Source organism: Apodemus sylvaticus, chromosome 5, assembly GCF_947179515.1.
Source record: "Apodemus sylvaticus chromosome 5, mApoSyl1.1, whole genome shotgun sequence".
In the NCBI taxonomy this organism is placed as follows: Eukaryota; Metazoa; Chordata; class Mammalia; order Rodentia; family Muridae; genus Apodemus; species Apodemus sylvaticus.
Window position 1 is genome coordinate 41453367 of NC_067476.1, and position 144179 is coordinate 41597545.

A 144179-nucleotide genomic window follows, 5' to 3' on the forward strand; every position below is an offset into this window, starting at 1 on the left:
TGTGGGAAGAATAGATTGGAACAGGCTTCAGAACTATTCCTTGGATGCTCATCAACAGAAACAGACAGACAGCAGAGCTCAGCACTTGGATAGATAAAATCCAACAGGAAATCTAAATGAAAACTGACTCGAATTTTAAATCTTCAACAATGAATAGAGTCATGGGATTACTGGTATAAATGCAAACCTGATGCTGCAGAAAATAACTCTGAATTTTTGTTTCCAAAAAATAAATATATCAACTTGTCTTTCCAAGGAGATCCTTAATGATACATGTGCCAGGGTAATGTATGCATGCATATATATATATATATATATATATATATATATATATATATATAATGTGTGTACTTTATATATAGTCTTTTTTGAAAAAAAAGCAGAAGTAAAAAAAAAAGCATGAAGAACATATAACATATGGCATTCTCTGTCGCCTCAGCTGGTGTTTGCCATTTCCTGCTTGTAACTTTCTTAATTTTACATCTTCTTTTCAATTTCAATATACTAGACATTTAAATCAGAATTTTAAGTTGGCCTTCCCCCCTTTTTTCCCCCGGTTGCTGTTCCTGCTCCTATTAGGTTTTTTTTGGTTTTTTTTTTTCAGCTACATGATGAGCTCTAGCTGATTTGGAGAAGAGCTAGTGATTGCTGTGAGGTATTGTCAGGATTAATCAATGCAGTGTTCATGCTGATGTGACTGCCCGGGGGTGGGGGAAGATGCTCAGAGAAGAGTGATAAAATAAAAACATATTCTAATATCTTAATCAAATTCTGAAGGACAACTAATATTAGGGAGAGTCTGTGACTGTCACAGAGCCAGTCTTCAAAATAAAGCCTGAAAGTTGTTCTGATCCGCTTACGCATCGCCCTTCAGAAGTGGTGCCTTGGTTTCCTCACTCCAACCAAAGCAAGGCCACCTGAGGAAGACGTCCTCTTCAGAAAACTCAGGAAAGCAAACATCCCTAACCCTTAGACAAACACCTTACTAGAATCCCAAAGTATTAGGAGCCTGGCTTTGGCTAGCTTCGGAAACCTTTCTCGTCAATTCCAAAACTCAAAAGTGAAGGGGAAGAGAACAGAAATTAAAGCCACCTTACTCCTTTAACAGAGAATCTTAGGGACCAGCCAGATGGCTCAGAGGGCAAAGTTATCAGAGCCTGAGTCTGATGCCTGGACCCATGTGATGGGAGAAGAGAAGCAGCTCTCAGAGTTATCCGCTCACCTCCACGTGATTGCCTGGCACGTAGGGAATAAGTAAATAAACTAGATATAATAATATCTTGGCCAGGCAGTGGTGGTACACACCTTTAATCCCAGCACTCAGGAGGCAGAGATACATGTCTGTCAGTTCAACCAGCCTACAACAGCCTACAGTTCTACCAGGTCTACAGAGTGAGTTCCAGGACAACCAGGCCTACACAGGGAAACCCTGTCTCGAAAAACACAACAAACAACAACAACAAAAACGTATCTTGTTCTATATAGAAATTGGTTGCTGGGAAACAGCAGCAGTTTGGGGTTGTCCCCAACTTCTATCAGAGTTCTCTCAGGATGTGTCAGTCCCAAAAGTTCTTCTAGTTTGTTCCAGTAGCTAACTCTTGTTCCCATAGGCTCTCCAAGAGGTGTTCTGATAACAAAACAATCACCCCAATCTTACTCTTCCATACTCAGGTAATAGTGCCTAAGATGAGATCGTGCCAGCTAAGGGATAACACAGCTAGGTAGGATTCCATCAGCGTCTCAGCTGTCAAAGCGTGCCTAGCGGCTCTTACTCAAAATTCCTAAACCCATACATTCACAGGGATCCCACCACACTCTTCCTGCTTCATTAGATTTTAGAGAAAGGGGACATTATCTTAAAATCGTAGTACTTGAGATTGTGAACTCATCAATCACCTCCCTTGTAGGCTTCCTGAAATGGTCTGATGGCATTACGCTTTGCTCTTTCATAATTCCTTTTCCCATGAGGATGACCAGGTTTCAGTGGAGATACGAATAGCACTAGCTACAAATTTTGAGAAGAGAGAGAGAGAGAGAGAAAGAGAGAGAGAGAGAGAGCTTGGTTCCCGATACCCATGTGAGATGGCTGGCAGTTGCCTGTCACTCCGGCTCCAGGGGCCTCTAAAGCCTCTGATGTCTTTGGGCACTGGCACCCACAGACACAGACATGCGCACATAATTAAAATGTTAAAATAAATGTTCAAAAGTAAAAGATACAAACATTCTAGGCTCCCAGCCTTCCTGAGGTATTGAGGGCCGTAATTTCCTCCATCTGCCGAGCCTTTTGATGTAACAGCTCATAAGCCAAAACACGAGTCTCCACACACAGAGCCAGACTTCAGTAGAAGAGCCTGGATCAAAAAAGAGTTAAGTAAAACAGCCAAAAGGTGTGTGTATGTGGTGTGTGTGTGTGTGTGTGTGTGTGTGTGTATGGTGTGTGTGTGTGTGTGTGTGTGTGTGTGTGGTGTGTGTGTGTATGTGTGTGGGGTGTGTGTGTGTGTGTGTGTGTGTGTGTGTGTGGTGTGTGTGTATGTGTGTGGTGTGTGTGTGTGTGTATGTGTGTGTGTGGTCCAAAGCAGCAAAGGATAGTCTAGTGTCCTCTAACCTGTGAGTTACCTATCTGTAATGCGAAATTATAGACATTTTCATCAAACAGCTAGGAGCATGACTAGTCCTTATTGTTAATATTTTTATGATCATGAACATATATTTTAGAATTTTAAAAATCTATTCATAAAAGAGCAGCCATTATCTCACGCCATGGTGAAATTTGTTTCTCTACAAAAGAAAGGAAAAAGCGACAAACCTAAAACAAAGCATCTCAGAATCTCACATGGATCCAGGTTCCAAAACTAATAGCCAAGACTGGAACTAGAGATGTTGGAATGAATTCTTAAGTCGAGTGAATCTTTGGGTCTGTAAGAAATCACATCTATTGCTAAATATAAGAATTTTCATGTTAACAAATGGATGGGGAAAGGCTAGAGATCACGCAATTAAGGGAAGCCAAAACTGAGTTTGTCTTCAAACAAAATTTTACATTTTCATTTCTTGCTGCCGTGCCTTATCCCAGCTAGAGAATTAATATGGAACTGAGGCTTAAGGTCATTAAGTCCCAACACCTATAAATCACCATGAAAATGTACTATTAGAAGTTTGACAAAAAGAAATTCTTATGATGAACATTTACAGCATTCAAAAAAAAGTGATGCCAGATGTCAAAATATGTATTTAGTGACTCATAAAATTCCATGTGGAAAAAAATAGGAATACCACAGTTAAAAAATATTTCCTGCAGATGTCCCTAAAATACTTCTAACTTTAAAATAATTCTTCCTTCTTCTCAGCACTTTCTCCTGCCCTTAAGTAGCTCTCATTTCGTTGATATTGTCTTAGCACTGTTCTTTAGGATTCAGAACAGATCTAAAGGTAGAAGGGAAGGGAGTGAATGCTGGGTTCTCCCTGCTTATTCCCAGCTTCCTCAGCCTTCCCAGACACACAGCCAGACAGTGAGATCGGGGACAGAAGGAGAAGAAAACGAGTTTTTGTAACCCCCTCCTCTACCTCCATCTTTGTGAGAAGCGACACACAGTTTTCATATTATATATATATATACACACACACACACACACACAAAATTGTTTCATGGTCCATCAAAGTAAAACATCATTAGTGAAATAGCAATTTCATACTGAAAAAACTGAAGAAAACTCTACACACCAGAAAAAAAACAAGACCAGAACCCTCCCTTTCCCCAGCCTCTGAAGGAGATTATCTTTTTACAAAAATTGAGACCAAAGGCTAACTAAATCTGTCTGCAGATAGGTGTTCATTGTTGTGTGTTTTGTTTCCTTGCTAATGCTTTTGTTTTTAAGACAGAGTGTCATGCCTCTCAAGCTGTTGCAGAGAGTTGGACGATTTCACACTCTTGACCCTCTACCTCTACCTACCAATGATGAGATTACAGACTTTGCTGGGGTACAGGTACATTTCTGATAAATGAAAGATCTTTCCAAAGATCTCCACCCTCCAGTCTGACATGGTCCTTACCACCACTTCCTAAGTTTCTCAGGTCACTTCACATATTCACCTAGTTTCTTAGTCCCTGTATGGCCTTCAGATTTTGGGCCTCAAAGTTAAAATCATCTTTTATCCATTCACATAAACTCAGCACAGGCAGGGGCTTCCAAATCATCCTTTAAGACAATCATCCATTAGATAATTAGATAATTAAATTTTTAACACACACACACAGTTTTTGCAAATCAGAAAACCAAAGGGACTTTGAAAAATTAGAAGGCTGAGTTCTATCCCCCTCCCACTGAATTAAAATAGCCAAGGAACAGAGAGAGGGAAACCCCTCATTTATTCAGGTAAATCTACCTAGTGAGCAGCCAGCACACTATTTCCTTATTTATTTAATAACAGAGAGCTCACAGTTTGTTTGGTTGGTTATTAATCCCTGGGGTAGTTTGACAGTATATCACAGAGCCTTGTCAAAACTTGAGGGGTTTGTTATCAAAACTAGTCTTAACTTCTTCCTTTTGTATGGTTCATTCCCTGCCTGCTCAGTCTGGAAAAAATCTGTCCATCTCTATGTCCATGTGAATACCTATTTAGGTATTTCATCTGTCATCAATAATGTCTGTCTTGGTGATGGAATGGAGACTTTGCTTCCAAAACTATGAAACAGAGTCAGTGTGCAGAAATGACACATTATGAAATGATGAAGAACAATATCTGTCTCAGATTGAGTCAAACAGGTGCTGTCAACAAGACAAAGAGGAAACTTCCTTACTAAATAGCAGAGTTAAACTTCCAGCCTATTTTGGACATTATACAGGTCTGTTAATCAATTGAGTAAAAGTGTAATTAGAATGGATTTGGCCAGATGTTTGGCTGAACTAGTTGAAGCGATGATCATTATCATATGGCAAAAATTCATCCACATAACTGACCACAGAAATTTAATTCCCATAGCTAATATAATATAATATAATATAATATAATATAATATAATATAATATAATATAATATAATATAATATGCCAGGTAGATAGTATAAGATACCCAATACTTTTCAGAGTTTTCACTCACAAATAATCTCTCTGCATTAATAAATAAATCCATTTTTTATTTGGATAACAAGCCGACATGAAATAAAGAACAAACAACTATCACATGATTTACTCGTTTAAAATCAGTGCCCACTCAGATAACCAAATTTCCAAATCTGACTCCAATTCTTAAGCCCTGCAGATCTTCATCTTTCTGGTTTACAATGTGTAAGAAGAAGCTGGGAAGAGAAGGGAAACTTAGCCAACGTAAACCAAACTGTGACTGTAGGAAACACATCCCAAACAAGAAGAAAAGCAGGAGAGAAAATAAACCTGAGAACTGAGTGGCAAGGTGCTGGTGGGATCTTAACTCCTGCAAGCAATTCCCAGGCACATCAGGAACTGGCTGTCAAAGACATAGATGCAGGGCAATAGACAGGAAAATGGCACCGCCCAGTTGAGCAGCCCTGACACCGCCATACAGAAAAAAACAGACACTTTTTCTTTCAAGGCTGATCCTGTCTAAGGAACTGAGCTCTGGAACATCCCGGGAAGGTAGCTGAAAGGGATGTGGAACTTCAGCAGCCAGAATGTTTCCTGAATGTTACCATCAGAGTGGGAACCAGATACAAAGTAGATAACTACTCTGCAAGGAAATGACTTTGCAAAAAAAAAAAAAAAAAAAAAAAAAAGATAGTTCTTTGATTCTGCCACATTTTGTTCAAGACATGCAAAAGTCCATCAGGACAAAATAAGGAGAAACAGTATCTTTTATGTCAAGATGTTAATTCCCTCTAGTGACTAAATCCTGGGATTGTCATTTTGAAATAAACAAGAAAAAAATGAAGCTGGGGCAGGCCTTGTGGCATAGAGCGTCAATTCCCTGTTCAGGAGGCAGAAGCAAGTGGATTTCTGTGAGCACAAGACCATCCTAGTATGCATACGGAGTCTGAGACTAACCAAAGCTACATAACAAGACCCTGTCTCAAAAAAGGAAAACAATTAAAAATATTAAAATGTGACAGTAAAACAGCATACTATTCCACACAAATGTACGGGGATGAGACTAGCTATGGGCCGATTCCCTCCTCAGGACAGTTCTTCAAGGACATGATATTAAAACTCTGCTGTGGAATTGTAAACAGATTACAAATCTCTTTGAGGTTTGTTTTTTGTTTTGTTTGTTCTTTGTTTTGCTTTTTTTGAGTCAGAGTTTCTCCGTGTAGTCCTGCCTTTCCTAGAACACTTTGTAGACCAGGCTGGCCTCAAACTCAGAAATCTGCCTGACTCTGCCTCCTGAGTCCTGAGATTAAAGGCATGTGCCACCACACCCAGCTCTCTTTGAGGTTTGAAATATATCATTTCATTTCTTTCAGTTTTTAAATTTTACTAGTTTCCTGTGTTGGTTTAAAGAAAGCTATACTTGCTCTAATTGTCATGTGTGCCTATACTAATATTTATTAGTAAGTTTAATACATATGTGAATGTACACATGCCTAATTTAGAAAAACAGAATTTAAATACACAGAAAAAGCCAACATAATAAAATTCAAAATATTAAAATCAATTCAAAGCAATCATTTGCCGTTGTTCCTATGAAGTCTGTTTTATGCTCTAAACTGTGTGAATTGCATATATGTAAACTGGAATACAGGTTAAGTAAGCCATATCTGAAATGCTTATGACTAGAAAGCCTTCAAGTTTCAGAAGCTTTATTTAAATTTTTGGAACATTTGTATAAGCATTATTGATTAAGCCTCAATATAAAGCTCAGAAGACTACTGTACAGAAGACTTCTCTCTGAATAGCCTTACCATTAAAAGAAAAGGGGATGTGATGAGGTTCACAATGAATAAAAGAATGAAACCATAATGGTTTTCAGAGGAGAATAATGACACAAGACAGTTTTCAGCATTCTGATGATAAATAATATGAAGTTAGTTATCATCAGGAAGGTGGACTGTAGGCAGGAATCACTGAGAAGTTTTAACAGTAAATGATTCCTAAAATTTTAATTCAAAAATAGTATTCCACTATCAGACAACAAAATAGTTTGAAAGCATCAGACATGAGGAATCCAAATATCAAATCTACTAGTAGGATTCACTTGATAGGGTAAAGCATGTGGTTCTCTCTCCTCTCTGTCTGTCTGTCTCTCTGTCTGTCTGTCTGTCTGTCTCCATTTCAACATAAAATGACCAGGTCTTAAAGTAGAAATATTGAAAGGAAATAGAAGTAGTGTAGAGAAGGAATAGAGTGGAGAGGGATGTAAATAAATTCATTTATTAGACTCAGATAATGCTTTGAGAGAATCTTCCTCTACAAAGAATCTTAAGCTAGACTAGCTCCTGCTTTCTAAATCAACAAGTAGGAAGATAATACTTTGAAAATAAGCAACTGTTTTTGCAAATTTTAGACTTTCTTTGTGAAACTGAACTTCTAAAAAGTCAGGCAGAAAATAATGTATAAAGGCCACAGTACAGGGCAAATGCGACTACAGCTGTGGAAACATACTGAGTTAACATAAGGAGACTCCACCCACGAGATGAGAGTGGGTGTCATAGAAGGACAAAGAGGATTCCAGGCAAGGATATTTGAATCAATTTCCTCCAAAGGAGATACCCGAATGTCCATTAAGAATCTAAAATGATGTTTTATATCACAAATCTTCAGAGAAATCAGATCAAAACCACAATGAGCTACTGTCTCTCCCATTAGAGCAATGGAAATGGGGATAAGATAAACGTTAGTGGGAATGTGGAAAACAGAAATCTTTGTACACTCTGGCGGGGTGGTGGGGTTGTGAAATGGTGCCACTTCCATAGCAGCACCTTTAAAATTAAAAAAAGAACTACCCTGTGAACCAAGAATCCCAGTTCCCAGTATTTGGAAGTATTGAAAGTAGTTTTAAGGAAAAATGTTTAGATTGTGTTCATAGTAACATTTACAATATCCAGAGATGGGAAAAAAAAAACCTATGTACCCATGGGACAGTAGAAGAACAGGCAAACAATAATATTTCACTCAGTCTTAAAAGGAAAGAAAATCTATGATATGCCAAACATGGATGAAACTTGAGACTATGATTCATCCACCTTACATGAGATATATAGATTTATATAGATCAATGCACACTCTTCTCAACAATTCACCTATAAAATCCAGCACTTGGGAAGACCTCTGTGAGTTTCAGACCAGCCAGTCATAAAGAAACAAACAAACAAATAAATAAATAAAATCTCCTGCAATAAGAGATTATGGCCAGCACACTGTTTCCCAAGGTTAACTTATGACCAGGACTAGAAGATAGTTCAGAGTGTTGTCTGTCAGATTCTTGGAAGAGTTATCAGGAGCCATGGTGACTTCCAACAGAAGACTGTATAGAAAAGGTTGAGTAATTTCCTAGGAATCTGCTTTGAACCTGCAGGTGTGTGTTATTGGCAAATACCAGTGCATTCTACCATCAGTAAAAAGGGGGTCTCCAGAGAACATGGGAATCAGTTGTAAAAATAAAATGAAAACATGAGTCTTGGTGTGTAAATTTCTACCACCTGCTACATTTTCCATGTTCTGAGATGGAAAAGTCCCTGCAAATTACACAGATAAGAATAGGTTTCTGGAAGTCATGTTTTGAGTTTTGGTGCTGAGTTTAACCCAATGCACGCCCATAACAACAAGAGAAAAAAAAGCACTTGAAAGTAATATATATGGAGATGATCAAGACCATCTTGTACATCTTTTACTTTTCCTGGAATTACAACATATGTACTCGAGCCAAAAGCAACTCCATGACAGAGGGTTCTCAGAAGGATCGTGAGGCCCTCCCTTTTCCAACTACATAGCTGTGTGAGGCTGGATTTTAAAAATATACACTTCAACCAAAACAACATTTCACAACAGATTGAACGCAGGAATAGACGTGAGAATCCAGCTGTCTTCTAGTGAGACAGACATTAAGGAGCCTTGCAAAGATGTAAAACAATGCCACTCTCCACATTAATTTTTGTTTTTAAAATAAAATTTATATACGTGGTTGTATAATATATAATTATGTTACTATGTCAATAGCCTGTCCCATTAATGTCCAATACATTAATAAGTCTACTTAAGCTTCTCTAATTTCCACCATGATTAATATTAGCACAAAACACAAACTGCAGATTTGAAGGTCTCCTCAGAAATGTTCGAGAACACTGGGTTACCAAGGATGATGACTCATGCCCTTAATTCCAGCAACTTGGGAGACTGAGGCAGAATAGTCCATCCTCATGGACTGTGAACTTAAAACTAGAGTGGGATACACAGCCGAACAGTTTATAAGTAAAAAAATAATGCAAACTTAAAGGCATCCCGAAAGCAGAAGGAGTCACTGCTCCTCAGAACCTAAATGTGTGCTGTATGTAAAAGACACAGAGGAACCAGCAGAGACTAAGGGCACATAAATAGCACAAATGCCATATGAAGTGGCTTTGAACTTCCTCTTCAATCTCATCCTCACAGACATACTCTACTGGACGTAGTTTCCACTAGCAGAAAATGACATGGACTTCAGGGAGCATCAAAGACTAACAGGACTTGACCGCTCATTTGCTTCTGATCAGATTTTATTACTGTGTTTTATCCAAGTTTGTTCTAATAACTGATCTAGCTTCAGATTTAAGAAGCTCATCAAAAAGCTCAACACCTAAATGGACACATACACACATACATATATACACGTGTGAGCAAACACACATTCATGAATATATCCTTGCGCACACACACACACACACACACACATTGAGGCCTGCTCCCCTAGCATTGGTGGAGCTGTTTTGTTCCATGGTCACCAGCTATTTCATATCATTGATGTAATATGCCTGCCAATCATTGACACAGAAAAATAACTTAACTTGGAGCAGAATCATGCTAAAGAACATACCTGTTATATTCTGCATATTATGAGGTTTGTTAATCTTAAGAAACTGCACAACCATAAGCTTCACCTAGGACCCATCATATTGAAGGTCAAGATGAATGTTCTGTCTAAAACGGCTTGAGTGGGGGCTGACCACTGTACAGCACTGCCAGCACCTGTGTATGAGCTCGTGGTGGTTTTTCAAGTTTTAGCCTTTATAATCTGGCCCTGAGAAATGTCCAGTGCACAGCTGTTAGCTCTAGAGCCTGAGCTGTTGCCCTGGTCAATCAGTCTTTAGGTGTGTGTTCATATTCATATTCTTGTCAGACTGAGATTGGTGTTTGTGTGATTTGTGGGGAGACTCCTGGACCCCAGCATATGTACAAGTATGCACACACATATATGAGATCAGGCTGGTTATAATGAGTTCATTTCCGTGAAAGGGGGCAGTGTATGCTAGGGGAAGACCTAAACAAAGGATATTTATTAAGGCATTAACAAAGAACACAACACATATTACTATACATATAGCCAGCATCCCCTTAGAGAGAGGACAAAGTTATGGACAGCACTTACTAGGCCATAAATTCTAGATTCCCCTAGATCTTTAGTTTACAAGATAACCAGAGACATCGATGGTTACATGTGGTATATATTCCTGTCCCTGACCTGGTTGAATCTGAGTTTGCTTCATCACTCAAGTCCTTGCCAAGGTGTTTTAGTTTGCAATATGTAGATAATAATATCTACCTCAATAATTCATCCTAAAGGATGATACAAAGGGAGATAAGTTTAGCGATGGCAATGTTCTTCTTTTGAAAGGTGCTATTTAAATTTTTAAGTGCTATTATTAGGGCTCTCTGCAGTGCAACAGATGGGACCTGGAAGATGCTTAGTGTTGATATTTCCCTTGGATATTTCTTCTTCCCATCTCTCTCATTTATTATTTATTAAGAGTCTAGCTCTGATGTGCATAATAATAAAAAATAGGGGGGAGTTTTGTATTTGAGCTGAATTTACCAAGATAACCTTATCCAGACAGTGTTGCTTCCTTCCTTTGGCAATGGTCTGTACACTTGGATTGCTGGCCTGCTAGGACTTGATGCACATAAATAGATGGATTATAAGCTATTTTCTTTGCAAAAACATTGCTTTTTATAGTTGAAAAAGAATATGAAGAAAAAACAAAGACACACTATTGGTGGGAATGTAAATTAGTATAGTCTTTACGGAAAACACCTTGGCCCTTCCTCAAAATATTTAAAATAAAACTATCATGTGATCCAGAGTCCTACTTCTGGATCTACAGTAAAGTAATACAATTACTTTGTTAGTATATGGATGAGACATCTGCCCTCCCATGTTAGTTACATCATGGTTTGCAATAGCCAAGGTAAATCAACTTCATTGTCTAGGAAGGAATGAATGGGTAAAGAAAATGTGATGTATGCACACCACCCTCCAGCCTCAGTGAACAAAATCCTGCCATTCGTGATGATGTGAGTAAATCTAGACAACATTAACACCGAGAGAATTAGGAGAGACACAGATAAACGAACACCCAGGGATCTCATTTATGAGATCCGCAAAAGCAGATTCTACAGAAATAGAGAGTGGAACGGTAGCTACCAGAGGCTGACATAGATGGAGGAGGGCAAGGAAGAAGTATTGATTAAAGATTATAGTTGGGGGGAATAATATCAAGTATGATAACTATAGTTAATAATTCTGTTATAATATATTCTTAAAATGCAAATATAAGGGGTGCTAAGTATTCTTATTGTAATAATAACCATGTGAGGTGACACATTCATTAATTACCTAGCATTAACTATTATGTGTGCATATGCTTCGAGATATCTTATTGTATATGAGAAGTGTATAGTTTTGAAAGTATGTTATTTAAAAAAAAACTTTATTTAAAAATAAGTGTTCTCTGGCAATGAATGTTTGTGAAATGAAAATAGAGCAATACACCGTTAAAGCTCTACCCGTGATTCAGTGTTTACCTTGGATGGCTAAATGGACACTGTAAATGAGGGCGCCATCGTGGCGTTATCGGTAGGTACCAGCAATTTACAGCAATGAGGGAGGGAAATCAGGAAGGTTCAGGAACGGGAGCACTGGCTAACAAACAGAGAACGTGGCAGTATTATAGCAGAGATAAAAAATGGATTTTCTATAAAGGCCTGATTTGAGAACTTAACAGAAGCAGATCATACCTCTCTCCCACTACCTCCACTACCAAGTTGCTTTCTGTATACAGTCACCTCAGGCCAAAGCAGTTTTACTTTGAGGCTGACCTATTCTTCCTTTTAATTTAATGTAAAGTACTTCTGCAACCAACTCACTGCTGTGATACAGTTCTGCACTGAAGATTTGACGGGGAAAGCTCAGAGGATGAACCTCTACCTTGTCCAACATGAATCCACACAGTCACAGAGAGGAAGATGTTGCTTCTGAAAGCAATGCCATGATCAGGCTTCTGCTGAGCAGAATATGAGAGAAAAGAACAGGTTGTGCCTGTTTATTGCTGCTTGGTGTTGTTCCCAAATAAATGGATGCTAATTGAGAGGGAGTGTGGCTTCATATTTTATGACACCCCAGCTATACGCTAGGAAGTCTCAGGAGAGGTGATTTAAATTAAAGCTAATGTTGAACTCCACTTAATTAGCATTGCTGTGGATGATTTCATTTTTTTTCCTGTTAAGGGAAGAATGTGCTAGGTTACTGTTTTCCTGTTGCAAAGACTAAACTATACGACAGAGGTGAAGAAGTTATTTCAGAACTGAATGACTTGCTGGCAGAAGAGAACCAGACAGGATGGCGTTTTACTAATTAAGATGAGTGATGTACTAGCCAGATGGAAGGAATACAGATTAGAACAATGGAAAGAAATCCTCAGAATGACACCATTATTTTGGAAACTATTGTAAATCAGCCAGGGGTAGAGACTACAAGCCACATCCTAACAAATGACTCAGTCACCCTGAGCCTCCTGTGGGAGGCATATTATGGAGAGTCCAAACTAAATTCGTCTCTACCTAATGGAAACCAAAAAGTCTGGCAGGAGAGTGAATAGCCCTACCATTTGCCAAATCCTGCCAGTCAGTACGACAATTACTCTAACATTGGCCTCCCTTCATCTTAAGCTTTGCCACTTGCCTTTATTTTTTTCTCACATTTATATGTACGATGTGCAGACTTTATGCATCTGATCAAGTTTCTTCCTTAAGTGTCAGGGAAGGAGTTGTCATGTTGGCTACAACAAAGGAACTGAGACAGTCTCTGGTCTCCTCCATGAAACCATCTCTCGATTGGGAATGCCAGCCTCCCTCCAGTCAGACAACGGTCCTGAATTCACACCCCAAGTTTCTCAAAGCCAATCTAAAGCCCTCAACATCCCTTGGTATTTTCATATTCTGTATTATGCCTAGTCTTCAGGGAAGATAGGATGGACTAACTGTTCCTTTAAAACCACCTTTCCTGGTCAAAGTCAACTTAAAAACACATGGCTGATTTGTTGTGATCTAGCGACCTGACCTTAACCTCTAACCACTGCACCAGGCACAATTATGCCAGAGGCGTTTTTGCAGATTAATAGAGCAATAAGAGAAGAAATGCAAGTGTATAACGATCCTACAAACTATTTGCTAAATGGCCTGTCCTGCTCAAAGTCTCAGGAGAAAAAAAATCTGAAGTTGGCCAGTGCTCAGCTGCCTACCTCTGCCAAAGTGGACTATTGCCATCTCAGAATCAAGATGATTATTCAGCTCTCTGACGCAAGTCAGACACACTCCCATCTCCTGCTCACAAGGTGCCAGCAGAAAATGGATGCTGAGCTGGGAGAACAGGTGTGTTTGTGCTTGGAGAAAGCAGCCAGGGATATGAAAATGGCTTAGCAGCTGGTGGGAAGAAAGATTGAAGTTGTGCCAGGCAAAAGGTGCTTTTCCCCTAATTATGCAAAAGCTTTAATTTCATTGATCATATTGTTCTCTTCTTTCTCCCTCTAAATGATATGAAATCTATATAACAACCCTTTGGGGAAGTCAAAATCATTGCCAGGGATGCTTAATAAGTGAGTGAGGGTTAGGAAACACTCTTTGGTGAATGACCTTGCTATTTTATGAGGATTTGTGAACTGTAGTAAGATTAATTAGTGGGGAAAAGATATATAAAATGAGATGTAGTCATTAGAGCTGAAAATATGTCAATAGAAAGAGTAACCTCTGAAAGCAAGACCCAGGGAACCAAAAAAGCTCTTTAATATCCCTGCCGCTATTAAACTATTGACATTTATTCATTCTTCTCATTTGATAAAAATGTATCAACCAACAGTGCCTTGGCGGGCACTGAACCATACTTAATGAAACACAGGTTGGAAAATATTGTCCCTACTTTCTATAGTGGCTCCCAATGTAGGCATAAGAAAAAATGTTCTGCCCTCACTCCTCTGAGGTGTGAAAGAGGCAGCGATTTAGATAGAACAAGATTCTAAGGTCAGTCTGTCTTTTCATTTAAGGTGGAAAGTTAATTTTTTTAAGTTGAATCTTAGGTGAACTTGATGATTTGTAAAAACAACAAAAACAACTTGGTAAAGGATTTTCATTAGGGGCAAGAAACTTGCTCACCCACATGTGACAGTGACCCATGGGTTTGTGGTTTCCCCTAGCATTGCTCTGCAACATACAAGTGGCCCCATATATGTATGTTTGTAAGATACACCTAGCTTTTGTAAATAAGGTTTAAAAAGCAGGGAATTATAAAATTATACACACACACACATGCAAGCACACACACACACATGCACAAGCATGCACACATTCGCAGCTAAGAACAACTGCATGCAAATGTGTTGGTGACACTGTTGTTCTTAGTCTCACTTCGTTCCCATTTAAGAAAGCAGCGTGTGCCAAGTCACCAAGTTAAGGCTACCTTCTGACTCTACAGCTTGTGGTTATGAACCAACATTACACATCTCTCCACACTGTCAAAAAACTGTATCAGCCGTCCTTGGAGCTGGAAACAGCAGTCACAGAATGAGGTTCCGTATCTCTCTGTTTGACTTATAAAATGTCAATCATTGTGTGGTCTCAGATACATTGACTTGCTCACTGTTTGGTAACATTGCAATGACAATGTGTTTTAAATATATGCTGGAAGGACAATTTAAACACTTGACAGCAGTGAGAGTCAAGACAGACCATATTTTCTTTTCTGAATCTAGTATGCAAGAGAATCTGCACATACTGCCAGGGTTTCATTGTCATTTACATAGTCTTGGAATGTGAAAGCGCTGGTTAAGAAAGCATTTCACTGGTTGATTTTTTACCTTGAGAGCCTGACACAGGGAAGAGGGTTAGTGGAAAGAATACAAAGAAGACAGTAGCAAAACGAACCAGCCTATGGCTACTACCCTTTTGTTCTGCTCACTCTCTACAATTAATTAACTAATTTTACCAAATACTCTGGAAATATTTGACTTCTCTTGTCACTCTCATTGCTGAACTTTGAAGGCCAGACGCCATGAATTTGGGGTAGAAGACCTACATTTTACTGCATATTGTATGATTATACTTCTACCACACAGATTTCAATTGAACTCTTTATTTATTTATTTATTTATTCTTTTATTTTATGTGTGCTATGGTGTGAGGGTGTCAGATCCTCTGAAACCAGAGTTATAGAGAGTTGTGAGCTGCCATGGAGGAGGAGGGGTGGTGCTGGGAATTGAACCTGGGTCCTTTGGAAGAGCAGGAAGTGCCTTTAACCACTGAGCCATCTCTCCAGCTCCTGATCTCCACTCTTTAATACAAATAACTGGCTGTAGAATTTAATTTTACTGATTAATAAGTTAGCCTGCCATGATTTAATGGATCTTGCTGATTAATGACATCTTGGGTCAAAGAAGACAAATTTTATAACTGATGGTATGAATGCTTCGAGAGTACCGTAGTTTATGTGGGTACATGTGTGTGTTTGCTTGCTTGTTTCGACAGTTCTTTCCTGCCTTTGTGTCGCACGGAAGCCATATAAATGTGTCCGCATATATTTGTGTACATGCAGTAGGCTACATTTCAGGAATGCCGTGTTGAACTGAAGGGGCTCTAATCTCTTCTACTGTACAGCAAGCATGCTTGTTTTTAGGCTCTTGAGATGCTAACTCTATCTTCAAAACCTATTTGCTGTACAAGCCATTTTGAAAATGCATCCAGCAACACCAGATTCTACCTCTGTTTCTATGGCATACAGAAATGTCAGAGACCCACGGAAAATCGTCTCTCAGCAGTGTTAATCCTACTGTAACATTTACAAAGGCTTTAAAAAAAATGCATGACCTCAGTCCTTCAAGAATCCCACAAAAAAGAGCTCAAATTAGCTAATGCAAGACTGCAAGCAAAGAACTTCACTTTTCAGTGCTCCTCTCTGAGTGATTATAAAACAGGAATGATATCTGCCCACTCATTGCTTATTTTGAGAAATAAAGGGAAAAGAACAGTTTGACAAATACTTTGGGCTTCATGATGGACACAAAATAGGAGAACAGTATATACAAACATATTGAGTTCTAATCACACTTTTATCCTCCTATGCTTTGGAAGGAAGTAGGATAAGTCTACAGATATTTTATTCTGATAAGGTAGAAAGCATTTTTTTTCATTAGTGTTGAGCATTTAAGCCTTTAGATTCATCAAACTGCAAAGTCAATCAGATATTTATTAAATACTCTGTTATTATTGAAACCACCAAGTGATCCCTGAGATCATATGATCCTTCTTACAGCTTGTCCCCTGCCCCCCTCATTAGCATACACACATGGTGGCCATAGTGGCCTGGCTCCCCTCCCTTCCAGCTCAGAAGTAGATGTTATCATCATGCTTTTTACTGTCTTGAACATTCTCCCTGCTATCTGGTGAGTGTGTGAAGAAAGCCAAAATAGACTTTGAAGTTCAAGTTACAAGATGCATGTGACAAAAACAGCTACCTTTTCCTTCTCGTCTGAATGCAGACCTCTGGCATTACGGGATTAGCCCAGCCAACAATTGAGATAGCCTGCACTTCCCTTGAAAGTGTTTGCCTAGGTGCAGTCTATAACCCTCAATATGAGACTGCCTCTCCCACACCCCAGATCAACTAAATTAGATTATCTGAGGATGGAGCCAAGAAATAAGCAACCTAGTTGATTTTGAAAGTCTCTAGGGTTTGAGTACTGCTCATTAAATAATCACTAATACAATTCCAATAATTATGTTAACCTTATACATTTTAGGTTATAAGAGACAAGCATAGGCTACTCGTTAAAAGGAAAATGAGACAAAGAAACTGGGTTTTAAATGAAACAAAAAAAAAAAGACCAAGTGTATCTTGATGATGCACTTTTCTTAAAAGGACAATGAGCTAAAAATAATTCAACAATGGGGACGCAGTTTAAGCATCCATTCACTGACTATTTTGCAGTTATTATAAATAATCATTATGGAATATAACAAAAATATGCATGGCTGATGCTAAATAGTTCATGTTTTTGGAAAAACGTGCTAGAGAAAAGGTCAGAGTTATAAGATTATAAGTGAATTCTCCTGCTATTTCTATTTTCAAAAATACATTTGCTTGTATAATTTAAGCTGATGCAGTAGAAAGGAACCAAACTTGGGAGTTCTTGCCGCAGCCTCAGTGTAACACGCCTTAATCCTATGGAACAATAAGTGATGGGAGCTGGTTCGGGGCGTATATTTCATACCCAGTCACTTATGACCAAGACCCAAAGGCACTTGTCAGTCTAGGAATCACATGCTCTTGACGCTTCTCTCCACAATTGGCCTCCAATTCTTGCCTCTGCCAGTCATTTTCTGTTTCTCGTGTGAACTCTCAGAATTCACCTTCCAGAAAGTCCCTGTACTTTCTTCCTCTAAAAACCCAGCCTTAGAATTCACAGTGAATGTTGTTCTGCAGTGCAAAGGTCACTGATGGGCCTGTCAACATTGGGTGTATATTTTTGGTTGTTGCTCTCCTTGTTGGAGTTTCTAGTTAGGAAAAGAGATGATTTCCCCCTCTTCTACTTATTAGCTGATAACGCACAAAATGGACAAATCTCAAGATGAGATGCCCTTCCATCCTTTGTTTAATAGGAAGCAGTGTACGTCCTATCAGGAATACCATAAAGTGCTGCTCGAGATGTATAGAACCCAAAAGCTGAGGCAAGTGTTGAGTGGCAGCTAGAAAGCAGCCAGAGCTGTGCTCGCCAGATCTGTTCCTTTGTTGATGTAACACCTGGAAGAGAGTACACAGTCCCTTATTGGGAGAAAAAAATCTGCAATATGTTTGTCTGTCATTAAAGCTCTTTGATTGATTTTTCACCCCATCAAAAATGCCTGCCCAAGCATTCAATATAACCGGGGATCTGAAAATACAAAATTGTTCCTTTTTTAGTGCTTTTTCTTTTCTTTCCTTTTTTTTTTTTTGTTTGTGTGTACTTGCAAACAAAGGAGCTAGCTAAGACCCTGCCAAGATTGCCCCAAGTATCTGATTTCTTTGGTACACAGCTTGCTGAAGAGAACAGGGCTTGAATGTCCCTGTTTAAAAGCAACTCTAGCATTTGCCCTGCAGAACTCCAGGGAAATCTAGTAATAATGTTGTCAGTGTCTCTGGAAACAGAACAGTTTCTTCAGTATATAGAGTAAAATGTGAAAGTAGGTACTATGTAGACACATTAGGTCCTGTTAATAAAGCTTTGACCCTAAGAATTAACTTATAAATGCATAGAACACACATGTGTCTGAGAAACCATTGATATTATCACTGTCGATATTGTTTCTCTCAGGTAAAGCCTGAAAAAGAGGAAGCCAATCAAGGATTGAGTTAGAAGGGGAGATCCCAAAGTAATATATGAGTTGATTTCATCTTATTAACAGTTATATTTTCCATTTAAGTGGCTTTTACTGAAACTAATGACTGTTCGCACGGTGCTTGGTAATAAAGGCGTGACTCATGACTATCACATGCCCATTAAACTTTCCACACCATCAGACATTCTCTTTGTCACTTACCGGCCTTCAACTCATCTGTTCTTTAATCAGTGATGTTTTCTAAGATTGTTTGTTTTAGCACTTTTGTAGTTCCAACTAACCAAGCCTACAGCTTTCATTTTAGATATTTGATATTCAAATATCCATTTTATAGAATTTCTGCCCAACTTCCCTTTAAGATCTGCTTTAATGATTCCATTAGTCTTAAGTGCATCAAATCACAAGGGTAAGAATCCCCAGAAGGAAACCTTTAGAAATGATCTGTGGTAGTCAGTCCCTTCAAAGATTCAAAAGTACAGTCTTGAGAACCTGCAGCGCTGACTATGAGAGCTAAGCCTGAACTAATCTGACTCAGAGCACAAGAGCTATAGGGACAGAACGATTCTGTTTCTCATCCATCACAAGATCATGGCCGACAGCGCTGCAACAGACGGCAGATTAACAAGGGAAAATTATGTAAATTCATTTAATAAGTTTCATGTGACGTAAGCCTCGGAAAGGAAGAGCAGGAAAAAAAACCCATTTCTTTTTTGCGCAGTTATGCAGAAACAAGATCGGAGAACAAAAGGCCCGATGTGAAGGAAAGAAACAGGGGACGGAGTACTCACAAGGGCCTCTTTGTTCAGATTTTCCTCGGCCTCCATCTCCAGCTTTCTTTCCTTAATGTATAAAGTAGAGTGACTTACGACCTACTCTCATGGCAGATGAAGTGGAGAATGCCTGTGTGACCGACCAGATCTCCGAGGAGAAAACAGAAGGCGGTTGCAATGCTGAGTATTGCTTGCCGACCTGTCTATCCTGAAAGATACCTAGAAATTTATACAGCAAGTTTTACATGGGTCTGTGGGGGTGTTTCCAGAGATGATTGGCATGTGGGTCAGGAGGAAACAAAGTGAGAGCAATACCTTTCAATAGGCTTGGGGAGGGGCTCTAGAAAAGTGGGAGTCTTCTGCACCACCATTTCTACTCAGCTCTTACTGAATAGGTGATGGTTTTGACTGCTGCCGCTGCAGGTTCTTAAGCCTCTGAACACTAATTCGCTCCAGCTCTGTAGCACTGGCCCTTCTCATTCTGAGAATGCTAGCTTCCAGGACTGAGCGGCTACTGGCTGCTTCCAGCTTCCAAACCTACAGCCATCAACTGTTCAGCGTTCGTCCACTGTCTTGGTTACTTTTCTATTGCTGTGATAAAACACAATGGCCAAGGCAACTTATAAAAGAAAGCATTTGATTTGGCTTACAGTTTAAAGGTTAGAGTCCATGACGGCAGAGCAAAGGAGTAACCTGTGAGCTCACATCTTGATCCATAACCACGGACAGAGAGGTTGCTGGGAATCGCACAGGTCTTTTGAGACCTCAAAGCTCACCCTCAGAGACACCGCCAACAAGGCCACACCTCCTGACCCTTCCCAAAGAATTCTACCAACTGAGGATCAAATAGTCAAACTTTTGAGTGTTTGGGGGGCCAATCTCTTCTAAACCCTCACAATCATGTAAAACAATCTAATAAATTCCATTTTTTAAATGAGAAACTTGTCCTATTGATACTGCTTTTCTGCTGCAGAGGGTACGCTTCCTGCCTTGTTTTGTTTTGTTTTTATTTTCTTAATCCTCAACAGAACCTACAGTTTTATTCCAGGCTTAAGTACGTGGACTTAAAAAGGTTCAAACACTATCTATCTCATTGACTTCGTTGGCTAGCTTCAGAATTGGACTAATCTGACCCTCTGCCTGAACTTCCGAGACTGCCAGGCCAGAATCTGCAGCTAAGAGACTTGTTGGGTATCTAGCAGCTGAGCCAGAAACTGACTCCTCAGCCACACAGGGAAAGATGGAGCATACTGAGAAATGATCAGTACACAAAGAACGCATAGAGAGTGGTGAGAGGTGACGGAAAGCGGGGAGCATGGCCCAGTACGTGACAGGAGATACATATCTGTCTAAAATGTGTTTTGTAACTCATTTGTTCATTTGTGTGTGTTTGGTCTGTGTGTGTGGTTTAAAAACATTTGTTTAAAAACATTTTTTAATAATTGTTATCCATCTTTTTGTGTAGGATGTGTCTTTATGGAAGTAGTAAGCAAGGATACCAGCAGTGCCATCTGCCCTCTCAAAAACACATGTATATCAAGACCACAGACCCATGAATCAGGTCCTAGTTAACTACTGTTGCCAAATTGATTGGATCTGGAATCAACTAAGAGACAAGCCTCTGGGAGAGTCTGTGGAGTCATTTCCTGGGAGGCTTAACTGAGGTGGAAGAACTCTGTCCCAAAGTGGGCAGCACCTTCCTATGGCTGCCCAAATACAAAAGGAACTGAGGGGGTGGGGTGGGGAGGAGCTGTTCATGTGCTCACTCTCCTTCTTCCTGGTAAGTGCCTCTGCCCCGTGGCCGCTACTGTGACCATCCTTCTATGATATTAGAACCCAGGTGCTTCAGCCTTCCAGAATGGTCTGACAACTAGCAGCTCTCCAAGGATCCTACAAGCCTTCAGCACCAAATTGAGATTCTTGAAGCACCCAGTCCCGGGGATGAGCAGGCTGTGAATTCTCAGCCTCTCCAGGATGCAGACAGCCACTATAATGCAGATGGCCACTGTCTACTACATCTCCCTTGTAAGACAGATTCATTCCCATGGTTCTATTCTCCTAAAGAACCTTCGCTGCACACCTGACAACCAATGCATCTGCTGTTTACTGTGACCAAATTCACTTGTCACTGGGCCTGCCTTGTTGCCTGAAAAAAATATCAAATTTGCAAGATAATTAAGAAAATAAAATGAAAATAGCCTAGCCCGGAAGAGGTACAGAATACAAGTTAGCTTCCTGCTCAGTTCTTCTACTGAAATTTGCAAACTAGGTGTTAAGGTAATAAAAAGAATCTCCCTGTTTCCAAGATTAGCCTTTTGTGGAACTGCTCCACTTCCAGGCAATCTCATTAACACCCATTTCACCTTCACCCACACAGCCGTCAGCTCCAACAGCAGTTAATCACTAGCAGGAGGTCACAGCGCACATCCAGGCCTCCTGAGCCTTACTCCCAATTTATAGTTTCTGAGCCTGTTTGCTACAGGAAATTTAAACATGATGACAACACAATATTTTATTTGTGGTTCTAAAAATAGGTAGATGGAGCTTTGAATTTATGCTTTCCTCTTATCCTAATTTCTAGTATAAATAGATTATCTATAAATACTCTAATATACATAAAATATTTCCAATTAAATATTTTGAGTAATTTTCATATTCATTTATGCAACATTTATTTATGCTATAATACAGCAGCTTTTGTAGGATGTAAATGTTTTTCTGTTTCAGGACTTTTAAGGTTTATTAATATTATTATTATTTTACTTATTGTTGTGTGTGCATGGGTAACACACACACACACACACACATATACACATGCTACAGAGCACATGTACAGATCAGAGGAGATGTACCTGTGAAACTGGTTCTACCACTTCACTGGATCACCTTTTAGGTCTTTCAAGACATAGAAAGACACTGTTTGCAATGCTCACTGCAAATAACAACAAACAGGGGGCAGTACTTTAAATGCTGATGCCCAGGGCAGAATATCTATCTGAATCACGTGGCAAAGTTAAATTGCCCCCTCATGTCCAGGAAGAAAAAGAAGAGAAAGAGATCAAGGTCCTACAATCTCCTTTAGGACACACCCACACTGACCCAAGTACCTCCCACTGGCCACACCTCCCAGGATTTCCCCCACTTTCTATTCGTGCCACCCTAGGAACAAAGCGTCTTTTTAATACATGGGCTTTGGCAGGGTGGAGTGGGTTGGGAAGACACAGTACACATTATTCAAGATCCAAGCCTTCAAGATTGAAAGTCACTACCAATCTCAACCATAATGTGAATGTCGTCCTATTAGTTCTCTGGACAGTAAGCAGCCAGGCATCCCAGGAGTCCACCTTCCATGTCTGTTTGCCCACTCCCTTTTCCTTCTGCTACTGGAGGCGCCCACATCCATAGGCTCTAGTACATCTAAGGTATGACAATCTTCTTCCCTGTCAACGGAAGAAATGTCAGACTCTGGACAAAAAAAAAAAAGCAAAAATAAAACGTCATCCTTTTTCGTTTTTTCTGGAATGTGAGCATCTCATCTCTGTCAAGTTGCCACAGACAGCTTTATCCAATGTGGGTTGCGTAGATCAGCAGCCAACACAGTGGGAGAACCAAGAGTAAGAACAAGAGCCTGAATTTCCGTCAGGATTTAATTCTGCCATCTTTTAAGAGTTAGTGTTGCGGCCACAGAAACAACTAAGCGGGACTCAGAGGGTCTCCCAGAGACTGAATCATGGACCCTATGTTGGTCTGAGGTAGATCCTTGGCAGATGCATTACGATTATTTTCTTCTGGGACTCCTAACAATTGGGGTTATTTCTGACTCTTTTGCCTGCGCTTGGGACTCTTGCTGCTTCTAGGTTGCCTTGTCCCGTCTTGACATAAGGGTTTGTGCCTAGTCTTATTATAATTTGCTATGCTGTGTCTAGTTAATATCCTTGAAAGGCCTGCTCCTTGTTTTTCTGAAGGAAAAACAGAAAATCTAAACATAGAAGGAAATAACTTGATAGAGAAGGCAAAATTGTGTTTCAACTATGCTATGAAGTTAGCATCAATGTGTTTAAAAAAGGCTTTTGAATTTAAAATCTTGACTTTTGGGTTGTGACAGCAGAGACAAAGCGCTTCCATGTTGAGAAGACACAGTGGAGCAAGGTCTCCGGGTAAGTAAAGGCAAGCGGTAATAACAGAATCCACACAAGGGAGGAGCAGGAATCAGGCCCAGACTGTTCATCAGGCTTGAGAATAGACCACTGAATTCCAGAGTAAAGTAGGAATAGTTTGGGAACACAGGCTGTTAAAGTGTGGGAACTGTGCCAAAATCAGGAACACAAGATCAGAATTAGGTCATTATAAATATGAAGATCACAAAAGACCAGAAACAAAAGAATGCTAAGCAAAACCCCTTGTGTCCGACTTTCACTGGAAAGAAACCACAAGCGGCCTTAAATGCACCTTCTCCAAGTCTTCTCTGTCCACCCTAGCCTACAAAAGCATTATCATTTCCCAGCTCTCTCTGTTTCTCAGCCTGCTGGAACCGCCCTGAAAGAATTACACAAGTCTCAGGGCCTACACACCAAACTGGTCCAACCACTGAGGCTGAAGTAATTCCTTAAGAAACATGTCCATGCACCAAACAATCTTCTTCTATTTATATAAATAGGTGGCTTAGGAATAGATTACTGACGTGTAAAGTAATACAAGCAGGATTTTTCTTACATTACAATGAGAGCTAACCTATTTCAAACATCAGATGATTTAGGGGTGAGGGGAGTACCAAACTTTTTTAGAACTATACCTGAAAAAAAATTATAGTTGTTTGTTTCTCCACTTTCAACTAATATAGCTAATTCATCTAAATGAGTGCTATTGTTGAATGCTGGCATACCAGGATATAGAGAAAAACCAAAGTATGCCAGATACATATGTACTGTCCTTTTGCTCCAAGCCTATCTTTTGTTGTTTGCTTTTCAAAGGGCTCAAGTGTGGGCTTAAACATTGAAATGTTTCTTCTTTGTACTGAGCACAAGTTTAATCTTTTCCAGTATGGGCAGCTAGAGACAGAAATGGAACACAGCTTTTCTTCCTTATATCTTCCATTTGTTTCCTTTTCCTATCTTGTGGCTAGTACCTGGACATAGGTATGGGCACCTAGACCTTTGCCCCAAGTTGTAGTAGTGTCTACATATATGGGAGGCTTCTAGGGAAACTTCAGCACCTTATCTGTTGACAGCTTCCCAGTGAACCCCACAGCTACCCCTAAAGTTGGCTTACAAGGCTCAGTTCCTCTGCACTTGGGAAGCAATCACTGCTGCCTCAGCGACATGTGGCCCATTTCTGATGTGAATGACTAAGCACACTTCCTGCAGGTCTCTGCCCTCATTTGTTCCTTATTTGGATACTCTTTTAGAGACCTGGGATATTCTCGGGAATTATTTTTGCTGACTCTTAGTAGAATACTACCTCGCATAATTTGCTATAACAAAATTCCCTGCTCAAATTACCATATGGTTTCTGTCTCTTAGTGGGACACTGACTGATGTCATGTAGTGGAGGAGACCTTTATTCTGGAAGAACAAATCTTAAAATGATTACCTAAACTCCCAAATATACAAAGACTCAGAGATAATTTGACTCTCTGCCAGTTATCTATTTGAAATGAGCCTTGATTATAATAATGGAAACAAAATGAGCTCTAATTTAAAGTTTAGAAATACCATCAGATTAAATCTTCAAACTAAAGTAAAACAAAACTCTGAAGCAAACTAAAGCTTCAAGTCTGAGAGCCTTAATTAGCTATAAGGTGTCAATATTATTGTACCCTAATATCTTCTGGAGCTCATCTTTGTTGACTGGATAGCAACAAAGGGATCTTCCTGTCTCCAAACTGTAACACCATCTTCCTTTAAAATTTATTTTTAGTATTACTGTTACTATTTGTATATGGAGTGTGTGGTGTGGTGTTGGGTGTGGGTGTGTGTGTGTGTGTGTGTGTCTGTGTGTCTGTGTGTGTGTCTGTGTGTGTGTCTCTGTGTGTGTGTGTGTGTGTGTGTGTGTTCATGTGTATGTGAGGTTCCCAGCATCTTTAGATTACAGAGTCACAAATGGTCAAGCACTTTGGAGCTCAGATCTTTAATGCCTCTATAAACCTGTCAGCACCATCAGTCAGCTACTTGATATTGGGAAAATCAATTTGTCTCTTCATGTCACTTTCCTCTTCTTTGAGGTGAATGCATTCAGCCAGGTTCAGCCAGAGAAGTGGCATGCCTCACACATAATTAGTCAGTACATTTAGCTCTACTTGAGTCTTTCCCCTGGTAACAATAGCTTGTGATTTTACTTAGAACCTGTTTACTGAATCTTCTAGCCTGCATCAGGCATCTTTACTAAATATAATCAGATTTAAAAGAAACCTAACTGAAAAACTAAAGAACCCTGGCACTTGAGAAGAGACCTAATTTGCCTCTCCAGTTCTTAACCAGAGCATCCATTCTACGTGACCCTCCTTTCTCTTACTTTATTCAACTGTACTATGATCACACTCCCGTGCCATGGATGAACTTGTAGAAAGAGAGTAGACATTGAAAGTGCTATATTTGCCTGTCACTGTACCAACACCTTGCAGTTTTTAACACTATTGCTCTGTAGTACTGCTTGAGGTCGGGGATACTGATTCCCCCAGAAGTTCTTTTACTGTTATGAATAGTTTTAGCTATCCTGGGTTTTGTTTTTTGTTTTTCGTTTTTTGTTATTTTTTTTGTTATTCCAGATGAATTTGAGAATTGCTCTAACTCTATGAAGAATTGAGTTGGGATTTTGATGGGGATTGCATTGAATCTGTATATTGCTTTTGGCAAGATGGCCATTTTTACTATATTAATCCTGCCAATCCAAGAGCATGGAAGATTTTTTTCCATCTTCTGAGGTCTTCTTTGATTTCTTTCTTCAAAGACTTGAAGTTCCTGTCATACAGATCTTTCACTTGTTTGGTTAGAGTCACACTACATACTTTATATTGGTACAGTGACAGGCAAGTAGATCAACGGAATAGAATTGAAGACCCAGAAATGAACCCACACACCTATGGTCACTTGATCTTTGACAAAGGAGCTACAACCATCCAGTGGAAAAAAGATAGCCTATTCAACAAATTGTGCTGGTTCAACTGGAGGTCAGCTTGCAGAAGAATGTAAATCAATCCATTCTTATCTCCTTGTACTAAGCTCAAGTCCAAGTGGGTCAAGAACCTCCACATAAAACCAGACACACTGAAACTAATAGAAAATAAACTGGGGAAAACCCTTGAGGACATGGGCACAGGGGAAATTTTCCTGAGCAGAACACCAATAGCTTATGCTCTAAGATCAAGAATTGACAAATGGGACCTCATAAAATTACAAAGTTTCTGTAAGGCAAAGGACACTGTCAATAGGACAGAACAGCAACCAACAAATTGGGAGAAGATCTTTATCAACCCTACATCCAACAGAGGGCTCATAAGTTAGACTCCAGAGAACCAAATAACCCTATTTAAAAAATGGGGTATAGAGCTAAACAAAGAATTTTAACCTGAGGAATATGGAATAGCAGAGAAGCACCTAAAGAAATGTTCAACATCCTTAGTCATCAGGGAAATGAAAATCAAAACAACCCTGAGATTTCACCTCACACCAGTCAGAATGGCTAGGATTAAAAGCTCAGGAGAAAACACGTGCTGGCAAGGATGTGGAGAACAAGGAACACTCCTCCACTGCTGGTGGGGTTGCAAGCTGGTACAACCACTCTGGAAATCAGTCTGGTGGTTCCTCAGAAAACTGGGAATAATACTACCGGAGAACCCTGCTATATCACTCCTGGGCATATACCCAGAGGATTCCCCAGCATGTAATAAGGATACATGCTCCACTATGTTCATAGCAGCCTTATTTATAATAGCCAGAAACTGGAAAGAACCCAGATGTCCCTCAATGGAGGAATGGATAAAGAAAATGTGGTATATTTACACTATGGAGTACTACTCAGGTATTAAAAACAATGAATTCATGAAATTCTTAGGCAAGTGGGTGGAACTGGAGAATATCATCCTGAGTGAGGTGACCCAATAACAAAAGAATGCACATGGTATGTACTCACTGATAAGCAGATATTAACCCAGAAGCTTAGAATACCCAAGACACAATTCATATATCAAATGATGCCCAAGAAGAAGGAAGGAGAGGCCCCTGGTCCTGGAAAGGCTCAGTGCAGCAGTGTAGGTGAATACCAGGACAGGGAAGCAGGAAGGGGTGGATGGGGGAACAGGGGGAGGGAAGAGGCCTTTGGGACTTTCAGGGAGGGGGGATCCAGGAAAGGGGAAATCATTTGAAATGTAAATAAAGAATATATTGAATTTTAAAAAAAAAGAAAAAGAAAGTGCTATATCTCAGTTCGTTACGGTTTTTGTAAATGGAAGCTTCCAGATGGCATGAAGTAATCAAAAATGGCAGAAAAAAATCTGAATACCTTTCACCTCTCCTCCGATTCTGTGCTGATGCAGAGTGATGGTCTCCATGTTCAAGTGCACGACAGTAGGCAAGCAGGCCTGCCAGCTGTGCTGTGAGAGATTTATTAAAACCATGGGCTTGGAAGACACATGAGGGCTTCTACAGACCAGTAATTTGTACTCGATTAGGCTGGTTCATTTTTATGCATCCATATTTGTACCTGTAAAATAGTACTTTCCCCCTGGGGTGCTTACAAAACTGAAATGAAGTGACATAAGTAAAGTGCTCGAGATTGTGTCGGGGCCACAGGGATTTTTTAAAATCATTGTTGACTGAGGTTTTAGTGCCCTTTTCAAGGTGTCCAGACAACCATCATTTGTCATGCATTTGATGTATTTGTACTTGTTGCTTCCTGATGTGAACTACTTATTTTCTGAATACAAGGATGTCATTTTCCTATAATAAACCGGATTTGTTTCCTGATTGCTCCTATCCACTAGCCTGAGGCCTACCTTAAAGAATTTACTTGATATTTCAATACGTTGGTTTCTTTTTCTCCATATTCTCTAGGAAAAGCATTCACCTTTCCTGTAATCATGTGTTTATGACATGGATGAGTATTTAATAGTTTGTCCTTAGTCTGTAAGATAAGAAAGATGGGTCAGAACACAAGATTGCTGCCTCACTTTTTTTTCTAAGGGAATTCCAAGGGTCTTATTAGTTTGGGGATGGTTTATCACTTCCATATTACCACCTTCAAGAAATCGCGTCAATTTCATATGACTGCTCATAAACTGAATCCATCGACCTTCCTAGGCACAAGCAATTTCCTATTGTTTCTGTTTATATGATTATAGAGACCAGTAACTAGAGATTTTTTAATTGTTCCTATCAATTTATTATATAACACGGCATCTTTTTTTCCCCTTTGGATAGCCAATAACATCAGTTGTCAAATAAACGAAGCTGGCTGAATGATAGGGAACTTAAGATCTTAGTTTTACTGCCATTCTCAAAAAATAAATCTGAAGTGCCTCTTAGCTGCTCAGTTGTGTACCTCAAATCTTTAGGAAGTACCAAGAATATTAAAATCATGTCTATCATCAAAAATTATAAATATTCTTCTATAGTCCTAAAAGCATATAGAAACTATGTTTTAATCTACTTGAAAATCAATAAAAACAAGCAAAAGCCATAAATGTAACCTAAAAAAAAGAGTAAATTCATTGAGATCATAGAAAAATATGAAATACAATTTTAACCCTTTAACTCTTTCACTTCTTCAATGTTTACTCTTAATGAGTAGTTACTAGACTGAGAACTGTCTGTTTGCCCATGAAGCACTATTATTTAGTGATTTAGATATGAAGTATCCTCCGTGCTCCCACACAAAAGACCCATGTGTTAAGAGCTTGCTCGCCAGATGGTGAGCTTCCAAAAGTGACTGCAGTATAAGCGTTTTCACTTCCTTGAAAGATGAGCTCGCTGATGAACTTGTAGCTTAGTGATGCATTATTAAGAGGTGGAACCTCGATAGATGTCCCAGCTTAGGGGAATCGAGGCTGGAGAGGTGGGAGCAGGGTGGGTGGAGGAACACCCTCATAGAAGTAGGGGGAGGGAGGATGGGATACGGGCTATCAGGGAAGGGGGGACTGAGAAAGGGGATAACATTTGACATATAAATAAAGAATATATCCAATGGGGGAAAAAGTGGTGGTGTCTGCTTGGGAAAAGTATGTCATTGTGTGTCTTTAAAAGGTGTGCTTTGTCCATTCCTGGCTCTTGTTGGTGTCACTGTGTCCCCTCTATGACATTGTACTCTCTGCAACGATGTCTTACCTCACTATGCAAGCACCCAGAAGCAGGAGAATCAAGTCCCATGAAGTGAATTCTCTGAAATCATGAGTCTACAGAAATTCTTCCTCCCTTAACCCATGTTCTCAGATGTTCTGTCACAGTGACATGAAAATTGAGTAACATCCTTTCTCAATGAGTTGAGTACAGGGCCCTGCATTCTTAAGCTCACGGACTCAAGCTGGTGAGATGCCTCAGTGTGTAAAGGCACTTGTTCCCAAAGTCTGATAACCTGAGTTGAAGGTGATAAACGTTTATTAAACAAATGAACAAGAACTGATGTAAGGTTGCCTTAGGGTTTTGCTGCTATGAAGAAACACCATGACCAAGGCAACTCTTATAAAGGACAACATATAACTGAGTCTGGCTTACATGTTCAGAGCTTCAGTCCATTATCATCAAGGCAGGAACATGGCAGCATCCAGGCAGACATGGGGCTAGAGGAATTGAGAGTTCTACATCTTTGCCCAAAAGACAGACAGGAGAAGACTGGCTTCCGGCCAGCTAGGACGAGGGTCTTAAGGCTCACACCCACAGTGACACACTTCCTCCAACAAGGCACACCTTCTCTAATAAGGCCACATCTCCAAATAGTGCCAGTCCCTGGGCCAAGCATATTCAAACCACCACAAAGGTCAATCATTAAACTTAATGATTAGAGCTTAAATATAAAAAATTGTAGCTCCATCCTATTACCAAACGCTTAGGGAATATCTCAGAAGAGTGTGAAAGGACTGTGAGAGGAGGCGGCAGAGGAAGGTTCTCCTGGACGCCACATGTCTGTTACATTCACAGGATCTCTGGTTACTTGTTCATACAAGGCTCATACAAGATTTGGCTTGTCAACATTTCATCCTGAAAGAGGGGAGAGCCAACCTTGTCCTTCCCTAAGGGACTATTGACAGTTAATGGTGGCTGGAGGAAAGGATTGCACTTTCTTTCGTGATGTAGTCACTGACAAGTTACCCCTGCTTCAGTAAAGATTTCCCCACCCAGGCTCATTCAGACAAGCCTGTGAGATACACACAAAACAATAGCCTAAAAGTAGAAGATGGGTGAGTTACTAAGAGTTTCAGGAAGAGGGCGCATAAAACAGGCTAACAGCTTTTAGCAAGGACATACGTGTATAAAACTGTCAAAGAATAAAAATAAAATAGTTTGAAGAATTGTAGCAAGTGAAATCAGTTCCCTACCTAGCTTCCCTCCTTGTATTCTTCATCCGTTCACATTAGCCCCAAATTCTACTGAATGTGGATTCCAAACATAAATGGCACCACTAAAAAAAGAAATATTTGGCAAATTTTGTATGAAGTTGTAAACTCTTATAATCAGCTACTGTCCCCTGCACATTGTTTATGGAAGTTGGGGAAGTAAGTTTAAAATAAAAAAAAAAGAAAGAAATAGGAATCTTCTGTCAGATATGGTAATTTACATCTCAGGGTCAGGCCTGCTACAGCCATAGCCTAACAAAATCTTAGAGCTTGCGTCTATCAACAGGTAAAGCCAAGAAATTGTTTCCACTCCCAAAAATCCCATACCCAAGCATTAATTTTCCGGGTGCTAGTATGACAATCGAAGTGATGTTTCTGAATTAAATATCTACTTCTGTACTACATGGCTGCCTAACTAGCTTCTTGGACAGATTTGCTGAACCTTAGCAGTTAAGAGAACTTGCCTTTTACGTTCTCTGAGGAAAAGGAACAGTCAGCTATAGAATATTCTCTATGGGGAGACCCTCCACAGACTTACGGTAAGGATCCTACTACCCCATGATGGTCCTGTTCTAATAAGAGCGAACACCTTGGCAGTTTGTGTTTTTAAATCAGAACCTAAGTTTTTTCGCTGCCCCCAAACTTGAACTTGACGCCCCCTTCCCTACGCCCCTGGTCATTGTATCCATCTATTCCTTCCTTTCCTACTGGGATTTCTACAAGAGGATAAAAAATTAAGAGTTGGGAGCAGGAATGGACAAAGGACTCAAAAAAGACAAGGGAAAATACCATTACCTTGCCTAGAGTCTAAATTAGTCAACGGTGTCTTCGGCTTTTAATGTCACGTGCTTAGAACATAACTTCTTCAAAACGCATCTCTAACCAAATCGAAAAGTTCCTGCACCACGGCGTGGGAAGCCCCTCTCAGTGTCCCACCAGGTTGAGGCTAATATTCCAGGAATAGGCAATTTTTCAGGAGTTTGAGACTCAGCCAAATTCAATGGCCAAAGTAAATAATAGAAAGAGGACACGCAGGATGGTAAGACCAAAAACTGAAGGTGGGGGCGTGTATTTCCCCGTCAACACGGGAGGGCTGCTTTTCCAAAAAAGCTGTGCTTTAGAAAGCTTGCTTCACAACTGTAAACTCTTAAAGGCTAAAATGTCCACACGCCAGTGCTGTCTTAAGTTTTTGATGGTTAGCTGCGTTGTATTTACACCGTTAGGTTTTAGTTTTCCATTGCACCAAGGCGTGCTTAGTATTTAATATTCATCAGTGAGATTGTGACAAATGCACAGTGTTGAAAGAAAGCAAACACTTCACCGCCTATTTTATGAGTATGTAGAACAGTTTTTGACCACATGCTTATTCAGCACTTTAGAAACTTTAAAAAAATGTTTTGGGGAAAGGAATAATTCCACCATATGTAGCATTATCTCCGATATGTGAAATGATAATGCTTTAGAGTAGCAAAAGAACTAGACTATGAATCAGAAATTGTAAATTTTAGTTTCTGTTAACTGGAACCTTGGGGGATGCCTTGCCACATCTTATGCAGGCGCTCAGCAGGGAGATTACCCCCAGGGTGCGATCTTGTTCCAATTCATGAACTTGCTGTGAAGGAGCATCATAGAGTAAGTATGAAATTGTTCTTGGTGTCAGACCATTCAGCATGGCTCTTGCTTCTAACTTTATGACAAGAAGCACTCACCCTCCCCTGTTCAATCATCTGCAATGGAGGAGAAATGGGAGAGATCATGTCTAAGGACATTTCCATTTTATACCAAAGAAAAATGCCTGGATATTGCTGTCTTCCATTTACATGTAAAGCTTCCAGCATAGTTCGATGTGGTCCATAAGAAACACTCATGCTCAGAACTATAGGACAAGAACTTCAGGTCTCTGAAGAAGGAAATCGAAGAAGACCTCAGAAAATGGAAAAATCGTCCATGCTCGTGGATTGGCAGGGTTAATATAGTTAAAATGGCCATCTTGCCAAAAGCAATATACAGATTCAACACAATCCCCATCAAAATCCAACTCAGTTCTTCACAGAGTTAGAAAAAGCAATTCTCAAATTCATCAGGAATAACAAAAAAACCCAGGATAGCTAAAAACTATTCTCAACAGTAAAAGAACTTCTGGGGGAATCAGTATCCCAGACCTCAAGCAATACTACAGAGCAATAGTGTTAAAAACTGCATAGTATTGGCAGTGACAGGCAAGTGGACCAATGGAATAGAATTGAAGACCCAGAAATGAATCCACACACCTATGGTCACTTGATCTTCGACAAAGGAGCAGAAAACATCCAGTAGAAAAAAGATAGCCTTTTCAACAAATGGTGCTGATTCAACTGGAGGTCAGCATGCAGAAGAATGTGAATTGATCTATTCTTATCTCCTTGTACTAAGCTCAACTCCAAGTGGATCAAGGACCTCCACGTGAAACCAGACACACTGAAACTAATAGAAAAGAAACTGGGGAAAACCCTTGAGGACATGGGCACAGGGGGAAAGCTCCTGAACAGAACACCAATAGCTTATGCTCTAAGATCAAGAATTGACAAATGGGACCTCATAAAATTACAAAGTTTCTGTAAGGCAAAGGACACTGTCAAAAGGACAAAACGGCAACCAACAAATTGGGAAAAGATCTTCACCAACCCTACATCCAATAGAGGACTAATATCCAATATATACAAAGAACTCAAGAAGTTAGACACCAGGGAACCAAATAACCCTATTAAAAATGGGGTACAGATAGATCTAAACAAGGAATTTTCACCTGAAGAAATTCGGATGGCCGAGAAGCACCTTAAGAAATGGTCAACATCTAAAAACTGCATGGTATTGGTACAGTGTCAGGCAAGCAGATCAATGGAATAGGATTGAAGACTCAGAAATGAACCAACACACCTATGGTCACTTGATCTTCGACAAAGGAGCTGAAAGCATCCAGTGGAACAAAGATAGTCTTTTCAACACATGGTGCTGGTTCAATTGGAGGTCAGCATGCAGAAGAATGCGAATTGATCCATTCTTATCTCCTTGTACTAAGCTCAACTCCAAATGGATCAAGGACCTCCACATAAAACCTGACACCCTGAAACTAATAGAGAAGAAACTGGGGATGACCCTTGAGGACATGGGCACAGGGGAAAAGTTCCTGAATAGAACACCAATAGCTTATGCTCTAAGATCAAGAATTGATAAATGGGACCTCATAAAACTACAAAGTTTCTGTAAGGCAAAGGACACTGTCAAAAGGACAAAACATCAACCAACAGATTGGGAAAGGATCTTCACCAACCCTAAATCCGACAGAGGGCTAATATCTAATATATACAAAGAACTCAAGAAGGTAGAACCCAGAGAACCAAATAACCCCATTAAAAAGTGGGGTATGGAGCTAAACAAAGAATTTTCACATGAAGAACTTTGGAGGGCTGAGAAACACCTTAAGAAATGTTCAACATCATTAATCATTAGGGAAATGCAAATCAAAACAACCCTGAGATTTCACCTCACACCAGTCAGAATGGCTAAGGTCAAAAACTCAGGAGACAGCAGGTGTTGGCGAGGATGTGGAGAAAGAGGAACACTCCTCTACTGCTGGTGGGATTGCAAGATGGTGCAACCACTTTGGAAATCAGTCTGGTGGTTCCTCAGAAAACTGGGCATGACACTTTCTGAGGACCCTGTTATACCACTCATGGGCATATACCCAGAGGATTCTTCAGCATGCAATAAGGACACATGCTCCACTATGTTCATAGCAGCCCTATTTGTCGTAGCCAGAAGCTGGAAAGAACCCAGGTGTCCTTCAACGGAGGAATGGATACAAAAAATGTGGTATATTTACACAATGGAGTACTACTCAGCCATTAGAAACAATGAATTCATAAAATTCTTAGACAAATGGATGGAGCTGGAGAACATCATGCTAAGTGAGGTAGCCCAGTCTCAAAAGACCAATCATGGTATGCACTCACTGATAAGTGGATATTAGCCTAGAAACTCTGAGTACCCAAGACATAACCCACATATTAAATGATGACCAAAAAGAATGGAAGAGTGGCCCCTGGTTCTGGAAAGACTCAGTGCAAAAGTATAGGGGAATTCCAGAACAGGGAACCGGGAAGGGGTAGATGGAGGAACGGGGGGAGGGAAGAGAGTTTATGGGACTTGCGGGGAGTGGGGACCCAGAAAAGGGAAATCATTTGAAATGTAAATAAAAAATATATCAATAAAAAAATTAAATAAAAAAAAAGAAATGTTCAACATCATTAGGGAACTGCAAATCAAAACAACCCTGAGATTTTACCTCACACCAGTCAGAATGGCTAAGATTAAAAACTCAGGAGACAGCAGGTGTTGGCGAGGATGTGGAGAAAGAGGAACACTCCTCCACTATTGGTGGGATTGTAAGATCGTACAACCACTATGGAAATCAGTCTGGCAGTTCCTCAGAAAACTGGACATAACATTTCCGGAGAACCCTGCTATACCTCTCTTGGGCATATACCCAGAGGATTTCCCGGCCTGCAATAAGGACACATGTTCCATTATGTTCATAGCAGCCTTATTTATAATAGCCAGAAGCTGGAAAGAACCCAGATGTCCCTCAATGAAGGAATGGATACAGAAAATGTGGTATATTTACACAATGGAATACTACTCAGCAATTAAAAACAATGAATTCATGAAATTTGTAGGCAAATGTTTGGAACTGGAAAATATCATCCTAAGTGAGGTAACCCAATCACAAAAGAATACACATGGAATGCAATCTCTGATAAGTGGATATTAATTAGCCCAGAAGCTCTGAATACCCAAGACACAATTAGCATAACAAATGACTCCCATGAAGAAGTAAGGAGAGGGCTCTGATCCTAGAGAGGCTTGATCCAGCATTGTAGGGGAGTACCAGGACAGAGAAAAAGGAAAGAGGTGATTGGAGAATGGCTGGAGAGAAGAAGGCTTATGGGACGGAGGGGGAACTGAGAACGGGGAAAGCATTTGGAATGTAAATAAAGAATATAGAAAATTAAAAGAAAGAAACACTCGTGCTCATCTATGTAAACAATGACCTACCTCTCAAACTAGAAATTCTGTTTAAAGAATCCTTTCTCGGCTGGTCAGTGGTGGCACATGCCTTTAATCCCAGCCCCTGGGAAGCAGGAGTAGGAGGATCTCTGAGAGGCCAGCCTGGTCTACAGAGTTCCAGGACTGCCAGGGCTACACAGAGAAACCCTGTCTCGGAAAAGAAACAAAGAAGCAAAAAAGAATCCTGTTTTGCTTTACCTTTCTTACTAGCATCTACAGTTCCAGTCTGGAATCTTAAGGTATACTTTTTTTTTCACTAGGCTTCATCCTGCTGGCCTCTGTAAGTCAGAAAGCAAAGAAAAATAGACTCAAATTTGGGGTTTGCCTTTTATTTATAAATATGATGTAGAGTAAGGCTAAAATGGCATTTCTTTTCCAAATAAGATTACTTTTAAAACTTTTTACATGAAAAACACTTCTTCCAAATAAAATTTTCATGCTTATAATTTCTAGATTTTTTTTTTAAATGCCTTAACTATTCAGGTAAAATATCATTCTTTCAAAAGGAAGTCAGAATTATAGTCACGGGTGGTTTCAGGACATTTTCTGGTAGTTTTTGCTTCATTTCAATATTTTGCCACGATTGGCTGTTGATAGCTACAAATAAGGAAGTCTTCAAGTCAGGGGATTTCTCGGTGGAAGTCCCCAGTTCAACACAAGGGAGAGCTCAGGACAGTTTGGGCAGCATCTGTAGAGCCTGGGCAAGGGCTTCCAGAATGCCTACGTGCCTGTGTCTTTAAAGAGACAGTCTGTGAAGGAAAGCCTGTCACCAGGAGAAGAGGTAATCAACTCTTACTAATTTCTGTCAACTGTTAGCTTAGCAAGAGGTTGGGAAGCCTTAAGTGTGGCAAGATCTACTGCACTCGGGTACAGCTAACTGGTGTAGGCAGTCCTTGGCACAAGAGAGCGGTGCCTTTGGCATCGACTGTCATCAGTTAGTGGGAGCCAAAGAATATTTAAAGCACTGTGACCCTTTTACTTTTTCCCTAATTTTTAAAATAGAATGGTTTATTCCTTTAATTGAAATGAGTTTCAAAGTTTATATCTGATATGTGAGTCTTCTCAAGAAGTGTTTTTTTTATACCATGTGATTGAGAGATATTTAGTCTATGTTAGGTTACATATAAAACTTATTATGTTAAAAGTAAATTAAAAGTATATGTAGTCCTACTTTTTGCTTATATTTTAAAAAATCAATTCCAGCCTCATCAAATGTATCTGTTCAAATGTTAAACTAACATCAGTACTTTTATTCTCATAAGAAATATGTAATGATGAACATTTTTAACATCAGGTATTAGCTTCATAAGCAATTCTTATTGCAGTAATCAAGGCTTGTGTTGTCCCCAACAGACCCTTTTATTTTCATCACAATTACTATTGAAGATCATATCACATTATTTTCTTAAGAATAATCCCAGATTAAATATCAAGAACTAATTTCAGTATTGTTATATTAATTAGTTTTTAGACACTCAATAAGAGTGTCTGCTTTAAAAAAAATCACCTATTTTCAGTGGTATAGTCAGATAAGACTTAAATAAAAATTCATATCATTTCATTTTACCTGGCTTTTTGTCATTACTGACCTGCCTTCTTACTATACTGAAACTGTGTTTGGGATGCTTTACCCATACTGGAATAGAAGGGGTAAGAGAGAAAATGATTCCATCCAAGTTTCAGAATAAATATATCATTCCTGGAGACTGTCTCCTGCCTCACTTGCCCTCTGCCATCTCTAGGATTACAGTTGTGTGTGTGCATTGCAAAAAAATACTAGTCTGCATCTGGGGATGTGGAACTGTATATCATCCCAATGTGCCTTAAGTGTATCCCCAGAAGCCAACTGGGGTTCTAGAGCAATGTCCAGTTATTTCTCTTAAACATTTGTGATTTGTGGCTACCAAGATGACTCAAAACAACTGTGAAATTCCCCTGAGGGAAAAAATTCTGGTTGGAATTTTAGAAATGTATGCACTAACTTGAGAGAATTGATCATCCGTGCCGTATAAAATATTCCTGTCTGTGAACATCCTGTCTTTCTATGTTTTGAGGCCCCAGTAGACATATGGAGTCCTTTGCATTATACATTATAGATATAAAGTGTAGAACATATTCCAGGCCAGTTTGCTTTGTCTCCTTTTTATGTGTGCAGTAGGGGAATGATCTGTTTAAGAATCTTCTTTCTGGTGCGTTTTAACTACTGCTAACATCCTGATTTTATAATTTTATGTAGTCATTTTATTGATCTCTTAATTTGTTCTAAATTACACAATTTATATGCCACTTTTAGATTTAAAAAAAAATACGTGGACATATTTCCTCCCTCTCGCCTTCTCAGCATACCAGCTAGAGTTTCTGGATCAGGGCTTCATAACACAGAAGAAAGCAGTCGACTGTTTATTTCTGATCTCAGGGGAATTTCCCTAGTGGTTAATATGAAGAATGAGATTGGCTGTTGGTTTGAGGTAAATGCTTTAATGATTAAAAAATATAATTAACAATATTCTGATTCATTAGGGGTACACTTAATAAACAATATCAAGGTTTCATGTTAAATAATATTTAATGTCTTTGAAAACATTAGAGACAACTGTGTTTTTAGCATTTCAAATGAGGCAGCTATCTGCTTTTTTTTAAAAGACTTGAGTGAAATCAGGTTGCTGTTGTGTTTCTCTGATAGAACTGATTTTATAATTAGGAACTGTAGATTGTTGTTTCTCAGATTAAGATAATGAATTTGGTTGATCAAACCAAACCAAGCCTACACATTTCCTTTTTCTCTTCAATCCACATGCCTAGACGCCTCTCTCCTATCATTTTGGCTTCACAATTCAGTTCACAGCTCAAACTAACAGGAAAGGATGAAAACAGTGCAGTGGAAGCCAAGGAGCCCTCTCCAGGCAGAGCAACCAGACTTACAAACAAACAAAGCAGCTGTTCATACACTCCCTGCAAACAGCTTTTGAAAGTTACATCCAAAGAGGCTCTGCAAAATGTATGTCCAAATCGGTTATCACGAATCCAGTTTACATTAAGAAAATATATACCAAAAAGCAAATGTTTGTGGTTTGCTGAGAATTTCTGCATTCGTATACAGAAGGCAAATCCATCTAGCTTTCCGTTTCATGGCACCTAGCAGTGATGAGCTGGTCTACCAAAGTCTACTTTCAGAAAGTGAAATGAGAAAAAGGCCAAATTGTTAGAATTTTAAATTCTAACAAGTTTCATGCACGTGGTCTATTCCCTGAAATGTTTAAGAAATAAATCCAAAACATCGACCTTGGCATCCCCGCCTTCAGATAATTCTTTAAAATATTTTCCCAATATCTTCTATTGTTGATTGGTGTAAATTTAATGCTTTTTTTAAACATAGTTTAGGTTTTGTTTGAAAACAACTATTTTAAAAAGAATTCTTCTGCTCAATTTTTTTCGAATGTTATCGATGCACATCTTTTTATTTTTATTTTTATTTTTATTTATGTTTTTCGAGACAGGGTTTCTCTGTGTAGCCCTGGCTGTCCTAGAGCTCACTCTGTAGACCCAGCTGGCCTTGAACTCAGAAATCTGCCTGCCCCTGCCTGCTAAGTGCTGAGATCAAAGACGTGTGCCACCACCACCTAGCATGATCTTAAAAATCACACTTTTAAAAATCATTTGGTGTATAACTGTATAGATAATCCTTTCTGGTGCTCACCTTTTTCTATTTGTATTTTCTCTCTCTTTTTCTTGATTGGTGATATCAGGGAACTAATTCCTTGGATGTGAAATTTTATTCTTAGCTTTATGCAAAATATCTTTCGGTTTTGCTTTTGCTAATATTTGTGTGATATTTTAAAGAATATTTTACTCTTCTCAGTTGCTGATTTAAGTGTTTAGATTATATATGCTTTTAATCTTTTACTGTTTTCTAATAATATTTAAGGTTATAGAACTTTTAGGACCACTTTAACGACAACTGATAAATGCTTATATGTCGTTATCACATTAGCACAGTTTCATAGTTTTAGCAGGGCTGGTTTGGTTTGACGTCAGGGTGTGCATGGGTGGGGGTGGGGAGTGCTGAGGACTGACCCCAGGACCTCACACAAGCTCAGTACGCAACTTTACAGTTTTTAGTGCAGTTTTACTTTCTCTTTAATTGTGAAACTATTTAGGTCAGTAAAATTACTTTAAAACAATTTTAGATTTAGAAAAACTTAAGCAAGAACTATTATAGACAATATATGTGTTATATACATATTTTGTATGTATTATATAATATGTATGTAATACATACATATTACAATATGATGTATGTATTGTATTATATATATTTTTATAGACAATATATGTATATGTAGCGTGTGTGCCATCCTGCTTCCTGCCTTTTATCCACTGCTATTGATATCTCTATTAGCATAGATATAACAAATCTAGAACTTCTTATTTTAAATTTTTATTATTTATTTTGCTTTTCTCTCCTCTAGTGCTTGTTAGACCGTTTCCCCTGATAATTTGTTTGTCTTTTTCTAGTTCTTTGGAGTATACAGGGATTCACCTTATTCTACTTGTCTCTGATTGCTAGAAAAACCCATCACCATGACCTCTTATTTGTTCACATGGGCTCTGGAGATCAACTTGGGTTCCCAGGCTTGTAAAGGAGTATATATATATCACATTTATATATTTACCAGGTGTGGCGATCAGACACGCCAGGCGTCTGCTTCTTTCTTGTTTGTGGTCAGGCTTGGTGATGAGGGTCTTTATAACCACTGAGCTACCTCATCAACCTCTGGTCTTCTTTTTAATGTGGCTGTTAATTGGTATCAATGTTTGACCAATTTTTTAAAGCTCTTTAGGCTTTGTTGCAATAGACTTTCATGTGTTGCAATTTTGATTTCATTAACCTCTAAGAAAATCGACTTTGTTTCGTGATTTCTTTTGTGGCTCACTAGTAACTTAAGAATGTGTCCATTTTCACAGATTTATGTCTTTTCCAGTTTTCCTTGGATTATTGACTTCCAACTTCTTTCCATCTTAATTGAAGAATTTCATATGACTTTGGTTTTCTGGAATACAGTGAGGCTTTGGAAGGGGCAGTATTTGGTATCTCCTGGAGAAGAGTCCTTGTGCACTTGCGGAGAGTGTGTTCTGCTTCCTCTTGGCACAGTGCTCTGTTGACGCTGGCTTGGCCCAGTTGGTTCACAGCTCTGTTCCAGTTACCATTCCCATATACTTTGTTTTCTACTTATCATCAAATGTGGCATAATGAAATCTCCAAGGATTGTTGTAGTTTATTTCCTTTTTCAATTTTGTAAATTTCTTTTCAATTTCTTTAGGGCCCTCTTTGCCATTTATATGTATAATTGTTATATCTTCTTGGTGAATGATTCTTATAAATATGTATGTATGTATACACACACACACACACACACACATATATATATATGTTAAGTAAAAACCTTCCATAGGAGACAAACAATAGTATATATATATATATATATATATATATATATATATATATATATATATATATATACATGTACATATTGTATATATAAATATACAACATGTACATATATGTATATATATGTGTATAAATATATGTCTAATATTCTGTCTAATATTAGTACAGTCACTCATCTCTCTTTCGATTACTGTACTCAGAAATATTTTTCATCTTTTATTATTATTATTTTATCTTTATGTGTGTGTGTGTGTGTGTGTGTGTGTGTGTGTAAGCATTTCCATGTGTGAATTCATGTGCATGCATATTATGGTGCACCTGTGGAGGTCAGAGGACACCCTCAAACACCAGTGGTTCTCACCTTCTTCCATCTTTGAGAAAGGTGCTCTTCATTTTGTTTCTTTCCCACTGCAGTGGCCAAGTTACTGGACCCCGAGTGTACTGGCTGGTTTTGTGTGTCAACTTGACACAGGCTGGAGTTATCACAGAGAAAGGAGCTTCAGTTGGGGAAGTGCCTCCGTGAGATCCAGCTGTGGGGCATTTTCTCCCCTCATAAGTGGGGAGGGCCCCTTATGTGTGGTACCACCTTTGGGCTGGTGCCCTTGGGTTCTATAAGAGAGCAGGCTGAGCAAGCTAGGGGAAGCAAGCCAGTAAGAAACGTCCCTCAATGGCCTCTGCATCAGCTCCTGCTTCCTGACCTGCTTGAGTTCCAGTCCTGACTTCCTTTAGTGATGAACTGCAACATGGAAGTGTAAGCTCAATAAACCCTTTCCTCCCCAACTTGTTTCTTGGTCATGGTGTTTGTGCAGGAATAGAAACCCTGACTAAGACACCAACTTCCAGGGATTCTCCTGTCTCCATCTCCCATCTCCCCATAAAGGTGCTCATATTATAGAAATGTGCTACAGCACCTGGGTTATATAGTTCTGAGGAGTCAAACGTTGATCCTCTTTATGTGTGAGCCATCTCTCCAGTCCACGCCTTTCACTTTCATCTCTGTGAACCTTTTCACCTAAAGTCTCTTCTAGATAACAGAGTTTCAGTACTCTGTTGTGTTGGATATTATATTGGCCAAGCTCTGCCTTCTATCTATTTTTTTCAAAACTCACTAATAAGACTTAATGAATTACTACTTGTAATAGCTTGTCCTGGAACTCACTCTGTAGACCAGTCTGGACTCAAACTCAGAAATCCTCCTGCCTCTGCCTCCCAAGTGCTGGGATTAAAGGCGTGCGCCACCACCACCCCGCTTGCTTTTCTTTTTTTTAAAGATTTATTTATTATTATATGTAAGTACACTAGCTATCTTCAGACATACCAGAAGAGAGCATCAGATCTTATTACAGATGGTTGTGAGCCACCATATGGGTGCTGGGATTTGAACTCAGGAAGAATAGTCAGTGCTCTTAACCTCTGAGCCATTTCTCCAGCCCCATGAATGTATTTCTTATAATGTATTTCTTTTTCAAAAGTCCAAAGTAAAATATCCAGGCTTAAGAGTAGATGAACCATGATGCCACTTAAAAAAAAACCCTCCAATGAACATTACTTGTTTTTACCCATGGCAGTCCTGTGCCATAATTACTTTCATAATTCAAGAGATATTATATTTAGAAATGAAGTCTAGCATAGAAGTGAATGGCTAGCAAAGTTACAAAAAGTTGTAAAGTTACAAAAAAAACCAATGGCATGTCATCAAGAGGACAGACAACAAAGAAACCCTGTCAACCTCAGGCAAGGCAAGAAGTTAAAGCTGCTCAGATCTGATGGGATTTGCCTAGTTTGCACTGAGGAATTTGTAAAATAAATAGAAATAACATCTCTGAGTTAAGCTTAGGTATTACCTATCAGGATTCTTAGAGAAAATTTGAAATATTTCTTCATTGAAAGAATACAATCTTTAAAAGATTATTAATTGTCTCATGCATTCACGATAGAAGGCCTAGTTAAATTAAAATATTACTAAATATTCGGTTAATGATCAGTTTAGAGAAGATGACTTTTGACATACAAAGTTCACGAGAAAAGTTCAGCTATCTTTTAATTTTGCTTTAATGTCAAATAAGGCAACTTTAAAATTCAATAAAAACACCTAACATCCATAAACTATCCTATTGGTTTAATCCTTCTCTTCTGCTTTCTTGCAAGTTGTCTTTATATATTTTATGTCCATGTAGAAAATGAAAAAGAAATTATGCAAAAATATTGAATCATGCTTGAATTTATATTTACATAGTTGATTGATTTACATTACATTGTACAAAAGTTGGGGTTTTTTGTTGTTTGTTTGTTTGGGTTTTTTTTTTTGTTTTGGGGGGGTTTGTTTGCTGTTGTTTCCTTGTGTGGTTCAATTCTAGTAGGCTTTTAAATTTTTCATTTTTCAGTACTTCCTTTATCATTCTTTAGGGTAACCTACTAACAACAAATTTCATCTGTAACTGCCCGCAGTTACATCAAACGGGTTACCTGGAAGGGAAGCTGGGGATGTATAGGAAGGTGGCAAAAAGAATCGGAGACCAAGATAACACCTGCTATTCGGGGTCTCAAAGGTTAATGAAGAACTCCCAATATATAGGCAAAAAAAAAAAAAAAAAAAAAACCTTCTCCCAAAGGCTGGAAGCTTCTCAGCAGAACCAGTTCAGTTGCTCCACAGGTGGCTAGTGTTTCTCAGGAAACTGCAGGTCCTTGAAGAACAATGGGCTTCACCTTGGTCTGAGCACTCCACCTTAGGTGGAGGGGATCATGGCTAACACAGGAGTTCCAGCTCAAAGGCTGGGAGAGGAACTTCACATTGGACGATGTCAAGTTCCTGCCAGGTGGCATAGCACCTCAATAAGGCTCTCTACATCCTTCAGCTTTTATTTGACATCAAAGTGTCTTCGTTCTCTTTAATTTTTTTTTGAAGATAGTTTCGCTGGATATAGAACTCTCTGTTGACACTTTTTCCCCCTGCATTTTTCAGCATGTCTTTACATGGTCTTGTAGTCTCCATAGTTTTTAAAGCAAAACTGCTGCTAATCTCTTTTTAAAATTATGTATATGCTTGTTTCAATATGACTTTTTGTATGTCTGTGTACAATGTGTATGCCCAGTGTCTTTGGAGGCCAGAAGAGAGTATCCGATCCCCTGGAACTATATTTCAGACTGCTGAAAGTTACCTTACAGTCTGTTTCAAGTCACTGTGTCGTACTCTGGGAAAGCACCCAGTGATCTTAACCACTGAACCATATGTCTAGCCACCAAACTACCACTAATCTTAATAATAATTGCTTGCAGATAGTATGACACATCTTTTTTTGAGATAGGTAGGTAGATAGACAGACAGATAGGTAGAGACTTATGTATACCAGACTAGCCTCAGACTTGCTATGCTTCTAAAACTGACCTCTACCTCCCCCTGAGATTATACTTGTGTCACTGTAGCCAGGTTCCTATTCTGATTCTCTTGATACTTCCAAGATTCTCATTTTGAGCTCTTTTTGTTTTCCCCTGAGAGGTAGGTGTCTTGTAGCCCAAGCCGAACCAGAACTTGTATCTGAAGATGACCTGGGCTACAAGACGCCCTAGAAGTGGAAATAGGCAGATTGCTGGGTCTCATCAGCTAGAAAGCTTATTCTAATCAGTGAGCCAGCCCCAGGTCCTAATGAGAAACCATGTCTCCAAAAACAATATGAATGGCCATGCCTGAGGAGCAACATCCAAAGTCAAGCTTCAACCTCCACAGGCATGCATGCATGTGTATACAAGCACATGTTAGAAACACATACATGCCTGCATATACATACACACAAAAATAATTGTACCAATGTTATCCAATATAGTTTTTAAAGTTCTCATAAAGCATATACTCTACTTTGATCATATGTCCCCACACACTTCTATCCTCCCTTTCTCAGGCCTCCCTCTTCCCATCAGCCCCTCTTCTTCCTCTAGATATTTTCACTTCAACTTTTGTGTTTTGATTTTATATATTTATTTAAAATCTAGGAAATACAAATGAAAATCAAAACTTTACAAAGAAAATTTGTATTTTCTTTGTATGTTCTCTGTCATTGAACACCTTGTCTGGTTCTATACTGTGAAGATAAATATAATTACAATAAATATTGGCATGCAGATGTATCTATGATATGTCAACTCGAAGTTCCTTAGGTAAATACACAGGAATGCTAAAGCTGGGGTCATATCAACTTTTAGTTTTCAGAGCAACCTCCATATTAACTTCTGTAGTGATTGGACTAATTTACATTCCTACCAACTGTGTACAATAGTTCACTTTTGTTCAATTCTTGTCAGCAAGCATTTTGGTTTCATTTGTTTTCCTTATAGTTTCCATGCTGACTGGGGTAAGATGGACTGCCAATGTAGTCATAATTTTATTTCTCTGATGGTTAGTGGCATTTAACAGTTTTATACGTTTATTGGTCATTTGTATTTCATCTCTTGAGCACTGTCCATTTCGTTGGCTGATTTTTTGATTGGGTTGTTTTCATGTTTAATTTATTGAGTTCTTTATATATTTTAGATATTAATCCACTGTCAAATATAGCGAACAATGATTTTCTCCCATTTTACAGATTATTGTATTGCTTATTTAACATGAGGTCCCATTTGTCAATTATTGACTTTATTTTTAGAACAAATAAAGTCCTGAATGTTCTTGCCTAAGCCTAGATCTCCTCTACTTTTTTCTCTAACCATTTTAGAGTTTCAGTTCTAACATTCAAGACTTTGGTTCTTTTGGAGTTGATTATTTTTTTTTGGGGGGGGGAACAGGTGAGAGATATGGATCTAGTTTCATTCTTCTATGTATGGATGTCCACAACACTATATTGAATGTCAATCTTCACTGAATGTCAATGCTAATGAAAGTCATAATCACTATAGGAAAGAAATATGTGTCTCTGTTTTGATTTAAAAATCATCTATTTTGAACAGTTCTCTCGGCATTCAGGCCCTTTGCACATGTACAGTCATTTCTCTTCATAACTAAGCATCATGGGAATGGAAAACAAAAAAAATCCATGCTCAAGAAAAATCCATGTTTAAGAAATGCATATTTTAAACTGCCTCTGTATTCATCCTTGTGTTCTGAATGTATTATTAATTCTATATTTTCAACAAGAAATTTCTAAAGTAGCTTCAAGTCTACTCAAAACCAATGCTGAATGAACTAAAATTTTGTTAAAATTTAAAATTTCTGCTCTTCCAAAGATATTATTAGGTGGCCAATGGCCTCTCATGTTCTCAATTCCAGCACCCAGGAAACAAAATCCAGCAGATGTTTGTGACTTCAAGGCCAGCCTGGTTACATAGAGATTTCCTGACCATCTAGATCTGTTTAAAACAACAACACCAACAACAACAAATATAAGCATATGCAAAGAAAGGCCACTCATCACAGAGTCATGCCCTTAAAGAAAACACTTCCTCTCACAGAAGCCCTCAGTTAAACCAGTCCAGACTCAATTGCCTGTTAGAACAACCAAAATATAGAACACTGAGAACACTAAATGCTGGCAAGGGTTGGCAGGGACAGGAACCTTCCTTTGTCTCTGGTGCTAACACAAGCAGTTTGGCAGTTCCTAACAAAATAAACATATACTTACCATCTCTCATATTCCTTGCATTTGCCTTAAGGAGTTGATAATTTATTTCCTCCTCATGAAAATTAGGACATTGTTCTTTCTAGGCGTTTTTTCAACCTCAGCACTGAGGAAACTGACATACGTGGGGATGAGGAGCAGGCTGGGCATTTTTAGACCTTCCATTCAACTTTATTTTGCATCTAAACCTGCTCTAGAGAAAGCAAGGCATCTTGTTTTATTTTAATGTAAGCAGTGCTGTATCACATTTAACTTAATGTCTTGTTGCAAAAATTTTTTTACATGTTATAGATGGAAACTTCTGCTTGTTAAAAAATTTTAGTAATATCTTATAATTTTTTAAAAAAAAATCACATAATGTGTTTGTTTTCTTTTCCTTTAAAAATATTGTAATGCATATATGTCTGTGTGAGGGTATAGGATCCCCTGGAACTGGAGTTAAAAACAGTTGTGAGCTGCCATGTGTGTGCTGGGAACGGGGGTCTTCTGGAAGGGCAATCATGCTTTTAACTTCTGAGTTAAAAGAGGTTAGCCCCACAATGTGCTCCTCAACACCTCCTAGATCCACCCCCTCTCCCAATATTATGACCTTTTCCTTCCCAAGTGACCACTAAGTTCAATTTGTGCTGAACAGTTCATAGTTCACAAGCATGAGCCAAACCCTCATAAAACTGGCCCCTCCCCTCAAGTCCATCTGCTGCTGTTAGCTCCTCAGGGATGCTGGTTTGGAATATGGGTTCGTGAAGCCCTCCCACCACTCTGGTAGCAGGTTGATTGGTTTGATCTTGCTTAGGTTTTCTGTGATCAACCGCGGCTGATGTAAGTTTTAAGATTGTTTTAAACGATGGTTTGAATTTTAAGAGTTGCCCCAAATATTCAAGCTCACGGTTGGAACCAGACATGTGTTTGACTCCTTGAACTAGAGAGAAAGTGGGACAGCCAGAACCCGACTCTCTTGTTCTAACATGGAAAAGATGTTTTGCTCACTGTGTCCATCTGAAAACTTCACTCTCAGCAATCACTCAAGCATGTCTGGATAGAATAATGAGAAACTTTTAATCCATGGGAAATTTACTAAAAATTGAATTTTATTTAGCAAGTATATCCATTGAAAAGTATTACTAGTGGGAGGAAACACCAAGTTGATGTGTACGTGTAATATTTCTCAAGTTGTGGACTTTAACTCAATTACATTTCCAAGAGGATCTGGTGAAAACTGTAACTTCCTGGGCCTGCCCCTACCTGTTCTAAACAGGAATTTCACAATATTTCGAGTTTTCCTGAGTGGTTCTCTAATCTACATATAAGGTATTATTAGAAGTAGTTATTAATGTTTGCTCAAAATTCTAGCTAAGACACTGAAATGACCTTTAAACAAATGACCTTGCTGTCAGATATATTTCCTGTATGGGTCTGCGGTGGAGCTTGGTGGGGCGGGGCTTGGTGGGCGGGGCGTTCCTGAAGAGGCGGGGCATGGGCGGGGCTGGCCCTGAGGATGGAAGGTGAAGCGTTAATGACTCAGAGCGCAGTCGCTGCCCTCTGAACTGGAACGGAAAGCAACTTCCGGTTGCAGTCATTCTGCCGGGCACCGGCGACCTGTGGCGTGAGAGAGCACAGCAGAAACCCTCAACTGTGAGTAAAAGCGAAGACCGGGCGTCTGGGTCGGCCGAGCCCGGGGTCACAGGACTGGGGTGTGTGAGCGGGTGTGGGATGCGCTGCACCGAAGCCTCCTCAGAGCTGCGGCCACAGCGAGTTTACAGCGCGATTTTGAGCGAGAGAAAGCGCGGGTCCCTGTCCCCGAGCTGACCCTGTGGGGCTTTCCCGGCCCGTGACCTCGGCTTCGCGATGGCGGTGCCCCCGTCCCCCCGCCCGCCCGTCGCGGCAGGGTGACTGCTGCTCTCCTCGCTGCTTCCCGGGGCGGGAAATGAGCGCGGCACGGCCTGCGGGGTTGGGGCGCGGGGGATTCCGGCGTCCTCGACTTGGCAGAAGCGGGTCGCCCTGGCGGTTATGCCCTCGGTCACTTACTAGGCTCTTTCTGTGTATCCCGGGAGTTGCACAACTCCCTTCTCTGCTTTCCTGTGGAGTGTCATCATAGTCTTGTCAATGAGAAGTTGGGTAACTTCCCCCACCAGTCCCGGAGAGAATGGGTGGCGGAGGCGCGAAGAGCAGAAGTAGCCAGCCACCTTCACTGGTCACCCAGTCCTTAGGTAGGGTCTCCATTGTGGGTTAAACTGACTGGCAACGAGTTGTATACCAAAAACAAACACAAGAGAAAGAAAAGAAAAGAAAGAAAGCTGTGCTTGTCATGAGATCCGAACAAGGGGGGAAGATGCTGTCTGTACCCCCCAGGACTTAGGCTCTCTCACTATTAGGCTGGCTGCACTAAGCAGCCTTCCTGGATGTCTTTTCTCTCGCAGATACTTTTGAGAAGTTTATCATGAAGAAGAAACGATAGGATAGAAAGTGAAGTGATGCGAAGGAACACCCCGCCGTTTGCGACTTGGAATATATACATATAGCAGAAAGACAAGCACTACCTTCTTGCAAAAAAATCATTGTGTCCCCTTTGAGAGGGGCCGTGAGCCCTCAAATGATAGTGGAGAAAATGAAAGCACCCCGCTAAAGCATTTCCAATCATGTAAGACAAAGGCGTCCTCATCTCTTAAAGGTATATTCACGTTGTTTTGCTCCCCTATGGAAATGAGATCATTGCTTTCTATGCATGCCCTCACCACTTGCTTTGTTCACTCTTCCCAAATTTGGTTTTTTTGTCATCTTTTTTTCTTAAAGGTACAGTTGTTGCCAGGCATGGTGGCCCATGCTTTTAAATCCCAGAAATCAGGAGGAAGATACAGATATAGTAACCCTTCGTGATACGTGCTAAATACTTTAAAGAACTTTTAGTCGTATGGCTTTAAGTGCCTAGGTTTTGTATCCAATATTATTGTCTGCACACAAATTATTGAAATCATTTCCTGTGTTGTTTCATTTAATACTTGACTCATTTTAAACATCTGAAGTTATTCTTGTACACTGTAGATACATACTTATGAATGGTAACATAGTTTTTTTTTCAACGTGATAAAAACATCAGGAAGATAAGATAAAAATACCAGGAAGAAGAATTCTCATTTGAGGTATTGTCTCTATCAGAATGGCCTGTGGACTTGTCAGTGAGATATTCTTTTGACTGCTGGGATGGGATGGTCCAGCCATCTCTGAGTACTATTATCCCCGAGTAGGTGGGCCTAGACTTTATAAGAAATAATGAGCAAGCCAGAAGAAACTATGAGTTGTAAGATGGAATAAACCCCTTCATCCTCAAATTGCTTTTGGTTATAGTGTTTATCATAGTAACAGAAACAAGTACAAGTGGGTTAAGTGAGTTAAGTGAGTTGACTTAGCAAGTAAAGGTACCTGGCATTCAACCTGACTTCAGTGTTCCATCCCCAGGACCAGCATGGTAGAAGGAGAGAACTAACCCCACAGTGTTGCCCTCTGAGACACACACACACACACACACACACACAAATACACTCCAAAAACAAAAGAAAGAAAGAAAGAAAGAAAGAAAGAAAGAAAGAAAGAAAGAAAGAAAGAAAGAAAGAAAGAAAGAAAGAAAAGGAAGGAAGAAAGGAAGAAACAAAGAAACAAAGAAAGAAAATTAGTTCTTTTCCAACTGACTGAAAATTCTTTTTTATTTTTTGAGGTTGGAAGATTGGGCCATGTGAGACCTTGTCTAAAAAGAAAAGCCAGGCATGGTGGTACATGCCTTTAATTCCAATACTAGGAAGCAGAGGCAGGATCTCTGTTGAGTTCAAGGTTAGTCTGATCTACAAGCTAGTCAGGTCTATGTAAGCAAGATCCTATTCTCAAAAAAAACGAAGGAAAAAAAAAGAAGAAAGAAAGAAAAGTTTACAATGCCTAATTTTATGGTATGTGTAATGTGTATTCTGTCACAGTTTTTGGCCACCAGCTTGATGAGCTGTTTAGGAACAATCCTGAGGTGTGGCCTTGTTGGAAGAGATATATCAGTGAGATGGGCCTGCACTATTTCTCTTCCTTGCTGAGAATCATGATTTAAAGTTCACAGGTCCTGTCTCCAAATGCCATGAGGTTCATGAGCTAATCTCTGAAACTGTAAGCAAGCCCCAATGAAATGTTTTTCTTTTCTAAGTGGCCTTGGTCATGATGTCTCTTCACAGCAATAGAATAATGACTAACAAGATAAAACACAAATGAGTTAAAATCACCCGATAATATTTGTGTCTTTAAAATGTTGGAGACAAAAGATAAATAACTATAATCATAAGAATAATGGTTTCCTATAAGCAGATCATTTTATTTTCCATTTACCTTTATATGAATATGATTTTTTAAAATTATTATATGGTAACATGTCTATTGTTTTCAAATTTCATTTCATGTGTATGTGCATGTATGTAAGGGAGGGGACATGAACTTAGCATGTGTATGCCATGGTACACATTTGGAAATTAGAAGTGACTGCCTTCACGATTCTGTTTTCACCTTCTCCCTTGTTAAAGTGGGGTCTTGTTCCTGTGGAGCTGTAATATACTTTAGTCTAGGTGACCCAGCTTCTGGTCACTTATCACATTTCACTATAGGAATGCTATTTCACCTGGCTTTTTATGTGGGTCATACACTGAGCCATCTCACCAACCCCAGTAATTATTTTTACCATAGAAAACTTAGTCATAAAATAACCACTCACTAGAATGCCTGGATTCTAGTCAAAGTAGTGTCATGGCATATCTTCCATAGTTTTCAGATATATATTGCTAAGTTCCATTACCTGCCTAAGGTGATTCTTGAAAGTGATCAAAAAACATCTGAAATAATCATTTATACAAGTTAATAATGCTAGGGCCAACTACATGACTTTGGAAGAAAAGAGTTTGCCACCAAGGCTGATGACCTGAGTTTGATCCTTGGGATCCACATGGTAGAAAGAGAGAACCAACTCTCACAAGTCTTCTGTCTTTCAGACATGTACACACATACACACACATACACACACACACATTTATACCCATATATAAATAACTATGTTTTTTTAAATTCAAGTTAATTATTCACAGGCTAGCTAGATACCTCAGTAAGTAACGGTATTTGCTGTACAAGCCTGGCGCCCTGGGCTTGAACCCTGGTGTCCATTTAAGTACATTGGAAGGAGGGAGCCGACTCCACAAAGTCCTCTGATGGATACGTGCACAATAGATTACTTAACATCGTTATTTATATATCAACAGTAAACTACTAGTTAAAAAGTGCTGGCTAGTTTTATGCCAACTTGATACAAGCTGGAGTCATTTGAGTAGAGGAAATATTAGTTGAGAAAATGCATCTCCAGGAATGGCCTATGGGCAAGCAAGCCTGCGATGCACTTTAAAATTAGTGACTGATGTAGGAGAGTCCAGCCAATTGTGGGTGGTGCTACGTCTGGGCTTGTGTCATATGAAAGCAGGTTGAACAAGCATGAGGAGCAAGGCAGTAAGCAATACTCCTCCGGGGCATTTTTGGCCTCTGCATCAGCTCCTGCCTCTGTGTCCTATTTGAGTTCCCGCTTCGACTTCCTTTGAGGATGGATTATGATGTGGAATCAAACCCCTTTTTCTCACCAAGTTGTCTATGATCATGGTGTTCTATCACAGCAACAGAAACCCTAACTAAGTCAGCTTTTGTATAGTGATTGGCTTGTAACCAATCCTTAAAGCTCTGCTCCACCCGTATGTAACACACCATTATCTTTATCTTGAACTGTTCTGGTAATTTTTACTTCATATTAAATAGTATGTAATTTCTCACCCATTTCCTTTAATCTGCCTGTGCAATCTGACTACAGTGCAGTGTCAACTTGATTATTACCATTAAAATAAGTTTCCTAGCAAAAATGGGAAACTAAAAACAATAGAGTGAAACGGATAGTTTCCTTCAGGGTATAGAACTTTGCTATGTAGGCAAAAGACCCTTTCCATTGAAGCAGGGGATAAAAAGGCATTGTATTTTACTTAATAGCACTCTCCTTGCTACTTCATTTTCCATTTTGTGTGCAGAAATAGTATTAAGCTAAGATTAGTAGAGCAGTTCTCTGCTCTGTATAATTGATGCCCTCACCCTCTCATGTATTTGGATTTAATTCCAGGAGCTTTGGTTTCACATTCTGGACTTGATTTCACACTGTAGGCCAGGCAAGCCTTGCACCTACAATTTTTCTACCTCAACCCTCCTGCTACCTGGGATCGCAAATCTGTACCACAAGGTCCAGGAATAGCAGTAGTTTTAAAGGGACTTTTGGGTTTTTGTTTCTTGTTTTTAAGGGGAATAAATTGGAGGAATAAATATTGCTGATTTTCTCACAGAAAAATATCCTGTACAATGACTTGACTTTTCTTCTCTCAGAGATAAAAGTTTCCATAATGATAGTTTATGTGTCAATAACTTTTACTTACCACTAATACTTCTCCTTTACATACACAGGCAAAAGGATGTTAACAGTGAAAATAGCATCTAACTTTTAAGTTTTTGAATAGGGAATTACTTGAAATTGACTAGACCTTTAAGAAAACTAATAAGAATTCTGTTTTACTTGTTATTTAGCAAGTTAAAAGTACGAGTCCTTAAAAAATTTGCAGTAGAATGGGAAACTGTTTATTGAGTAATGGGCCACATACAGTTAAGTAATTTTGCTACAGACTTGCTTGCTTTCAAGATGGAAATCAAGGACTTCATTCTCAGTATGAAGTACCTGTTCTTTAAAATTGCTTGAAGAATATTAGTTGAGCCAGTCAGCAAATCAGCTGTTGTGATGGGATGGTTTGATAGTTTAAGCGTAATGACTGTTTACTACAGAGCATTTTCTATATCATAATTTCATGACCTCATATATTTGGCCTCCCTGAGTAAGAAATGTTTAACTGGATAATGACATTTCTTAACATTTTAAAGTTATTTCTTTCATATTAAATCTCACAAATTGTATCTACAATTTTCTCACAGAAAAATACCCTGGACAATGACTTGACTTAATTTGTGCTGCTCTTCCCCCATATCGTTGTACTTGGCCTCTTCATGTGACATGCTGAATACAAATATTCTCTGTAGTTTTCTCATCTATGATGTCCCTGATATAATTGACTTATTAGAACTGATTAATATGAACATATAAAATTTCAGGCCCTCACTTCTCTGTCTCCCGATTCTAACATGACCCCTACTGAGACCTCTTAACATGACTCGTGAAGCGGCACATTGCCTGCAATCTCACCATTTGGCAGGCCTAAACAGGAGAATAACAAGTTTAAAAACCAGTTTGAAGCACATGTGGAGTGTTTCTGTCTGTTTCCCTCTTCCCTTCTTTTCTTCTCTTCCCTTCTCTTTCTCACTCTATTCTAACTCCATAAAACCCACAACAGAGTAGTCACTCATGTGCCTAAGTGCAGCTCACTGAGTAATTGCCATACTTATATTTAGCTCAGAGGTAAAAAATCATATACCCAGTTTTCCTCCTGACGTTCTGTTCTCTAATTATATAGTTGAGTCCCTTGCATTTGATAAGGAGTTTTGGAGAAAGAAAGTACAGTAATGTTCCTGATGGTCAGATAGACTATATCTGATAATAGATGTGGCAAACAGACTGAATGTGGAGTAGGCTATACTATCAGGTTTGGCTAAGTACACAGTTCGGTGTTTACATGGCAACAAGATACATCCCTAACACATACATCCTAACACATACATCCCCATGTACTATGGAGAAAACAAGGAAGTGAAGCAAAACTGAAACTCATGGGTGTGAGCCTATAAAATATTTCCTTCTTGGGAGACACATTTCTACCAGGTTCTAACATTTAGAGCATTACTCTGGGAATCTTTAGGTCAGCTGGTATAGATGTCCTATTCTGATAATTTTAGCTAACCAAATTATAGAAAAAAACGCAGAACAAAACTTTTTTACACTGTTGGAACTATATTAAATATTTCTATCAGCTGCATAATTCGAATATAGAAATTGCTTAGTGTGGCATACTATGCGTATATCATATCCATAACTAAAGTTTATGATGTGAAAAGTATGATTAGAAATTGGGTGTTTGCTTCTTATATAGTTCTGGAGGTGATGAATGATCATCAACATCAGGAGTGATGGTTCTTTCCCATTTTCTTTTGAGTAAGGCAAACATGAAAGGTCTGCCTAACCAAACTGAGAGTAGAAAGTGTCTTATTTATGTATGTGCACTGTTACTGATTTTTCTGGGGTTTGTTCCTGATACTAAAATTAGAAGAACTATAGTTGAGATACAGAAAATATAAGATGTTTCTTTCTTTTTTTAAAAAAAGAAGATTTATTATATTTATATGTAAACAAAGAATATAGAAAAATATTAAAAAAAAAAGAAAAGAAAAAAGAATTACATATCACTTTAGGGTAGATATGCTGGAATTTCTACCATTTGGCCTGTGGTTCTTCAGTCTGGTGGAAGTAGATTATTGGAGACACAAAATTGTTTTGCATCAATATCCCAAGTCTTAATGAGCTCCTAAAGCACCACAACTTTCTCCAGGCTTTTACTGCCTATGTCCAGGATTTTGACTTTGATAGCAGCATAATACTGGTCCCAGAGAAAACAGACTTACATTATTATGTCTGAAAATAGGAAAAGTTTATTTTAAAAGATTAGGAGCCTGGGAAGCTAAAGAAAAGTGATGGCAAATCTGGTGGCTTGGGTTACTAATAAGACCCTGGGCTACATAACAAGGCCTTGTCATCTAGAAAAGTAAAATAAAACAAGAAAGGAGGGGGAGGGGAAGATCAGCCAAGCATGGTAGCATATGCCATTAATCTCAGCACTCAAGAGGCAGAGACAGGTGAATCTCTGAGTTGAGGCCAACCTGACCTTCTAGGACAGCCAGGAACCACCCTATCCCCAAATTAAAAAATCAAAACAAAACACGGGACTAAATTAGCAGCAAAGAACTAAAAATTGTGTTTTCACATCTGAGACTTATGTTCATCCAATACTTCCATTTTCTAGTTCTGTGACCTTAGCTAACTTAACACACACTTTTGAAGTTGGGTTTTCTTATCCTCAAAGTACCAGAATATGTGTAAGGCAGGTGGTTTGTATAAAGCATCTGGCAAATATATGTCTGACTCCATCCTAGTCCTTGTAGTCTTCCATGAGGAATAGGAAACCACTGGGGCAGCCCAACATTTCTTGTGCTATTGTCTCATGTTTAGAGGACTGCTTTTTACTTCCTTCATTGTTGCAATGCAAATCAAAGAACTTAAATTGCCCTGGCCCATGGCTGTATATCTCTCAGGATTTTTGAAGACATGTCATTGGGTCACGTCTTTAATTATCTGTAGACAGTTTGAAATGTCAATAGGATTTGGGATGATTATGTATTGATAAGAGAAACATCAAGTAAGAAGGGTCATTGTTGCTTGGTCAAAGAAGGTCTGATGTTATACTCAACTTTCTCTGAAAGAATGCCATTATAATGAAAATGTTTGTTTATATTCTGAAAAGTGATAGAAATTTCAGAAATGTAGTGTTGTTCTTTGGCTGTTCAGCCAAAGCATCAAAATACTTTTTTTTCTTTTAAAGAGAAAGTCTAATGTAGCTGGGTGGTAGTGGTGCACATCTTTTATCCCAGTACTTGGGAGGCAGAGGCAAAAAGATCTCTGAGATTGAAGCCAGCCTACTCTACAGACTGAGTTCCAGGACAGCAAGGGATGCATAAAGAAAACCTGTCTTGAGAAACCAGAGAGAAAGAAAGAGAAAGTCTACATTAGCAACTACTGTTTTTGTTTCCATCTTCAGGAACAGTTCAAAGAGCAGATCATGTATGGAGGTATGTTTTACATATTCCTGCTATAACATGGCCCATGACAGTGATTTAAAATGTGTGACATTTTCTCCTTATACAGAATTAGCATCTAATAAGACTTGTATACAATTTGCTGATATTTGTTGCTTGATGGTCCTAATGTATTTATCAGAAGTAAATTATGTTATAACCACCAACATTTTAAAATGGGCAGATGACTGAGGCCCGTGGAAAGGTCCATATAGAGATATCTAAACTTATGAATTCTGTTAGAGACAGTATGTTTTATGAAAGTTGTCTACACTCAGTTTTATATCATTTAATTTTTTTCAGAGACAAATAGAATCTATATAGAAGACCAAATTTGTAGTCAACTCATCCTTCCCTACAGTGGGATGGCACAAAAATAATGCTAAAATTTATTAGATCTGAATCTTCATATTTAAGAGAAACTGGTATGACCTTAAATAAAAGAGTGAAAACTTGGATAATTGTGGCATAGGTGGAAATCTGAAAAATTGCCAAACTACCCAATGATTTGGGGTACATGGGGCTAAAGCAGGTTAGCTCCTTTGCTTCTTCCTATTTATCGATTTAATATTCTCAAGGCTAAATGCTGCTTATCAGGAATATTCATCAGTTGTAATGAGAGTAAGCTACACAGTATAAAAATATTGAATCTAGATTTAAATGTATATAATACATTTAAAGTCACACCCTAAACATCTTGGGATTAAGTGGAAATAGAGATTTGGAGAGCTCTGAAACCTTATTTACTTTCTCATTGGCATTCTCACAATTACTTCTAATAAGACAAGTTGTGACTTGCAACCATTTGCCCAAGAGCCTCTAGATGTCCTCAGGGAAATTAACACTGAGGTATGAGGAGCTATGCCAGTGGTTAAGAGCATGCAGGTTATGGCTTTATAATTACAAGGACTTTGCTTCTTCCTATTTATCGATTTAATATTCTCAAGGCTAAATGCTGCTCAGCAGTTTTAAACTTGTGATTTAAAGAAAAAAAATGGGCCTTTTGTGAAAAGCTTTATCCTGAAATTTCACTCTCTATAGAAGACTCCCTTTATAGTCAGTCCTCCTTCCTTTTGTTCTGGCGCAGTGACTCAGGGTGCTAGAAGGGAGGCTAATCTGCTGACTACTAAGATTTTAAGTATTAATTTAGAAACAGATTTTCCCTTTGTTAATGTTGTACAGCCTATCACATTTTGTATATTGTTCTCTTACATTTGAAGAATCTTTAAAAGATTACTGAAAAATATTTTTCAAAGATTTCATGGTAAGTACTTAAGAGGATACAAACTACTTCTCTGAAAAAAAAAAAAAACATTATTAGCCATACTTTATTGTCATAAATTTGGCAGATTAGAAAAGAGATTTTTTTTCTTGGTTTGGAGACAGGGTTTCTCTGTATAGCCCTGGCTGTCCTGGAACTCACTCTGTAGACCAGGCTGGTGTCGAATAAGTGGAAATCCGAGAGCCTCTGCCTCAGCCTCTGCTTGGATTAAAGGCATGAGCCACCAATGCCCAGCTAGAAAAGAGATTTTTAAAAGACATGCATTCTTCTGTGAGCAAGAGGCTTGTTGAGCAAGCACATGGACCTGCTCTAGGTCTCTAGAACCCATGTAAGAAGGCCCAGCCGGGCCCAGCATGCTTGCTTTCAGGAGGGTTGCTAGTGCTTACCAGCTGAAACTGTGAATATCAAGTACAGTGCAGAGGGAATGAGGCAGAGACCAATCAAGCATCTTCCTCCAGCCTACACAAGGCCACCTGCACATGCACATACACTCACATACAAAAGAAGTCAAGCACCTGCCAGAGATATATGTTTCCTGTTGTTTAACTGTATGTAAAGTGTAACAGATCTGTATTACTACCTATTGCATTAATAACCTCTTTTAGAAAATTATGTTACAGTGACAAGTTTTATGCATTTCCTAGTTTTCCTTCTAGCATTTATAGATAAATAAGTGAGCCTATCTTATTTCCTTTTCAAAAATAATTTTTCCCTGCACTTTTCTTGGTAAGAATATTTGAATATTACTGTTCAAAGATACACCAGTGCCAGGAATACAAACAGTGGGAAAACCATATTTAATCTTTATTTTTAATAAATTATCAATTTATTAGCTGTTCTCATTAATTATCTTTTCTAGCATGCTTATTCAAAATTTAATTCAGTGTATTCTCAACCACCCTATCCACCCCCCACCAAACATTCTTCCTCTTACCCTGTGTCTTTCACTACTATTATTTTAATATTCTGGAAAATCATACTGATGGACCATCTGCAACAGAATCATTTTATGCTCTGTGTGGAGTACGTCCTAATACCTCTTTCCTGACTAGTTTAGAATCACAGGTGCTCAAGTTCTGCCTTCTTACCTGTTAATGCATATCAAGTTGGCCATCAAAACTTCTGTCACTTTCACCTTTGAAACGTCTGTGGATCTTTTATTTTCTCTAATTTTACTCCAAGCACTCACTTTCATGTAGAATGTAGCAATAGTTTCTAAAGAATATCCTCACGGGGCTGGTGAGATGGCTCAGCAGTTAAGAGCACTGACTGCTCTTCTTAAGGTCCTGAGTTCAAATCTCAGCAACCACATGGTGACTCACAAACATCCGTAACGAGATCTGATGCTCTCTTCTGGTGTGTCCAAAGACAGCTACAGTGTACTTACATATAATAAATAAATAAATAAAGCTTTAAAAAGAAAAAAAGAATATCCTCACATTATTTCCTTGCTGACATCCACTTGTACCTTCTTTTTCCTTTTTTTTTTTTAAGTATAATTGGGATTTTGTTTTTTTTTTTTTTTATACTTAACTTTTCTTTAGTGTAAAGACTCAGTACTTTACATGAGCTTTGGTGGTAATTCTAAATCAGAGTGCAAGGATATTTCCATGCTTCATGAAATCAGTTCTTTAGCTATCTTAAATGAATGAAGAACATAATAATTTAGCTTCATGTATAGTCTGGGAGACATATAGATACTGCTGAAGATACTTCAGAAATGCCTCTAAGGATGATGGCCTTAGGACTATGGACTTATGTTTCATATGATAAACTATTTTTTGTTTATTCTGTTTGCTTGCTTGCTTGTTGTTTGGAGACAGGGTATTACTATATAGTCCAGGCAGATCTGGACTTACTATATAGCTCAGGCTGGCTTCAAACTTGGGATAGTCCTCCTGCCTCATACTTTTAAGCTGGAATTACAGATGTATAGCATTATAGCAGACCTAAATGATAAATTACATAATAGCTGGATTAATTACTTTTCTTGTCAGTTTAGCCAAAATGTTTGCCAAGCAACTTAAGAGGACAATGACTTATTTTGAGTTACAGTTTAAGACAGATACAGCTATATAGTTAGGGCTGGTAGCAGAAATGTGAGATCCCTGGACACACTAATCCAGTGAGGATGCAAAGAGAGGACAAAGAGTGGGGTCACACTTTCAAACTTCAAGGCCCACACTCACCAAAGTACTATCTGGTGACGGTTCCACTTCCTTCTAAAAGAGCACCAGTTGTCAAGGACCAATCCTTGAAACATAGAGCCTATGAGGACCATTCCACTCTCAAACATCAACAATGACCTTGCTCTTGGGTACTTTAGTTGATGCAGTACATAGACAGTGATAGCCAGCTCCCTTTGTTGGTCCTCTTGGAGCCAAGAACATGAGAAAGTCTTCCTTGTAGAAATATATCTGCACTCTTCTTGAAAACCCTCATTAAACCTTTAGTTGAACAGGGTAAAGGTTAAGTTTTTCAGAGACATTTAATGCTTGCTTGAGTCTTCCCTTAACTGAATATGTTGAAGTTTATGCAGTGAATGCTTTAAGAATAGGTGCCCTAGGGTTTTTGCAGGACCATCATACATGATGACTTGACTATACCATATCTAGAATCTCCACTTTCATACTCTCTGTACTAGACTTTCATAAAGAGAATACTCGAGTCACCAAATATAGCCTATTAGTGCTGTTGCTGTTTCAGAATGAATGTTCTTTCTTTAATCCTGTTCTTCTGAAGTCCTTCTCATCTTTTAGGACTCATTCTGTCATATCCTATATGAAGTTTTCACATTTTTTTCTGATTGAGTTTTTTTTATTTGAACTTTTAGCTTGTCCTTTAGCAGCAAATTCTTCAATTCTAACACAAACATTCATAAAATTCTTCAACCACTGGATGAAATCTTGCAAATAGTTAATTCTTTTTCTAGCCAAATCCCTATCAAAATAGGCTCATACCTTTTATCTAACATTTATCATTAACTTCTTGAGTTGGTTAGTTTTTTTCTTACATGTTCGCCTCACTAAATAATAAGGCTTAATGGGAGAAAAAGTAAGCCCCATGACTATTTTGTCTCCTGAGGGGAACAAAAGCATCATATACAATGTGTTTAGCACTGACCCTGTCTTAAATATTTTACTGAATTGAATATAGCACATCTCTTTTCTTTTAAAAACCTACAGAACAGTGGCTAACCAAGAAAAATGGTTTCTTTTTCGTAAGTCGATTGAACTGTAGTATGTCCAGACATTATGTAGCCACTTACCAACGAACCACTTACAAGCTTATTCGTTCTTGTTCCGCCTCTTCTGGGAGCTTTATGCACACTTATGCCACCTAGCCGAAAATTGACACAAATGAAAAAGACAGTGGTCTGGTAGTTGTGTCCACTTGTCAGTGTCCACAGTATAGTCCCTTCATCAGTACCTGCTAAAATTAGTAGTACTTGTAACTGAAAAGAGGGAGGTGATTGGCCGTGTGGTTTGGATTTAAGCATGCTTACTCAAAATAAAATGTATTTTCCTGGAGAGTAACAATTTTTCCAGAAAAGCACACCAAAATATAATTGATATGTAACTACCCCCAGAGACTTTCCTTTTCCTGTGGTCACTGTCACTAATCTAACACACATTTCTCATCTTGGTTGAATTAAATGTACCATTTATTTTTTTGTATCAAGAAAAACTTAATTCCTCAGCCTGTGTTCTTATTTCAGGAAGTAGTATGCACCCATGTGGGATTTACTTAGCAGTTCCTCTTAATGACATCATGTGATCTCATTCAAAGACCTAAAGAATTGAAAATAGCTCCACGATTTATTTGCATACAAGTGTTTATGATTTCAAAGTTGTCCACCTAGTATTAGATAACTTGTGATGTAGCTGTTTTCCTCAGAGGTTAAAGCCTCTGAGGTTAATCTTGGAAGGAAACTTGGAAGAAAAAGAAAGCACCAGGTTATTTAGGACAAATTACTTACAAGGAGATGAAATAACAGGATTTCTAAGTGAGGTAAAACACTCCATCCTGAAAGAAAACTCCCTATGACAGGAAGTCCTTGAAACTGTCTAGATTCTCTAGTCCCTCTTGTTATAAGAGTATACAAACAGTAGACTGAGGAACTGCCAAATTTATCCACACTCCCACCAGCAATGGAGGTATGCTCCCCTTGCTCTACATCCTCAGAAGAATGTGCTGTCCTTGAGTTTTTGATCTTAGCCATTCAGATGGGTATAAGGTGGAATCTCAGAGTCCTTTTGATTTGCATTTCCCTGATGACTAATGACATTAAATATTTCTTTAAGTGTTTCTTGGCCAGTAGAGATTTGTCTGTTGAGAATTCTGTTTAGCTCTGTACCCTGTTTTTAATTGGGTTGTTTAGGTTGTTGGTGTCAAATATTAGATGGAGTTCAGGGAATCTTGAGGAAGAGTTGGGGAAAGGATTGAGGAGCACAAAGAAGATAGGGAATTCACAGGAAGACCATCAAAGTCAATTAACCTGGACCCCTGAGGGCTCCTAGAGTCTTAGAGGTTTTACCACTGTGAACAGACACCATGGCCAAGGCAACTCTTATCAGAACGACATTTAATTGGGGCTGGCTTACAGGTTCAGATGTTTAATCAATTATCATCCAAGCAGGTATGGCACAGGAGCTGAGTTTAACATCTTGCTCCAAAGGCAAAAAGTAGAAGACTGGTTTTCAGGCAGCTAGGATGAGTCTTCAAGCCCATGCCCACAATGACACACTACCTCCAACAAAGCCACACTTATTCCAACAAGGCCACACCACCTAATAGTGCTATTCCCTGGGTCAAGCATATTCAAACCATCACACTGAACCACCAAAGAGCAAGAATGGACTGGACCTAGGCTCCCTGCACATGTGGAGCAGATGTGAAGCTTGGTATTCATGCAGGTCCCCCAACAACTGGAGCAGGGGCTGTCCATAAATCTGTTGCCTGCCTGTGGATCCCAGTCACCTAACTGGGCTGCCTTTTCTGGCCTCCACTGGAAAGGATATACCTAAGCCCTGCAGTGACTTGATGTGCCAGGGTGGGTGATACCTTGTGGCGGGGGTTCCCCTTCTTTTAGGAGAAGGAAAAGAGGGAATAGGGAAAAGATTTGTATGAGGGTGTACTTCGAGGAGAGGGAGCTGGTATTGGGATGTAAAGGGAATAAATAAATTAGTGAAGAAAAAATAAAAATCAAACAACAACAAAACAAACAGTAGACTGCTTAGAGTCACTTTCAGACTAACCAAGCTTCAATGAAGACTCAGACAAACCCAGCAGCATAGAGGCAGGGACCAGCCAAGAAAGCAGTCTGAAGAAGGGATCAGCTAAGCCACCTGGAAGGGACACCTTCCAACCTGTTGGGCTTGCTTTTGGGTTTTCAGGGCTCTAGATTTCCAGCTTTTGTGAGCTGTCACCCATGCTGGGGTAGCCTTTTGTCTGTTGTCTATTGATGCTGTAATTGTTCAAGTCTTAGTTTAGACAGCCATTTCTAGGAGTTGCAGTCTCCCAGCAGACTTACTGGTTGTCTGACTCTTAGAATCTTTCTTCCCAATCTTTCAAGATGTTATAGATTCTTAGATGCCGGAGATATGTTGTACATATATCCACCAGGGATCCCTGACCATCTGTTACTCTCTGTATCGTATCCACTTGTGGTTTTCTGTGATGGCCTCCATTTGCTGTTGATGAGAAGCTTCTTTGATGAGTATGGTGCCTACAGTTACCTGTGGGTATAAAGATAACATTTAGAATGGAGCTTGGAATTATGCTTGTCTAGTAAAGTGGTAGTAGGTCTCTTCTAAGAGCCATGACTTCACTAATCCAAGGAAGCTGGTTAAGTTTCTAATACTAGTAGTAAGAATGTTAAATGGGCCTTAAGTCCATTTAGAGAGCTACTAGTTTGTTCTAACATATGAGTACCATTATTGCAGTGCTGGTCATTGTTGTGGTTCATAGATGTTATGACATCTATGGTTTTTTTACGTGGACTACAAGAAGTGTTGGTAAGGATGTATAAAAATTGGAACCTCTGTGCATTGCTAGTGGAAATGTAAACTTGCACAGCCATTATGGAAGCAGTTTGGCAGTCCCCGCAAAAATAAAATGTAGATTATCATTTGACCCAGACATTCTCCTCCATAGTGTACTGGAGAAATTACTCAGTAGCTACGAGCACTGACTGTGCTTCCAGAGAACCTGGGTTCTATTTCCAGTACTTCCAGTTCCAAGGAATTCAAAGACTTTTTCTGGGCACTGGGTATGCATATGGTATGCAGATGTACATGCAGGCAAAACACCTATATACATAAAATAATAAATTTAAAAAATGTTAATGCATATACAAAAGTTCATAGTAGCTTTATTCATAGTAGCCTAAAAATAGAAAGAATCTTAATACCCAGCAACTGAGGAACAGATAAACAAAGTGTATATGCATTCTGTGAACATACAACATTTGGAATATATTCTACCATGTAAAAGAAGAAGTTGTTGGTATGTGCTCCAACATGGATGAACCTCAGAAATAGTATTTTATGTGAAATAAGCCACACATTTAAGCCTTATGTTGTGTAATTCCATTTATTTATTCATTTTATGATAATTATGGGTTTAACTAGGGTCCTGGATATGTTAGATTAACACTGTACCACTGATCTATTCCCCAACCTTTATCATTTCATATATATATATATATATATATATATATATATATAAATGCTACAAAGAGACAAATTCATTTAAACTGACCAATTACTTGCTAAGAGATAAATGAGGTGAGGAATTGACATTAGCTTTTAACAGGTTCAGTGTTTCTATCAGGGAAAATAAATATTCACAAAATTGTACCAGTTCTGCCATATAGAAATATATTTTAAATGCCCACATATATATGTGAAAATGTTAGATTTTATTTTATGTGAATTATATTTAAATATGATTTAAATATTTAATGCCCAGACTTTACATAGTGAAAAAGGGGAACAGAGTCCCCCAAAGTTGTCCTCTGACCTCTACATATGTGTTGTGACACATGTGTATGAACACATGCATACAGATACACATAAAATAAGTGTTTTAAAATGTTAATTGAGATTTACAAAGATTTCCCCAAAAGAAACAATGTGTTACCCTTGAAAACCAATAGATATTCGTGTCTTTTCTGTGGCTTTTAGAAATTCTTAAAAAAAAAAAAAAAAGAAAGAAAGAAAGAAAAAGTCTAGGTTGTATTTTTTATGTAACTGCACAGGAAGAGTCAGAATCATTAAGGAGTTCTCTGCACAGTGCCAAGGAATGTATTAGAAATGTTAGGCAAACTGAGATGAGAAAACCAAATTACCTCCTCTGAGAAAATCATCTGCAGTTCAAAAGCAGCAGGGAAGTTAGGAAACTAATAGGTAGTGGAGTTGAGACTGAAGGGATGTGAGTTTTCTTTTCTTTTTTTCTTCTTTTTTTTTTTTTAATGTACAATCCAACAGCAGCTCTCCCTAGATTTTGTTCTAAAATAAGAGCATTTTCACACTTTTTAATTGCTCTGTGATAACAACAGTGTGAATTCCATCCACAAACATTTATTATCTATTTAGTTTTGCTCTAATTTAGTGTAGCAAGAATTCACCTTCTAAGTAGGAGTAACTGTCCATTTAGTAAAGAGAAGTCCCTTCTCATATTACATACTCATGTATATTTCTATACTAAAGTGTTAATAATTAAATGATCTTTTATTTCTCCATTTTTACATGACATTTATAGGTTCCTACCTATTTCCAAAACAGCATTTTTATGAACTGGGCAATGATTTAGGTATTGGAATATTAGGAAAGACTATTTTTACTAAACATTGTAAATTTCATATTTCAAGTCATGATTTCAGGTGAAAATTTTTATAGTTTTGTAAACCTTCATATCACCTGGTGCTCTGTTTATGGACTCTTTTCAGGAAGCAGTTTTTTTAAATGTATAACTTTAATAACTATCTAAGCTGTTGTGATATTTTCCAGAGTTGGCATTCCTACCATCCTTTATAGTAATGCTACAGGACGAAGAGGAATGGATAAAAACATTGGTGAGCAACTCAATAGAGCGTATGAAGCCTTCCGACAGGCATGCATGGATAGAGATTCGGCAGTCAGAGAGCTGCAGCAAAAGGTGTGTGGTTTGAGATTTGAGAATTGATTAATATTCTGGTAAATTGGGGCTGAGAACTGAGAATATTAGATGGTTGGACACTATTTGGAAAACTATAATTATTAAAACAGAAGAGTATAGTAATGAATCAACATTGAGATTTTCCTTACCTTTTAAACAAGTTTGTGTCGTTTGGGAAGGTTTACTTGCTGGGTTCATTTTAAATGATTATGATTAAATAAGACAGAACATTGTTTCTCTCTGTATAGCTTTTAAATATTACTGTAAGAAAGAAATTACTGTAATAAAGGTCATTTTATGATTGAGAGAAATTTATCACTGCTCCTCAGTTTTGCATTGCGTTTTTCTTTTTTGTTTCTTTCTTTTTTTTTAATTGATATTTGGGTAAGAGGAAGATTCAAGTATTAATGTATCCTGGAACTAAATTTGTTGTTATCATCTTCCATTCTTTATGACAGCTAAAATAGAATTGAACATGGTAAGTTATTACAGAGATGTACCAGAAGTTCATAACCAGAGCATTCATGGAAAAAAAGGTGTAGAAAATTCTGTGCTCAGACTTCCTGTGGACTTTCTTCCCTGTGGCTTCACAAATTTTGTCACATGTGTGGGAAACCTAAGGAATTCCACTAAAGGACAGTTATATGGGTTTGTTGTTATTTTTTAATTCAGAGCTGGCCTCATAGATACTATGTCAACCAAAAGTCCAAACTCAGGAAAAGTAGATGTACTATAAGTGTTATTATACTGTCTAAATAAGCTGATATAGCAGTTACCTTACCACATAGGAATGGTTTTAAAGGCCATTTTCCCAAGTAATATCAAAGGACCAATTTTGCAAGTAGGCCTTTATGAAAATAACAGCCAAAGATCTACTAGGAGGAATATTAACTTATCTCTCCACTGACAGTTGGAGATAGGGGACCTTATATTGTTTTCTTTGTCTAAAAATTTTCTTGAGGAGCTAAAGAGATAGCTCGGTTGTTTAAAGTGCTTGCCATGAAACATGAGGACCAGACTTGATTCCCCAGAGCCGATGTCAATGTTGGTTGGGCATATTGATCTGCCTGTAATTCCAGCACTTGAAAGGCAGAGATGGTTGAATCTTCAGAACAAGCCAGATAATCATACCAGTCACATTGCAACCTCTAAGACTCAATTGAGAGACCCTGCCTCAATGAATAAGGTAGAAAGTGATTGAAGAACCTCTCAGCTTCAACCTCAGGCAGCCTCTACAGGTACACACTTGCACATGTGCCCACAAACATGAACATACATGCACATACCACACATTCAGATATGAAGAAAAATGTTATTCCATGAAATTAGAAGTAAAAAAAAATAAAAAGCTAGCCATAAAATCTTTTGTTCTTTCAATAAATACAATAATAAGTCACTACACACTTTCTTCCTTTATATATGATACAGCTACTATTAAACCTTTATGAATATACCTCTCTGAATTCTACAGAAGCTCCTTTATTCTTTGTGAATTTTTTCTTGGTTTGCAAAAGAATATTCTGTTGTTGAGTAAACTAAAGATTCTAAATAAGACTCTAGCTACCTTAGGTAGCTAGAAGGAAGGGGGGTATGATATGACAGGAACTTTAAGTATTATTTAAATGAGAAAGAAATGAAAAACACACAGGTTTTATTCTTTCTACTTTACAGTTAGGTTCATTAAAAGACTTGACAGTTCTATTTGTGTTCCAGGGTAGCTTGGAACTAGGGAAGAAGAGTGTTTAGAGGTTTTTAGATTAAGGCAGAAACCAGAATTTCTCTTATCTTCCAGTTTAATCCAGTTTCTGCCGTGGATAAAGCCTTCACTCACACTAGCATGAATCTCAAAGAAGGAAATGGGAATTTAAGTTAATGTTTGTCAAGTATTCAAGAATGGATAAAGAAAACTCTTTTTTTTTTTAAATTTTAAACACAAGATAACCTGATGAATTTCTTTGATACATTTATTGGAAGTCTGTGTTACTGCACTTTTGATGAAGTTTTGAGGATACTAAAGTGAGTTAAACATTGTTTATACTTTTAGGAACTCTTAAACATTCAAATAAATAATAAAATAGTTATTTCATATTTAATTTAAAAAAACAAAAGAGGAGGCTCAATGGCACTTATCCGACTATTATCAGGTATTATAGAAAAGATCAAGCAGGTAGTGTGTGACCCAGAGAAAAGGCATTTAATTCATTCTTGTGGGTCAGGTCAGTGCACTATGTGTGTGTACCTGTGGCTGTGGCTGTGGCTGCGAGTGTGGCTGTGTGGCTGTGTAAAACAAGAAGTAAGGGAATGTTTGGTACCTTGCATGCTCTATGAGGTGGTCCTGTGAGTCCATTAAAAAGGATGAGGCATTGCAGGAAAAGAGCTGCAAAGATAACAAACTCACTATGAGGAGTATGAATAACTAGTATGTATTGTATCTTTATCCAGTCAAAAGTTACTGAAGAATTGTATACTTTAGAAGTGTTTTGACACTGACAGAAAGCTCAGCAAGCATACTGAACACATGTTACATGTGTTCTATGTGCAAGTAATATAAAAAATATGGCAATTATCTAGTTATAACATAAATTCTAATATGTACATTAATTAAAGATAATAATAATTTGTATAATATATTAAACCTTTATTAACATATATTGGACAATAAGTATATATTCTCATTTATTGCACCTTAACTTAAAAAAAAATAATGAATAACCAGGCGGCAGTAGCACACACCTGTAATCCCAGAACTCTGGGAGGCAGAGGCAGGCAAATTTCTGAGTTCAAGGCCAGCCTAGTGTACAGAGTGAGTTCTAGGACAGCCAGGGCTATACAGAGAAACCCTGTCTCGAAAAAACCAAATCCAAAAAACCAAATAAATAAATAAATAAATAATGAATAGCAGTCCTTATAAGAATTCAAAACAAGAAGTTGAAGTTGCAGTTAAAGGTGAATTAAACAAAAGATCTAAAATTTCTTTAGGAACTAAAATGGAAAGCAAGTGGTACCTGAATGTAGGTCACTTATGAAGATGATTGTAATAGACTCTAGAATGACTACTTTAATGCTGATAATTGAACTCAAGAATGGTGAAGAAGGTAGAGCTTGGATATGGAGAAATAAGATACAAAATTGATTCTATGATTAGGTTTAGACCTGTGGAACATGTGGAGGATCATCTGATGAATAGGAATAAGTTCAGTTCTGTAGGCCTACAAGGAGTTCTGTGTTGGAGACTGGTGGTTTAAATAAGAAGCCCCCCCCCCCAAGCTCATTTATTTGAGTACTTAGTTACCAGGGAGTAGGACTATTTGAAAGGATTAGAAGGATTAAGAGGTGTGACCTTGTTGGCTTTCAGATTACAGTACAGAGACCCATTTATCCTAGCCACACATAGATATTTTTTCTTTTGCCATTCTATTTTTTGACAGTCTTCCTACTACACATGTCTTCTGAAATTTTCAAATCATATTCTTCCCATAGGGCCTTTATGATTGCTATTCCTAAAGTGGTTTTCCTTTATATAGTGGCATGGATTACTTCCTTGCTGCTTTCAGGTCTCTCCTCAGATGTCACTTCCTCAAGGGACTTCTTGAATTAAAAGTAGTCTCTACTACTCTTCGAGCTCTACTTGCTTTTTTCTTATTTTTCAGAAAGATGTATTACTTTCACATTATATCAAGGGTGTGTGTGTGTGTGTGTGTGTGTGTGAGAGTGAGTTTTTTATTGTTCTTGTTTTTACATATTTGTCTACCAACAAAGTGAAGCCCTATGAGGTGTGATAGGGTTAAGACTTTGTTTTATTCAGTACTGAGTCTAGCATACAGGGCAGAAGATATGCGAAGAACAAGAAAGAAGGTAAGAGGAAGACCACCAGTCTTTGCTTTTGGGAATTCAGAGCTTAGGTTAGAAATCAACCAGGAATAGAAAGCAAATAATGTCACAAAGCTGGAAAGAAGAAGACAAAACACATACACATGTGTGTATGCGCGTGCACACACACACACACACAAGTGAAAAAAATGTGGATGTAGAAGAAAGAGGGATTGTCATCTAAGGGTAAAATACTGAAATAGCATTGGTTAAGAAATAAGAAAAAATGCTACATTCAAATTATTTTGAGTTTTTAGTAGTAACAGTTTATATATTTGTTGGTCCCTTTTTCAGCAGCTGAATACAAATTAGTAGATAAGATACAGAGTTAAGTGGTGCTTATACATTAAGATGCTAAATTAAAGGGTTGACAGTAAAAGAAATTTAAGTACCAAAGAAGCAGTGTAACTTATATGCTCTAAGACATGAGCTTAAAACTAGAAAGATGCTTCTAAAAACAAAAGCTGAAGAGTGTCTGAGCTCTTTATAAAGGGAAAGAACAAATTTAGATGTAGAATTTAAGAGTGAAAAGGTTGTATCACCAATTTAGTATATATTGATGGTTAGGATCCCATGTCTTCTCAAGTCATAAAAGCTGGTAGCTAGAATGGGATAAGGAAGCACAACACTTCCTGGAATGATGTCATACTAGTGGGATTTAGAGAAGCTATGTGAAAGAACTAAAGTTGTTGAATATGAAAAAATGACCAAAATATCAGATAGCAACAGTTTTGAAGAGAGACAGTGATATAATTAATTGTCTTTCATTTGATATAAGTAGGTGGTCCAGTACTGACAGTGATCAGCTAGGATAGTACTTTTGTCTTTCTGTTCTCCTATCTCCTACTTCATTGTTCAAGCCTTGTAAGTTCACGCAATATCACACATGTTCATTTGAGAGATTTGTATCCTTGGGAAACAATATAATTGTCCTTATTTTAATGCGTCATCTGCTAATATTGAAATTTATTAGCCATTACATCATCTGTAGTGTAATAAAACAACCATTCTGACACTGGGTCTGACCCTGCTCATTTCTTTTTAAGCTGACTTTCCCTGTAACATTGTTTTCTGGGGAAATATGTATGTGCTGCAGCAGCAGAGCTCAGTCCATGAAACAAACTGTAAAGTCTACAGTGTGGGTTTTCAGCAAGGGGGCAAGGGGACCCAAAGAGCTTGCAAGAAACTCGGAGGGATGCAGTGTGCCTATGGCTGAGATTTCATGGGAGGCAAATGTATGCAAAGACACTGTACAACCATTAACCCATGCTTATAAGCATGTATAAGCAAATACAATGTTTTGATTAACAGATCACCAGGGAGAACAATGGCAAGGAAGTATGGCTAGAAAAATATATGGGAACAGAACAGGCCTAAGTCTTAAGAAATAGCACATTCCCGGATCCTCCCTCTGACTTGGTGTGCCAAGGGTCAGCTTGCTCCCAGGTTTCTCAGTCAAGGCTGTTGTTGGAGACTTTCATATGTGGCCTTTTGTTCTCTAAATTACCAATCCAACTCACTAGTTCCAAGAGAAGAATCAGTAATAAAACAGAACATTTGAATTTTGTAAATTTATAAACTATAAATATTGGGCTATAGAAAATGTCCTACAGTGGACCTCTACTCCTTGTCCTAAGAGTGTTTTCATTATATAATCAGAAGATATTAACCTTTTTGTTTTAAGGAAATATGTAAAATAAAATTTATCTTTTTTTTTTTTTGCTTAGTGTTGATTAAAGAAAAATTCACAAGCTTGCATAAAAAGGAAATAATCTTCTTAATTCAAGAATTGCTCAGGTGCTGTTCCATAAGTTGCTTTTTATATATACACTGATAGGAAAGGTGACTGGTGCGTGATATTTAAAGTCATCCAATTTGCTAAGGAGCTATGTTGAGTAACCAGTAAAGGTAAAGTAAAGGCCACAAATAAGATTAAATTAGGCTTTGATCTTTTTTTAATCACAGATACTCTGCAGTACTTTCTGACAATTAGTATACTAAAATAAGTAATCATTTGTAATGACTAGTACTAACTCATCTGAAGCAAAGAAACACTTTATTATGGGTACTACTTTGTACAGAGTACCTCTATGGGCTACAGATGTAGCTTAGGTGGTAGAATAGTTTACTGTCATAAACAAGGCCCTGGGTTCAATCTCTAGCACTTCATAGACAGGGGGTGATATTATATGCCTGTGATCCCAGCATTTAGGAGGTAGAGGCCAGAAGACTTTCAGGTTATCGTTGGCTACATAGTATGTTTGAAGCAACCTGGACTGAAGACCCTGTTTCCAAATGTAAATATAAAAAGTACTTTCATGGGGTCTGGAGACATAGCTCCGCAGTGGGGATCATTTATTTTTCTTCAGGTGACCTAGGTTCAATTGCCAGAACCCACATAGCAACTTACAGCTTTCTACAGTTCCAGTCTCTGGGAATCTGATATCCTTTCTGACCTCTTCAGGTCCTAGGCGTAAATGTAGTACACATACATATGTGCAGGCAGGACACTCATACACATAAAATAAAACTTAAAATGCTGCTCAAAGTATTTTTATTAAATAAGTATGTGTTTAATACCATTAAAAGCTTTATAACCAAGAAGAAAAATGCTTTAGTGTAAGGTATCAATAACTTCATTATTTAACACTCTACTTCTTTTTCTTTTATTCCTCCATGTATTCTCTGTGTAGAGTAGATACAAAATTTCATTCTATTATTTTCTGTTGAAGCCACTGGTATTAAAGTAATTGCTGGTGGTTTCTGCTTTAAGTCTTGCTTCTATAGACATTGTCAGTTCTGAGCCATAAAATAATTTCCTATTCCCTATAATTAAAAATATCTTCACATTTACTATAATAGTTTAATCTTCAGAAATGTTTTGTTAAAACTTATAAACATCTCTAAATGTCTTGAAAGAGCCAGTGTCCATTTTGAAGCTAGCTTCTATTTACTGCATCCTCCATGAGAAATAAATAGTATTTGTCCTCACTTTTCAACATGAATTTTGTACACATTCAAAGCATGCTGCTGCTCTGCCCCTGCTCTCCATACCCCCAAATTCATGTATGTAATATATATCATCCTACCACAAAGACTTGACATTGTAATGAAAGCTTTAAAAATCTTTTTTAATGGGGACTGGAGAGATGGCTCAGTGGTTAAGAGCACTGATTACTCTTCCAAAGGTCCTGAGTTCAAATCCCAGCAACTACATGGTGGCTCACAACCATCTGTAATGAGATCTGACTCCCTCTTCTGGGGTGTCTGAAGGCAGCTACAGTGTACTTACATATAATAAATATGTAGCATGTAATATGTATTATATATGTAATATCTTTTTTAATATCCAACACAATATTTTTATTGATTATTTGGGATTTTTACATAATCCATCCCATTCACTTCCCAATCCTCTCCCCAACTGGTGACCTTCCCTGCCCCCAGAAAAGAAAAGAGAAAGAAAAAAATACCAAGTCTATTTTGGTTGCCCATATTTTCACAGTAGCATGATCAGACTCCCAGTGGCCAGCCCCTTAAAATTTTAACACTGAGTCTTTCCCCACCACCACCGGAAACCATCAACTGTGAAGGGCTAACTTCAGCATTCCTATCACAATTTTTAAGAGTTCTCTAAAATATCTTCTTCTCTAGACTGTTTCTTTTGGAGAGGTGAGAGAGGGGGGGTGAAGAGGTTGTCACAAAAACCTTCTATGACTCTCATTCTCAGCTGTGAGTTTACAGTAATCAGCACCACTGCAAAAGAACCTTCCTTGCCTTTTACAGTCAGCAGCAGCACAGATCATGGACATTACGTGGTTTCTGGTGACACCATGGACCACAGACATCCACATGGCCTCTAGTGTCAGTACAGACCATGGACATCAACATGGCCCGTAATCTTTGGCCACAGCACAGACCACAGACACCTTCATGTCCTTCAATGGCAGCACAGGCCACAGGCATCAACATAGCTTCAGGTGGCAGCAGAGACCAAGGGCATCCACGTGGCCTTCGGTGGTAACGTGAACCACAGTCATCAACAGAGCTCTCCTTATTCAGTAATGCCATGTTCTTTGTCTGAGGGCATGTTCCTGTATGGCTTCCATACCCTTCATCGCCGGGTCTGTTTTTTGCCATTCTCCTCTGTGTGAGAAGCTCTGCTCCTTCCAGTTTCATATGTCTAGATTTTAAAAGCATCTGCCCATAGGATCTACCATTTTTTCAGTTGTTCAAGAATTCTACAGCCTCTGCAGAGCCCTCCTCTGCCACCGAGCCTCCCTTCAGAGCTTCCATGGTCTCCAAAGCTTCCTGGAGCTGCTCAGCAATCTCTCAGAGGGTGCCAGGGGCCACCACCATCTTTGATCATAGCCATGCATCAGATTTCATCTTCAACAGCAATGACATGCTCCCAGATCACTGGGAGCTCCACACACTCAAGCAGCTACTAGATGGAGGAGATAATGGGGTGGACCCACTCAAAACACTGGATCCTGGCCAAATTGGCCAGATGCTGCTAGTGATTCACGATGCAGGTACAGCACCCATGCTCAGAGCTGCGAAGCACCCCAGCTTTCAAAATCAGGTACAAAGTCTTGCTTAAGTATCTCAATCAGATCTAGTTGAGACTCAAGTTGTATTTCATCCTGTAACACATTTTTTCCAATTGTGAGCCTTAAAAAAACCAAACAAGTTGTATGCTTAAAAAAAATATAATGATGAGGAGGAGCTGGAGAGGTAGGTTAGTAGTTAAGTAGTTGAGAGCACTTGCTGCTCTTTCAGAGGGCCAGAGTTAGCTTCCCAGCACTCACATGGCATCTTACAACCTTCTGTTTCCCCAGTTGCAGATGATCTGATGCCCTCTTCTGGCCCTCGTGACCACCATGCACATGATATACATAATAGATGACAGGCAAAACACCTTTATACATAAAATAAAAATATTTCAAAACTCAATGATAAGATAGACATTGTCGTTCTAGAAGGGATCCATTGGAAACAAAAAGGGGGATAACGGGTCCTAACTAAATTTAAGACCCAGCAGGGCACATGTAAACTTATGAAGCATGAGAATCTTCTTTGAGTCCATGTCTTATCTTTTATACACTCTATGGTGGAAATCGAGCTCTCAAGGCTCTAGATAATCCTGCACACATTTTTTTGTCTACATGGTTCCTGGTTTGGATGACATGCCTTTGATTCTCCCAAACTAAAGTTACACATTGGTCATTTTACCAGTTTGGGGTCTGAGTGGATCTTTTACCCTGACTATTCCACAAAAACATTGCCCTTGGAGAGCACTCTACAGTGATCCCAACTCCATTAACCTAGTGGAGACTTCATTGGTACAGCTCCCACAGTCCTAAGTAGTATGTAGATATTTCTTTGTTACTTGTTATTTAAGAGATCTAACATTTTCAAATAGGTTAATATATACCAGTATTTTATAGTTGCCAGTTTTTGGTCATCCAGCAAAGATTTTTACTTGTGTATTTATTTTTGAAACAAGGCCTCACTATGTAGCCATGGCTGTCCTGGAACTCACTATGTAGACCAGACTGATCTTGAACTCAAAAATCTGTGTGCCTCTGCCTCCCCAATGCTAGGATTAAAAGTGTGCATCACCATACCTGGCTTTTATTTCTAATAGAAGCCTTAAAGGTTGGGGAACAACCTTAAAGGTTGGGGAAGGGTAACCAAAATTAGATTACAAAATGTTTAAATGTTTTAGTCTGGGTTTTCTAGAGTAACACCAATTTATAGAATAAATACACAAAATGGCTTTTAAGCCATGTTGTCTAGCTTATACAACAATGACTACCTATGAACAAGAATCTAGTAAGTTGTTCAGTCCATGAAGCAAGATTCCTCACCTGGCCTTCAGTATACACTAGAATCCTGAATAAGTAGGGTCTAATGCCGGTGAAGGAATGGAGGTAATAGTGAGGCCAGAGGAAGCAGGCAAAGAGCAAAAGCACTGTTTCTCCATGTCCTTACATAGGCCAACAGCAGAAGTGTAGTCCAGATTCAGAGATGGGTGTGTCTTCCTACCTCAAAAGATCTGACTGTTTCAATGTTTGTCTTCCCACCTCATATACCCAGATTAGAAGTGGATCTTCCCACTTCAAATTAAACAAAAATCACTCTCACATACACCCTTCCATTTCCAGGATTAGTTAATTCCAGTATAGTCAAGTTGACAATCAAGAATAGCCATCACAAGTTCACTCCTTGTCAACCTGACACAATCACATCTACTTATTCCATGATTAATTTCCAAATGAAAACAATAACCAGATCATAATTATGCCCAAACACATATAATCACAATATATATTTAACCAGGTCATAATTAATGCAACATGATATACCTATTCCTCAACCAGCCACAAAGGCCTATTGTAAAAGTAGCTTTTATTCTCCTATAGTAATTGTCTGCGAGGCTTATTGCTTCTGTCTCTACCCTAAGCCTAGTCCTAGAAGCTTCTAGCCTACATACAATGTATATGGACCCAGAATGTTTTCAGCCTCTGAGACATACTACAGAATAAGTTCATCCCTTCCTAGTTCTTTCTGCTCTCTGGCTGGCTGATTCAACTCAGCTGTTCTGGCTCAAACTCCTCTCCAAGCTGACAAATTCAATCTGGCGTCTGTGGGCTTTCTCCTGAATTGCTCTGCTTGGCCTCATACTTTAGCAGTCTGTTCTGATTGTTTGGTTCCTTCACATTCTCTGGCTTCTTGGGTCTAGCTTGTTCTCTCTTTAACCCATATCTGTAAAACTCCCGCTAAAACTGCCTCTCTTCCTTTTCTCTCTACACTGCTCTCTCTTCTGTTGTTTCTCTTTCCTCTTCTCGTGAGAGTTGGGCATAGCCTATTCTGTCAGATCTTTTTCTAATTCGTCACTTTGCCACTCAACTAGACATCACTTTCAAACATGGGTGCTTCCTTCTACAAACTAACCTTATCTTCATTGTTTGGGATTAAAGGTGTCTGCTTAGGCTGAGCCACACCACAACTAGAAAGTTTTTTTTTTTCAGTAAATAACACAATCTTGGGATTCACAATGTGATCAAATATCCTATAACTTCTTACAAATTAGAATAGGTGGCCATGTTGCTCAAGGGACATTCTCAAACTTATAAGTATCTCAAACTTAAATGTGATAACTATTGATATTGTCTTAATTGATGTTACATAACATAATAAATTGAATAAAAAATATAAATATCTGTACAAGTGCACTTTACAAAATATGACAGAAGCACTCATGTCAACTATAATCCTTATTTCTACATCTAGTCATATGGCCTTAGCTTTATAACTACTTTCCTCTACTATCCATTCTCTATTTCCTCCACCCTTGGCAAGCACCTCAGCAGCCCTTGGCTCTTCCTGAAGGAGTGTTCCAGACCTCCATTGCTGAAGGGACTGTTGTAGTTTCCCACTGATTGTAATCACAGTAGTACCAGGAGGCACCCTAAAGGATCTCCTGTATTCCAGACATAATCTTTCTTACCTCCATTGTGGAGAAGCAATCCAATTTCCCCGTGTTGTAGTTGAATCAATCACCCTGTCTAACACTGTTTACTTCTTAGCCTGTTTGCTTAAGGGCATAGAAGTTCAAAAAGGCCCTGAGGAAGTCTGAGTTTCCAAGTGGTCCTTCCCCCACCCCACCCTTGCATTACCATTTACTATGCTGAAAATGACAGGACTAGCAGTAGATAATCAAATTGATAATCTGATTTTTCCAGCTCAGTGGATCCTAGTTAAATCCTAGTTTCTGATCAGTGGTGAGTAGGGAGCTTATTAAAATAATGCACAAAGAATGGTTGAAGAAAGAGCTACATGTAAGCGGAAATATATGGTCTTATACATTTTTAAAAAGAAAGTAAAATTGATAACTCAGTTTACCAAAGTTTTATGGTGGATTTAAAAAATAGATTGTTTATAAATTATTAGCTTTTGTCCAAACTGCTGTATTTTGGTGTAAATAATAATTATTTTACTTCATGAACTGTGGAGCTCCCTGTTGAGAGATTTTTATACAAGCAGAGCCTTCAGTAAAGATCTCATATCTACTAATCATGGAGCAGTTTTAATGTTTTTAAATTGAAAGTATGTTTTATCCATTCAACACTTATTAAATTCCCTAGTAAAAATCGCTGGAAGAAAGCCATTGTACTTTTATAGAATGTTGGGATTAGTTCTTAAAGATGAGAATAAATAATATTTGACCAGGGGAGAATATTATAGATGATCTAAGGACATTTGAAGTTTTCTCCCAATATAGGAAGTAAACATCTTAGAAAATATGAAAAAAATAGAGCATCCAATGTCTTCAATAAGAAATTTTCAATTAACAGAAACCGATCTTAATATTTATGAAACTTGTGAAAACTTGAACAGCTGTATGTCCAAAATTATTGGATGGTATCTTTGCTTTGAAGAGAATGGACTGAAAAATTGCTCTAATAAAAGAAGACTTTATTTTTATTTCATGTATATGAATGTTCTACCTGTTTATGTGCTTGTGCATCAAGTGTATGCCTGATGCCTACAGAGACCAGAAGAGGGCATTGGATCTCCTGGAGCAATACAGATGGTTGTGAACGTTCCTGTGAATACTGGGAACCTAATCCAGATCCTCTGCAAGAGCAGCATTTGCTCTTGACTGCTGATCCAGCTCTCCAGTTTCAGAATAATTCTCAGGATACAGTGTTTGCTTTGTTCATGTTAGTCTATAGTCCATCTCCATGACTTTTTGATATATTGATGCTAAGCATTATTATGTATTTCATTTCCATCATGCTGTTTTGCTGCTGAACACTGAAATAGAACACACAGCCCTTTCCAACACAAGTACCTATATACCTGTTTACTTCTTAGACTCTGATAGACCACTTGTTTTGCTAGTCTTTGGAATTAGAAGGAGTGTCAAGTACACAGAAGCCAGAGTCATCTTGGCCAGATGGTGTTTGATACAGATGGATGGTTAGTTGTCATGCAGATCTCCTAGTTGGTAACTTGTTGCTGCCATCTGACTCAAAGAATCATTCACACACACTGGCTGTCAAAAGCATCTTCTCTTCTGTCTGTTTTAGCTGTCATGTCTGTGCTCTGTACAGAAGTGTTGACAAGACATTGCTGTTGTACATTTTCAATGTGGTTGTTAGTGAGTTTTCTGTTTGTGGGGTCTTTGATAGTACTGGAATGCACTTTGTAATTGTAGTAGCTTTTAAAATAATGTGACTGTGCATCGATTTTCTGATTTTTTTAAAAAATATTTTATGCTATTTATTTATTTGAAGTGAAAATAGTATTTTGATTAAAAAAAAAAGTAAGCATGTTTTACTTAGTTTCAAGCAGTAAAAGCAAGGCCATTTATCCCTCCAATCCTTCAGGTCATTTTTGAAGACACATCAATTTCTTAGCTATTTCATTAACAATTTAATTAGCTTGTTGTTCGATTAATATATACTGAGCATCTCAGTGTGTACCAGGCACTCTGTGACACTGGAGATTGCGGTAACCAATACTCCCCTGCCTGTCAGACATGTAGACAGACTGGAATGCCATAGATCCATGAGAAGTTCAGAAGAACATGGGCCACAGCTCCACCATTGGCCCAGCTACACTCGCAGCATATTAATGTTTATGTAAGAAGATTTTTGCCTTGGCTTTATAATACATTATCATGTGATTTAAGAAACATCTCAAGACTTTTATATGAAATGGCCCCTGATATATTAACTTTCCCAGCTATTTAATACATTTCAGCATTATTATAATATGATATAAACAGATGTGCTGAAGTGTGTTTTTAGGCTGGAGAAAAGAAGATGAAAATTGGCAGAAGTGTTCTGAGTTGGTTCCAAATGAACATACATGGTGTTTTGGTTTCTAAACTGAAGTTGGGGAGTGTGCATAATAGATGAAGAATGGCCCGAGAGTTGAATAATTTAGATACTTAGTCTTAGCCAGTCTCTAATTTGCTAGGGTTTTTTTTTAACCTGGTTATTTGCTCAAGGATGTATGCCCCTATCCAGATATAGTGGGAAAATGGGTAATTATTTAAATTACTTGTCTATATTATGAAGAATTTTAAGTTCTTTGAAACAAAAATGTTGTAAATGCATAAAGCACATAGGGCAGACCATAGCATATTGCTGATTCTTCCACCTCAGAACACATAGGTAGCCCAGACACTTTTAAGGTATTATGAGTTAGCTGTTATGTTTGCCTCCTTATTGTAGTCAGTTTACCCACTCATTCCAGCAGCTTGGGTACAAGTATGTATAGAATAAAGAATCATGGTTCTGTATTAGACTTGGTTGGGACCTAGAGTTAGATCCCTAGGGATTGAATTCTCTAAGGCTGAGACTTACCCTTGAATCTTTCTTATGTTTTTAATAATCAGCATATATTTAACATTGTTTGTGAAGTTCTGTGGAGAATGTCAAGTTATGTAAGGCTGCTCCCAGGCAGCACACAAAGCTAACATCCAGTCAGGTTACTCACCCACTTTCTCAGTTACAAGTGTCCTATGTATAAAAGTCTGTCTTTTATTTGAGTAAATATAGTGTATTTTTTAATTTCTTGCACTTATATTTGAGACATAAGGAACAGATCTTTGATTTATAAAGAACTTTAGACTTACTTGGGACCTGAAAATAATACAACTTCATTAACTGCGAACTTTTGATTTAATCAGTTAAAAAGTTCAAACATCTAGTATATATCAAATGTTGCTATAATTATTAGAATCCTTTTCATATTTTGAGAAATGTACATTTAGTCATTTGTAGACCGTGTCAGAAGGGTCGTACTATGTGTGCTTTCTTAGTGCAGCTCTTAGAATGCAGCTCAGTAGGTAACTGTGATGTGACACGTTGAGATTTTGTTTGAAGGTTGACATATCTGTATGTCTGTATCGTAATCCATGTCATTTTCATTATAATATCCCAATCACAGTCATTATAATAAAATAGAAAGATCAGTGGAATAAAAGTATGAGGGGATTATGCCTCTTAATATCTATAGCATTTTTATATAATAAAAATTAATCCTGGTGTTCTCATATCTGGCCACAAAAGTTTTAGAATTTATATTTGTTTCTTTGACTTTCATAATCTTTACATCTATTTTACACTTATTCCATGGTTTTGTACTCTAAAAATTAATTTCAGTGTTTAATACATAAAATTTTGTTTTAAGACTGGTTTGTATTTTTAAAGCATAACTTTAATGTAGCACATATTTTATCATTCATGCTCTTTTCTTGTTTACAAGTATTAGATTTCAAATTGTAATTTTGTCTTTACTGAAAGACCAAAAAAAAAAAAGTGTCAAACTCTTGACTGGAATTTCTTTAAATAAGATAATTTTTAAGATTGTATATTGCTCTAATTGTTTTAAGTCACTGATACTGTAATGGAGTCAGTAACTCATGAATAGATTTTTCAGTTACCTGGGTGGGACAGGCAGCTCCTGTGCTTATTAATAGAAGTAAGTGCATCTGTCAGTGAGTATTAGGCTAACTGGCTTTTCTTTTCTTTTTTCTTTGTTCTTTTTTTTTTTTTTTTTTTTTTTTTTTTGTCAGCAGACTGAGAACTATGAACAGAGAATACGCGAGCAACAGGAGCAGCTGTCATTTCAGCAAACTCTAATTGACAGGCTAAAATCACAGCTACTTCTTGTGGATTCTAGTCGAGGTACCAATTTCTTTCTTTTTTTTTTATGTATTTCTGATCACTTTTTATAGAAAATATAAAATTTGAGTTTTTCTTTTTTATCTTGTTAGTTTTTTATTAGTTCTGATGCAAGAATCGTAGTACAGCCTTACATTATGCTTGTTTAATTGAAACTTGTAGGAAATGAGGAAGTGGATATTCAAATATTCTGTAGTCTGGAATCCTGGGTTGCTAAAACTTCCCTGAAAGTACTTTGCCAATGAATACCAAAAAAACTTTTTAAAAAGTGTGTGCCTTTGAGTTGAAAATAGAAACCATAAGAATATATCATAAGACAATTTGTGCAAGTTCTAGAAGATGCACATACATTATACATCACAGTAGATTTCTAGAGGTCAGAAATCAAAACAAGCATCTAAGCACCCAGAGAGTTGAGCTTGTCCTGAACCCAGAAAGGGTGCAAGCTCTGCGCTCTTCCCTCACTCCTCACGCTCGCTGGCCATCTCTCCCTTTAAATGTCCTTTGAACAAACCAGTAAATAATCCAAAAAGGTACAATGTCCAAAAGTTAAGTTATAGTGAACAACTGTGTAGCCAAGAAAAGCAGTGATGATTGTTAACTTGCCACCAGGAAATATATCTATGATGTTCAGTAAATAAAGAAAGCAAGATATAAAAATAAATTAAGGTTATTCCCTGTGTACAGAAAAGCATTCTTCTTTGAATTTATATGTAGAAAAGAAAAACAATATAAACCACAATGCTAAGAAGAACAGTTCATGAGTGATGAATATTATAGGATTTTTAAAATAGTTTTTTAAATTTTTATTTTATTTTATGCCAGTGGTTGTTTTGCCTGCATCTGTGTCTACACCAGGTGTGTGCCTCGTATCCTCCAAGACCAAAGAGGGCACTGGATCCCAGAACCTGCGGTCAATAGATAATCACCATCTTCAGTCTCTAGTGCTTTTTTTTGTCTCTCCATACTTTTTTGTCGTTATTACATTTTCTAATTTTCTATAAGCATGGGTTTTTTTTTTTTTTAAGTAATTGTCTTGAACAAGAACTACACACCTAAAAACTGATATATAAAAGCTTAATTGGCCCGGGAGTGGGGCACTTAGCTAGTACATCCCAGCACAACCCCTCCCTCCAGAAAACAAGGTCTGACTGCAAGAAGCATAATTCTACCTTCCTTAATGCTATATATTTTACCATTGACTTATGGGAAAATAAGTGTTTAGTGGGAAGAAAAAAACTCAATAAATGGGCAACTTGCCATGGTAAATATTACACAAATTATTATAAAACTAGAGCTTACAATATATTCTTTGAAATTACTGAGATTGTTTTTGTTTGTTTGTTTGTTTGGTTGGTTGGTTGGTTGGTTGGTTTATTGTTGTTGTTGTTATTGTTTGGTTTGGTTTGGTTTTGTGAGACAAGGTCTTACTATGTTGCCCTGGCTGTCCTGGAACTTACTATATAGGCCAGGCTCGGCTTAAACTCACAGAGATCTGCCTCTCCCTGCTTCCCAGAATGCTGGGATTAAAGGCTTGAGCCACCATGCCTGTTTTCTTTTTTATTATAATTATTTTTCCAAGACTTTCTACTGATGTACAAGTGTTTTGTCTTGCAGATAACAGTTATGGCTATGTTCCTTTGCTTGAAGACAGTGACAGAAGGAAGAATAATTTGACCCTTGATGAACCACATGATAAAGTGAAACTAGGAACACTGAGAGATAAGCAATCAAAGGTAGGAGGTGTTGTCAGTCTCATTTTTAAGCGATCAGGCTTCAGAGGGTTATAGATTATTTAGTTTATATGCTCGCACAATTTGAATGGATAGAACATGGGAAGAAGGCAGACAATATTTTTTCACTCCTAACATCGATTCTGCAGAAACTAGCATTTAAATGCTGATATACGATATATTTCATTTCTTCTTCCTGAGGCAATGATTCACCACTGATATTTTTTAAAGGGATTTTTTAAAATTAATTTTATGTGTGCATCATATGCGTGCAATGTCTTCAGAGGTCAGAAGATGTGTCAGATCTCCTGGAACTAATTACAGACAGTTGTGAACCACCATGTGGGTGCTGGGAATTAAACCCAGGTTCCCTATAAAAGCTGTAAGTGCTCTTAACTACTGATCTGTCATTCTCTAGCCTCTATTTTGTTATTTTTAATTATGTATATCTGCATGCCTGTATGTGGATATATGCACATGTATGCAGATGCTCATGGGGGCCAAATGACATAAATCACCTTGATCTGGGGTTACAGTTGCTTGTGAACTATGCAGAGAAGATGCTAAGAACCAAACTCAGGTCCTCTGCAAGACCAGTATACAGTATTTACTAATGAGCCATCTATCTCCAGCCTCCCCACCACCACTAGAATTCTAAACAAAGTTCTGTATCTGCAAACATGATATATCTGCCTAAATAGCATTGAAAATAACTCTTAAGCTTCATATTTCCTAGTGTTTTTTTAAAGATGTGTTTGTTGGTGTGTGTGAATGTCAGTATGCTCTTTGTGTGTATGAATATGTGTGCCTGTTACATGCTCGCAGAGCTAGGAGAGAGCACCAAGTGTCTTCCACTATCACTCTCTACCTATTCATTTGAGGCTGGGTTTATTTGTGAGTTTTATGCATGTGAGTGTTTTGCCTGCATGCCTTCATGTGCACCACATGTGTGCCTGGTGCCCATGGAAGTCAGAAGAGAACTACTATGTAGGTGCTTGGAATCAAACTCAGGTCCTCTGAGAGAGCAACCAGTGATCTTAACCACTGAACCCTCTCCCCAGCCCCAGAAGTGGAGTGCTTGCTGGATCTGGGATGCGCATCTTCTGCTAGGTTGAAAGTCAACAAATCCTAGCCATCCTACCTCCACCTCCCTTAGTGTTGGGGTTATAGATAGACACAGGCTCTCTGCTTGTTATCGAATACGAGGAGCAGAACTCCAGTCCTCACGGTGACACGTAAGAGCTCTGCGGAGCCAGCTCTCCAGGCTTCGTAGTAGCTCCCATCCCCCTCGTATCATAAGCATTTAATGAAGTAGAAGTTTTAACAAAGTAATAAAACTCTAAACTGAATTAGATAGTAAGAAAAACGATCCTATGTTTAAGTTGTTTTCTATTTTTTCCTTCAACTTCCTTTGCTTGGCTAGCTTATTTCCAAAGAATTAGTAAGGCTGCACCAATTGTACTGTATTTGTAGGCAGACCATGGAACAAGGTCTCAAGAAATAGGCTCTGGGTAAGGAATAAATGTAAATTCAGTGACTTATCATCATCACCCTGTCAGTAACACAAGAGAGATTTATGTGATAGCCATATTTTAATGCTCTGAATAGCTCATGAATTTCATCTCTTGTGTTATAACCATTTAATAGAAATAAATTAAGCTGTATTTTAAATGTTTTTCTTTTATGTTATCTTTGATCCAAAGGGCTAGTGGAAACTGAATGCTTAGACAAGAAATCTATTCTTTTTTATATTCATACTTATTTTTCTTTTTAAAATGTTTTTAATTAAAATGGCTTATATCACTTTCCCTCCCCCTTTCCTCCCTCTAGCCCTTTCCAACTTCCCTTCCTTGAGCCCCTCACATTCCCCTTTCTCGGGTTGATAACCTCTTTTTTTCTTGGTTACTATTACAATTTGTGTGTGTGTGTGTGTGTGTGTGTGTGTGTGTGTGTGTGTATACTTTCTGAGTACATTTTTGTCATTTGTGTATATGTGGTTTCAGGGCTGACCATTTGGTATTGGACAACCAATAAGGGTGCTTATCACTGAGAGAGGCTAATGATCCCTCTCTCAATAGTCATTACATGTTCTTTGTCTAGGGCTGGGACCCCACGAGATTTTCTCTCCCAAATTAATGTCCGTTGATACTGCCATTGTTCCGGTCTCATTCACACAGCCATTTCTAGGAGAGATGTTTCACACCTGAGTTCCTGATATTCTGGCTCTTTACAGTTTCTCACTAACATCCTGGTATAGTTCTCAAAATGTTCTCCACTCTTCCACTATGTTCCCTATAAATGAAGGAACAGTGATGTCACTGTATCCTTTGGGACTAGACTCCCCACCATCTATCTGTTTATCTCTGCACTGTGTCCAGTGTGGTTGATTTCCATTTGCTGTAAAGAGAAGCTTCTTTGATTTGGGGTGCTAGTTACACTTGAGTGAAGATTTAGAATGTAGTAAGGATTACTCTGGCCCAAGAAAGTAGCAGCAGTAGATTATTTTCTAAGGTCCATGACCTCACTAGCCTGGAAGCTGGATAGATTTCCAATACCAGGCATGAATTCCCACCTGTTGTGTGGGCCTTCAGTTTCCCATCTTGTTCACCACAGTAGTTACACATGCTTTACACTGCCATTTAACTAATTTCTCTAAAGTTATTAACAGCACAAAAACAAAAGTTATTTTCTTGATTTCTGTGTCAGAAGATTAAGTTAGACAACTGTTGACTGCCACTACATGGGAGTGTCACTTATTGTACCTCTCTGTGTATCTGGCCATGCTGGCTATTGTCCTGGTTCATACGTATAGCATCTCTTTTGTAACATCTTGCATAGTGTATCCTAGAACCACAGGAAGCTAAACCACAGGAAGGACACTTTCAGATCAGATCCAGCTCTAATCATCAAAGTCCTGTGCCCTAAGTATGAGATGTTTTCAACCGTAGGGAACCCACTGTCCGACCCCTGAGAGAGAATCAAGGGCTTCATCTAACCAGTGTTGAGGATCTCTGGACTATCCTCACCAGCCTATCAAAAGGATGGTTTCTTATACCTGGTGCTTGGGTTTTTGTTAGTCTGTGGTTCTTGAGGGGAACACCATCTGCACAAGAGACTTAGCTTCCTTTAATAAATACATATATTACACTATATGTTGGTGCACATATACTTGTGAACCATGTATAATCTTAGGTAAATATAAAATAATACAACTTCTTGATGCTTTCTCAGTCTTTGTGTTGTGTCCCGTGTCCTTCCTTGCTCTGTACTAACCACTTCCCTCCCACCCAGCTGGAGACCCACTCCCTGTTCCTCCTCTTCCTGTTTCAGATCATCTGTATCCTGCTACCCCCTTACCTCCCACACACTATGGTTCCTTTGTCCTTTTGGTTTCTGTGGTTAGTCCATGTTTTCTCCTCCTTTCTGAGGACTTGATGCTAGGAACCACAGATGAGAGAGAACATGGAGTGTTTGTCTTTCTGGGTCTGAGTTGTCTCACTCAGTATAATCTTTTTGTAGTGAATGAGGGTTCCTCTTTCTCTACAACTTCACCAGCATGTGTTGTCCGTTGTTTCATTGATCTTAGTCATTCTAATGGGTAAGATGAAATCTCAAAGTAGTTTTAATTTGCACTTCCCAAATCACCAAGTACAATAAACAATTCTTGAGGTATGTCTCAGCCAGCTTTAATTCTTCTACTGAGAACTCTGTTTAGAGCTCAAGCCTATTTTTCAGTCCTGTCATTTGTTTGCATGACTCTTTCTTTGTTCTGTTAGTTCTTTGTCTATTTTGTATGTTAGTCCTCTGTCAGATGGATGCTGTCAAATTTTCTCCCATCTGCGGTGGCTTCTTCCCTTGCTTAATTGTTTTCTTAGTTTTGTGAGGTCCTAGTTGTCAATGATTGGCCTTAATTCCCAGGCAAATGGAGTCCCATTCATGAAGTCCTTTCCTATACCTATGTCTTAGAGGTCTATGTCTGCCTGTGCTTTCCTGTCAGGTGCTATGTTTCAGGATTCAAATTTGAAGTCTTTGATCTACTTGTGAATTTGCTATGTATTGATCTATACTTAATAAGTTATAATAAGTTATAATAACTCTTAGCTAATAAAGATGAGAAATTGTGTCCTAGGAATGGAACTTTGAAATACATTGTTATATTAGGTGTTTTGGGTTTGTTTTTTTTTTTGTTTTTTTGGTTTTTTTTCAAAATGAAGGTAGTCCACACTTAGTTCCTATTTTGTAAAATCTGCAGGATGAGAGTAGGAAGGCTTGGAGGAACAGGTTCAATATAGATACACTTTAAGGTGTACTTTAACATGTTCATGTTATGTAAATAAAACAAGTCTATTTCTAGACGTTATATTCCTAATCAGTTGACTTTGTGTCTGTATGAATTAGTAAGTTAGCAAAAATGCCTTTAACCAGTAAAAGAAGAATTTACTACTACCCACCTACAGTCCTTTTGTCCTTATGTCTGATGGGTAGCTTGGAGATTAGTTTTCTTTAAACTATTTCTGTTAGAATATGCAAGAAAGAAAAGGCTGTTGGACACTTCGGCAAATTGCACTTGTGTGGCTACCTTGAGAAATGAGACCTGCAGCAAAGGAAGGAGAGGTAGTTGGGGCAGGGGACCATCTTAAAAATTCAACTTCAGGAAACAAACTTGGGTTGGGGTGTAGCTCTGTGGTTGAGTGCTTGCCTAGTCTTTGTGCATACTGGCTTCAGTCTCCAGTACTGCACTCACTCAGCCAATCAATAACAATAATAGTTAGAGTTCAGCTTGTGTTTGTGCTGTTCTTATATAGAAAGTATGCAGGATATTCTAAAAAGGACATAAAGTGGTCAAGACATGAAGTCTTACCATGAGATGACGCTCAGTATTCAATTCAGAACTGAAAGAATGTGCCTATAGTTTAACTTTAATAACTGAGTTTCATATCTTGTTCACCACAGTAGTTATACATGTTTTACACTATCATATAACTAGTTACTCTAAACTTACTAAAAAACTAACAGCATAAAACAAAAAAATTATTTGTAATTTCTGTGTGTCAGAAATTCAGGAGTGACTTAGCTGGGTGGTTGTGGCTCACAGCTTCTCATGTTGCTGAAATCAAAAGTAGTCAAAGGTTATAGACCGAAGGCTTCACTGGTTGGAGGATCTACTTCCAAGATGGCTCACTCACATAATTTTTGGCAGGAGGCTTTATCATATGGGTGTCTACTCATAGCCTGGCAATGAACTCCTCAAAGTGAGGGATCCAAGAGTGAAGTACAAGATGCTTGCTGTGACCGAGTCGTGAAATCACATACCTTTATTTCCACAGTATTCTGTTCTTTAGAAGTAAGTTGTCAGTTCTTACAGTAGTAAGAATCAAATTCTGTCTTTTAAAGCATCACAGGCATTGTAGGTTACAGTCTATTAGAAAGATGCTGGTGGTAGGGGTTAGAGGAGAGAGTTAATCCCCAGCAATGGATGATGACAATGAATTCTGTTTCCTGAGTCCTGTGATTAAGCTCAGAAGGAAGAAATACTATGGTCTATGATCTTAAGAATTTGAAAGACTATAAATATCATCTTTACAGAGGATATTAATGGGCAGTGTTTAGAGAACTAAAAAAAAAAAAACATCACATACTGTTACTAATTTTTATAAACAACTTTTAAAATTGAAAATATTTATAAATAAATTAATTTATGTGAAAAATGCATCCTCCTCCCTTCCTCCCACCCTACCCTTCTCCCCACCCCTGGTGTATACACATGCATCAAATTTGAATTCCTTTTATGCTCTGAACACTCATTGTTTTGCAGTTCAGAGTTCCAAATGCTACCACAGATCTTCCAAAAGTGACATGGTCAGGTTTGTTACAGCTGTACTCTAGGGACCTGGTACCAAGTTCTCTTCTTTTACTTTGCTTGCTTTTGCTATGATAAACACGATGACCAAAAGCAGCTTGGGAGAGGAAAAGATTTGTTTCATCTACAGTCTCAGTTCATCGAGAAGGAAGGTCAAGGCAGGAACTTGGGAGGAGCCTGAACGCAGGAGCCTGGACGCAGGAGCTGAAGCAGACTGTGGAGGAATGCTGCTTACTGGCGTGTTCTCCACGGCTTGCTCAGTTTTCTTTCTTTTCTTTCTTTTTTTCTTTTTTTTTCTTTTTTTTTTTTTTTGGTACAACTTGGGATCCCCTGCCCAAGGATAGCATCACCCATAGTGGGTTGGACTCTCCCACATCAATCACTAAGAAAATGTGCCCCAGGCAGGCCAACCTGATGGAGGGAATTCCTCATTTGAGAGTCTCTCCTCCCAGAAGACTCTAGTTTATGTCAACTTGTCAGAAAACAACTTGCACATATCCCTTTAGCTTTTGTGGGGGTGGTGCTTGAAGGCAACCATTAAGCTTTCTGGCCTTGTATAGTTTATAAAATGTTAGGTTATCAGGTCTAATAACCTGGGTGGCGTCTCCATGCTTGCACTGTGTACATCTACAAACCCTGAACTCCTAGTTGATTCCAGCTAGGAACATCCAGGTAAGCGTTGGGCCCTGTGCCTTCCTTCCTTCACTACTTTAGACATTATTTTCTCTTGCTAGTCTCTTAAACTGCACTTTTTTTTAAGTTGCTATATATTATAGGCCAGATTTTGTATCAAGAGAGCATATATACAGATAGATGACAGACACACGATCATTTAAACAAAACTTAAATTTTAGACTTTTTATAGAGGCATAGATTACAAAGGTATTTCCATCAGAAAGTCATATCTAATTTATATCATCTAAACATACTACTTTATGTGACTTTTCTAAGAGAAGAGATTGTTGTGGAATTGACAGTTACTCAAGTGTTACAAACATTGTTCCTGTGTCCTAATGTACCCTTGTTGTCCCTCTTTTCGTGTATAGAAACGGTAGAAACAGTGGTACATGCCTACTAGGGGCTATGCTGTAGCAAACTAAAGGAAAGTGTGTGTTTATGTACACCATATTAAAAGACTCGCTGCCTTTCGGGAGAAGCAAATGGCCCATCCTACCTTCTCCCAAACAGTTTTAGTTTTATTCATTAAAGTCCAAAGTTTTTTCCAAAGTTATCAGAATTAAATATCATAAAATTTAAGGAAACAAATGTTGATATGTAAAACTTTCTAATAAGTCCCTTAAATTTAAATTAATATATATTAATTTATATTAACATTAAAAGAATCTTTAGAAAAGCTATATTATATATATATATGTATATATATGTATATATATATATATATATATATATATATATATATATATATATATAGAGAGAGAGAGAGAGAGAGAGAGAGAGAGAGAGAGACATGGCATCTTCTCTAACATTTAAGCAAATTTGAGTATTTTCAGTATAACTGACTTTTTCCCCCCTTATGTCCCCAAGTTGTCACATTTTCCACATCCTGCCCCTCCCTTTTTTCTAAATTGCAAAGCCTACAAAATGGAGTTAGCATATTCTTTCCAGACTCGGTTTCTTTAAAACATGAAAAGGCTGTTTTTGTCTCACAGCCTCAGTAGGTAAGGAACAGCGCCCCCCCCCCCCCCAGCAGTCTAGTTTGTCTTGTGTCATGTTAAAATCTGCTGTCATGTTAAAATCCACCGTCCTAAAAACTCTCTGCATCTATTTGGAAGATACTGGTTTTGATTTTTGGTTGATAGGTTGGTTGGTTTGTTCTTTTGGTTTGAGGAGTTTGTTTTGGTTTTTTGTTGGTAGTAGTTACACACACACACACACACACACACACACACACACACTACAGGATTTCTTTGTGTAGCCTTGGCTGTCCTAGAATGAACTCTACAGACCAGGCTGGCCTTAAACTCACAGAGATCCACCTGCCTCTGCCTGCTAGAACTAAAGGTATACACCCCCAACCACTTGGCAAAGATATTATTTTTCAGTGTTGTAGAATGCATCTACATTCGAATTGTTGTATTTTTATTTGTTTTACATTTTCTTTATTAAATTAAATGCCAAGAATCCATCCTCACATACACAACAAGGTTGTAACAGGAAAGCTTTTAATTGTTATGAGTATTATTCTTTGATGCTATACCAAAACTTACTAAGAGATAGCTACTGTCTTTTATTTTGTTTGCATGCATGTGTGCACACACTCCAGGGTACACATATGGAGGTCAGAGAACAACATGCAGAAGGAGTCTGTTCTCTCTTACCATGTAAGTACCAGGGAGCAAACCCCAGTAATCGTGGTAAGAGGTGCCTTTACCTGCTCAGCCGTCTCTCTGGCCCAGTTTCTTAACTGTTAGCTGCAGTGTGACATCTGAAGCTATATCAGTGAGTGCCTCACCTACTCACCCGCCAGTGGTCTGTCTTACATTTTGACTGTCTTTTTTTCTTAGGTATGGTTTTAACATAATGAGTTAGATAGTTGATTATAGGCTTACTGAATTGTATAGATTATAAATCTTCCAAGTGTTGACTTATTAGATGATATTTAGAGATTGAATTTAATGTCATCACCAAGCTCACCACAGAAACCTTTTAAGTATTGGGCAGCTGTCAAGCTTACTATAACAGGTACAACTTTTCCAAAATTTTAATTCTCACTTGAAAGCTCAAATTTTATCATTGGCAACAAGTCTTGTCACTTGTTTTCCTTAAAGTGACAGGCTAACTTCATTTGCTTTTGAGAAAATGTCTGAATAACCATAGCCTGCATGTCATTCATTCTTTGAAGTGAAAATAGCATTCTTTTAAAAAAGTGACTAGTTCAGCTCACAACTCAGGCATTACACACGTTTCCCCAAGACAATCCCTGCACTTCAAGACACATCAGAAGCTTCACTTACAGTTGATTTTTCTACAATCAGAGTAAATGCCAGTACTGTAACACTGCACATACCGTTTTAATACTACTGTGAAAATAGTTTAATGCCATAATAGATGGCATTACATAAACTTAATAATTAACCATTTTGCAAATGCCAAAAGGAAACATAGACAATGTCAAAGAAAAGTGTCTGTATTAGCTATAACATAGCAAGCAGTAAGGAATCCATTTGCCTTGTTCCCACCTGGGCTGGAGGAAGTTTACAGAGACCTCAGATGGATGCCTATAGTTAGGTAAGCAGAAAGGAACGTGTAGCTCAGGGTGTCCTGCGCTTTATAATAAGTACCAGGTAAGCTGGATCTTTGAGAAACTATCTGGTCTTTCAAGTTGACTGTCTGTAAACAGCAGTCCTGAAAATTATCAAATAAAGAATAGTCAGAGCCTTATATTCATGACATGTGCAGGGATACTCAAGGCCTATGACAGACCTCTCTCCAACTGCAGACATCTTGAAAGGATCTTGGAATTCACAGGGATCCTGAACTCTGTGTTGACATGCAGTGCTTTAGATAGATTGTAATTTCCTGTTAAAAAAAAACATGTTGCCTTTTCTTTAGTAAGAGAAATACTAATAATATTCTAGCATTTCATCAACTGCAAGAATACATGGATATCACCATGTTTCCTCCTCATTCCTTTTCACATTTATTGGATAAATATTAATATATATTAAATGATGCTTACAAATTATTGTGTTGTTTATCTGTATCCATTGTACTAAGTACATATCAAATGCTGATTTTTTTTTTTACTGTAATCTATTAAAATTGTGGAGACTAGGGGTATATAGCTCCTAGTAGAGCTAGAGGTAGAGGACATGCTTACCAACCACAGTCCTGGATTTAAGAATATAGGTAACAGGAGAGTAGGATGGCTTGGTGGATAAATATACTTCCTCCGGGTCTAATGACCTGAGTTTGGTCTTGGGGACCCACATAGTGAAAGAAGAGGATTGCCATTGCAAGAATGCCCCAGTCTCATCACACACAATATATAAATTAGTGCAATCAAATTTTAAAAGAGAGAATGTATATGGATCAGAAATGAACAGTAAAAAAGCCACTTAGCTTTGCTTAACCACTGGATCTCCAGCCCTTTTTCCAATGTAGTAGTTTGACAATTTTACACTGGCTTTGTAATCCCTTCCATTACCTTGCTAGATTTTAGAGGTTAAGTAGGGGAAGGCTCACCTAATTTTTCATTTGCATCTAATACATTACAATTTGAACTCTGCTGCTTACTTAGGCAGATCACTATGTTATGACAACAGGCTTACCCTGAAAGGTTTTTTTTTTTCCCTGTTAGTTGTATTTCTATATTCTCATTTTAAATTTTTAAAAGATTTTTTTTATTTTGTTTTGTTTTTTGTATTTTGAGTATGGTTTAATTTAATGTAAAATACAACAAAAATTAAACTATTGCTACCAAAATAGTTGGCATCTTTTATTATTGTATCAAAGGTTTTATTTATCCAGATAAAATAAATGTAGGAATATTAACATCTCGTCTACATTTTCTATTAATAGCAGAATAAAGCATCAACTCTGTGCTTTTTTGTTTTACATAATTAAGATAATTTTACAGTTTTAAAAAACTTTTTTTAAAATTTCGTTTATTTATTTATTTATTTATTTATTTATTTATTTATTTATTTATTATATGGAGTACACTTTGGGTGTCTTCAGACACTCCAGAAGAGGGGGGTTAGATCTTGTTAGGGATGGTTGTGAGCCACCATGTGGTTTCTGGGATTTGAACTCAGGACCTTCAGAAGAGCAGTCAGTGCTCTTAACCACTGAGCCATCTTTCCAGCTCCAGTTTTAAAAAACTTAATTGACAAACTACTAGAGTCAGGTCTTTGAAACACGTTGGTTTTCATTGTGTGCTTGTGTGTTTTGCCTGGATGTACAGCACATGCATATCTGGTGCAGTGTCATTGCCTCCACACTCAGGAAGAAAGCATTGGCAGGCTCAGCTCAGCTCAGCCCGTGAGGTGAGAGGGCACATGTAAGGTGAGGCTCTCCTCCTTACTTTTCTGGAAACACCCTCATAGACAAGCCAAAGTTGTGTTTCCATGGTGATTTGAGATCCAAGTCAAAGTAACATTGAAGAGTGAACATCACAGTACTGTGTACATTAAATTATAGTTAAAGGGTTTTCCCAGATCTGTTTAATTTAAAGGCTACATTTGGGAAATAGGTATGAGGAACCTTATTTAAAATGGTTAAGTGGTTTCTATTTTGCATGAGAATTCACCCCCAGGAATAAATATTTATACATCTTAAGAGGTAAATTTGGGTGGGGGGGGGCTGTAGAGATGGTACTGCGCTTATGAGCAGTGGGTGCTCTCCAAAGAAACTAGATTCAATTCCCAGCACCCACACGGAAGCTTACAACTTGTTTGTAATTCTAGTTCCAAAGAGATCCAATGCTCTCTTCTGGCCTCCAAGGGCACTGGGTACAGATGTGGTACATAGGCACACATATAGGCAAAATACCCATACATATAGATAATACAATATTGCTAAATAAAATAAATTCAGAAAGATATATAGAGAATGTAATGGAAAGTGAAGGACGTAAAAGATAGATTAATTGAGAAGTTTTGCTCTCCAAGGTTATGTTAGTATATTTGAAGTCATATTAGTTATATATAGATGAAGTATTTTTGACTTTTCTTAAGTATATTTTTATTGTAGTATTGAATTGGTAGATATTTTTGGTGGATTTATATTAAACCAGAACACTGTAAAGAACTTGGAAGTAATTAGGGTGTTTAATTTTTACTTTTATATTGTTTATTTTCTTGCCATTTCCTCCAGAACACTAGGCTGAATCCCATCTTATCCTGGAGTTGTTCCCACACTGGCAGGGTTGCCGAGCACACTGCCTCTTGGGGCACAGACCAAGTACATAGGGTTGTGTTCCTCTCGTGGGCTATATTGTCAGGATGTCAACGAGGGTCAAAGAACCATACATTTTTCATGTACAGAAATGTTTGTAGATTAATTACAATCTCTCTATTTTTATACTTCTCTCGTTTATTTCTGTATTTTTTCTTGATCCTATTTTCTAAGATCTTAATCCTCTTGTTTTTGCTTTCTCCTTAGTTCAGTTTAATCTGATACTTGACGTTGCCATGAATTCTGTCTCACTATATCTGAAGCTCATATGGAAATATCCAGACTCAGTGGTCTTTTAATATTTAATTATTTAAGTTCCAAAAAGCTACATGAAAGTGAATGCCATGTTCTGTTTCTTTCACCACTACTTCTTATCAACCTTTGCTCTTCCTTTGTTTGTCTCTTGATTTGCATTGCGAGTGACACGCTCTCTAAGATGAGCCCAAAACATAAAAAAGGCATAGTTCTCCTTTTTTCTATTTTTTAAATCCTCTCCTGAACATAAGTCAGACATTATATAACTCAGTATGGACCCCACTGAGTTGCCTGAGCACCCAAAGTAAACCCCATTTTTACTTGCAAGAGTCCCAACTAAAGCTCTGAGGGAGTACTTCACGCAAGGCTGACATAGCATGACAGGCATGGCTGTATATGCCGCTGAAAATGGATCTCTGTTATTTAAAATTGTTTTCTAGGACTGGAGACATGTCTCATTGATAAAGGGCTTGCCTAGAATGTTTTGAGGTCATGGGCTTAATCCCCAACAATGCCAAAATAAATCAATAACAGTAAATAATAAAATTAATAAAAATTAGTCTTTTAAGGTTTAAGTTACTTAAATATAAGAGATTATACAGATATTTTCTTTATACTAGCTATGAAAAAGATAAGACTTGTCTTAAAGTGTAAACTGAGCCTATCTACAATCCTAGCACTTGGGAATCTGAGGCAGGAGGATCTTGATAAATTCTTGGTGACATACTTAGCAATTCCTAACATGTTACTCTGAGGTCTCTAGGGCCCAGGCTAGCCTTGACTCAAGATCCTCCTGCCTCAGCTTCCCAAGTGCTAGGATTATAAATAAGCCTGGCTCAGTTTGCATTGCTTTCTTGGAGGGTTGCTATCTATACCTAGTATGTTTTAAAAGGCAGCACATTTTCAGTTATCTTTTGTCTTTGTGTGTGTGTGTGTGTGTGTGTGTGTGTGTGTGACACTCCCTGTCTTTGGCATGCTAGCAAGTGCTCCAACATTGAGCCACATGCCTAGCCCAATTTTTAATATCTTGATATGAAGAATAAACTGACTTTTTGAATAATGGAGTGTTAGCTGCTGTTTTCTCTTTCCTCTTTAAGTATCACCAAATACTCTGGCTCTGACATGCCTATTTTTATATGACACATGCTTTTGAAAAACAAATTGATGAACACTAAAGTATCTTAGTTCACACGGAAGAACATCTTCAGCGTTCAGGTGGGTTCTCTTAATAGATTTAGTTTAGGGCTTAATCCCATGGAGAGTGAGTTTGACATGCAATACTTGCCTTATCAATAGCTTCCCTGCTTACACACTCCAAACTAGAACTTGAAATAGTTCATTCTGTTGTATTATGCCTCAAAATAAATTTATTTGTTGAATGATTTGACACTTAAAAATCTCTTAAGATAATGTTCAGATTTTTCTTGCACTCTTACTTGAAAATACAATAAGTTCTGGTTCCTACAGTATAAAATGCACTTGAATAATATTTGAGAATCAAAGGAAAATATATGTTATGTCTTTCTAGTGTTAAAATCCTCTCTGACATGCACTGCAAACAGTAATTGCTGTTAAGGAAGGTGACATTAAGGCAAGATAAGTTTATACTTACATACACACAGTCCTGTGGCTAGGAGGCTGAGGCAGCAGAAGGTACAGGAGACCCTGTCAGAGAGAGAGGGCAGTGGCAGGAGGAGAACACTGGAAAAGAAGTCTGTGTTGAGCAGAGAGTTGACGCTGTCATTGACCACATTGATCCTAAATCCTTCCAACAGAACAGTTGTCTTGAGAAAGTTGTTATGATGGTACTGTGGAAAAGGGCAGTACACATTGTGCCCATTAACCAAACCTTACCTCAGAGCGTCTCCAGAAATCCACTCACATTGCTATTTTCCAGTTACCATGTTCAAGTTTCTTTTTTTTTAATTCTTCATTGAATGCTCAGGATTCTGAAGTTTTCAAATGCCGGCTGGAGATGCTGGCACACAGCTGTAAACTAGCACTTCGGAGGCTAAGACAGGACAATCTCACAGAGTGCATAGTGAGTTCCAGGCCTGTCTCAAAGAGAAAAATATTTATTTGCAGCATATTCACAGACATAGTGTGAATGGTACAATCTACAGTATACTGCTTGACATGGAAATGTATTTTCTTTCATGGTAATAAGAACAAAACTAAGTAAAGCTGTATTTTTTTATCCTAAACTAAAAGATTTTTATTCTTAGATACTTAATAGAAATTCCTGACTCACCTGAACCCCCTTTGCCTGTGCCAGTACAGTCCATAATGTTTTCACTAGTTATCAAATGTAGACATCATAGAAGGTTGGCACCAGGCATCTTCCAAACCAAACAAAAATGTGTCATTCCTGTATTACCTTTCCTTTCAGCCCCTCCCAGTCCTGGTGCGTTTCTAATGCTCTCAACATCAGATCCGTCACTCTTAGTTATGTAAAGACCAGACTTTGGAAAGTAGGATGTTGTCATTACAACTTTCTCTATTTTATCCTCAGTTTTAGGTTAAACATTCTTTTTAGTTCTTTTTAGCTCCTAGTAAAATAGTTCTGCAAATTTCTAGTGGCAATTTTTAAAAGGAAACCACTCTTATTTGTTCTAATCCCTTTTTATAATTGAACATCAAACCATCAAGCATTCAGTTCCCATGATGTCTTCTCCTTGGACTTTGTCATTTACGTTTGATTAGATCGTGCAGTTTGGGTACAGGGACTGCAGAGATGGTTCAACAGTCTCTTCAGGGTATCTGAGGCCTCTGGTCTCCATGGGCATCTGCACAAATATGCACGGATATACACACACCCCTACACATAATTAAAAATAATAAAATTGAATCTTTATTTTGCTAATAGCTAGCAGTGACATTCATTGAATAAAACCAAAAGTTATCCAACATTGGGCTGGCAAGATGGCCCAGTGAGTACAGATACTTACTGCTAACTCTGCAGCCTGAATTTCCCAGGTCTCAGATGGCAAAGAGAGAACAGACCCCCACGAGTTGTTCCTGCATGTGCACACAAAATAAATAAATGTAAGAATGGTTTGAATTTGAATTTAAGAATTATACAATTTGGGCTAAATTATATCATATTGGGATTTCTTCCGATTTCAGAATTAGTCAGCTTATGGCTTCAGAAAGCTTACCATAATTAGAGGTGTTGTGTGTTTTACCTCTGGACCACAGAATGCATGCCCACAGTGTGCTCTGCGAGTGTCAGTTTTCAGCGTCAGGATATATGTAATACCAGTGTAGGCCACAGGGTGGCAGTGAAAGGCAAGGTCTTGTAGCCAAACAACCCAAATGCATAACGCATTATCTTGATAAACCTCTCACATGCTTATTCTTATTTTTAAAAAACTAACAAGAGACAATGGAATTGGTTTTCATATATAGGCAATTATTAGTGACTACCAAAAGACAGTGTCAGAAACTTCTTTACTACTATGTTCCTGGGCATAGAGGTGCTTGGTAATCAGAGTAGCACTCTTTATTAAGTGAGTATGACATTTTCTTATAATTACCATTAGTAGAGATAATAATCAAAGAAGTTACCAGAAGTAATTTGTATTTTCTGTCTTCCTTTCTATCTTGTATTCCTAGTTTCTTTCCTTGGACTCATTTAAAGAATAGACAATCTATCATATTGTTTATACATAAAACTCTTGTACTGCCTATATGCAAGAACGCGTGTGCACTAATGTGCTTGGTTTTAAGTAGGTGAGCATTGTATTGTGTTTTCTCATGTGATTTTGGAGGCATATAAAGTGTCATTTCTTTTTATCTTAAGGTGAGAAGACAAGAAGTTTCTTCTGGAAAAGAAAACTCAAAGGATCTCAGCATCCCTTTGCATCACGAAAGGTGGTTCTGGCCTTCTTTGCCAACCTAAAATGTATAAATATTTCAATATTCAGTATTTTGCATAGTTTTAAGACTTTTAACAATTATAAAAGAAAAATAGTTGATCTTAACCACTAGAGTAGACCCGCATGTGAAAACGACCTAACTATATCACATAGTTACAAGCAGAATGAGATCAAAAACGCTGACTTCTCCAATGGTCCCCATTTCAACAGCCCTGTACTGTAACTGTGTTGTTTGACATGGATGAATCCTGATAGGAACCAGAGTGAGGAATAATTACTACTCCATTTATGATATTTACAGAGAACTGATACTTGTAGAACAAGTATGAATAAGAAGACTCACTAACCTGCAGTGCGTTTATGAACTAGAACTTTTATCATTTGCTTTGTACCTAGTTTTTCAAATATTAGAATTGTTTGAGGACATTTTCTTCGAATTTAAATTTTATTTTTATTTGGCTTTGGTTTTTATTTTGGTTTTTTGGACTTGGTTTTTTCGAGACAGGGTTTCTCTGTATAGCCCTGGCTATCCTGGAAGTCACTCTGTAGACCAAGCTGGCCTCAAACTCAGAAATCCGCCTGCTTCTGCCTCCCAGAGTGCTGGGATTACAAGCATGCACCACCACTGCCCGGTTAAATTTTATTTTTAATGTTTCACTTTCCAATAATTCTGCGGTCCATAAAAACTATGCTATATATGTTTAATTAGATTAAAAATCATTTGAAGGTATAACTTTAACATTTTAAAATATCGATTTGTTTTTAGGGATAATATAGAGAAGACTTTCTGGGACCTTAAAGAAGAATTTCATAGGATATGCTTGCTAGCAAAAGCACAGAAAGACCACTTAAGCAAACTTAATATACCAGATATTGCAACTGGTAAGATTCAATTTACCTTGTAATATTTTAATTGTACTTGTTGAAATTGATATCATGTTCAATGTCAAATACCTCCAGATTTGGCTTATGAAAAGCAAAGAATCTACATCTTGCCACTTATATTTTAAACAAATATATGCTATTAAATTCTGGGAAATTTAATTTATCTTGTAGCAATTTTTATTGTACTGGTTGAAATTGATTTAATTTGCAATATAAAAATACCTCCAAATTTGGCTTATGAAAGGCTATGAACCTGCACCTTGCCCTTTAGATTTTAACCAATATATGCTATTAAATTCTATAATGTACATTATAGAATTCTTGATTTTTTTATTATCTTCATTGTATATAGTACTGTATAGATTTAGATGAATAACATAATTACCAATCAGATTAATGAAAAGTATCATCTTGAAAATATAGGAAACATGTCTTTATTTTCTACTTAAGCATCATATTAAACATAACTCATATGTCAGTAAGTGACCTTAAAGCAACACTGCCATATATGAGCGCTAATTACAATTATAACATCATATTAGTTTTTATCTAAATTCTGCCTGAGATGTTTCTGATAATCTAGTTTAAGAATGAAAATGTAGAATTCATGTTTCCTTAGACCCAGCTCTCTTGGCAGCACATAATAAAAATTGAGTATAAAATACCACTTAGGAACATCTGTTTTGCACACATGTTGGTTTTTTTGTTTTATCGAGGCAGGGTCTTAGCCTGCTGTCTGAGACATGGAACTCACCATGTCAAACAGGCTGGCCTCAAACTTGTAGCAATACACTTGCCAGTCCCCAAGTGTTAGAGTTGTAGGCCTGAGTCACATGGCTATTGCAGTGTTTGGGGGCAGGGTGGTGTTTGCTTACTTGCTTGCTTATTTTTTAAGCTCTAGACTATCCTCTTGGTAGTTGCTTCAGTAGTTACATATTAGTAACAAAATAACAGAAATTGAGTCTAGCATCAGGACACTTTAGTAAACAAAACAAAATAAAAGATCATTTGTAATGATAGATTCTCTTATTGCCCTTGTGGTTTGGGATGTTCTACAGGCAGGTCCCAGGCAATATGACTTACAGTTTTCACTCTGAGAGATGGTACAGCAGTGATGGTGAGCACGTTTCATTGAAGATCCCCGTTTTCCACAGCTCTCACAGACAGACCATTTAAAAGCATTGATAGTATGGGTTCTGTTTTTGCCACTGCTCCACTTTTATTTCCAGAAAAGTTGGACCTTGTGGTGAGGGGAAAGAAAGTCAAGCTTTGTAGATAGATAGAATTTGTGCTTCCCCTCTTGCAATCTTCTTGACTTCTCCAAAAGAGCTTTTAATTTCTCCATCTTAATTTTTGTAATGTTCATTCTACACAGATCAAAGATATAGAAGTAAGCGATTTCACTAAAGTAGGCTAGCTGTATCTGGTTACGCATGCTCTCTGAACATCAACATCTTATCAAAACATTGTAATCGCAATATATTATTTGTTACACAGAGAACATAACCCATTATCAATTACTTAATACTTTGACCATTTTTAAATTGCTTAAGTCTAACTCTTAGTCTGTATCTGTCAACCTGAACATTGAGTGTTTAACTTCTATTTCTTCTCCACTAAGCTGTTTTCTGCCATTATTCTTGTGCTTTATATTAACTGTGTCACAAATAATAAGTAAAACATTACTCTTTAAATGCTTTAGATCTGCATCAAATCAAAGAAAGCTTCGCTTGGTCCAAACACAGCATAGATGTTAAATACTGTGCCCTGACAGGATAGCTCTGTACTGTCAGATTCTCCATCTTAGGGGCAAGGAAAGAGGACACGACTTAGCAACAGACACCTGCTCAGGGTTTCCAGATACACATGTCATTACCTTGTCTCTTGGAGCCATTCACACGGGACAGTACCCTTGAGGAAGGATAGGGGTGCAACTTTTTTTTTAAGCAAGTGTCTTGTGGGGTGGGGGAAGTAACTGGTCCAAAAGTGGGGTCCTCTTTCATTGGCTATTAGAATAGAATATAGGGTATAGACAATCATCAACTCTTTTGTCAGCATTCATGATAATTTGCAAAAGCAAAAGTAAGTGTTATTGAGACAAAGAAATGACAAAGCTACATGCTGGCTGGCTGGTGTCTGTCATGTAGTATTGGGTGACGGATGTTTCAGTGGACTGTGTTTCATTTTATCTAAGCTCAGACTTGGAATAGTCATGGGATTAGCTCAAGTAACTTTAATGTGACTAAGCTTGTATGCAGCTAGCTATTCCAAAAGAAAATACTTGCCAACTTACTGCAGCTGTTTGATGTCTCTCTGTTTTCTTTGAAAGGGGATTAGGTCAATGTTAAGAAAATCATTCACAGCACAGTTCTGTGGCTTGAGGAATCCTCCCTGTGTAGAAACCAACATGTTCAGTTTAGCATAATGGCTCTGAGAGCGCTCTGGAGTTCACTACCTGGGTTCTAGTGCCAGATTCAGCACTCACTAGCTGTACTACCTTGGAAGTAGCCCTGGAATTAACCTCTCCATATCCCCTCCTTCACATGTAAATTAGGGATCATAATAGTGTCTGTGCTGGCATTATTCTGAGTATTAAGTGAATTAATGTACATACTACAGTCGGGGCATGGCACGTGGTTGTTAACAGTCGTTGCCATTAGCAGCAGCTGTAGATTCTAAAGTATTTAGAATCTCCTAAATATCATTTGAGAAAGTATTCTTTCTCAGGTATTATAGAATTTTATTCCTGTTTCCTAGCATTTCCTGCCACCCTCAAGTCTACTGCCAAGAAAAATGACTCCTTGAGAATAAATGGAGTTTTATCTACGTCAAAGGTGAAAGAAATCTAGTAAAACAATTGAGTTTGGTCTTAATTACTGTATTGTTCCTAGTCATAGACTACCTAGTAAATGAGGAAAAGAATACAATATCATATATATACCAGGCATTAGGTGGGACACCTGGGTAAATAGAGAGCAGAACATGATTTTAGATGTCATAGAAACCTGCTTTAATGGGGAAAGGGGAGTCTACTTGCTAGCATAAGATTGTTCAGTCTTCAAGTCACCTAAGCATCATAGGATAGACATCTAGAGAATCAGTGTCTAGGTCAAGATGGGAAGGTCAAGCAAGAGTTAGGCAAAGAACTACACATGTGTAATGTGATAACCATAGCACCAGCAAGGCTGGAGCTGGGGGACTGACAGTTTGGAGTCAACCTGGGTGCCATGATAAGGCAGTCTGAGAGAGATGGGGAGGTATGTAGGTATGTATGTAATGTTACAGAGTGAACCAAAGAAGATGGAGCCTTGTACTGTACATTGTATCCAAACAGAAAGCTCTGTATGTTGGAATGTGCTATGGCAACATGTGCCATAAGGCCCAAGTGATGAAAGGAATATAAAGAGATTGGCATCTTCTGAGTGCCTACTAACACAGACAGATTGTGCAAGGTGCTGTATACCCCAACTCTTAGCCTGATTCATTGGTAAAGTCTTCATTTGGGAATGTATGACTTCAGTAATGACTATTTATCCATTGAATAAAATACATTACAGCACACACAGTATTGCACTCCTATAATTCCAGTCCTTGGGTTGTGGGATCAGGAGGATCAGCAGTTGAATGCTAACCTCACCAACATAGGAAGTTCCAGGCTAGCCTGAGCTTCAGGAGACCCTGTCTCCAAAGACAACAACAAACAACCAAACATGCTACACAACACATTGGCTTCTTAAAATAACATTGTGAAGCCTAATCTTGTTTTTTACAGTATCTCAGAATCATAAACATGGGTAGTACTTTGATAGTTGTTTGGTATGGTTTGGTTTAGTTTGGTAGTATAGCTCTTGCTGGTCTTTTATTACACTGTGGCCTTTTGTTGCTTTGTTTTTAAGATTTAATTTTTTATCATGTGTATGTGGGTGTGTGCATGAATGTGGGTGCCTATGATGACCAAAGATGTAGGGTCCTCTGAAGCTGGAGTTACAGGTGCAGTGCCGCCCAGGGTGAGTTCTGGGAACTAAACTTCGACCTATGGAAGGGCACAGGTACCTTCACCACTGAGCTGTCTTTCCAGCATTGAGCTGCATCGTGTTTTCTAAATTCATGAGTCTGCACTTTTGTTTTATTTGCTTCCTCTCATAACACCAGCATTTGCTGGTTCTTGTCTTTCCTTAACAGCTCATAGCTCCACTGAATTTGCTGTGGTCTCTGTAGCTCCAACTCTGGTTCCACACAAGTCCCCTCACCAGCATCCAACTGAAGCCTAAAGATAGAGTTGAAGAAATAGCTTCTAGATGAATGAGCTAAAGAAACTCTAGTTCCCATATCACATCTGCTTGTTTGCCAAAGGGGCCTTTCTAAATATGAGAAAATGACATGCAAATACAGTTTTAGTTTCTCTTTCTTTTTTCTTTTTGTTTGTTTGTTTGTTTTCTTGAGACAGTCTTTCTATATAGACACGACTGTCCTTAAACTTGTTATGTTGACCAGGCTTGCTGTAATTCACAGAGATCCACCTGCCTCTGCCTCCTAAGTGCTGGGACTAAAGGTGTACATCACCACATTCAGCTATATTCACATTTAATTCCTTAAAGTGCATCCCAGAATGTCAACCTGTCAACCTCTCTTGCCTTTACTGTCTTTTTCTTTCCTGACCCTGACACCACCACTCCTTCCCATGAACTCTTAAGTGTAGACAGTGACTAAACTGACCAGAGTTATATTTAGTAGCACACTGCCCTAATTTTATATATACATACATATATATTATGTATGTATATATGTATATATATAAAGCATTTCCCTTTTAAAATTATTTGTCTAAGTAAGCTTACAGTTGTAGCTTCTTCTACAAAGTAATTAAATATATGTGCTGCACATGAGTGTTTTTAAGTGTAAAGCAGTATAACTGAGAACAAGATGCTAAGCTTCCAGTAGAAGACCCAGCAAAAGACAAAGCAATTAAGTTGCAGCCTGTGCACTGTGCTCAGTTCACCTGCAGGGGACTGCTGTTATCCTCAGGGAAGACGAAAGCAAACATAAAAACACCACTTGTCCTCAGCTGTTATAAAAACCAGTAGAAAAAACAATAATCCTGTGCTCAAAGCTGCATCAACATTTTTTTAAATGATTTGAATGTGACTATTTGCCTTTTGTATCCATTTTCCTGCAGACACACAGTGTTCTGTGCCTATACAGTGTACTGATAAAACCGATAAACAAGAAGCGCTGTTTAAGCCCCAGACTAAAGATGATATAAATAGAGGTATGTCGTGCGGCACATCTGTCACGCCAAGAGGACTGGGCCGGGATGAGGAAGATACCTCTTTTGAATCACTTTCTAAATTCAATGTCAAGTTTCCACCTATGGACAATGACTCTATTTTTCTACATAGCACTCCAGAGACCCCGAGCATCCTTACTCCTGCCACACCTGAGTCGGTGTGCCAGGACCGATTTAATATGGAAGTCAGAGAAAACCCAGGAAACTTTGTTAAAGCAGAAGAAACTTTATTTGAAATTCAGGGAATTGACCCCATAACTTCAGCTATACAAAACCTTAAAACAACTGACAAAACAAAACCCTCAAATCTTAGAGCTCCGTGTTTGCCAGCTGGAGACCATAATGTGTTCTATGTAAATACGTTCCCACTTCAAGACCCGCCTGACGCACCTTTTCCCTCACTGGATTCCCCAGGAAAGGCTGTCCGAGGACCACAGCAGGTAACTGTTTTACATTAACAAATATTTTATTATGTGTGAACACACATTTTGTCATACATGTACAGATACGAATCTGTTTTAAGTTATCAGACATCCATTTAAAATTAATGCCTATCCAGAGTGGAGGCTTTCAATAAAATATGTAAGCTCTGTGTCAGAGGACGCGAATTTTAAGTGTGCCTGTGATGAAGCTGCATCACGACACTGCCGCATGGCTTCACTGCTCCGTCTTCCTCCAGCAAGCCTGTCGGCACCAGTGCTCCAGTGGCTGCTTTGTTAAAGTCAGTAAGAGGAAGCAAATAATTTTTTAAAAAAACTTGTGTATGTACACATAATAATGTGTAATTTTTCCATAAGTAGATAATTGCACCAAATATTCAAAATAGACTGTCATTCAGCCTACTTATGTTACGTTTCCAGTGACAGCACTTCAGAGGTCTGTAGTGTTGGGTTTGTTTGCTAACCTGATACTAAACAGACATCCTTATATGCGTTTTTCAAGTAATCCCTGCATATGAATGATGTAATCAAATGTCTTCTTTACTGTTTGTGAAGCACCAAGACTTTACAGCCCATGAATCTAATCCTACCACCCTTCTTCCAGATTCAGGAGGAAATATTCTTTTTTGTTAGGGAGAAAAAAAGTTTTGTTAAATATCTGAAGGTAAATGCCAACTATAGAAATGCTAAACTAAATAGAAGCTTTTCATTAGAACTTTCAAACATTTGGTTTTCTTTCAGATTAGAAAAAAAAATACTTAATACCTTTGACTTTACATATTCTTAGCGGTTATAGGCTTTTTGAATAGCATGGAAGAAAGCAATCGTGAAGCTGTAGGATGTTTTAGTAGTGGGTGTAGCTAGAGATTCTGACAAGTCTTAATTATTAGCTCTCTTATGTTCCACCCTGTCCTTTATTCCACTTTATGGTCTCAGCTATAGTTGCTACCAAATGAAACAATTAAACAATTTCATGTGTTGCGAGTAGAGTTCCTGTGGAGCTGTGAACTGCATGGATTCTAATGCGAGTTATTCTCCCTCCATTATATCTCTTGCTTGTCCTTTTACTAGTCAGGCGGGCGTTCATGTCTCAGTAGATGGCACCCTGCATTGTGCATTTACCTTCTATACTGCAGCAAGGGAAACAGCTGGTATGTGATTACAACTTGATGGAAAAGTATTCAGCTTTAAAAATGCAAGAGAATTGGTGTTGAGCTGTCACAAGACATGGGGCAGAAGGTTAGATAATTGATATTTTGGCAGAAAAAGCAAAGAAATTGGTTTGATTTAAAGGCCATGTTACAGTTTTAGCTTGCAAAAATATTTCTTTAAATGGGTCTTTTTAAACATTACTCCCTTGTATTAATAAAGCTCATAAATACAATTCTTAAGTTGTCCACCGTAAAAAGTTTTGTTTACATATTTTGTTTTTACTTTATATTAATCATTACTACCAAATACGTATTTTTCACTTCCACTTTCATAGCAAAGACTAAAATATCTATCAGCTTATTTCTGTTCTGTGTGATTTTCTTTTTTTCTTTTTGCTGAGTCAGTAATTGGGGTTCCAATTAAATTCCAAGAACAGATCCAATCTGAATCAAAAGCTACTAATGTCAAATTTCAAAAATAAATTTATCAGTGGAAGATTGGTTTCCCAAATTTAGGAACTAGCTCACTTTTAAGCTAATTTCTTGCTGTTTTATAAATCGTAATAAAAAATATCTTTAAGGTAATTGTTATTGCTAACCACAACAGTTTTACATTAGAGGGTTTTTTGTTTTTTTTTTAACTGCAGGGACATTTGAATCCAGTTAACTCTTAGCTAATTTCTATTTATGCACTTATAATTCTTACTGCTTTTCTTTCATCAGGGAAATTTTTCAACTAAAAATTACTTTGTCCCAAATTTTATGACTTTTATTGTTGGTTTTGTGGAAAAAATCGTGCCTCATGAAGACAAATTGAGTTCACATTTTAAGACATTTGTCTTACCTTGTCAATTTAACTTAAATTTGTCAAGTTTGTCTAACACTTGAATGTGTCTTGCTACTTAAACAAAGCTTATATATTAATACTGCTGTCCTGCAGTGCTCACTGTTAGTGATGCATTAAAACCCAGATATTTTGGTTAACAATATAATGTTTATGTAAATACTTAACTAGAATAAAATTAAAGGCATAAAAGTTGTCAGATGCTTAACTAAGCTGTGTTTCATAAAACATATTAGAAACTGGAGCACAAAGCAGTCTCTCTAAATGGTATTCTGAGGTTACTCTCTGCCTGTGTCAGGGTACTTACCTGTGCCAAGGTAAGAGTATGGTTTTTAATCATCAGACTTACACAGTTCAGGAAAGTAAGATATATTTGTCAATATCATTTCTATTAAACACCTATCAGTACTCTAATTCATATATATATACATATATATATAAAACTCATACATATTATTCTAGACTTCTTAAAAGATATTTACAAGTTTTTATTTCCTAATAATTACAATGGAGATGGTTCTGTTAGATTACAATTTCCTATATTCCTTTAATTGGGCAATTACTGATAAATTTAATTTTATTCATTTGCAAGAAAGAATAATGCCAAACTATAAAACAGAAGTAAAGTAAGAAGTCAAAAGTATGTGTCTCAGCTCAGATTTTTATTGAGTGATTTAATATTTGATATTTTTAAAAGCTAACAAATGGAATTTGTTTAGTAGTTTAAAAGAAACTTTTTTGAAGAAAAAAGATTATATGTGATTTGTTTACTTGTATTTTGAATTGCCTTTAATAAAACTGTGCTTGCATATGTACTATTAAAAACTATTAAATACAGAGCTTAATATAGTCTAAAGTATTGGCCATTGTTTCAAAACTATTGCCATTAAGATAACTGGGTATTAATGACTACTGCTGGTAACCTGCAGTATTTTTAAACATGTAAAGATAAAATTCAGGAGGATGTGGTTAAGTTGTGCCCACTCTGGAAGAGACATCTGCTTTCACATTAGAGAATTTCAGATATAAGCACATATAAAAGTTATTCAGATACTTGGATGTGAAATTTGATGCAAGTTGATTTTAAACACAATTAACAAAAGATGTTTTTGTTTGTTTCCTGCAGCCTTTTTGGAAGCCTTTTCTTAACCAAGACACTGACCCAGAACTCCTTAAACCTCGAGTGTGTGAATTCTGTCAAAAGCTTTTCCCACCATCCAGCACATCCAGAGGGGATTTCCTCCGGCATCTTAATACACACTTTAATGGGGAGACTTAAATCACATTTGAAAACAGACATATCATGCTCTCTATGATGGTTTTAGATTTGTAATGCTAGAGAATGCTTGCTCGTAAGCTAAATTTAAGATTGTTTATAAAGTTGTTACTTTATCTTTTAAAAGATCATTTTGTATAAAACTATAATTCACTATATTATTAATGTTTATACTATAATTTCTGTACTTTAGAATTACACATGTGATGTAACAGAGTTATGCAATCATAATTTATGTTTCAAATAGGTAAGTTTATTGTTTGACTCTCATGAGGTTTATTAAATTTGGTAATATAAAATGTTTATAGGGTATTCAAATTTCATTTGAATTTTTAATTATTTATGCTACAGGTAATAGTCCTTTAAAATACGTATGTAACTTACAGAGACTAGCAGATAATATGATCTAAGTAAATATCAAATCAATCATTAGTTGCTCAGGGAAAATTATTTAATTATAGATCATTTTTTAATAATACACATGGTTTTAATTTTTACTATGTGTATAGATGTATGATTGAATGACTTAAATATTAAAAGTTACTAATGTGATTATTAAAAGTGTTCTTTGTTTCTGAGGTAAATAAATCACATTTGGAGAGGGTTCATAAAATTCATGTCTGATGGCATTTATTACACATTAGTAGGTCACTTTAAATTTCAAAATGATCTTTCAAACTAAGCATTCTAATTTTTTTCCTTTTATTGGAAACAAATGTAAAAGCCTGTAAGGAGAATACATATTTATTAATTTAGATTAGAAACGTTCAAATTCTTGTTGAGAAATTTGCTATTCATTGTTAGCAGCCTGATTGATGGCCACTGGAGACGTCTTAGGGTACCAAGTATTCAGCGCGGCAGAACTGTTTAGAGAGACCAGCCCTCCTGCTCGTGCTCTTCAGGACCCCTTGTTGCCCGTTGAGCTTCTCTTCCCACTCTACCCCCACCCCACCCCCAGTTTTTAAAAATGGTTGAGACACGGCTTCCATTTTATGGAGTAAGCATTGGCTTGTAGCTTTCAACAGTAATGTAACTGTCCTTGAGCAAAGACTCATACGGGAGGGGTTAGCATGGGGGAATTTGACCAGGCCGTTGTGCCCAGTGGAAGAATGAGAATGGTAGCTCGGCTTTCAAGGTTCTGAGCACATCACATTGACATCTTCCTCACCAGGGTGACATAGTGATTATTAGTTACGCACTGCGAAGGGTTCTGAAGATGTACATCTTTGCCACCAGGCTGAATGAAAATGCCTGGACAATTATCCAAAGACTCTTTTCTTCTTCCCAGCTTCCCCTCCACTACACACACACACTCAAAACTTCTCAGTATGTACTAATTAGAATATACCCCACCACCTATTCAAAAAAAGGATTTTTTTTTCCCTTTCCTTTTCTCACACTATTGACATCTTTACTGGGTTGCTGGCAACCAAAAGCACTCTATCCCAGAAAGTCACTTGGAATGGCCCACTACCCTCTTCTGGAGCTTCCTGCCCTCACCACTTTAGTAAGGTGGGAACTTAAGATTCCAGCAGTACCCCAAGATCCAACTTCTTAGGGCAGAGACCCTATTGGGGACCGCCAGAGAGGGGCCTTCTGTCCTGCTCGGAAAGGTTGGCAGCACCCCGCCGCTCGAAAGGTGTAGTGGACACAGGCCAAGTCTATCCCTGGATCCCACGGCTGCGCGGGGCGCCAGGACTGTCTCTGGGCTTCTGCTAAGCACGGTCTGGTAAGAACAGCTCCCAGGTAAGAAGCTACGTGTGCAAAACGCTGAGTCTGGAGGAAAAAAAACAAAACCCACCCCTGCCGAGGCGAGGCAGTTGTGAGCGGGATGCCTGAGAAGTGGGAGGTGAATGTCCTCGGGATGCCCCCCCCCCGCCCCCCCCCCCGTGCAGCTTTCCCCGGAGGCTGAGGCTGCTGCCAGCGGGGACATCTGCTTTCTTACACTCCAGCCTGGCTCACCCCGCCCCCTCAGCCCCGGGTTGCGTGGTTATTTTACCAACACCGGGGGAGGGAAAGCTTGAGGAGGTAGGAAAGGAAAGGATGGAAGCTTAAAAGATTTTCTTCGCACCCCCCCCCCCCGAGTCCCCTCCTTTCTTCTTCACATCTTTTAACCTTCAAGGTAAAGACTTTATAAATATGAAACAATAAGGGAGTCTGCGGGCTCCTCGCAGGCCCGCCGTGGGCTAGTGAGGCTGCCGGGAGCCGGGCCTCGCTCTTCCCTCCATCCTCCCAAGTCTGGCCGCGCTTCGGCGGGTTAGGCTGGGCACGGGGGCCGCCGGTGAGCGCTCATCCCGTGGCGCCTTCGCTCGCGGGCTGCTGCCTCGACAGCTGCTTGTAGCTACAGTAATTAGACTGTCAGTGCTTGTTAGAGGAGAGAGGGGAAAACACGCTTCTGACAGCAGATTCCGAGACTCCCCAGTTTGTTAATTTCTAAGAGATCTTTAAAGCATTAATTGAGGTCTCCCTAACTCTTCCCTCTCGTCTCTCTCCCCAACTTCTCCCGTCCCAAAATATCTTTAGGAGAAAATTCTCTCCGCGTGGAAGCAGTGTTTCCCGCAAAATTGCCAGCCTACCCCCTGCTCACGCGTGCGCGCGCACACACACAAACATACACACACACACACACACACACCCTAGTTTACATATGCATATATAGGCACACACGTATATGCAAGGTTAACTCGGGAGGAGCACTCGTCCAAATAGGCACCGAGATTGCATTTAAAATGATAATAATAAATAAATAAATCAACTAGGAAGGAAGGGGGGAGGGAAGCAGAAGTCGGGAAGAAAAGAGAAAAGCAGCAGGCTGATTACGAGGTGTCAAAACTGCCAGGAGCAAGAAGGTGATAGCAATCAGGGGTGAGAAGAGTGCGGCATTCGTGCGGGGCAACTAATTATCCGTCTCATTTGAGAAGAGCAGCATTTGAGGCAGCAGCGTTCGCCTGCTGAACGGTGACAGATTGGCGCGGAGGAGAGGGGAGGTGTTAAAACAATGGAGCCGGGCGCGCGAGCGCTGCTGCATGCTAATCAGCCCTCCCTCCGCCTGCCTGCCGCGCTCCCTCCTTCCTCCCGCTCCCTCCTCCGCGCGTCGTCCTCCCGCCTGCGGCGCTCCCTCCTTTCCAGCGGGCCCGCCGCCGCCCGTTTCCCGCTCCCTGGCTTTCCCGCGCGTCCTCCCCGCCGCTGGCGAGCGGCACCCGGGTTGGCCGGCCGGGCGAGCGAGCGTAGCCCGCTTGGGGCGCCCGGGACCCATGTTTGCGGCGCACGCACGCCGGGCCTGCCTGCGGGGGAGCGGACACGCCGGGCTGCGAGGAGAACCGAGCCACGCCGGAGGACCAACCCCGGAGTGGAAGAAAGAGCCAGAAAAACAAAGCCAGATCCGGGCCGAGCTGGGTCTTCCCGGCACAGGCTTGGTGCAAGCTGCCGAGCCCCGCTCGCCTGAGCTGTCTTCTTAGTCAAGTCCTCCCCCCGCCCCCACGCGACCCCCAAAGGCTGCGGGCTGTGACCCTCGCACCCCAGCGTCCCGGCCTGGAGCACAACTGTGAGCGAGCACTTTAATAAGGCACAGAGGGCCTGACAATTAGTTGTACTCCCAACCCCTGACCTCCTGACCCCGAGACTAGGCTAACTGGGTTTCTGTGTCATATACCCTGGGGAATACCACCTAAGACGGTAGCTGGTGAAACGAACGCCTTTTCAAAGCAGGTAACCCTCCCACGGCCCGGGGCACCCGAAGATGGGGGCCTGGGCATGGCTGGAGCACTGCGCCCCTCCTTGATCAGTTGACTCGGTGTTCTGGCCTGTGATAAGCTGGGCATGAACAGCAACCCCAAAGAACGCGTCATAAACTGAGTCTGGTCAAAAAAAGTCTGCCATACCTGTTGAGGCTCGCTGGGGAGCCAGTGGAGGTTTCTAGGCCGGTTCCCTTTTTGACCCGCAGAGTTGATGGTTGAGCAGAAATACACTTAAAACTACCATTTCATCAACCATTCTTAGGACTAAAGACGTTGAGCAGAAAAACACTTAAAACTACCATTTCATCAACCATTCTTAGGACTAAAGACATTGATGTTCCTCCCTAAGACAGAAAGAAGTGTCTTAGCCAGAACCCAGAAACAAAGAGCTCACTGCAGCTTTTAGCTATAAGCTAACCAGGTACCTAAATTAACATGATAAAACTTTGCTCTGACCATAGATGGTAAAAGAAGTAATTGCAAGATAACCTACATGCAGTATAATTTTTCCTACCGATTTTAATCTTGTTATAATGACACAAGCAATTGTGTGGAGACTTATTGAGTACACAGGCTTTCATTCCTATTATTACCCTTTCCCTGAAGTTGGAATATCTCTTAATTAAGTACATAGATGTAAACGCACGTGGCTTGAGTGAATCTTGGTTTTAGGTTTTGATTCTAGTCATATGGAAAGCTACGCAGGACTCAATGTAAGTAATTTTCCTGTTAGAATACACCCAGGCATACCATCAAATTAATGAATGCACAATTATTAAGATCTACTAAAATGCTAAAAAGATTTAAAATTGAAAATTTCTAAAAAATTTTGTATAAAGTGTCTTGTGCTGGGAAGCAGAAGGACTTTTGGTTTCTCTGGAAAACCACTGAGCAGCCCTCTGCCCTTAGCCCGTGACAGACTTTTCAGTGCTATACTCTTAGCCTGCATTTGGAAAAACCCCGAATCTGTTAGAATAGGAACCCATCTAACAGCAAGGGGTGTGATTACATCCATTAGTGTAAACCTGGGTTCAGCAATTCCATGGACATCGAAGTTTATTTATTAACTATTTATCAGCCTTTTCTTGGTTAACTAGTTCTAGGGAGGCATTTCACTTGATGGTGTGAATTTATGGAGTTCAATCCCATGTTACCTTGTGCATAGCCAATAGCTAACAAAACCATTTACCTTCTATCGGCTGGTTTCTTATGGACCTAGGATAGTTTCTTCTCAGCCTTTAGACCTCACAGATTTGCATGGCTGTTTGAACGGCGTATTTACTGATAAGTTCTTATTTGTACATAAGGACAAAAAGGTGAAGTGAAATTTGGTCCCAATGGAAACCTGATAGCTTCCCTGAACATATGGCTCTTGGGCTGTTACTTCCTCTCTGAGATCATTTCCAAGTTTTTTTTTTTAATATATACATCAATTTGACACCAGTTATAAAGAAAATATATTGGTTTTGAAGATGCCTCCACCTGGGACTTATCTCTTAATAACAAACCATGTAGTCAGGTATACCTCTGAATTTACGAGTCTTGGTGAGCAAGGCATACTTTGATACCAGTTATCACCGACAACTGATTCAGTCTTCAAAATGATTTAGTTCTGTAGCTTCTTAAAACATTGTAACCAGGATGATTAACACAGGTTAGGGGTGAGTGCAGAGAGATCTTTTTTGCTAAGACCCTGCACTTAGGATGCAGTCTTACAAAGCCCTCTCTGTAGATCCAAATGATACAAATGATGTAAGTCTCATTTGATGCAAGTGTATGGTGCCAGCTTAAGACTTCAGGGGGAAATCACAGCACTGAAAAAGATGTAAATGTTCGATTGGTAAGAAAGGGGGGAAACCGTGCTAAAACGTGTGCCGATTTCCATGATGCTTCATTTACTATTCAAGACAAGTTTTTCCTAATAAGCTCTATTGTTTCTTTCTGTTTTGTAAAATTTAATATGTGTGAGACAAAAACCAGATTCAGAATGTGAATGAAGTCTGTTTAGCAAAAGATTGTTGGAGATTATGGCTCAAGAAAGTCCCTCACATCAAAAGAGACTTCACCATGACACCATGCAAGGGAGAGTTTTCCATATCTGTGACCACTGGCAAGAACTTCTGCCAATGTCTCCCACTGTCAGAATGCCTCTTAGATGGATTGATGTACTTAGAAGGACACCAAGTGCCCAAATGTTCCGAATGATGGTGCTATGTCTGTCTGCTACCTAGCTTTAGCCCTTGTTTCAGTGCAGTCTTCTTCCATTGGCCACAATCCAAACCTAGAACAAAAATTAAGCTCTGGGGCATGTGCATCTGCGAAAGGTGGATGTCTCTAAGTCATACCTCTCCAGAGAACAGGCACTTCACTATGGAATCCTTTCATAGATAACCAGGGCCTGCCCCCCCACACACACACACACACATGCACCACCACCACCACCACTACCACCACAACCATTTGATTGTGACCCCTAGCCATCTAGAAAGCTCAGATAATCTGAAGTATGTGTCCTTTCTCATTGAGGGATCTAAACAAATACACTGAAAAACTGACTTACTGATATTATTTGTTTGGGAAGAGTATATAAAATATGTTATCACTTACTAATTCAAAGAATAGCTGTTTTCAAAGTAATAATGCCCAAAAGATGGCTCCATTCAATTGTCTTGGTTTGGAGAAGAAGGCAGAGCAACACTACACCCAAAGAGAATGAATGACTCTCTCAAAGGCATTTAAGTTAGCTAGAACTCACGAACCGCTCTCCAGACCAGGAAGCTATTCTTTCTCCCATAAAATCCCTCTCACATGCACACACAAAGTAGACTATTCCTCTGACTTTATACTGGGCTTAATAAGGAAGCTAAATCCATCCGAAAGTCTCTTGAGTCAAAGACACCAACAATTAAGCTAAGTGTAGTGAGTTAGGGTAGTGAGCCTGGCTACAGAGTGTGGCCTGCTGTCCAAGTATTATAAATTCTCCACCACCCTAGCAAGGGCCTCAGTACAACCCTGTTGGAAGAAAAAGTGCCCTCATTGCTGAATGCTGAGAATTTCTCAGGCTGGCTCAAATGAAGATAGAAAAAGTACTGGAATGATATATTTTTTTATTTTTTTATTTTGTTGTTGTTGTTTAAGATGCTTCGGGTAGAACAGCAATCATTTCTTTAAAATGCTCAGCTAACCCTCACCGTAACTCCCAAACTACAATGCTTACTTTCAATGATCTGAATTCTGAACCAGAAGCTAGAGTCCCCTAAAGGAAGAATAGGAAAAAATAAAAGCAGTGTGAGCTCCGAGTAAGCCTGGGCACATCCTGAAACCAACCGTGCTGCTCTCCAGCTGAAGGCTCCACTTGGCTCCAGTTGGCCTTCGTGTCTGTGATGCCCTGCAGCTCAGGGGGAGGTCTCAGCCTTACAGTCTTTTCCCTCGGTGTTCCGGAATCAACTCTGAAAACTGCTCTCATTAGACAAATAGTTTCTCCATTTGCAGTTGTTAAATAGCACTAAGTGTCAGGGAGAAAGGGGCATCCTGTGTGGGTGTATTCATTCCACTTCAAGCAATTGGATTAAAAGGCAGGCTAGCTCACTGGGAATCCAAGGAATCCGGTGGGTGGCAATGCTTGCTTGTAAAAGCTCTCCCTGACTGGGGCTGGAAAAGAAATGCAAGCAGCCGTGGGCCTCTTCTCTTCCTCCCTAAAGCAGCTTTGAAACACACGAACACACCCACACACACCCACAAATACACATAAACACATACATACACATACACAACAAGCACACACACCCCACACACACACACATGGTCACACACATACACACATGGTCACACATACACATACATATACATACACACACATGTACACACAGGTACTCATACACACACTCACACACACACACACCTGCACATACTCACAAAGGCCCACACTCACAAAGGCTGTTTTGGTATCCTTTTCCATGAGGATTTACTATGAGCATTTTGAAAGCCTTTTCTTAGGCTCCCACAAGACATTAAATGAGATTGATTTCTAGATTAAAATCTTTGATAACTTTCAAAGCAGGTATTAGTTCTACCCTTCATCTTTAAAGTTTCCAAGCCCCGACTTTGTTTTCTTTCCCAATAGACACTGAGAGGTAATACTGCTCTATAATATTACAAACAGATCTGACAAGGGTTCTTTGTGATGGCCACAGATGTGGTGAGACCTGATGAGCCAATAACCCCAGGGAAGGAACCCTAGTCTGTTTCTTTATAAAGAAATGAATCTGCTTTCCCCAAGCTGTCCATCAAAGCCGCCGGTTGTCTTCCCCACTACACAAAGTACTCGGGAAACCTATGCTATAAAGACAACCAATTTTCAAAAGTAAGAGCCAATAAAAATATACACAATGTCAAGCTTACATAAGAGAAAATGCCCAGCCGGGCGGTGGTGGCGCACACCTTTAATCCCAGCACTTGGGAGGCAGAGGCAGGCAGATTTCTGAGTTTGAGGCCAGCCTGAGTTCCAGGACAGCCAGGGCTACACAGAGAAAACCCTGTCTCGAGAAAACCCAGAGAGAGGGAGGAAGGGAGGGAGGGAGGGAGGGAGGGAGGGAGAGAGAGAGAGAGAGAGAGAGAGAGAGAGAGAGAGAGAGAGAGAGAGAGAGAATGCCCTTCTACCTACTGGTATGGTTTCTTCCATACAGGAGTTGTATAGAGTTGATGACAGACTTAGCCAATAAAAATACAGGATTCTCAATAAATTTTGAATTTTTTTTAGGACAAGTATAGCACACTACTTGCTAACTCTGATTTTTTTTTTAACATAACATGGACCATAAAGACATTCAACAAGGTCTTAAGAGAGCCTTCCTAAGGCTCTGGGGAAATCGCCCTGGACAGCCCCAGACCTCTCAGATCAGTCCACACCATTCCTCTCGCTTTTGATTAAACAAAGCTCTACATCATTTCCCTAAGAGTTCATATAGTCTCCAAGAGAAGGGGAGCTTTGAGAAGGGTGTAACCTACTTCCTCTCAGAGCTCTTAGCAGCTATCTTATCTCTTTTCCTGCTGCCTCAAGTGTTGGGAGGGACACCCAAGCCATCTGGACTCACTTCTGACCCAGCTACAAAGCTGAGGCTGAGAAACTGGGCTCTTGAAGAACAAAAGCAGAAAGCCAAGAAGAAGGCTTAGGGTCCTATCCACTTAATCACTGCAGGGTTGAGGGCCTAGTAGGCCTTCCAGAGGCCTGGGCCAGAGGCTACCTCTAGGCCTGCCGACCTTTACTGGGTGAAGCTCAGAGGCCCAGGACCTGGGCTGGAGCTGAGGTGCCCGCACCCTTGTAGCCCGGCCGTTGCCAAGCTTCTGCGGGGCGATTCTTCCCCTCATTTGTTGCATTGTTTGCATTAATATGAATATCTTGTTCTGTTTGTTTTGTCTCCTGGGAGCCAATAAAGCTGTGAGTTTTTTCTTTACACCAAATGCAGCTCTACGGGCGATCAATCAATGGGTAGTCTTCGGATAATCTGTGCGAGTGAGAAATCTAATAAAGCTAGCGACTAAAAAAGGAAAACCACATCTATTTTTCTCTTAGGTTAACTACGTCAGGATTAGTGTGCTCCACTTCCGCTGCTCCGGATGAGCTTAACTTTTAATGGATTTGAATGTCAAGATTGGAGGGAGCTGATGGGGGAAAGGGACCTCTCAGGACTCACACAGGCTTTGAGGTTGGTGGGTTCTGTCAGGAGGAAAAATCAGTTCTTCCTAAGTCCCAGAAAATGAGAGACGTCGGGGTCTAATAAAGCACACTCTTACAGCAAGAGCCTCCTGCGGCTTTACAATGAAAGGAAATATACATTGATAATGAAGTAAACTAAACAATGGGAAATCAAGTTTTCATTGTGTCCCAGCTCCAAGCCCTGGTTCACCAAATGGAACCAGCAAATCGTTTTCTGGGAGGCACTTGGCTGTCTTTGGCAAGGCAGGAAAGACCAGGATCTGCCTGGACCTTCACGGTGTTCCTTCCAGCACAATGCAACCCAAAACAATTATAGACAGATCAAAAAAATTACTCTCCGAATTATCTAATATTAACTGCTGAAATGAAGAGCCCAAGATTAGGTGATGAATTTGTTAAATTGCAGAAGCATTGTTTTGGATTGCTAATTAAAGAGAAACAAAAACAAAAACAAGAAAAAATAATAAAAGAAAAAAACAAGCAAACCCCATGATCTACATATGACAACTGAAAAATACCCACAAATTATTTAATAAATGAAGTGTCTAACAACTTTAACACTTCCTGGTCGCCCTGTTAATAAATGTAATTTGAGGTAGATTTTTAAAATCTTCCATCTAAACAGTGAATTCATTACGCGCCATTCGGATCTCTGGATGCCTATGGACTTCTTGGAATTAGGTGCTAAATAGACAAAAGTGAACCAAACTGCCTTTAAAAGCACAGCATGACCATGTAATTCTTTTTCCAGTTTGTGGTAAAAAATGATGAAACTTCTTTCCAAGTAGCTATCACCCAGATTTAGTGTGAAAAGTAGTGTAATTGTAATTCACGCCATCAGGGTCTATCGCTGATAGACGATCAGCTGTTCTGTGGTGGGAGAGGCTTTCTTTTCAAATCGGAAAGCTGCCAAGTGCTCTGCGATACCTCCAGCTAGCTTATCGGATTGAGTTCAGAGCCAAAACAGCAGCTGCACACATATGCAAATTGGCAATTAATAGTATAACATTCTGCAAAAAAAAAAAAAATTTGTTTAAAATTTTTTTAAAGAAAATAGAGAGAGCTACCTGCACATTAACCTCCCCTGTACCTGGGACTCCTAGGATGAACGGCTAAGGATTAATTACCCTCTGGAGAGGGCTGGCTCTTTATTGCCTCCTCTGCTGTAGACCACGTCTTTGTTGTCTCTCGAGTTTTGCCTGCTTCGTGGAACACAACGGGCTCTAAAACAAAAAGTTTAAAAATAACTTTTAAAAAGGCGCTATATGTTTGATTCCAGGAACGGCATTAAGTCATTCCCATCATTCTTCCTGTATGCAGAGTCCCTGGGAGATGACACTTGGTGCCCAGTGCTATCTTCTTCCACTCCAGCTTACAGTGGGAACCACCTTCACATCCTGGGGTGCTGCCTGCCTCCCCTGATTTCTGTCTGTCTCTCCCTCTCACTGACAGCAGTACACTTGCCACAGCAGTTTGCAGCAATCCAGCAAGGTTGGCGGCTTATGTTGCCCAGCATGTATAAACACAACACTCAATGTTTCTTTAAAAAACAATTTGTTAAATTTTGTATCACCCCTGTTCCCCCACTCCACCCCAATGTAATCTCATTCTCTCTCTCTCTCTCTCTCTCTCTCTCTCTCTCTCTCTCTCAGACACACACACACACACACACACACCACACACACACACACACACCATGTACACATACAGCACATTGTTTTCTTTGGTATAATGATACAGTAGTCTGGCTAGAAGTAGGTTTGCTACCTAAACCCCTTAAAAAGGCCAGCCATTCCTCACAGCGGCCTTTACCCCAAACACTGAAGAGTCTTCTCTTCATTCTCTGATCTCTCTAGTGTGCTAGTGGACTAACAAATGTTTCTATGAACTCCCCCTCCCCCACTGCTAGCAATTGAAGCCAGGACTTCAGGTGTGTGAGTCAAGTAGTCAAGTACTATACTCCGGAACCACATGCCCCATTATCACATAGATTCTAACACTTCCATGGCTGAAGGGCTCCTTGTTTCTGGGATGTTCTGGTTCCTTGGCTTTTCCAAGTTCCAGATGTTTGGAATTTGGGTCAGGATCCTGCTTACCATTGGAATGGAAAGGGAAAAAGCTTTATCTTGCTTTGTGTTTCCAGCTGTTAAGAGGTGGAGGGTGTATCCCCACTTGACTAACACACGAAACAGACTTGAAACCATCATTTCTTTTTCTCCTTTTTGCGCCTGTGTTCATGCACTCTATTTTATTGCAAAGGAACTGTGTCTTCAGTTTACAAACAAGTTTCTTCTTACATTCTATGGACACTTCTAAACTGAGACGAATTTGTGGTTACTAATGTTCTGATCAAAAGATAACGTACACTTTCACTGTTAAGATAAGCTTTGAGCTTAGATGCTAACATTCTTCATTTACATGAGGAAATACACTCCTGTAAGATTTAAATATATTTGTTTATATTTTCTAGAAAAATACTTGGGATAATGATGAATTAAGCGTTGAAGGCAATGTGGGACAGAGAACATTTTTTTCGACCCTCAAGAAACCATCTCTTAGTCCACTGCAATTTTTAGATATGATCACCTTTTTCTGATTTCAGCAGAAGCATTCTATGTCCAGAAGATTAAACGTATAGGAAGAAAATGATCTTACCAAGTTTAAATTCTTATGCGTTAAGTACTGCTTTTCTTAACTTGTGATCCAACTTGAAGGCATTGTTAGGCTTTTCAGATTTCTTGTGATTAAATGAAGAAAGGTTTAAAAAGCGAGAAAGTCATTGAAAAGTTGCTTTTGAATAAAACACAAAAAAGGGATTGCCAACTTTCTCTAAGACTTCATTAGCATGGCTGTATATACATTTGCATGTAAAATGTAGTTAACAAAAATTACGCAGAGGTAAATTTAGTCCCCTAGTCCCTACCTCTATGGTGAAATCAGACCATTTGGCATAGTGTGAAGTCTTCCAAGAAGCCTGGTTTCCACCTGGAAAATAAATTACTAAATTTGAATGTGTTACTTATATTATGGTGAGTTGTCTATCTGTTACATTTTATTTTAGTGCATATACTAGAGATTGTATTTAGAATGTTCTAAAATTGTCATCTGTCAAGGTAGAGACATAATAATATAATTATATACAGGAAAAGTGTCTGACTTTAGATTGTTTTGATGCTGTTGCAATTATGATATACTTTTTAAAATTCAGAATGTTTATCATAGATGTATAGGTTCAATGACCAGATTTTTGCAGTAATATAGATTAGCCATAGCAGAGTCATGCCCTCCCTCCCTTTTTGGGTGCTGAAGGTTGAACTCATGACTTCATACATGCTGTTTGCCTGCCATTGAGATGCATCCCCAGTTTCCTTCACATTTGCAGGTATGTAGAAACTAGTTAGATGCTGGCTTCAGTATAACAATATCAACTGTACTTCCATTGCTTTGTCCCCAAATAATACTTAAAAGTTTTCAACTGAAAGAGCTCAAATCATTATTAGATTCTCAATTCATTAGTATGTCTTGATGTTGTGAATAACAAACACTTTGACTCTAAGTTATAAAAACCTGTTTTGAGCTGGATATGGTAATGTACATTCATGATGTCAGTACTGAAGAGCCAAAGTTTTAGGCCAGCCTGGGCTACACAGTGAGACCCTGACTCAAAAAATGGATCATTTTGAGTGGTCAAAGGGTCTATGTCGTCTAGCATCAATTGTCATAATGACATCATTGGTGAGATGTCACAATTGGTGAAGACAACACTCAGTAAATCAAAAAAAAAAAGATACTGATATTTTCTAGTGCTGAGGAGGAAAGAGGGAAGAAATTCTTTAATCTCAACCCTCAAGAGGCAGAGGCAGGCAGATCTCTGAGTTCCAGGCTAGCCTGGTCTACAGAGTGAGTTCCAGAACAGCTGGAGTTACAGGGAGAAACAAACAAAGAAAAAATCAAAACTCAAAATGAAATAGAATTGAAACAAACGAAGAGGATAAGTTCTTCGTCATCTCAAAGGATAGTGAGTTAATCTCCTGAAATAAAACAATTTCCTTTCTGAAATAGGCATTTTGTAAGCAGAATTTACCAGAACAGGTGTAGCACTGGCCTTCTGTACGCTCAAGTGCAGAAACTTCATAACCCACTACACTGTACAAAGCATGGCTACTTATTATACTATCTTCACAATAATTGTAGTTCTTCTCTCATTTAAACAACTTCTGATGGGCTCTGTGAACACAGGTGAGTCTGTAATGGATACGACCTTCTGTGTGAGTGAAGGGGAGAAAAACTGATTCCTATTTAAAGGTGCTTGAGTTGAGCAATGCGATATTAAAAATATTTTCTTCTGCACAAGGCATTTGTTTAAAAGAATAAATCTGCAGGATTCATGACACCACTAGGCAGGAGAGCAAACGAAAATCTATTATTTAATAAGACAAAAGGGGATTAGCTTAGAAAATCATCCCTCTGGGGACCTTACTTAGCTATTGAGTTTGTCGTCTAAGAGGTGACCATGGAGAAACAAAAATAATGTCTGGGTTAAGCTCTCTCTGTGGTGGACACTTCACCTATGTTCCCTGATTCTGTCTGAATAGCCATTTAGGAAACCAGCATTAGAACCTTGGTTTAAACCTCACGGCTAGTCAGGGATGAACTCCCCACTCCCCGGGGCTCCAGAGACCACAGCCTTATCGAGTGCCTCAGGTCCACTGTGATCACTGAAGTGTAGAGGATGGGGAGGAGGTATGAAAACTCTTTGCTGGTCCATGACTTCAGCACCACAGTCAAGGTCCATTTAATTAGGAAATCTCCCTGTGACTAGAAACAGCACTGGCAAGTGCATAAAGACGGGCGATCTACACATCCGCCCTCAAATTTAGCAATTCGAAGCAGTCAGCTACTCGGACAGTTTTGTATGCATTGCTAAATGCAGACACAAAAACTGCATTTGCAAAAGGAGGAAACCCAGTTAAACTAGGTTGCAAATTTGGCCCTAATTTAGCGTAGCATTTGTGAAACATATAGGTTAGAGTGACATTTATATAATGGTGTGAAACATGAGAAAGCTCCAATGCTAGACACAAAGACTTTTACGATTGCTTTTGCCTACTTTGGTTAGTTTAAGAAACAGGAGGAAGAATCTGGTTTTTCAAGTGATGGGAAGTCTTTAAGGATGTTGGAACACTGTTCAGTCCCCTGGGGTTCTGCCTGCTGTACAATTTTAAATGTCTTTTAGCTAAAAAATTGGCCAACAAGGGAAACATCGAGATGAAATCTCTTCTTACTTGGCCGGGAAGTGAGAAACTATAGGGGGCTAGCACAAGCTAATTGTGATAGTCCGGTATATGGTCAGCTTTGGGGAGGTGAAAGTCCAGCAGTGCTTCTAGTTAACAGTGGTTAAAATGCGTCTACCCGACTGGAGAAACTGCATGCATATTAGAATTCGTTTTGGAGAGTCTGTCCTTATGCTTGGATGTAGACAAGAAATGTAACCAGAAGTGAGACAGGATTAGCACACCACACACAAACTCTTCAATCATGGTACCTGAGACATTCCATCTCCCCACTGGAGGCCACTGGAGGGCAGTGTTTTCTCCTCTGGGAACAGCACCTGGTCTCTGAGCTAGATTTCAAGTGCGAGAAAGGCTGCACTTTTTATTCAGACTGTTTGGGGCTTATCTCTCCTGTTTACATGCCATGGAAGTTTTTGTTGAAACCATACTGCCAGAAACCATTTGCGTATAAGACCAGATTCTAAAAGAAGATCATGTACAATGTTTACTGTTTAGGAGACTTCTTAAAGCTATTAATTAATCATTTGAGGACTGTGTTACTTTAAGTGGGAAATGAAAGGAGATATATAACCAGGAGTAAGTAAGGTTTACTGGAGATTTTGCACTTGACAGCTTCAATACTTTATTCAGTTTACAGAATCGATCATAGTATTATATTTGACATGTATATATGTTTTTAACCCTTAGGTCAACATTTTCTAGAAAAAGAAAATAAACACACTGTCTAGAAAACCGTTTATCATTCTTATCCTGCACTTGCTTCCTGTCTTTAGTATAATGATGTGGGAAAATATTTAGATTTATTATTATTTTAAAGAAACAAAATCTGGCCCAGTGACACATATCTGTAATCGCAGCACTTGGGAAGAGGAAAACAGGACAATCAGGAATTCAAGGCCTGCTCTACAGCAGGTCCAAGCCCAGCCTGGGCTACGTGAGACCCTGTCTCACAAGATTAAATAAAACACATAAGCAAATGATCTGTTATTCAGGGTTACGTTATAAAATTGTACTGATTTGTATAAAATTGAAACTCTCTGTTATAATCTGGTAGGTTTGGGAGAATTTAATCTTTACTTAAAGGCATATAAAGCTAATGCAATTGTTTTCATTATGACAGTCATTTGTCATTTCTTAAATGAAAATATCATTTATTTTATATTTATAACTTGTTTCAAGCCAAAGATTGATTTTTTTTACTAAAATCAGCATACAGTTTTAATCTGATGTTTTATTTTGTTTCATTTTTTAAAATAAAGTGCCTAGATGCTTAGCTGGGATTTTGCCAACATATGGTAAAGCAACCAGTCACTTGAGAGAAAAACGTACATTTTAATGTCTATGTCACACATGGTTTAAATTTCTTTTTATTTTTATTATAAAAGTTATACATATTCATTGTGGAAATTATAAAAATGACAAAAGTTATAAAATCTACCAAAACATCAAACTCAAAAGTAAATAAATAAATAAAATAATTACACATTATCCTTTTAAAACTATTATCTTTTCTATCTATTATCTATCACACATCATCTTTTTTTCTATTACATGTGTGGGTATGTTGAGGATTGACCCAGGACCTAAACTTGCTAGGCAAATGGCCTGCCATCGTCATACACACATGACCCATCTAAGTTTTCTACACTGTTTACAGTTGTCTTGTAAACAAATATTTAGATACATCTATAATTTATCTCTTCCAGGTAAATTTCTAAAATTTGGATTCCAAGGTTTAAATTGTTATGTTTTTATAACCTGTTCCAGTACACAAACCAAGGAGTCTGGCAACACATGAGGATGTCCATTCATTCACATCTTCAGCATCACTAAATGTTCTCCGGCTCAGCCTTCTGAAAACTGAGTTCTGAAAAGAAAAAAAAAAAATGCTTTTCGCATTTCTCTGCTTCGTGTGAGAAGAACCCGGTTGTTGAAGCAACTTGACCATCTCCTCTCCTGCCCCATTACTTAGCTATTCCTCTGTGCCATCCATTGCTGTTACTGGGGTGTCATTATTTTAATTATGAGAACTCTCTTATGGGAACAGTAAGAAGACCATTTATAGTATTAAATGCAGTAAAATGTGTTTTACGAGTATCTTTCAAAGCTAAGTTTTATAATATTTTGGTACTCTTTCTTGTGAATTGTCAATTTCTCAAATGTTTCATTTATGCCATGGCTTCTACATTTAGAAAGTCGTCCCCATGAAAGGTTATTCACTTCATATTATCTGTCTATCTAGCTATATCACTTATTTTGGTTTATTGCATGAGATGAGGGTTTGATTTTTTTCCCAATAGCTAATCAGTTGTTTCTGTATGATTTTTTAATGAAATACTTCTCCCTAAATGACTTAAAAAGATTTCACCATCTAACTGAAGGCCTTTATGGTTCAGGAATCTACTCCTGAGATTAATTTCTCTTCCACCACGTTCTCCACCCTCCCACCTCTGTCATGAACTTGTAATTCCCCACTCCTCCATCTAATATTCAGAGTCCTTATTAGAAAGCTTTTCAAAATTTGCCCCTCCTGACTATTCTTTCATGCATTGCAGAATTACTTTACTAAGTTAAAAAAGATTCACTTGAGAACATATGCTTTGGTATGGAAAAATGCCCAAGATATATTAAGTGAGGAACAGTATATGTAACATCATCTCTCATAATGTAAAAGAGGCAGAAAAGGCTGAGAGAGTGTTCCTGTCTGTGTGCATGTGAGAATGTGCCTTATGGATGATGCGTACTAACGTTTTTGGGAAATGATCGAAAATATTATTAGCAATGCTTACCTAAGGTCAGTGGGAATGAATATTGTATGGAGAAAAGAACTTTTGCTTTTTACCATAAAGTATCTTTACACACTTTAAATTTCTGCCATGATAAAGCATTATTTTTAACAGGTTTTTTTTTTTTTTTAAGCTGAATCTCTCTGAGCATGGTGGCACTGACATATAATCCCAGCATTGGGGATGGAGGGTGGGGGAGACAGAGACAGGATTCCCTATGTGCTGAGGCCAGCCTAGTCTACAGATTAAGTTCCAGTCCAGCCAGGGCTACGTAGTGAGACTGTCTCAAAACAAATAAATAAGCGTGGGCTGGGGATGTCGCTTTATTGGTAAAATGCTTCCCTTGAGTACAGACAGCCTTGGGCTCAATCCCCTATACCATTTAAAGCCAACATAGCGGTACAGCCAAGTGCACAGACAGAGGGATCTGACCTTTAAGGTTATTCTTCACCACACAGAGAGCTTGAAGCCGGTCTGGGTCACATGAGAACCTGTCAATTAATTAATTAATTAATTAAAAAGTCAATCATACACAAAAGAATAAGTGCTTCACTCTTGCTCATAAGAGTAATTTAGAGTAAGCCAGTTTCTAGGGATGGCGTGGGGTAGAGGAGAAAGGAGGACTTTGTCCAGTAGGTGCCAAGTCTCCGTTGTACAAAATGAAAACGTGCTGAAAGTACACAGGGGGAATACACATCATCAAAAGATTAAGGTGGTACATTCTACATTTTAGCACAATTAATATGACCTAGCACATGATATCTCTCCGGGGACCTGGGCTGAAGAGGAGGGATGTAGGTTAGGACTGTGTTTCTTACTTAACTTCTTCATGGCCTGTATAATTGTCATAAGAACTCTTTATCATTTTCATAATAAACCCATTTCGTGTCTTGGGGATAGGGGGATGACTCAGCAGGTAAGAAAGCCCATAGAGCAAGCGTGAGGACCTGAAATCGGATCTGTGGCACCCATGTAAAGTCTGAACATGGTTGTGCAATCTGCAACCCCAGCACTGGTGGGGAGGAGGCAAGGGGAACCTCAGAACTCACTGGTCCCCAGCAGCACCCGAGGGCTTCCATTCCAGCAAGAGACAAGTGCCTTAAGGCGATAAAGCAAAGAATGAACGGCAGTGAGGTATGTCAGACGTCCTCTGGTCTCTGCAGGTGCAGACATGTGCAGATGTGGGCATGTGCCCTTGCATACTAACATGTATGTATCACACAGCACAACAACAGAAGGAGGGAGAGAGAAAGAGAGGGGGGGCGGATTTTAGTGCCATGATTAATTAGAAAATTCTTTGGAAAACGTAAGCAGAATTATAATGAATTTACAAATGAATTGAGGCAAACTTATAATACTAAAATACTTTCCCTCCCCCCAAAAGCCTTTGTGTGTATGTGTGTTTGTTTGTTTGCTTGTCTGTTTAATTCTTATTAAGGATCTGACTGTACAGCCCTGTCTAGCCTCCAACTCTTCTGGGATTACAAGCATGTGCTAACATGCCCAGCTCTTCTTTAAAAAAATACAAATAAAATACAGGGGGCTGGAGAGATGGCTCAGCAGTTAAGGTCACTGGCTGCCCTTCCAGGGAATCTGCATTCAATTCACAGCTCCCAAGTGTCTGTAACTCCAGTCCCTGGGTATTTGGTGCCCTCCTCTGGCCTCCATGGGCATCACACTCTGGTGATACACACATGCAGACACAGAAACAAAAAAAAATTTTATTTTAAAGATTTATTTAGAAATTTGTGGTCCTACATAATGTCAAGGAACTTTCTTCATGTAGGTTCTATACAAGTTCTGTAATTTACTAGTTTATATCTGAGTTCTGTTTCTGTAGCTACAGTATGATGTGTAGAAATAAAAGACATGCAATAGCTAATCCTTTGTGAATTAAATTTGCTTAATTAAAAACAGTTTTCTCAATTTTTATCTCTAAATGCTTTAGGGTAAACATTGTGCTTTATATGTTTCAAACCTTAAATTTTAAAATAATCTTAAAGTTATCATTCTGTTCAAGTTCTGGGTAAAATGATTTATTTATATAGATATATTCTAAGTTTAGTCAGTACAATTTTTCCTTTATATGGAAATTTTTAGTCTTGGAAATTTGGCTTAAGAAAATAGTTATTGCCAAAAAATATTGAGTGAAGAAGTAATACCTGTTATTTTCTAAAAGAAGAAATGAAGAAAAAATATTAGTATGTATGTGATTCCAATGAATAATTTATGAAATCCTTGAAAAGAACCTGTTTTGAAGCCTACAGACTTTTTCTCATATTTATAGATATTTGTTTAAATACGTATTTTTATTTTCAAAACCAAGTATTTCACTGCTATAATCCCTAACTATAAATACGTCCCAATCATAAAAAGCATTCAAATACTTTTCTAACCTTTATTTTATGTGTATATGTATTTTGGCTTCACGTGAGTTTATGCACTGTGTTCAGTGCCTGAAGAGGACAGAAGAGGACATCAGATCCCTGGGGACTAGAGTTACAGAGAGCCTCCATGCGGGTAGTGGAAATCAAAACCCCGTTCTCTAGAGGATCAGCCAGTGTTCTTAACCACTCCGCCATCTCTCTAGCCCATCAAATAACTTTTTCTTTGTTGTTTTTTATCTCTCCCCTTCTCTTTCTGTCTCCCGCACCCCCTCTGTATGTGTGTGTGTGTGTGTGTGTGTGTGTGTGTGTGTGTTGCTCCCGCTATTGTTGCTGCACTGTGATACATGCATCTGAGTATGTAAGTGCACACCCATGCCAGTTCTAAGGCTGGCCTAGAACTTCTCTTCTTCAGCCTCCTCAGTTTTAGATAGTACCATCATGTGTTCTTATAGGAAAATCAATAATGTATCTTTTTCTTTTCCCCATAAATAGCAACAAACTATTTGGTGATATTTGGCTTATTCTTCAGGAATTAATTCTAGAGACTAGAGAAATGTTCGGGGGAGGGGGGTGTCAATCCACTCACAACTGCCTATAACTCCAATCCCAGGGGATCAGCAGTCACCAAGACACAAGTGGTGCATACACATACATGCAAACAAAACACCCATACATATAAAAAATTAATAAAACTATCAATACGTATTTCACACGCTTATGAAAATGAAAGTACACAATACATGGTTTTATAGGTTCCTTTTTCTCTTGATGTACACTTACTGTTAATCTTTACATGTCTGTAAATGTAGACCTTCATAATTCCTTTTTTTAGCAATGGACTTCATTGCAGTATTTGCACATGTGAATGAAATGTGTTTTGATCATGTTCCCCCCCATCCCCTTCCTCTCCCTTCCTAGTTCCTCTTTGACCCACCCCTACCTTTTCTTTCTTTTTTCCTTTTTTTTTTTTTTTTGGTCTTTGTTTATTTTTAAAATTATTTTTGATGACCAGTGGGTCTTTGGTGAGGAACTGTTTACAGGAGCTACAACCCTGAAAGAAATGCTGCCTCTTGTTCCCTCTAATGACCATTAGCTGCCAGAGACCATCGAGGAGGAGTGAAACCTCATGAACTCCCCCCACCTAGATACCATTATCTGCCTATCATCCTTGGAGGAGGATATGCGCATGAGCTCTTTGCCTGTGACAAGGTATTGACAGGCCCAGTTTTGCACAAGTCTTGTGCCGGTGATCACAACTGTATTAAGGACACTGTAATTTGAAATTTAAAGTCAGACCGAGTTCTGACTTTACTCCACTCCTTCTTTCAGGTCTTTAGCTCTCCCCCCTTATCTTCTGCACTGTTCCCTGGTCTCTGAGAGAGTGAAGAAGAACTCTGAGAGAGTTCCATTTGCAGGTGAGCATTCAATAGGTCCTTGTTTTCGTACTTTGAACAATTATGGGTCTCTGAACTTGTGGCTGCCCACTGCAGCGTTTCCTCACCAATCCAGGGGTATAAACATAATTATTTAAGTGGAAATTTGATAGCAGATCATGTCCACTTAGAAAACAAACTTAGGAGCTTCCCTGCTAGAAGCCAGGAGTGTCCCAGCCACAGGCTTTTGCACAGATTTATAGTACTAGATATGGATTACTTCCTGTGGAGTCTCAACTCTGATCAGAGTAGTTTGGTGCCCCCATTACTGACTGACCAATGGGCACTTCTTCACTGGCCAGTTGGTAGAATAGCAAGCAGGGTATATAACTGAATAAGGCTTGACAACAATTCTCCCCTTGCAGTCTACACAGCATCCTCTGTGGACTGTACAAGAGATAGTCAGCAAGAGTGTGTGTGGGGTGGTCAATGTCAGTTCCAGCTTGATTTCTCTATGTCTTGTGACCATACTTTGTAGTGTCTTTAGCAATAGAGTCTCATCACTTAGTTCTAAGGGTTGATTGGCAACCCTAGCAACATCCCTCTTGTTTGAAGGGGTGTGGTTTGAATGAAAATGATCTCCCCACAGGCTCATATTTTTGTATCCTTGGTCTTCTTTGGAGGAACTGTTTGGGAAGGATTAGGAAGTGGGGCCTTGTTGAAGGAGATGTGTAACAGGAAACAGGATTCGAGGTTTCAAAAGGCCATACCATTTCCAGTCAGCTTGTGCATGTGGATCCAGATGTAAGCTCTAGGCTTCAGCACCATGCCTGCCTGCTTCTGTGCTCCCTTCTGTGATGAGGATAGACTCTAACCCTCTGGAATGGCAAACCCCAAATTAAATGTTTACTTTTATAAATCGCCTGGGTCTTGGCATCTTATCACAACAATAGAAATCCTAATTAAATGGCTTCCCTTAACCAACTACTTACAGGAGGCCCTGCAAATCCATTGCTGTTTTTCACTTAATAGCAAGTGAATTAATCTGCTCGTAATCTGCATATTCTTGATGGCTGGTTCTAAAATGTTTTGGTTTTATGAATGCCCTATAATCTACTGATTAATCTTCTGGTTTGATTTTTGTTGAAATTTTTTCTTTGTTTTTATCATTGTTCTGCTTTGACACAAGATCTTGGTATGGCCAGGTATTCACTGTATAGTCAAGGCCGATCTCAAATTGGATATGCTCCTGCATCGGCCTCCCAACTACTGCACTTGGAAGTGTGTGCCACCATATAAGCTGATGACTCTCCTGTTGATCAACATTTAATTTTTACAATGAATATATTTTTACAGTGGGTATTTTTATGTTTGGTGCACTATTACTTCCTTAATAGATTTAATTGTTATGGGCTGTGGTAGAGGATGTCTATGTCAATCACAGGCTGGAATGGTGCACACTTGTGATTCTAGTACTCAGAAGGCTGAGGCAGGAGGATTGGGAACACACACACACACACACACACACACACACACTTACAGGGGAAGAAAAAAAAAGAATAAATAGGAGGCACACTGGGGGAAAAGAACTAGAGACCTTCAACCTTCTTGGTTGAAGAAAAGAACCAACTCCCACATAAGTGCTGTGGCACACACCCTCCCATTGTATCCACCCATTATCACATACCTTCTCCTCCTCTTCTTCCTCCTCCTCCTCCTTCTTCTTCCTCTCCCTCTTCCTCTTCTTCTTCTTCTCCTCTTCCTCCTTCTTCTTCTTTGTTTTTAGAATTATTCATGTTATGTATGTGAGTACACCTTTGCTGTCCTCAGACACACCAGAAGGTAGCATCAGACCCCATTACAGATGGTTGTGAGCCACCGTATGGTTGCTGGTTGCTGGGAATTAAACTCCGGTTCTCTGGAAGAGCAGTCAGTATTCTTAACTGCTGAGGCATCTCTCCAGCCCCAACACACAATGCTAATATAAATAAATGTAGTATAATTTTTAAGGACCATTTTAATTTTACTCTCAACCATTTCCCAGGTAGTTGATAAATTTATTTTAAAATTCTTTTACATTTGAAGTGAGAAATGAAACCTCACTACTCTCTTAACTTCTAGAAGTTGATTACTAATAAAGCTTACCACATTTTCATATTAAGACCCACCATGGCTTTCTACACTCAGGAATTAGCTATTTTATCTTACTCTTCTGATACCTTCGGGGCATATATTTTGTTATTAGCCAATAAGTGCTTCTTTTTAAAAAATCCTATATTTTATTCTAAGCATATTTATGCTTTTACATTTTATCATACCTTTGATCTATGAAGATGTCCCCTTTTAGGTGTAAGTTAAAGATTCAAACACACTTTTCCTTCAGGTTTCTAGTTAATATTGCCACACCCTTTAACGCTCCATAGTTTTTCTACTAAGTTCTTGGCTGCATTATCTCGGAGTTCCTGGTTTTTCTCTCCTGCCTCATACCTTTTTTAGCCATGTGATGCTGGTACTTTTTTCAAGGCTTACTGCAGTAATACTGCAAAACAAAACCTCCCACGATTGCATCAGCTCGCAGCAACAAACATTTGTTCCTGTGCTTTGGGTTTCTGCATCAGCCGAGAGACACAGTGTCCTGGTGACAAACTGAACTTCCCTCTCTTTGGACAGTCTTAGGACTACTGTGCCTTTCTCAGGCTGGCAGCCACTGCCATTATCCTCTGCTGGGTGTCAGGAGGACAGGAGGACAGGAGGACAGGAGGAAATTGACTGTTCTCCCTATTCCCTTCCCCTCCCCTACCTCTCTCTTTTCCTTCTCCTTCCTTTCCTCTTTCCTCCCCTTCTCTCCTTTTCCCTTTCTCCCCTCTTTTTTTTTTTCTGATATGGTCTCACACTGGGCCCAGGAATACTGCCAGGAGCACTCATGGCGATCTTCCTACTGCCCCAATGCCTCCAGACCCCAAGTACAAAGACTTTGATCATGGTCACCCCTTTCTCCCTGACCTCCAGCTTGATGCACCTCTTAAGCCTCAGCTGAACACACACTCCTTGCTTTCCACATTATGTTGGTCTGAGAAAATCATGTGACCAGCCCTGAATGAATGGGAATAGAAAAGAACCACCCCCATCCCACAAAAGAGATGTCAAAGATTTAAAAGAGAGAGCTAAACAGCTAACTCTGTCTATCACACAGAGCCAGTTATCTTCCCCAAACCTCAGCGTCCTGTGTGTCAGAATGAGATGACTGTGGAATTTCGGCAGTGTAGATAACAAATGTCACACACATTGCACCTGACCTTTAGTAAGTTAAAAATTTATTTCTGGTCCCCTAACAAAGACCCATTATTATAGTGTTACAAGATATTCCTTTATGAAAAGGTAGATTTACTCCTGCCCCATTCCTATGTAAAGAACTTTTCTAACTATTCTCTATCATTTGTCTCCAGATGACTTTTGAGTAGTAATAAGTATGGTTTTGATTATGTAACAGGTATACACCTCTTTACTCCCTGAGGGAAATACCACTTAGGCATTCTTTTAGCCTGATGAGTAATTTGGTCCACAGCCTTTTGTGAGGAGGCTCAACAGTGACTCTTAGAAACCATAATAATACGTATGCTGTGAATTAACAACAGTTAAAGCTATACAATTTCACTTTTCAAATTCCATAGACTTAGTAGGAGTGGTTAGTATCATAGAGATAAGCCAATATTCATATTGGGATGGTGATAACATAAAATGATGCTTGTCAGAGTGGCAGTTACAGGTGAATTTACCGAGTGAAAACCAAATGATCTCCAGTGCAGACTGGCTTCTCCTACATTTTTGAGTTTACACCTTCTGTGGAAACTACTCTGACTTTTGAATTTTAATTTTTTTTCTGGCTAGCAATATGTGTCTTAGTCAGGGTTTCTATTCCTGGATAAAACATCATGACCAAGAAGCACGTTGGGGAGGAAAGGGTTTATTCAGTTTACACTTCCACACTGCTGTTCATCACCAAAGGAAGTCAGGACTGGAACTCAAGCAGGTCAGGAAGCAGAAGCTGATGCAGAGGCCATGGAGGGATGTTACTTACTGGCTTGCTTCCCCTGGCTTGCTCAGCTTGCTTTCTTATAGAACCCAAGACTACCAGCCCAGGGATGGCACCACCCACAATGGGCCCTTCCCCCTTGATCACTAACTGAGAAAATGCCTTACAGCTGGATCTCATGGAGGCATTTCCTTAACTGAAGTTCCTTTCTCTGTGAAGCTCCTTTCCAGCTTGTGTTGACACACAAACCCAGCCAGTACAATATGTAACATAACTTACAGTATTTGGTGGCAGCAGTGAGGTGCAGCTCCTGCTAGTCACATGATCATGAAGAATGATAACTGACATTCTACAGTGAGCTATGTTGGTAGGCTAGATGTGTTGATACATTCTGAGCTTACAATATTCTCACCTCACAGTGGGTAGCTGAGACATAGCCCCACTGAAACCTGAAGAACATCTGTGTGGGGATGCACAAGAGTGAAGAGACCAAAAAAAAAAAAAATGTGGGGTAGCACACACTTTTAATCCCAGCACTCTGAGCCTGGTCTACAGAGAAAGTCCCAAGACAGCCAGGGCTACACAGAGAAACCTAGTACATGTGTCTGCATTCCCAGCATGTAGATGACAAAACTTGAACATGAGTTCAAGTCCAGAAAGACCTAGAAGAATAAGGAGGAAGAAGAGCTAGGGGCAGGGGCTCCTGGGGGTCTATCAAATAGTCAACAGTATTCTTAAAGCAAATAATTTTTATTATTTTGTAAGTAACCTTATATAGGCAAGGGTGTTTTTATTTTCTTTTTTCTTTTCATGCAATCTTTACATATTCATTGAGAATCATTTATTGTTTACATTTTAAAGGATGGGGGAAATTGGTGATCATTCAAAGAATAAGAAAACTAACCAAAAATATCTAATTTAGACCCCTGAAGCAAGTTAATCAAATTTGGCAGTATTCAATTTTAAAAGCCAAGGTGTGTGGGAGTGAGGGTTTTAGAGATAATGTCTGTTTTCAAAAATACAGCATAACCTGTCAATGAAATTGACCAATTTGCACTGTGTTGGTAGAAGAAAAAAAAGCTGAATTTTATTTTTATTTAATCACCTGCCTCTGCCTCAGTGAAATATATGTGTACATGTGGCCAGTTCACCAAAATTAGCCATTTCCTAACTGTGTAAGAAATCCATGCATTCAAAGATTAGTATCAGATCAATTAATCCTGTCAGAACTTTTAAAAGTCACCTTCCAGGCTGGTGAGATGGCTCAGTGGTTAAGAGCACCGATTGCTCTTCCAGAGGCCATGAGTTCAAATCCCAGCAACCACAGGGTGGCTCACAACCATCTATAATGAGAAACAAATAAAGAACCAGAGTGAGTGGGGCTGGAGCAAGAGGGGGAAAGGGAAGGGGGAAAATAAATAAATAAATAAATAAATAAATAAATAAATAAATAAATGTCACTTTCCTACGCCACACATGCTGTTTGCTTTGGCTCCACATCTGCTCAAGAGCAAGCCAGCTTTAACTTCCCTCTGCTTTCCTGATCTCTGCCTAAGAAGCAGCCTTTGTAGCTTTAAAGACTTTTAGTAGGTTCCACATTTGAATTTTTATTGTGTTCGATTCTAACTACTGACAATTTCATTACTACAAGAACATTATATTTACTAAGCTTCTAGATGTAACTGAGCATTCTGCCCAAAAGATGAATCAGAATACATCTTTAATCCCAGAACTCAGGAGGTAGAGGTAGGTGGATCTCTGAGTGTAACCTGGTCTACATAGCAAGTTCCAGGACAGCCGGGGCTACACAGAGAAACCCTTTTTCAAAAAACAAAACAAAACGAAAGTTCTCAAATTCTTATAAACCCATAGATGTATCTCAAGCTAGCACATTTTGTCTAATTGTTTTATGTTGAAAAATATATGATTGAGCTAATATTTCTCTTTACAAATCTGAAGCAATATTAATAAATGTGTGTTCCAATTCTTCTTATGTTCCCCTTTTCTTCCTCCCTTAGTGTTGGGGATCACACCTAGTGTCTCAAGCATGCTGGGCGAGCACTCTACTATTAAATTAGACATAGCCCTATTACACCCCTCCAGAGTCTCACCATGTAGATCCAGCTGGCCTGGAACTCTCTATAGAAAACAGACTGACTTCACACTCACAGAGATCCTCCACCCCCACCCCCACCCCCCATCCCCACTCCCCCACCCCCCACTCCCTGCCTCTGCTTTCTGATTGTTGGGATCAGAGTAGTGCACCACTAAACCTAGCCCTATTTCTCACTTGTTATTTGCTTACTTCACAGAAGATACTCATTGCTGGGTCTGAATCTGTTCCTACTTTTAGCTCAAATCTGAGAGCTATGAGTGAATGGTGTTTAACTCTTCCCATGGTTTCCTTTCACATGGACGTGTCTACAATATGCAACTTAGCTATATCATTTCTTGTCTGTATTTTATTGTGACACATACCTTAAATCAAGAAGAAGAAGAAGAAGAAGAAGAAGAAGAAGAAGAAGAAGAAGAAGAAGAAGAAGAAGAAGAAGAAGAAGAACAAGAACAAGAAGAAGAAGAACAAGAAGAAGAACAAGAACAAGAAGAACAAGAACAAGAACAAGAAGAACGAGAAGAAGAACAAGAAGAAGAACAGGAAGAACAAGAACAAGAACAAGAACAAGAACAAAAGCAACAAGAAGAACAAGAACAAGAAAAAGATGAAGAACAAGAACAAGAAAAGGAACAAGAACAAGAACAACAAGAAGAAATAACAATTTGTCAAGAGAAAAATTACCTTCCAAATAAAGAAAACTTTTACACTGTTGTACAGGCTTAGACTTACTTGTTTATTGCAAACTCTCACTGTATTTCAGGTGCACGTTTTGATCTCCATTGCAAACATTCTGAAGACCTACTATAAGTCTACCACAGTTTTTTCCGAGCCCACTCTTAACAGAGATCTTCCTTGAAAATAGGGAGACTCTCTTCTTGTTAAGTATTTTATGTGACTAAATGGGGGACTTTATTTAAGCCCATTTCAAAGTCTATTTTAAGCTGATTTTGTTTTGTTTTTATTTTTTGTTTGTTTGAGAGGTCTTAGTGTTGAACCCAGGGTGCTCTTCCACTGAGCTAAATCTCCAACTCCCTTAAGCTGACTTCTAATGAAAACTACAAAGAATAAATCTAGGCATCACCTGTATCATATAGCTACCACTTAATCCTATGGGCTCAACAGAAAATGTCCAATTAATCAATTCATAAAGCAAATTCTAAATGAAAAGTTTAACTATTACATGAAATAAAACCTAATGACAGTTAGGTATTCAAAATTGGAAATAGCCATTCATTTTCCTCAGAGAAGTTTCGTAGGGATGGAGAAATGGTTCTGTGGTTAAGAGTACTACTTCCCAATAATCTAGAGAACCTTGGTCAGTCCATCTGGTGGTTCACAGCTGCCTGTAACTCATTACATCTTCTAGTTTTCCCAGGTACCTCTCCCCTCCCCTCCCCTCCCCTCCCCTCCTCTCCTCTCCTTCTCTTCTCTCACCTTCCCCCTCTTCTGTCCCCTCCCTTACCCTCTCCCCTCTCTATTCTTTCCTCTCTCTGATCTCAGAAGGTCTCTCTGTATAGCCCTGGCTGTCCTGGAACCCACTGTATATATCAGGCTGACCTTAGATCTCCCTGCTTCTGCCTCCCATGTGCTGGGATTAAAGGTGTGCACCACTTTGTCAGGCTTAAATATTCTTTTCTTAAAGATGTCTTCAAATGCCTTTCTCTCTGTCTGTTTCTCTCTGCCTGTCTGTCTCTGTGTCTCTGTGTCTCTGTGTTTCTGCCTCTGTGTGTTTCTCTGTCTCTGTCTCTGTCTCTGTCTCTGTCTCTCTCTCTCTCTCTCTCTCTCTCTCTCTCTCTCTCTCTCTCTCTCTGTGTGTGTGTGTGTGTGTGTGTGTGTTTAAACCAAAAGAAAGTGTTGAATCCCTTGAAGCTGGAGTGAGAAACACTTGTGAGCTGCTACTTCTTACCTGTAATTTTGCCACTATTTATAAATTGTAATATAAATACCTGTGTTTTCCAGTGGGCTTAGGAGACCTCTGTAAGGTCCATTTGGCCACCCCCAACTCGGTTGCAACCCACAGGTTGAGAACCACTGCTCCAAACCAAATCTCTCTCTCTTTTTTTTTTTTAAATAAAAAAAACAAAACATTTTGGGGCCTTAGAGAGAGAGCTCAGTGGCTAAGAACTCTGGCTACTGTTGCATAGGACCTGGTTTTGACACACACGGTGGCTTAGAGCCATCTGCTAAAGCCAGTCCCCGGGGAACCAATACTCTCTTCTGCTCTCTGTGGTCAATTCAGGCACATAGTGTGTAGTCACACATGCAGGCAAAATATCCACACAAATACATTTTTAAAAAACGTATCTTGCGCTGGGAAATGGTGGCACACGCCTTTAATCCCAGCACTTGGGAGGCATAGGCGGGTGGATTTCTGAGTTCGAGGCCAGCCTGATCTACAGAGTGAGTTCCAGGACAGCCAGGACTACACAGAGAAACCCTGCCTCGGGGAAAAAAAAACAAAAACAAAAACAAAAAAAAAACCCCAACAACATATCTTGTAATAAAATGTATAGAACATAGACCATAAACCAGATTTTATGCATTTATGTATAAAAGCATTCCAAGGAAAATACTAGGCAGATAGTTAAAAACTTCAAAGCAGAAAAGTGCTAGTAAGAAGAGTTTTTAAAGATTTTTTTAAATTTAATGTTATGCATGTGCATATATATATACATATACACATATACATACATACATACATACATACATATATACATATGTGCACAATGCTCTTGCCTGGTCCTTGCAGAGGTCAGGAGAAGACACCAGATCTAATGCAGATAGAAATGGTAGTAAGGTACCATATAGGAAAGAAACCAAGGACCTCTGCAAGAGCATCAAGAGACATTAACTGCTGAGTCATCTCTCTAGCCCCATGTTGATTTCTTTTTACTTACCTCTTTGTGTTCTTTTCTTTAATCCCATGTTCTTTTCATTCCCATTTCATTCTAAAAAAAGTTGTATTTCTGTAGTCAGTAGAAAATGGAGGCGTTGCTGCAGACCAAGTAGTTAAGCATGTCCATCTGTAGACGTTTGAGAGTTCGGATGTTGATCTTAATAATCCTTGTCCTCCCCTTGTGTTTTGTTTTCTCATCTCTCACCACCTCCAAGAGGCCACCCCCTCAGGCGGCCATCTTTATCAAGCACCAGCAAGGGAGGTGGAATAGTGAGAACTCCAGTTTCTACTCAAATGCATTTCAGAGTTTTAAAGATCCATGGTCTCATGTGAGAGACAAGGTAACCTTGAAATGACTTTCCTTAAATAAACCAATATCAATGATTTCATTACCTTGGTATTTATTTGTGGGGTTTCCTCAGTGTACAGATAGATACATTTCTATTATATGATGGCCTAAGAACTAATGTACATGGTAGGGAGGAATCTATCAGCTGTTCATTATAACTTATTATTCAAAGATGGTTAATCAGAGGAAATATATGGCTAAAATTCCCATACTTAGAGATAGCTTTAGGATTATAAAAGAGCAACAGGCCACCTAAGCTTTTAGAACACCCAAACTTCCAGAAATCATAGTGTTGTCACAAGAGGCATGGGTGGCCTTCATGAGACAATACAGAGTCAACGTACTCCCATTTCTGCCTCTCCATTTACCGTTCTAAAGTTGAGGATTTGGAAATAGCATACCTTTTAAAAAAAAAACTAACAGAATAAAAGAATTGTCCACATTTGCGTTTATCTGGATGGTCTCAGTTCTCTGACACTTTGATACCACTTATCTATATTCAACAGCGGTCCTTCGTTTTTTGTAGGATTTGATCTCCAATAAATCTGATCACGGTGATTGAATTCTTCTGTTTGGTGGATGGGTTGTGACGCCATTTCTGAGCTTGTTTCCATCAAAGAAACTTCCATGGTGCTTAACATTCAAGTTACATACCTAGAGGATTTCATCCAGCACTCTTGGTTATGGGTGTATTATCTACCTGTCATTAAATGGCGCAGACGATCGCTTTCTTAAACTGCAAAGGAAGAGACATATTTTGTGTTCCATCTGAACCTATCGTGCCACCAAAGTGGTTTTCCCTCAAGATGAGATGTCCTTTAAACACTGTAGGCTACCTTATGTATCACTTTTTATTGTGACGGACTCATGACTAAGTTCTCCAATCTATTGAGCATGTCTTTCGTCATCTCATTTTTAACATCGTGAGAGCAGGTGCTTCTCCACCTTCTAATTATTTGAGGTGGGTCTTCACTTCTTTAAAATAACTGCTATTCGAGTTTGAAAAGCAGCTACTGTGTAAGCAGCCTGACTTAAACTGACAAAAAGCAAGAAAATTCTGGATCCATAATTCACCTTCCACCCCTTGACCTCACAAACCGCCATATTAGCGTGATCACACCAAAATACCAGCTTGTGTTTACAGTTGCAATCCTCCTGATGGCGGACGGGCGCGTGTACACGAGCACTCGCTCTGTGTGCACTCAATAGGATCACGATCCGGAGAGCTGAAAATGTAAACACAAGCTGGTATTATGGTGTGACTGGCGGTTTGTGGTTCTTTGTTTGAATACTTAAAAAATGGGCACCCTGGCATGAACAAAAGAGGCAGAAAGCAGAACTGCTCCTAAGTGGCTTCTCTCATCTTTGTCCCTACCTCAGGTAGACCCAAAATAACATATTCATTTCACGGGGTCCCAGGAACCATGTGTTTTTGCCTAGTTGGCTACACTTCAACGCAACAGTTTTGTTTTCAAATGCAGGCCATTAGTACTGTGCGTTTGGTAGCTTTAAGTGATGTTCTGAGTACCCTCCAGCACTGTACCTCTCTGATTATCATTTATATCAAAATCTTCCATGTCGTAAATTCATCCCGATGCTTGATGTTTAATCAAACACTTGAACACTGTACTTGCTTAAAAAAATAAATAAAACTTGCTAGTTAACAATGCTTCATTTGCCCCAAGAGTGCTGAGGCCAACATCACCACATACCTAGCCATAGATCTTGCTTAGGCTATTTCGTGTTGAATTAAAAGAGAAGTCGACCAGAAGAGAAAATGCAAGGTATTTAAAACTGAACCATAAGTTTTATTTTACCACAGTATCTGGTTGCATAGTTGGCCCATCTGTTTCCTGGGTGGCTTTTGCTATTTCTCTATTTTAATACTAAATACGTTTCATCATTGGCCTCAACCATGGCGAACTTTGATTCTGAAATTGATTTATACTGTGATGAAGTGATGGGTGAAGCATTTCAGGGGAAAAAATAAGTTCTAAAGAAAGATGTTTGAAAAAATATTTTCTGAAAAATGTCAACACAATATAATATGTTTGACTCGGTAGCAAATGACATTGTCGTCTTTTCTAAAGAACAAAAAAACCCCTTTGGAATTAAGTATACTATTGATTCCAAAAGTCAACAACTAAAGGAACAGTGAGTAGTTTGGCAGATCTCTTTTCTTAAATAAAAGTTACAAATTGATTTTACACCTATTGAAACAACCATTCGCCACTGTAAACCTATTTCTGACAACTGTTTCTCTTAGAATTGAATAAGTAATTGAAAAATAAAAGTGATTTTCTCGATTCAGTTGAAAAGTAGTTAATGTAAAGACATAAATAAAATCAAGCTGTGGCCATGGGCATAGACAGTTTTTATGTAGACTTAATAAAAGAATAAGAGAGATTTTCCCTTGAAATGTTTTAATGAAATGCCACTCAACCTGAAACAAGTGGTTTGGAAGTGTTGTCAGTCACTTTAGACTGGAAAGAAATAGCATGAAATAGCTCTTAAAATATCAAATAATGTGCACAAAAATGCTACACAATAGCATGTCACCTTTGAACAGGCCGTCAGTTTCCTTTGTTTATTTAAAATGTACTATACTCGATCACCTCACCAACCTGCCTGACTCGCTGACCTTGACCATCTTGGATCTTTCTTCTTCTCTCTTCCCATGTGAGATCTCTTGCCGAGACAGCTCATGAGCACTTCACAATTTATAATAAAGGAGCCACCTCTGTGTATATCAGTACTGATAAGGCCCAGATCTCATTTCACCTGAGCTATGCTTGGGTGTCATTGAATAGGAAACAAAAGCATGAATCCATTTCCTCAGAGTGCATTTGTTCTTACTTTACATGTATGTTATGGGAACAGACGTGTGGAAGCTGTTTTAGAAACTCAATTATACATGGTCATGTTGACTGTACAGAAAATTAATGCACAAAAATGGGCATGTTCACAAGTTTCAGCCTCAGTACCATCTAAACGCATCTTCCATGATCTACGTATGTCATGCTCTTGAGAACAACCTTAAGGCTGCAGAAAATTCATAGCTGTAAACACTGGATTTTAGTTTTAGAGGATTTTTTTTAAAATCTTTTGTTTCAGTACACAACTGTAATTTTTCAAATGCTTTGGACTATCTATGAGTCTACAGACATCCTATTTGCCCTTAGGATTTTCTGTGGCTTACTTGCTTCCCATTTTTACCACTTTTCTTAACTACTTCTTGGTTTTTGTTTGGTTGGTTTGGTTTGGTTTTGGGTTTTTTTGTTTGCTTTGTTTGGAGATTTATTTTTCGGTAGCAAATAAATATAAAGTTGGCCTTTAAGAGTCAAAGACCTTTGGCAATCCACACCCCCACACACACCCCACTCCCCCCCCCACCCCCAACCCAGAAAGCATCTAAGGAGAGTGTAGTGAAAGCATTGTTTTTATTTTATGTTATTTATGTTTTGAAGCAGGATGGTGCTCCAGGTTTCTAGCTGACCTGAAACTTTCTATATAGGCCAGGATGCACCAGAGATCAGCCTGCCTCTGCCTCCTGAGGACTGGGACTAAAGGCACGTGGAAGTTTGTAAAAGTGCAGGAATGGCCCGGGGCTACATCCCTAATAGTGAGGGTTGTTTGAAGAGTTGTAGAGTTGGAAGTTGATGGTGAATGGGCAACAGCGGAACCATTTAGAATAATGAATCTTGTGTGCCATGTATGTTTTACCACAATAAAAACAAAGATTGGTTTAAATAAGAAATCTGGGACCTGATTTAAGAAGGCACATAT

The 144179-nt window shown here is 38.7% G+C and overlaps 1 protein-coding gene across 6 annotated transcripts; it reads left to right on the forward strand.

Annotated features, from left to right (window-relative positions):
* The first annotated feature begins 36865 nt into the window (after positions 1-36865).
* Tank (TRAF family member associated NFKB activator) lies at positions 36866-110304 on the forward strand. 6 transcript variants are annotated; one of them, XM_052182562.1, is made up of 8 exons: positions 36866-36999; positions 66453-66600; positions 82070-82181; positions 83796-83914; positions 99748-99818; positions 100590-100705; positions 105885-106435; positions 109557-110301. In XM_052182562.1, exons 2-8 carry the CDS (start codon positions 66502-66504, stop codon positions 109707-109709), a joined length of 1221 nt encoding a protein of 406 aa, XP_052038522.1. In that variant the 5' UTR covers positions 36866-36999; positions 66453-66501; the 3' UTR covers positions 109710-110301. The 6 variants fall into 6 exon arrangements, with proteins under 6 accessions (XP_052038522.1, XP_052038525.1, XP_052038523.1 ...); XM_052182565.1 differs by having other exon boundaries at positions 82073-82181; positions 109557-110299; XM_052182563.1 differs by lacking the exon at positions 36866-36999 and adding an exon at positions 48786-48905.
* Positions 110305-144179: the final 33875 nt, after the last annotated feature.

What these genes read in the sequence shown, in the direction of transcription:
- Tank (XM_052182562.1), top strand. Translation starts at nt 66,502, where the DNA reads ATGGATAAAAACATTGGTGAGCAACTCAATAGAGCGTATGAAGCCTTC. An exon ending in TGAGAGATAAGCAATCAAAG is followed by an intron (nt 83,915 to 99,747) that starts GTAGGAGGTGTT and finishes TTTTATCTTAAG; the next exon opens with GTGAGAAGACAAGAAGTTTC. An exon ending in ATCCCTTTGCATCACGAAAG is followed by an intron (nt 99,819 to 100,589) that starts GTGGTTCTGGCC and finishes ATTTGTTTTTAG; the next exon opens with GGATAATATAGAGAAGACTT.